The sequence below is a fragment of the Panthera leo genome, chromosome C2 (assembly GCF_018350215.1).
Source record: "Panthera leo isolate Ple1 chromosome C2, P.leo_Ple1_pat1.1, whole genome shotgun sequence".
Classification (NCBI taxonomy): domain Eukaryota; kingdom Metazoa; phylum Chordata; class Mammalia; order Carnivora; family Felidae; genus Panthera; species Panthera leo.
Genome location: NC_056687.1, coordinates 109,249,598 through 109,393,776, shown reverse-complemented (window position 1 = coordinate 109,393,776; position 144,179 = coordinate 109,249,598). Strand labels below are relative to the sequence as shown.

The window sequence follows — 144,179 nt, the reverse complement described above, 5'->3', positions numbered from 1 at the left end:
GAAAGAACATGGCTCTACTAGGTGGTATCTAGACCCTCTCTATTTGCATTTTCCCTAGGACTGTGCAACATAACAAAGAGCATCAGACCACAAAAATTCCACAAAATTCCATGAACCCTTCCTGCAGCCTCTCACTCCCTTTCCACACTTAGTGCAACAGAAAATGCTGTTGTTTTGATCTTTCATATCCATTCTGAATCCCTTACTTCAGTCTCTCTCTAATTGTCACTGGTCCACGTCCACACCATCACTCCCCTGCAGATCTGCCCTCACTATTGTTTCTCCCTCCAATCCATTTTCTATGGAGCAACCGAAGTCATCTTTTATATTTAGACAGTCATGTCTGAATAAATACAGTGCTGTATGTTAACTACACTAGAACTGAAAAGGAAAAAAAAAGTTCATGTCGTAAAAATAAAATAAAATAAAGCCAGTCATGTCTCAATGTTTAAAATATTCCAATGCACCTAGAATCTTCTGGGCCTTGCGTATGTCCATATCTCTCCTCTCCATCGTTCGCATGTTCCGACCACACTAACCTTTCTGCGGCTCCTGAAATAAGCCATATCTGTTCTCAGATCAGTAGTCTTGGAATGCTCTTCTCCTTGATCTCCCTCATCTCAATATTTTTTTCAGCAAAGATTTGTGAAGTATCTCCTATGTGCTGTAGGCTTTAAGATTACGATGATGAAAGCAGCTGACACGGCCTTTTCACGGGGTTTACATTCTAATCAGTGACACGGTAAGGATTTGTAGAGCCTTAAATGAACATAATTTGGCAGGCCCTCTCTAAGACAAAGCAACCTACAAATTATAGATATCAAATTAGATATAGTAGTGGCTACTTATTGGGAATAAGAGAAAAAAATCCAACCACTTTCGGGGCATTGGAGGTTCAGGCCCCTTTCTTCTGAGATACCTGTAAGCAAATTACTAGACATGCCTACATGCTAAGGCCTCTCAGTGGCAGACTGCCTTCCCCTCTTTACCCTGAATACTCCACAGCTTCCAGAAACTCCCAGCACTCACACGGGCCCCAGGTGAAACAGGGGCTCTGAAGTTTAGCTTCATTGACTTCATGGGAAATTGGCCTCCAATCTATGAACAACACAGATAACATACAATTATACCAAAAAAATATTTTCAGAGAGTGAGAAGTACGATAAAAATATAAAAGTGGGCAGGCAATGTGATACAAAATGCATGGGCAGGTACTATTAAATATGGTGGCAGCAAAGACCTTAAACTTGATTCCAGAGTACAGATAAAAAAGCCACACACCTAGAAAGGTCACAACTTCTTTGGTTTCTTGACTATTTCTATCGCAGCAAATTTTCAGAAGGGATTTCATGGAAGGGTAGCAGAAGGCTATGTTGCACTTATTATTACACAAAACCGTTTTATAGCTTTAAAAAGATCCATAAATTTAATTTTAAGAGAAAAGAAGGATTTTGTCATGAGATAAATAAAACTAATAAGAAAAAGTAAGACAAGCAACCATTACTTTTATCTTTGAAATGATGGTTCAAATCATCCTGCAGGGTATTTAAGGCCTATTAATCCACCCAAAGACGTTTTGGAAATTGTCTTCATACTCCAGAATCTCTATTTAAATAGAAGTGCACAGGGTGGTATCTTAGAGAAATGAATGAAAAGAAGGAAGAGGGAGTTCAATTTTAATAGAAAACAAAGAGCTAGAGATGAAAAGATAGGAAAGGAAAATGGAAAAACTTAAATCCTCAAGTACCACGTCTTAAATGCCAAAGACCCAAAGGCTGTGTATCAAGTTACTAAAAGGTACGGCCATTTAGAGTCAGAGAGGAAAGAAGATTGTCAGCAGCATCATACTGTCTCAATCAGAGAGATAAACATTCTAAATGTTTCTAAACTTTTATGAACCACTCCTTTTAATCTTTTTGAAATTGAACTTTGTCATCTTATAAGAACTCTACTTAGCTCTCAAAAATGTTTTCAACAAAGGAGTATTTCAATTTAGGAGTTTAGAGAAATTAGTCAAATGGAGTTGGCTGTCTTAATGACCATGCTGGCTTTCATCTTCTCTGAGATAATGTGCACAGACACTCAGGTACTGAGAGCTTTTCCCAACTGCTCTTTTAAATCCTCCTGTCAGGTAAGTTCAGAAGAAAAGATACAAACTAGCTGCTGAGAATCTCTGCAATGGAATTCCTTCCATCAGCCTGGTCATCTTTTGTGAGAATATGAGAGGTAGGCATCTGGCTAGTTTCTTTTTATTTTGAGATACAGAATTATGGTTAGGGAAAAAAAAAAAGGAAAACCCTGTAAACAAAAACATTCATGATATAAAAAGAAAATGTCTCTCTTCCCATTTCACGAAGAGTCCTTCTCTCCAAAGGTAACTAATGGGAAGAGTTTCTTACGGATCCTTCAGGGAGAAGGGGAAAGACACACACACACACACACACACACACACACACACGTGTTTAATGTTTTACACAAATTGCATCATATACCAAAGAGAATTTGAATCTTCTCATTTTTCAATTTGAATAACTGTTGCTGAATTATCTTTCAAAGAAGTTGTATATTTTGTTTTCCTACCAGTGATATATGAATGCATATGTTTCTTCATACCCTCCCTGACATTGAATATCAAACCACCTTACCTTTGTTAATGTAAAAGGTGAAAAAGATCACCATTTTTTGCTTTTGTCGACTTTAATTATGAGTGAAAGTGAGTATCTTTTCATGGTTTTGGCCATTTACATTTCTTTCTCCATTAAGCATTTATCACCTTTGCGTGTTTTTCTAGACTCATTGTCTTTTACGTGGGGATTCATATAAACCATCTGTAAATTTAGGAAAATCACCATTTGTAAGCTTTATCTGTTATAAATTTTTTTCCAAGTTCGTCTTTTTTTCTTTTTCTTCTTGCAAATACATTTCTTTTAACTTTTCTTTTATGGCTTTGGTGTTTGGTGTCCTGCCTAGAAAGCCTCCCAATAACAAGATTACATATAAGTTTACCCACTTTTCTCTTAGTAATTTTATAATTTTATTTTTAGATTTTTAATGTACCTAGAAACTATTTTGAGATTCATTTTAAGTAAGGGATAAATTTATTTTTTCTAAACTGTTAGCAAGTTTTTCCAATGCTATTAATTAATCTTTTTTTTCCCCACTGATTTCATATGGCACCTTCATAATATCCTAATTTCCCATAAATAGTTGCACCAACCACAGGATCATTTACTATGTTTCCTAGGTGTATTTCTTTGGTATACTAAACTCTTTTAGGTGTTTTAACTCGATTACACATTTTATTATCTAGTAGACTAGTTTGTTTGTTTTTTTTCATTGCTTTTCCAGAATTGTCCTTCCTATCCTCATATGTTTACTTCCACAAATTTACTCTGGTAACACTTTGTCTAATTTCCCCCCAACCTTTCAGTGTTTCAATGAGATTGAATGACTTAAATTAATAAATTAAGTTAGCATTAATTGATCATTTTTCTTACCTACCCATAAACGAAGTATCATTTCCTTTACCAATCTCAATAGTTTTAAAAATGTAGTCAAAAAAGTCTTATAAATTAAGTGCGTATCTTTTTAGAACCACTGTGAATGGCACCTTTTCTTTTTTTCATCTGACATGTTATAGTTTGTTGTTAGAGAAGGTTCTGACTTTTGTACATTAATTTTGAAACCAGCCATCTTACTAAAATTTCTTTTAGTTTTATTTGATTTCAATTAACTTAAATTTATTTTAAAATTTATTTTAATTGTAAGAGGGTTGTTTTGTGTGTGGTTCTTTTAAATTTTCAAAGTAGACAATCATCTCACCTGCAAATAAGTTTTTCTTTGTTTTCCCTTTTCTTTTTTCCTTCCAGTATTTATCCTTCTAATTTCTTTGTCTTGTTTAATTTGTATTCACTATTACTTCCTGAACAATATTAATAATATTATTAACACTGGGAATCCTTGCCTTTATCCTGATTTTAATTTGAATGTTTATACTGTTTCTCCACTAAGTGTTTTGATTATGATAGGTGTTTGTCAAATATCTTCATTTGAATAGGATAAGAATAATCAGTTTTCCTCTTTTAGGCCAATATTATGAGTAATTAAATTACTTCATTTTCCAAGGTGTAAATATCTTTTCATTCTTGGGATGAACCTCACCAAGCCAAGAAATAGTATTCCTTAATTGACTACTTAATGCTATTTACAAAATTTAAAAGATACTTGCATTAATATTATGAGTGAGACTAGGTTATAATTTTAGAGTGGGGTGGGGAGCACGTTTTGGTATCATTTTTCTCCTGAACTAGTCATGATTTAGGAGAACTAGTGGAACTAGTCACTAGTTTTCCTTTCACTATTCACTGAAAAAAAAAAAAAAAAATATATATATATATATATAGTAATTTGAGTAAGCTCTACACCCAGTGTGGGGCTTGAACTCACAACCCTGAGATCAAGAGTTGCATGCTCTACCAACTGACCCAGCCAGGTGCCCCTCCCTGAAATACTTTTAAATCAGGTTGTAATTATCTATGAAACTATTTAAACTGATGTTTTAGAGTATACCACTGCTATATTTTGCATACATTTAGTTTGATATTTTGTTTACCAAAAGGTCTCTTTAGGAAAAGTGTAAATTTTCAGGAAGTTATGGTTTGAGGTTTTTGAAAATTAATCATCATTTTAATATGTGTAGGCTCTTCTCTAATATATTTTTCATTCCTGATCATGACAATTTATCTTCTTTTTCTTTTTTCTTGATCACTTTACCTAAGAATGTGTTGGTCTGTGTTGATTTCGTTGGTTTTTTCAATGGGCCAACTTTTGACTTTGTTAATTTTCTTTATTGTTTGTTTTCTATTTTGTTGATTTCTAATCTTTATTATTTCCTTTATTCTACTGACTTTGGACCTGTTTCACTCTTTCTTTAGCTTCTTAATATGGAATGTTAGGCATTGATTTTAGATTTCTTCTTTTCTTTCTTTTTTTTTTTAATCTTATTTTAGGGAGAGAGAGCACACTAGTGGAGGAGAGGGGCAGAGGAAGGAGGAAAGAAGTAATCTTAAACAGACTCCATACTCAGAGTAGAGCCTGTGGGATCTCATTTCCACAACCTTGAGATCATGATATAAGCCCAAATCAAAATCAGACGCTTAACTGACTGAGCCACTCAGGTGCCCCAAGATTTCTTCTTTAAAGCATTTAGTGTTTTAAGTTTTACTCTTAGAACAGCTTTATCTCATAACTGTGGATATGTTGTCTTTTAAGTATAATTCAGTCCAAAGTATTGTCTTATTTTCCTTATTTTCCATGATATTCTTTGAGTTTATACTGTTTGGAGTTTGCTGATCTTGAATCTATAAATTTATGACTTTCAACAAATTTGAGAAGTTTCAGCCGCTTTTTTCTTCAGCCATTTTTTGTGCTTCTATGTCTCTTACACAGACTCTCTGGAACTCTGCTCATGTGCTAGACCTTTTGGTATTGTCACATTAGTCCCTAAGAGCTGAGGTGGTTTGTTATTGTTTTTTTTCTTCCCCAATCTTTTTTTCCTCTATTCTTCAGGTTGGGTAATTTCTATTGACTTATTTCACATTTACTGACTTGTTCCTCTGTCATCTCAATTCAACTTGTAGGTCTATCTACCAGTAAGTTTTTTTAATTTATTTATTACATTTATCATTTCAAAATTTCCTTTTTATAGACTCTACTTATCTTATGAGGCTTTCTCTCATTCCATCTTTTTAGGAGTGTTTCCTCCGCATCACATTGCATAGTTTTAATATATAATAGCTGCATTAAAGTCTCTTCTTGGTTCTGTGTATACAGAGTAGTTTTCTATTGTATCCTGGACATTGTGAAAGTTATGTTGTATAGATGATAGGGCTTGTTTTAATCCTCTGGAGAAACTAATATGACTTACACATTAGGATTGATGGGGCACCTGGGTGGCTCAGTTGGTTAAGCGAATGACTTCGACTCAGGTCATGATCTCAAGGTTCACTAGTTGGAGCCCTACGTCAGACACTGTGCTGACAGCTCAGAGCCTGGAGCCTGCTTCGGATTCTGTGTCTCCCTCTCTCTGCCCCTCCCCTGCTCGTGCTCTCTCTCTCTCTCTCTCAAAAATAAATAAACCTTAAAAACAAATTTTAAAGAAACAGTAGAATTGGTCTTATTTCTATGAGTGGGAATTCAAATATCAGTTCAGTTTTTTGAGGCTTTGCAAATCTCTGGCCCTTGCGTTCATGGATTAGTATGAGAATTTTTGGAGTAGTCCAGTTTTCGGGTCAGGTCTTTTTAGGCCTCTGTTTGGGTCTTTCCCGTATAGATATTGTTCCAGGATAACGTTATTCCTGGGTGAAGCTGAGACTTGTGCATATGGCTCAAAGCTCAGCTCCATGTTTGAAGGCCTTGCCATGTGCTCGTTGACCTATGCACCCAGAGATCAGGAGCTGGGCCTGATCTAGGATCTAGGTGTAGGATCCTGCCTCAAATCAGAAATCCCCTTCTTTCCCTCTCTCCTTTCCAGGACTTCCCTTAAGGCACACTCTTCAGCTGGAGACGACCCCTTCCCCTGATTTCTGTGGGGTCTACCCTTAGAGGAAGGCCACAGAGGAAAGATAAATTCATAAGTAAATGAGAAAGTCACCCTACGTGGAACATTTTCTCAGTTTTTGCTCTTCTACCACCTATCTGGTTTTGTTTCTTTTCAGAGTCCTTGAGCAATTCAGAACATTCTTGTTTATTTGTTGTTCAGAGTTTGTTTCATTGTGATCAGTGGGAGAGATGGGCTAGAGTGAGATATTTCTTGAGATGTTTGCATTTGTTTAAAGATAGCTTTGCCTTAGGGGCGGTTGGTAGAGCATATGACTCTTGATCTCAGGGTCCTGGTTCAAACCCCATGTTGGATGTAAAAGCTTACTTAAGGAAAAAAAAAGATAGCTTTGCCTTGGTGCTTACATAACAAGGCTTACATAAAAATTTTTATTAACTTTTCCCTCAGAGTTTAGTAGAGATTGCCTCACTGTAAAATCTGAGGAAGTCTGAAATTTCCTGAATATAGCCTTTCTATCACTATATTTTTGCAGATTTTTTTGTCCTTGGAGTTCAGTAAATTCTTCAGAACATCCCTTGCTAATGAACAGCCTGCATCAATTTTTCCTCGAACATCGTGGGCCTTTTAATCCGTAGTTTCAGTTTTTCCTTTTTCCTATAAAAATACTCATTATTCTGTATCAGAATACTTTTTTCTACTCTAGTGTTTAGTTTATCTTATTCACAGATACTGGAGATCTTTATGTGGCATTGACTTTTGCTCTCCACATTTATTACCTGCCCTCTAGTTGCTTTAATCTTTGTTGCTTTTATGTCAAATCACTGTGATTATCCCAAACCTTTCCTCCATTTCAGAAACTTTGTCTTTGACATGTCTATTCTAATCCTTACTAATTCTAATTTGTTCATTACTTCTGTATTAAGCACCCTCTTTGTTCCCTTGGCCCTGAAATCTCCCATTTCATCTTTCTGAAACTTCACTATTTTATTTTGTATCTCTTTTTTCTAACCCAAATCATGTTCTTCCTAATTCTTTTGCAGTCAGACTTCTCATGGTGTGTGCAATGGGTTGAACTGTGTCCTCCCAAAATTCATGTCCACCCAGAACCTCAGAATATGACCTTATTTGGGAATAGGGTGTTTGAAGATATAATTAAGCCAAGAATTGAGATGAGGTAATGCTGGATTAGAGGGTGCCCTGAATCCCATGACACTGCCTTTATTTGAAACAGAAAAAAAACAAAGAGACACAGGAGAAAAAGGCCACGTAAAGATGGATGAAGAGGTTCGAGTAGTAGTTCTATGAGCTAGGAATGCCAAGGGTTGCTGGCAACCAACCACGAGAAGCCAGGAGAGAGACATGGGAGAGTTTCTCCTTCAAACCAACCCTGCTGACACTTGATTTTGAACTCCTGGCCTTGTGAAGTGCGAAAGAATAAATCTGGTTTTTAAAGCTACCTGTTTATAGTAATTTGTTATGGCAGCCCCAGCAAAGTACCAAAAATGTCAATTTTGGTACTGGAAAGTGAGAGGCTGCAGTACCAAATACCTAAAACTGTGGAAGTGGCTTTGGAATTGGGAAATGAGTAGAGGCTGGAAGAATTTTCATAGAAAAAGTCTAGATGCCTTAAAGAGATGGTTGAGAGAAATATGAATGTTAAAGGCACGTCAGCTGAGGGCTCAGATGGAAGTGAGGAGCATGGTAGACGCAGCTTCCACCACCTTAGAAAACACATGTGTTGTCATGAACTGAATGTTGGTGAGAAATATGAACATCCAAGGTGCTCCTGGTGAGGTCTCAGGAGGAAACAAGGGATATGTTATCGTCAAATAGAGGAAAGATGATTCATGTTATGAAGTGCCAGAACCTTTGGCTGAGTTGCATTCTATAGTTTGGTGAAAAGCAGAATTTATAAATGATGAACTTGGATATTCAGCTAAGGATACTTCCAAGCGAAGTGTGATGGGTTCAACCTAGTTTCTTCTTGCTGAAGCTGATAGTAAACTGTGAAAGGAAAGAGATGGCACCAAATCTGATGATTTGGAAAATTATCAGCCTAATGTAGATAGCACGCTCTAAAGGCAGGATCAAGGATTCTGGGCAACTTTTGTTGAATAGATGAAGTACGGAAATCATGGATCGATCAACCTTCCCAACCAAAGCTGGGGAAGATCTGTGGAGGACTTTCTTGTAAGATGGCATAGACCACTGTGAATTACATGGGAGACTAACAAGTCTTCTGAGAATGTTATATGAGCAGACACACTACCAGCCTGGACTAAAAAGAGACAGAGATGGGACAAAATGAAGGAAAGCTGTCACACTTCTGAGATTCTACAAGGGGGGAAAAAAAAAGCTGATAAATTTCTTGGCTGCAAATATGGGCTTGGCCTTGGCCTTCAAGGACACAGAGTGGTTCCAAAGGCAGAGCTACAGATGCAAAGGGAGAGGCCAGAGGGTAAGGCCACTGCCACAGGCCCAGAGGACACAGCATCACACCTTAGATGATGATTCCCAGGCCTTCCATCTATCTAATGGAATTTTCCCTGCTGGGTTTTAGACTTGCTTGAGACTTGCTTTATTCCTTCTGATTTCTCCCTTGGGAATGGTAATGTTTATCCTGTGCCTGACCTACCATTATATTTTGAAAGCAGATAGCTTGTTTTCTAGTTTCACAGGTCCACAGAGAGAGAAGATGGCCAAGGATTGCCAGCAATCAACAGAAGCTATCCTCCAGAACTGTGAGAGAATAAATTTCTGTTGTTTCAAGTCACCTAGTTTGTGGTAATATGTTATGGCAGATGTAGGACACTAATGCAGTGTGCAATTTACTTTTATTTCTTTGGCCTTGTTTTCTTTTTTTTTTTTTTTTTTGCCATATCATGTATTTCACCTACTAGAATTTTTTTATACTAATTCTTTTTTTAATAATTTTTATTATAGTGATTTTATGTAGCTTTCATGCAATTTCTTTTTGCCTTCATTGTTATTCATTTGAGTTTTTTGCCAAAACCTTCTTTTGGTGGTAAATAATTTGGGTACATTCTTCTTACCTTCCTTCCATGTAACTGAGACCCTATTTTTTATTTCATGGAGTTTTGGTATGAATACTATCATTTCCCTAATTGTGCATGAATAGAAAGAATTAAGTCCAGCTATGACAAATCACAGACAGATGATCTTGCCTATGTGCTCTCTCATATCATTGTTAGAAATTCACTATACTTGAGAATGGGCTAAAGACTTCAATGAGTATCTTTTGGCCAATAAACAAACATATGGCTAAAATGACAATGAATGAATTGGCAAGGATCTAAAGTAAACAGAAATCTCATAAATTGCTAACATAAACTACTTCAACAATCTTGCAAAATTGTTTGGCAGTATCCATCTACTAAACCTGAGTCATATGTATACTCCATTACCCAGCAATTCAACTCTTAAATATATAATGAACATGAGTATTATATTCATGTGTTTGCCAAATGTATTCATACGTTCACTAAAAGACATATAAAATATGCTCATAGCATTTCCAAACAAGAAACTGTTCAAATATCTCAACTGTAAAATGGGGGGAAATGTGATATGCTCACACAATGAAATACCATATAGTAATAAGAATGAATACACAGAAATTACAAACAATGTTGAGCAAAAAAGGGAGAATCTGTTACAGATTAAATGTGTCCACTCAAAACATAAATTGAAGCCCTAACCCCCATTGTGACTGCATTCGGGCCTTAGGAGAAAATGAAGATTAAAGAGGTTATGAGTATGGGGCCACAATCTGATAGGATCAGTGCCCTTCTAAGAGGACACACCAGAGAACTTGCTTTCTCTCCGCTATGTGAAGGCACAGCAAAAAGACAACTGTCTGCAAGCCAGGAAGAGAGCTCCCTGCCATGAAACTGAATTCACTGAAACTTGATCTGGGACTCCCAGCCTCCAGAAATGAGAAAGTACATTTCTGTTGTTTAGCCACTAAGTCTTGCCGTTTTTTTTCCCTGACAGCCCAAAGTAATACAAAGTCTATTGCGTGAATTCTCCATTTATAAACAGTTAAAAAACTAACCTGTGGGATGAGAAGTTTGAATAATGGGTACTTCTGGGACAAATAGGGAATGACTAGTAATGGGTCAAGGGGGATCTCGGAGGCACTAGCAAGGTTTCACTTTTTGGTGCAATTGTGCGGGTGTCTTAACTTTGTGAAAATTCAGAGATGTATACTTGTGATTTATGCGTTTTTCTAAATGTATGTTATACAAAAAGTATAATAAAAAATTGGTTTGCCTTTTTTTAAAAGAGTTCAGGGCCTTAGTTTACTCGTTGTAGTCAGGCCACAGATTTGGGGGGTTTTGTTTTTTGTTGCTTTATTTCTTTTTTAAGAATTTTTTAAATGGAACTACTCTTAGGATATAGCTCATTTTTCTCCATTCAGCAACTTCAGATAGTAATCCCAGATCTTCAATTCCCTTACCATATTTTTTAGCTGAATTCAGTCTCCTCCCACTCAGGTATTTTTTGTTTTTAACTATAAGACATTGGTTTGTAGAAAAAAAAATTGATGGGCTTTCACCTGCAGTTCTCCAAGTGCCTCTCCCCTAGGATGATTTTATTTTATCATTTGGCATCCTTTTTACTAGATCCCTAAACTGTTTTAAAAGACCAATTAGGGGTGGCTCAGGCAGTTGAGCATCAGACTCTTGGTTTTGGCTCAGGTCACGATCTCGTGGTATGTGAGTTCAAGCCCTACATTAGGCTTTGTGCTGACAGCATGGAGCCCTCTTGGGATTCTTTCTCTCTCCCTCTGCCCCTCCCACATACACCCCCCAAAATAAATAAACTTAAAAAAAAATAAAAGGCCAATTAATTTGGCTGATTATTATACCTTTTCAGACTTCTCTACTCAGCTCACCTCTCGCTGGGTAAGCCCTAGTGGACTTGCCTGCCTCTGGTGTGCTGATAGATAGCTGTTTATATTTCATACTCTCAAAGGGTTTGAGAGTTCTTCCCAAGCTGACGTCTTTATTCATTCCTTTGTCTTTGAACTGTAATGACTGTGTGAGAGGGGAAGGGAACAGTGAAAGGGTAAGGATCAAAGATACTTTTTAGGATATAATTCATCTTTCCCCCAATGGCTTACAGCAGGGATGAGGGAAGGAATCTTCACAATGCCTGTTACATTCTACCTCTCTTTCCCTGGCTTGGTTATGTATTTATTTGTTTGACTCCTACTACTACACTAATATTTTCTTTCATGCATGTTTGCAATTGCTGTTTTAAACTTATTTTCATTTTTTTAATTTTTAGAGAAAGAGGGGTCTATGATATAACTTTTTTTTTTTTTTTTTTACCATCTTGCTCTGGAAAGCCCATGGCAAACATACTGAACAACAGAGGATACCAACTTACTTAGCTATCATATATTCTAAGATGTATCAATAGGAAGTTGATTTAAAAAAAACTTGCATAAATCCTTATAAGTAATAATAATAATAATAATAATACATGTGTACAGTTAAGCTAAAATTGTCAAAATTTTAAATAAAGACTCCTGATCATAATTGACCTCAAGGGTTAGGCAGTAGAATTCTATCAGTTCAAACCCAAGAAAGAGGAAAAGCATCCCCCTGTCCTCAGAGCACATTTAATCACTGCATTTATTCTTGTTGAAGGCAATGCCCATTTTGTTTACTGTTCACAGCCCTACACTCACTTCCAGCACCCTGGACAATGTCTAGTTCTAAATAAATATTTGTGAATGAATCAATTAACTAATTAGTGAGAATGTAATCATAACAAATAACATATAAATATAGTGTGCTTGTGTTAGAAAAAGAGAAAGAAGGGTGCCCAGGTGGCTCAGTCGGTTAAGTGTCTGACTTCGACTCAGGTTATGATCTCACGGTTCATGGGTTTGGGTCCCACGTTGGGCTCTGTACTCAAAGCTTGCTCAGAACCTGGATCCTGCTTCGGATTCTGTGTCTCCCTCACTCTCTGCCCCTCTCCCACTCACTCTCTGTCTCTCTCTCAAAAATAAATAAACATTAATGGCCAACTAATCTTTGACAAAGCAGGAAAGAGTACCCAATAGAAAAAAGAGAGTCTCTTTAGCAAATGGTGCTGGGAAACTGGACAGCAACATGCAGAAGAATGAAACTAAACCACTTTCTTACACCATGCACAATAATAAACTCAAAATGGATGAAATATGAAACCTAAATATGAGACAGGAAACCATCAAAACCCTAGAGGAGAAAACAGGCAACAACCTCTTTGACCTCAGCTGCAGCAATTTCTTACTTGATGAATCTCCAAAGGCAAGGGAATTAAAAGCAAAAATGAACTATTGGGAGCTCATCAAGATAAAAGTTTCTGCACTGCAAAGGAAACAATCAACAAAACTAAAAGGCAACCAAAGGAATGGGAGAAGATATTTGCCAGCAAATGGCTTATCAGATAAAGAGTTAGTATCCAAAATCTATAAAGAACTTACCAAATTCAATACCTGAAAAACAAATATTCCAGTGAAGAAATAGGCAGAAGACATGAATAGACATTTTTCCAAAGAAGACATCCAGAAGGCCAACAGACACATGAAAAGATGCTCAATGTCACTCATTACAAATCAAAACCACAATGAGATACCACCTCAGACCTGTCAGAGTGGCTAGTATTAACAACCCAGGAAACAACAAATGCTGGCAAGGATGTGGAGAAATGGGAACCTTCTTGCACTGTTGGTGGGAATGTGCACTGGTGCAGCCACTCTGGAAAACAGTTTTAGAGGTTCCTCAAAAAATTAAAAATAGAACTACCCGGGGCGCCTGGGTGGCTCGGTTGGTTGAGTGTCTGACTTCAGCTCAGGTCATGATCTCGCAGTTTGTGGGTTCAAGCCCTGCATCGGGCTCTGTGCTGATGACTCAGAACCTGGAGCCTGCTTCAGATTCTGTGTCCCCCTCTCTCTCTGCCCCTCCCCAGCTCACGTTCTGTCTCTCTCTTAAAATAAATAAACTTTAAAAAAATAATAATAAAAATAAAAATAAAAATAAAACTACCCTACAACCCCACAATAGCACTACTAGGAACTTATCTAAAGGATACAGGAGTGCTGATTCATAGGGGCACATGTACCCCGATGTTTTATAGCAGCACTTTCAACATTAGTCAAATTATGGAAAGAGCCCAAATGTCCATCAACTGATGAATGGATAAAGAAGATGTGGTTTATGTATACAATGGAATACTACTTGGCAATGTGAAAGAATGAAATCATTCCATTTTCAGCACCGTGGATGGAACTGGAAGGTATTACGCTGAGTGAAATAAGTCAGAGAAAGACAGATATCATATGTTTTCACTCATATGTGGATCTTGAGAAGATTAACAGAAGACCATGGGGGAAGGGAAGGGGAAAAAAAATAGCGACAGAGAGGGAGGGAGGCAAACCATAAGAGACTCTTAAATACAGAGGACAAACTGTGGGTTGATGGGGGAGTGGGGGAGAGGGGAAAATGGGTGATGGGCATTGAGGAGGGCACTTGTTGGGATGAGCACTGTTTTCATGTGTAAACAATGAATCTTAGGAATCTACCCCAAAAACCAAGAGCACACTTTACACACTGTATGTTAGCCAATTTGACAATAAATTATATTTATAAATAAATAAATAAATAAATAAATAAATAAATAAGATCAGGGGCACCTAGATGGCTTAGATGGTTGAGCGCCTGACTGACTCAGTCATGATCTCGCAGTTCACGAGTTTGAGCCCCGCATCAGGCTCTGTGCTGACAGCTCAGAGCCTGGAGCCTGTTAAGGATTCTGCATCTTCCTCTCTCTCTCCCTGCACCCCTCCCCGACTCCTCCTCTCTCTCTCTCTCTCTCTCTCAAAAATCAACATTAAAAAATAAAACATAAATAAATAAATAAACATTAAAAGAAAAGGAGAAGAAACATCTCTTAACTATTTCTTCGCACTTTTAAAGCAGTTTGCCAACATTGTACCAAAGAACAAACTAAAGCATTTAACATAAGTTAGAAAAACCCAAAAAACGAAAATAATATTAAAAGATGACATCAGAATTAAATGGAAAAAAGGAACAAATAAAGAATAAGTTGATAACCAAACCATAACCTGACTCTGAAAATGCCACAAATGAATACATATATTTTAAGTTTCATTAAGAAAAGATTAAAAACAAAACCCATATATTGATACATTTGAAAAATCTTAATATTTTCAAATAGCAAGTGTAATTTTCCAGTAAACTACCCATATCCAAAAAACTACGCCAAGAAGATAAAGAAAATGTGAATTTGTCAATATGCTATCCCCACCCCCTGCCAAAGGGCACAGGTTTTGGGTGATTTCATAACTGAGTTATTTCAAATCCCCAAGGAATAGATAATTATTCTGCCTTTTAAGTGTTTCCAGATCATAGAAAAAGAAGGATCACTTCCAAGTGTGTTTTATGAGGTTAGCATATTGATAGCAAAACCTGGCCAGAATGACGTTAAGACATGGCCAGAAAGACGTTAATGCTTATAAAGAGCTTTTTGTATAAAAAGGACTACTGTAAGTGTTCCAAGAATATAAATTCATTTAACTCTCACAAAATGCTTATGAAATAGATACTATTATCACCTTTTACAGATTAGAAAACTTATACACAGAGAGGTTAAGATCCCACAATTAATAAATGGTGGGCTTGAGATGGAACTCAAGTAACTTGGTTCTAGAAGACAAGCTATTAACTATTACCTTGCCTACCTCCCATAGAGAACAGAAGCTAAAGGCATATGTCTTTTATGAATGAAGATGCCACCATCTGTGATAAATTGCTAGCAAGTTTAAATCAATAGTATATTAAATGATTAAAAAAGAAAAATATAGAGGTGCCTGGGTGGCTCAGTCAGTTGAGTGTCTGACTCATGATCCCAGAATCTTGGGATTTATATATATATAGATATATATAGATATATATAGATATATATAGATACATATATATAAAACCAATGACCAATGTAGGTTTTATCCAAGAAAATCAAAGATAAATAAATGGTAAAAGCTATTTCTAGAATTCTGAAATTCTAGGTAAATGAACATTTATATGTAACAAATTCAATAAAAAAGAACAAAATTCAACAAAAAAGAAGCAAAAATTATCATTATTCACACCTAGTATAGTAAACACAAGAAAATAAAATGAAAAAAAATTTTAACAATATAAGAATTGAGTAAAAATGTTGTTGAATAGATTTGGGCCTATGAGACTAGACCCAGAGTGTCCAAGCAGGAGCTGATAATCTGTTTACGGCTCTCTTGAATTATAAGGATAAGCGTAGAAGAATGTGGTCACAAATACTTTGTGTGCCACCTAAAATTACATTGGGCCATTAGATCATAGGTTACTGACTTCAAGAATAGACCTTTATACCTGCCCTTTGAGAGGCTGGGGACAAAAATGATGTTCTGAGAAGTTGCAGCAAAATTATATAATTTCATATATGTGAGACAGTCTCTGTGATCTGCAGATGTCCCTTTGGGCCGGCTGCAAGCTAAAACCCCATTATTAAAGTCCTTTTCTTTTGCTAGAAGCTTTCTTAATGTGTTAGGTGAAATACTTATGGTTATGATGGTTTACTAAGTTTTACAACAGGTATTTATTCCTTAGTGCAGTAATTTAGGGCAAGTATGCTGGCCTCTCTGATCCTTAGTTTACTCATTTGTAAAATGAGGGGGTCTGAACAAATAATCTAAGATTTTTTTTCCAGCTGTAACGTTCCATGATTCTAGAGCCCTCAGGTCCCTCCCAGAGAGCCAGAACTAATGGCTGTACTGGAGGGGAAGTCCAAAGGTCCTGATGACAATAACTGGGTTGGGGGGGGGTGTGAATCTTTCACTCTGAATCTTTCACAACTTTGTCTGAGATATGCCTTATCAAAGGATAACTTTGCATGTAGCCTATGTGAAAAAAGATGTCCCAACGTGAAAACAGTATGTAAGTAAAAAGTATCTTAGAAGGGACAGATTGTTTTCAGTACATCCTCCTCTTTAAGGTATATCCTTTGGAGTCTAAATCCAAAGCACTGAGGGGTTCACTAGTTTCCTTCTTTGGCAGGCTCTAGCCTCCACTGTGTCTTTCTTGCTGCACAAACTTGTCAAAGCACTGCCGTCTCAGGCTCTCAGACCTCATCAAGAATTGATCCTTTTCCCTAGAGTTTTCCTCTAGGGCCCTGAAGTGAGGACTCACTTTCTAGGTTACCTCTTTCTCCAGATCTTGACCCCTGCTTTTTCACTATTTCATCATGTTATCTTCCTTTGTTTTTCTGTTGTTCACAGTGGGAATGTTGTTCTGAATTAGGCAGCCCGCTATTATTGATGACCACTTTTTAATTCAAATTCCTAAGGTCTCTTGGTCATTAAAAAAATTCTTTTTCTCAAAAAAAAATTCTCAACAATAATATAGCTGGATAAAAGTTGCTAGGTGATCACAGAAGTACCTTATAAATTTTATCTTAAAGGAGGTAAAAGGATTTTAAAATTACATTTCTACTTCTCCGAGGTATAAATCAGGCACAAACATTTATTTTTCAGACAGGATAACATGATCCTGTGTTCATTGTATGACTGATTTTGTTCTGCCAACGAAAATTGATTTCAGCAAATTTTACACCACATCATTGTCTTATATAATACAATACAGTACAATACAATACAATAGTTGTTGTCAGGCAAAGGCAACCAAAGCATAAAATAATCCTTAACTGAAAGTTATTTGGAATCACGTTTTATCATATGATGACCTTCCTGACAGTGCGCTGGTTAGAATGTAGTGTTAAAGGTAAAGTCCTCAGCAACAATAATATCTGTGTTTGAGTTTTAGCCCCATCACCTGCTGAGGCAAATTAACCTCTCCATTTTAGTTTCCCCATTTGTAAAGTGAGAATACTATGTAATTAATCAGAGATATTTCAAGGGTAAAGAAAAGTTGCCTAGGAATAATTTATTTCTTAGCATATGGTAGTAATATTCATTGTTAGCCATTATGCTTGATCACAATTTTCTAATCCTGGTTCTACTGACATTTTGGACTAGATAACTCTATTTCTGAGGGGATGTGCTGTATATTGTAAGATGTTCAGATCTGGGCCTCTGTCCACCAGCTGCCACCAGCACCCCCAATGTCCGACCCACAGTGGAACAAGAGAAATGTCTTCAGACATTGCCAAATATTGCCCGAAAAGCAAAATTTTCCCCATTGAGGACCTCTGTGCTAGAAAATCACATATATATAGAATAGTCATCATACTCAAGTCGGAAAAATATTAAATTTGAAGTTAGAATATATAAATTAATATCCTACAATTTCCCTTTATTAGTTCTATAACTTCAAAGAATTCCTTGATTTCTCTTCATCTCAGTTTCCCCACTGTATGTATGCATGCACACACATACACACACACACACACATGCAACACATGCACGTGCATATATTATATAATGTGGATGAATATATGTAGTTATCCAATATATGTGGCAATTCTTTTTATGCTGGAAAAGAAAAAAAAAAGATTTGTTAAACTGTCTCAGAATTTCACTGGCTTGGTAAAGAAAATAAAAATTGCCCACCTGATGATGAATTACACCCTACCCTTTAACTTTGAGATTTTTTTTTTAATTCCATACGTCACCTGGTGCTCTTCATGACAAGTGTACTCTTTAATCCCCATGGCCTACTTTACCCATCCTCCTACCACCTCTCCTCTAGTAACTATCAGTTTGTTCTCTATAGTTAAGAGTCTGTTTCTTGGTTTGTCTCTCCCTCTCTTTTCTTTCCCTTTGCTCACCTGTTTTGTTCACTAAATTCCACATATGAGTGAGGTCATTTGGTATTTGTTTTTCTCTGACTGACATTTCACTTAGCATCACACTCTCTAGCTCCATCCATGTTGTTGCAAATGGCAAGATTTCATTCTTTTTTTATGGCTGAATAATATTCCATTATTTATATATACCACATCTTCTTTATCCATCAGTCGACAGGCTGCTTCTATAATTTGGCTATTGTAAATAATGTTGCTATAAACAGCAGGGTGCATGTATTCCTTTGAATTAGTGTTTTTGTGTTTTGGGGGTAAATACCCAGTAATGTGATTACTGGATTCTAGGGTGCTTCTATTTTTTAATTTTTTGGGGAACCTCCATACTGCTTTTAACTGTGGCTGCACCAATTTGCATTACTACCAATAGTGCAAGAGGGTGTCTTTTTCTCCACATCCTCACCAACACTTGTTGTTTCTTTTATTTTTTTTATTTTAGCCATTTTGACAGATGTGAGGTGATATCTCAATGTCGTTTTGACTTGCATTTCCCCAATCATGAGTGACCAACTTTGAGGTCTTTCAGAAACAGAAAATTGGGCATCATATAACCTTTTACAGTAAAGCTGAATCTTACTAAGGAGCTCTAGAGCCTCAGATCAGTAGGCAGACAAAAATTATTTAGAACCAAAATTATCCGTGAAAACACATCAAGGAGGTGCCAAATTAGAAACCTATAAAAGACCTGCCAGGAATTAAAATATATCCAGTGTTTTGTCCATATTGGAATAGGTACCTGTTAGTTGGTTGAGAACCAAATATAGTGTTTAGCTCATGTTTAGGAACCATGTTATTTATTTTTTTAAAGTATATGGCACAACTGTGTTAATCCTCCAATTGGCAAAATACTCAATGATGAGAGGCCTAAGAGATAGGCTAAGGAAAAGAAAAAAAGAGGCTAAGGTTTGTGTCTCATTTCTTTCGTTCATTCTGAGGCACATACTCATTGTGTGAAATAATAAGAAACACCACACACTGTTTGTTTGTGTATTTATTATTCATTGAACTACACAGATCCCTTTGACTTTAAACAACTCACTTGTTTGATGGGATTCCTCTTGGCACTCTTCTACTTTTCTACACCTTTGAACATACTGTTACCTATACGTGGAAGATTTTCCACCTTAATCTATGTAATGATCTCCTAGATGTCAGTATTAGTTGCCTAGGGCTGCTTTAACAAAGTACCACCACTGGTCCTTAAAACAACAGAAATGTATTTTCTCCCAGCTCAAGGCTAGAAATCCAAAAGCAAGGTATCAGCAAGGCTATGTTTCTTCTCAAACTTACTGGGGACAATTCTTCCTTGCCTCATCTACCAATCAACCACGGACTAAAGTCAACAATAAAATGGGATCAAAAAAAGATGAAATTATATTTTTTGTAAGGATAACAGTTTAAATATTAATATAATAATCCAGAAAAAATAAGAGAAGAGAATTCATGCTGGCTAATGTTGGCTTTGGGAATGGAATGTAAAGAAAGGAGTCAAGAGATCCTGTAGAGATAAAAATGGCTAGGACTTGGGAACTTAACTATATGGACAGTATTAAAGAAGTCATGAAAGACCACTTGGACATATGAAGCCTAGATGAACTTGGGCAATGCTGGTTGTGTAAAATTTGCCTGGTCCCAGAAGCATGCGTATGTGCAGTGTCCTGCAAATGGAAAGAAACATGAGTCTGCCACTCAGGAAACACACGGGACTAATCGGTGAAGGTTTGTTAGTTGTGGGCCACAAGACCATGGGCCTCATGGAACCGTAAAGAAGGATGGATAAAAGCAAGGAAGAAATGGTAAAGAGATGAAAGGAGAAGCAAAGATGCTTTGTTCAGTAGACACAGAGGAAAAAGAGGATGGGAGAGGCCAGTGTTAGCACAGTGTTGTGGAACTGAGAAGTGAAAGTTCATGAAATATATGAAAGTCTTTAAAAGGTCACAGGGCTAGAAATAACAGAGAGAATTAAAGAAGGTTTTCAGTAACCAGGTGAGAGGATTAATGAGAGGGGGACAGCTCAACATTAAGAGAGGTTTTTCCGGGCCCAGGAAAAGGGTGAACCCACAAATGATTGATTTGGGGGGAAGAAGAGCATCCTTGTGATTGAAGAGTACTAACCTGACCCTTTTTCTTTGAGACTTTAGAGACATATTAATCACTCCCTGCTAGAATGTGAAATTGTGCCTTAGCAATTATTGGAGATATTAGAGGAGGAGAAAAATTGTACTTTATGGGGAAACCTTTTTTTTTTTTTTTAATTTTATTAGCACCTACTTCAAAGAGTTACTAGAGAAATTAATCTGACCCCGAATTCCTTAGCAGAAAGAAACTCATTGAGTTTCAAATGAGTAAAAAGCAATACTGTCAGTTTAACAGACTAGGGATAGGCTCCATTACCTTCAGCTATTTTAATACCCTGATACTGGCTTAATTTAGCAAGAATGTGACTAAACCTATCCCTTATCTTTGTGATGTCAGACGATCCCAGCAGAAATACCTTATTGGGATCTGCCTCCCTACCCAGCTCCAGAAGCAGCAGGAAATGGGCATAATCAGAGGGAACAGGAAGAGATTAGTTTCCCTTGGGAATATAACTGCAGCCTCTACCGATAGCCATTAGATATCACAGGTGGGCTAGGGGAACAAACAACTCATCTATAACAATACAATTAGTCTGATAGGAGCAAAAACAAGACAGACCACATTATTTAATATTTTTGGAGCTTTCAATTACACAAATTTTGCCCTTGTCAAATGGATCCTACTTTCATTTCTTTAATTTTTCTGGCCTACCTTAGAAAGTTATAGCGTATTAATGTGCATGGAGCAAACTATTGTGAAGTATTCCCAAGTCACTGTACTTGAAGGGATTTTTTTTTAACATTGAAAAGGGTCATAACAATTAGTTACAGCAGTGAGTTTTCCTTAGGATTTGGCTTTCAGAAATTGTAAACATTATAATAAAAATATACACTAAAAGCCTCTATGTGCATACATCTGCACGTACAGATCAGGGTGAATTTTAAAGACTTCATTTGGACTTAAAGAATGTAAGGAAATGCAATAATCTGAACTGGTAAGAATGTCTATCTGGTGGAAAGGATTAAGAATGATGGGGTTAAAGATAAACTTTATCTTTGCAAATGAATTGCTAAGGCATAAAGCAGAAAACACGAGTCTAAAATCAAGGTATTTCTATTTCATTTGGCGATTTTTCTGGGAAACTATGGATCCAAGAGAAGCTGGGAATTGATTACATTTACAATATGATTATATCAAGGTAAGATGAAAGTTTCCCACTCAGAGGTTGCTTAGAAGCCACACTTCTTTTCTTTATCTTGTTTGTCCTAGTTTTGACTGTTTGTAATCAGCAACCCCATTCAAGGTCAGAATCAGAAAGAACCAGAGATTTAAAGGTAAACTGTGCCAAGGCTGAACAGCTGTCCCCAATCTGGGTTCTTCCTGTCGCTGCTGTGATGTAGTACTCAACTCCCTGCTCTTGCCACAGATGTCCACAGGAAATGCATCAGAGAGGTCTAATGGCAGTGAATCAGATGCACATGTTCCTTAGTATGTGGTGATGGGCAGCCTCGACGTGCCTGCCACAGACAGCCCTCCCTCCAAGCTAGAATTAGTTCCAGGTTTGTGAATGCCCAGTGTCCACACAAGCTGTGCCATAGAATCTCCACTCTTCCCCTTTCTTTATACGTTGTCAATGCGGGAATTTCAGAGCTGCTTGGGAATGTGGCTGGGGGATGAGCATGGTTCTGTAATTGAGCTTAGTCACGTCCTCATGTGAGGGGAAAGTGCAGCGTGTCCCCGTAGGGACTTTCCTGCCCTGCAATATCAGAGCACATGGAACAGTTTAGCCAGAGAATAGGCTCAATTCCACGTTTTGAAATTTAATTTTCAGTCCGTCAGTTATGGTCAATCAAAAAACTGCTTGGGGAGTGAAACCTGAAGTTACAATGTTTCTGAGTCTCATTTGTCCCATCATAGCAGATAATTATTGCATGTGTCACATAACAGATATTTAGATGTTTTGCTGGACTGTTGGAAGCAACAAACACCCCACTGTTACATTCTATCACATGACAGAAATGCTACAATTTCAACGAGATGTCCAACATCCTATCCACAGCTCACCACTAAATGATCCCTCACTCTGTGAAGTGACAGACCCACCTGGCTGCCCAAATGCGGGAGTCCCTCTAGATTCCTGCTTCTTTGCTACCCTCAATATTAAAAAATCACTAAATCCTATGGATTCTTTAATCTTTAATTGCCTTAGATCATTCAGTTATTTTAAAAACACCTCTTATAAGAATCATTGTACTAGCTGGCGTGCCTGGGTGGCTCAGTCACTTGTGTCTGACTTTTGATTTCTTCTCAGATTGTGATCTCACGATTCATGAGATGGACCCTGAGTCAGGCTCAGCACTGACAGTGTGAAGCCTGTTTGAAATTCTCTCCCTCCCTCTCTCTCTGCCCCTCTCCTGTTGCTCTCTTTGTTTCTCAAAATAAAAAGTAAACTTAAAAAAATCATTGAACTAGCCTTTTTTTTAATGTTTATTTATTTTCCAGAGAGAGAGTGTGAGCGAGGAAGGGCAGAGAGAGAGGGAGACACCGACTCCGAAGCAGGCTCCAGTCTCTGAGCTGCCAGTGCAGAGCCTGACACAGGGCTTGAACCATGGACCATGAGGTCATGACCTGACCCAAAGCCGGATGCTTAACCAACTGAGCCACCCAGGCACCCTTCATTGTAGTAGCTTTCTAGCAGATGTCTGCCTACCTTTTTGCCCTGTTGTCCATGATTTCCATGACCATCAATGCAGGCTGGGCATTCTCATGTACAACGCTGACCTTATTGCTCCCTCGCATGAATTCCACCATGATTTTCTATTGCATGCAACAAATTGTAAACAGTTTGCATCAGGTACAAATTCCTTCATTATCTGGTCCCTACCTCTTCAGTCTTTTCGCAAGAAACTGCTCCCCATCTGTTCTTCCTCCCCATGCCTTTTAGCCTTCAGCAATGCTAAACCGTTTGAAGTCATTAAAATATTACAATGTATGTCATACAATATTCAAGACACAGAGAATGTTCTCTATGTTCTCTCTGTCTTGAATGTTTTTATCCTCTCCTCTACCTAACAAATTTCTCAAACCAAATAAAAGATGTGTTATGTGATGAAGTATTCTGATATGCCCAGTGGTAAAAAGTTGCCTATCACATAGCAAATGAACTTTATATATAACTCAGTTATGAAAATTACCATGTTCTAGTGTCCATGCTTGTTCGTGTTTCTCTTACCCACTAAACTATGGCTTCCTTGATTACATAAGCATCATATCTTTTGTTTTCTTTGAATCTATGCAATCCTGCACAGGATTTGCTTGCTTTTTCACTCAACATCATTTTTCTGAATCATCCATATTGATTTGTTTAGCTGCAGTTGCTTATTTTGCATTCTGTGTAGTGTTCTACTAGTATTCCATTTTATGGATGCATTACAATATTTTCCCATTCTGCCATCAATGGAATTTTGTGTTGTTTCTAGTTATTTTTCAGGATTCTTATAGATAATGCTGTGGTGAAGTCTTGCTCATATCTCCAGGTGCACATGTGCAGGCTTTCTTCTAGAATATGTATCTGAAGGGAGAATTGCTGGATTGTAAATTGTGTGCCTTTTCAACTTTCCAGATAATGCAAATGTTTTCCAAAATGGTTTGCTAAAGTGTAGTTTTTTTCCAACACTATATTGGCCTGTCAAACTTTTATTGGCCTAGGCCAACGAAATGTAATGTTTGGGGTTATCTTTTCAATGGAAATCATTAGTGTCTTTGCCGGAAAAGATTTATTTGCATTATTTTCAACAAGAATCATTTCCATTGCTGTCATTTTCCCATAAATTCCCACACAAGTACATTTGCATTGCTATCAGTTTCCAATAAAGGCTACTTTTTCACAGTTGCAAAATAGTATGGTCAATAGAAAGTCAACCTGAGGTATACACCCCAATAAAGTCAGATAATCCTGAGAGATCTGCTAGCCAGGGATCTGCAAACTATAGCTGACTGGACAAATCCAGTAGTGGTCAGTAGCCTGCTTTTATGGAGCTCACAAGCTAAGATACTTTTTAAGGGGTTGTAAAAAAGAAAAAAAGAAGATATGCAACAGAAATATATGTGAACAGTCTAAAACATTAACTATCTGGCCCCTTGCAGAGCAAGTTTTCCTACTCTTATGCTAGCCAATGCCCCAAACTCTATTGAAAAGACAGCCAATAATATCATTTGCCCTTTACAAGGACAACTATTTTTTTCCTCCTGGAAGATTATACAAATTAATACTCTTCCCAGCGATGTGTAAGAAGTCACATTGAGTAAAACTTGGGTTTACATTGGAGTTTTAATTGGCAGTTACCTATTAATAAGATTGTGTATCTTCTTATATGCTATGGTTATTTTTATTTAGCCTTTGTTTTAATGTCTGTCTTTTATCGATTTGGAGGGATTGTCTGGCTTTCATTTGCAGTTCTTTATATATTCTAATAATTTCCACTTTAATATGTTGTAGATCTTTTCTAGTGCTTTGCTTTTTATTTTCTTTACAAAGGTTTTTGGCCAACAAATAGAATTTAATTTGTAAATTAAATTTAGCAATCTCTTTATATTTTGAACTTTTTGGGCTTTGAAACAATTCCTTATTGCAAGGTCATAAAGACATTCTCTAATATATACTGATAAAAAAAGAAAAAATAGGCCCCAAATTGAGTCACTTGTGCTAAGCCCCACTTCAGCAAACCAAGACTTAGTACCTAATGTAACTGCAGTTTTAACCTCTCCCAGGAATGTAATCTTAAACCAGTCAATCTGGTTTAAGGGATGGTGAAGTAATCCACCTGATAGACCCCTTTCTGTCCCCAAAGGAAGATGAGATAATCAACTCCTCCATTGTTCCCACCCCTTTGCCTATAAAAGTCTCCCATTTTGTTTGTATAGCTCTTTGAAACTCCTTTCCATTTGCCAGATGGGATGCTGCCTGATTCATGAATCATTGAATAAAGCCAATTAGATCTTCATATTTACTCAGCTGAATTTTTAAAAGCAGTTTTGGTGGCGGCGGTGGCGAACATAAGAAGCAAACTTCTGATAGCTTCAGAGAGGAAAAGAAAAACAGGAGTGGTAACCTGAGAACCCTTTGAGTTCAGTCTTGCTCGCCATTTCCGCCATTCGGCCATTTCAGAGGGCTGTGGGTAAGTTTCTCTGGATTCTAGGCTCCACTCTCTTTGTGAAGCTCCTGATCTAATTGAATTTCTAGTCAGTTCCCTATTTGATTAGAAACCCCAGGCCTTAATTCTGCCCCCAGATTCTACTTTGGGAACTGCTGGTAGTTTAGTCTGCAGTTCCACATTTGTTTGGAATTCTTCCCGAGATTCCATGTTGGGAAGCGCTGGTGGCAGCTGTATTTCCCAATTTGTTTGCAATCAGTCTGCAATCCCCATTCTTTGGGGTCCACCAGTTCAGTCCTCTCCCCAGTCCCTAGGTTTCACATTGGGAAATGCTGATTGGTTTGGAATGGATTGGATTCAATTTAAAAACTGGACCAGGTCCAAGATGAGACAGGTCAGACTTAAGAACTGGACTGGATATGGGATCAGACTGGGTCGAGGTTACGCTGAACTGGGTCCACTAAGTAAAGGCTATATTGCTTCTGGGAATCTTGGAAGATAAAAGGCCACAAAACGTGGTGGGCATGGGTTGAGCACTTAAAAGCTATTAGAGTGTTTGCCACCTAACTCTAAGAAGACTCCTGGGTTAGGATAAGTTGGTCTCAGAACAGGTTAGATTGACTCTAGGTCACCTGCCAACCTCAAGAAAATCTCTATGCGATGACGTTCACTCTAAAACATCACACAATCTCCACTCCAGTGGCACATCTTCCTTAGGTATTAGTTTGGCTCCAAGAGATCCAAAGGCTTAGCTGAAAAAGAATGGGATACTTAAATCTGCTTATTTGACATGTAATTGCTATGGTCCTGGAACTTATAAATATTTACAAAAATGAAAAAATCTTACCCTCAAACCCCCTAGAATTAGACAAGATCATTGTTTTGTGTCCTGAGAACTTAGTAACTGTCAGGTTGGGGTTCTTAAAATATGGCTGGACAGAAATGTGGGTTGAACTCCATTTGTGGTTAAGGGTCCTACAAAACTGCTGCCAGCCCTCAGGGAGGGAAATTACAATGGCCATTCTGAGGAATGTTCCAATTAGCTGAGATCATTTAAGAAGTGCACTTAAAAATTGTGTTCCCAAATTAAACAAACAGAATGAGATACCTATTTTAATAGGTAAGCTGAAGGCTTCAAAAACGCTTCAAGATTCTAAAATAGCTTCATTGCAAAAAAAAATCACACACACACAACACAAGAGGCACCTGAAATGAAAGATGGACGCAATTCCTACTTCTCCTCTCCTTCCTCCTTTATAGCATTCATTCTATCATTTATCCTCTCTCTACATTGTCTTTCCACTCTAAAGAGATTACAAGACCATGAGCGAAAGTCCACCAAGTCAGTGGCCTTACAGATAACCCTGAATCTACCGTCAACGGAGAACCTCCTTACGGACCCCTCCCAGAGTTGATGACACTCAGGAATTTTCTGGTAAACTGCTATATTATTCCCTTAAACAGCTAAGGGAAACTAAAATTACAGTTAAAGAAAACCCTTGGCAAATTCTGGTAGATACCGGAGCTATACCCTCTGCTTTAACCCCCACGCATAGCCTGTGGATGGAAAACTGGCAGAAGCCAGCTAAGGGTGAGGATACTCACCAGAGTCAGCTCTTCCAGATCTCTGTAGTACCTGATAAACAGAGAAAAATAAAATAGCTTTCGCACTCAATTCGTGAATGCCTCTTAAGTCCAAGGGGGTGTTCAGTATTGCCAGAAATATTTACTGTTTTCCCAGCAGAAATTGAAAGATATTTAAAAGGATTTTTTTTTTTAATTGTTGGCCAAACTGGAAGCTGATACTCAGAACCTGATAGGATTTTTTTTTTTTTTTTTTTTTTTTTTTTTTAAGGTCTTCTCCCCTAAGCTAAAATAAAACTAACTCTTACCTTCTTATCTGGGCCATCTCCCTGAAATGCAAACTTCAGGGAGGTAATTCTCTACAGAAAAAAAGAAAGAAAGAAAGAAAGAAAGAAAGAAAGAAAGAAAGAAAGAAAGAAAGAAAGAAAGAAAGAAAAGAAAGAGAAAGAGGCTTTAAAATACAAACTGCTATAGAAGCTCCCTTGTCCAAAATCTAGCCCACAGCTTCCATAAGATTTCTTGTTAAGGACAAGTGTGTGTTCTCCAATCCTTGGATGAAATGTTCAATATACTTATGGAAGAATGTTAGTATTGTTATTCAGATCTTCTGGGTTGTTACTAATTTGTTCACATGCTTTATCAAATATCAAGAAAAGTGTATTCAAATAATCCTTATCATGGGGGTGCCTGGGTGGCAGTGGGTTGAGCTTCCAACTTAGTCTCAGGTTATGATTTTGTGGTTTGTGAGTTCGAGCTCCATGTCAGGCTCTGTGCTGATAGCTCAGAGCCTGGAACCTGCTTCAGATTCTGTCTCTTTCTCTTTCTACCCCTCTTTGTCTCTCTCTCTCTCTCAAAAATAAATAAACATTAAAAAATATTTTTAATAAAAAATAAAATCATCCTTATCACGGTGAATTATCAATTTCTTTTTATAGTTCTGTTATTTTTTGCAATATATATTTAAAATTTATGGTACTGGATGTAATCACATTTAGAATTGTATTATCCTGCTGAACTGATGACTTTATTTGTTTTTTTTTGGTAAATTGAAGTCTGTTTTATCTGATTACAGTATTTCTGTACCAGTTGTCTTTTGGTTAATATTTGACATATGTTTATCCATCATTTTGCTTTCAACCATCCTATGTTCTTATATTTTAGATTTGTTTCCTAAATAGAAGAGAGCTGAATTTTGTCTATTTATTGCATTACAATCTTTGTTCTGTAACTGGAGAATTAAGTCCAATTATATTTATTGTAATTGATATATTTAGATTTATTTCTACCATGTTAATTTTGTACCGTATGTCTTTTCTAATGTTTCCTTTTTCTCTTTCCTTATTTTCCTTTAGATTTCCTTTTATTAATTCTAGTTTTTTTACCTCTCTGCAACATTTGACCTCATGCACTCAATTTCTCCTCATTGAATACTTACACTAGTAATTTTTACATGTATAATTAATTTAATAAAGTCTAAAATCATTATCATTATCTTCCTTTCCGACAACATAAATAAGCACTGTTAGAGTGCTTTGGCTCTAATCAAACTATCAAGTTATACACCGTTATTGTCTAATATTTTAGTCGATCTTTTTTATCCCCAGACTTTTCTTTAAATTCAAATTCCAGTTAGTTAGCATACAGTGTAATATTAGTTTCAGGTGTACAATTTAGTGATTCAGCATGTCCATACAACATCTGGTGCTCATCACAAGTGTACTCCTTAATCCCCATCACCTATTTCATCCATCCCTCCACCCCCCCCTCCTCTCTGGTAACCATCAGTTTGTTATCTACAGTTAAGAGTCTGTTTCTTGGTTTGCTTCTCTCTTTGTTTTCCCTATGCTCCTTTGTTTTGTTGCTTAATTCCACATATGAGTGAAATCATATGGTATTTGTCTTTTTTGACTGACTTATTTCACTTAGCATACTCTCTAGATCCATCCATGTTGTTACAAATGGCAAGATGTCATTCCTTTTTATCACTGAGTTAATATTCCAGCCAATGGACATTTGGGCTTTTTCCATAGTTTGTCTATTGTAGATAATGCTGCTATAAACTTTGGGATGCATGGGGGTGCCTGGGTGGCTCAGTTGGTTGAGTGTCCAACTTTGGCTCAGGTCATGATCTCACAGTTTGTGAGTTCAAGCCCTGCATCAGGCTCTGTGCTGACAGCTCAGAGCCTGGAGCCTGCTTCGGATTCTGTGTCTCCCTCTCTCTTTGCCCCTCCCCCATTCACACTCTGTCTCTCTCTCCTTCACAAATAAATAAACATTAAAAAAAATTTTAAAAAAATCACTGGGATGCATGTATCCCTTTGAATTAGTATTTTTGTAGTTTTTGGGTAAATACCTAGTAGTGCAATTGCTGGATTATAGAGTAGTTCTACTTTTAGCTTTAAAAAAAAAAAAAAAAACTTATTTATCTATTTTGAGACAGGGAGGGGCAAAGAGAGAGAGAGAGAGAGAGAGAGAGAGAGAGAGAATCCTAAGCAGGCTCCACACTGTCAGGACAGAGCTCAATGTAGGGCTCGATCCCATGAACTGAGAGATCATGACCTGAGCGGAGATCAAGAGTAGGACGCTTAACCGACTGAGCCACCCAAGTGCCCCTATTTTTAACTTTTTGAGTAAACTCCATGCTACTTTCCAGAGTAGCTGCACCAGTTTGCACTCCCACCAACAGTGCATAAGTGTTCCCTTTTCTCCACATCCTTGCCAACACCTGTCATTTCTTGTGTTGCTGATTTTAGCCATTCTGATAGGTGTGAGATGATATCCCATTGTAGTTTTGATTTGCATTTTCCTGATGATGAGTGATGCCGAACACCTTTTCATGTGTCTATTGGCCATCTGTATACCCAAACATTTTTTTAAGTCAATGTTTACTTAGATTTTCTTACATTGTTACTATATTCTTTCCTTATCACTCCTTTAAATAACTTATCTATCTAGTATTGATGCAGGCAGGCTGAGTCCAAGAACCCAGTCAAGAGGGTCCTTGGCTTCACGCAGGACACAAATCAAATGCAAGCTGGAGAAAATGAAAACAGAGTTTATTGAATAGGGCGAGTGATAGAGAATAGTAGACAGAATAACTGGGCGACCCCCAAAGAAAAGGAGAATGAGTCTCATCATTGCTTGGGGCTTGGGGTTTATCTTGGACAAAGGTGTAGGGGATGTATATCTTCAGGAATCTATGGTTGGGTCCAATCAGAGGTGAGTGTCAGGTGAACAATAGGTGTTATTCCATGAATTACTGAAGGTAGGGGTATTGATGCCAATATCAGCTGAGGTTTGTTTGAAGCTAATGTTCTGGAACATATTTGGGATCTGGTTCTTCTTAGGTGTTATCAGGTGTTTGAGGCCTAGGACAAAATTCAGAGAACAATTAACTTTCTTTTTCCCCCTTGAAGTGGGAACATAGCTTCTTTGGCTTATTCAGAGGTAAATATGGAATATGAATAAATGGAGCCTAGCAAAAAAACAGTAAAGATGGAGCCTTTCTAAAATGGTAAGCAAGGAATCATGGGAATCTACTCCTGAAATCAAGAACATACTATATACACTGTATGTTAGCTAACTTGACAATAAAAATTGTATTTAAAAAAATAATAAAATAAAAATTTGAAAATAAATAAATAAATAAATAAATAAATAAATAAATAAAATGGAGTCCTTTCAGCTTTCCTACTTCAGTATCATTTTGTTTTATACATGTATTCTCAGTAAGTTCCTTTAGTGAGAGCTAAGTGATAATAATTCTTTCAATTTTTGTTTGGTATAGTCTAGCTGGAACCACTTTACTACAAACTTTTAACTTGGGAATTTTCAGGCCACAGAATTCGTTTACATCCTAGCTAGCCCTACTGTCCATCTGATTATGATTCACCAGTAGCTTTTTGGTGTAAATTTACCTGCCAGAGTCAAGGCTGAAAAAAGCAAACATATTTAGGTTTGGGGTAGGGAGGGAAGGGGGGGAATGTGAATGGGGTTTGAGTTTTGTTTTTTTCTTTTTCTAGTTCACCTTTGCACTGCAGATGTTTCTTTTCAGTGGCCTCAGTTTTAGGTAGAAATCTCTGACTTGACTTTTCCCCTTGCTGTCTAAGAAGTCCCTGGCACTTACAAGTCCTGTTACAAATGCAACCGTAGGTTTGGTGAGGCTGCAGACGGGTAGCCACCCCAGGACAGCACCATCTTTAACACTTAGAAGACTTTCTGAATTCATGACTTTAATCTTGGCGTTTCCTTCACTTTCTTGCTGGCTCAGTGGTGCATTTAAAGGGCCTTTAAAAAATACTGTATCAAGCGTTTGTAAGTGTTGTGTACAGGGACAGCTTTTAAGGATCTACTCTGTAACTTGTCGGAACCAATGCATCATTCCACTGTTAATAACTTATGCATGGTAGCCAGGAGGACTACTTTCTGGTCCATCTCTATAACCCACTAAATTGCATGACCTTGTACAACCTCTATAAGTCTCAGGTTTTCTGAGTTTCCTAACCTGGGGACTCTTTCTTTATTAGATCCTTTAAAGGAGAAATCTTCTTAAACTTGTTTAACCTCCTTCTAGGAAGAGATTTAGCATTCCTGATGAAACCCTTAAATTTTGGTAAACTTTAATGAGATTAAGACTTGTGGGAAACACACCTTCTTGACTATCAGCTGAAAGACAGTCTAAAAACAACTTTAACTATACCTTTTTTCTTTTTCTGTATATTCTCTTTTCATTTTTCTTCCCCTCTAAAATACCCCTACCACTAAGAGTGGATCTTTGAATTGGCTTCCTGCAATGTTTTCCTCTTGCAACAAGACAGAACTAAAACTATGATATATGCTTATCACTGAATAGTCCGAAAAGTTCTCATTAACAAATCTTTAATTTTTAAAAGAATTTAAATGAATTACCTTTATTTTTAACTTCCAGCTATAAGTTTAGAGGCACTATACACAAACCAGATTGTCTTATTTTCTACTGGTAATTAGATATTCCTGAACTGCGAGGGTATTCTATTACCTTCCAAAAAGAACCTTTTTCTGTTTAAAATTTTTGTGCAAATTGGAAAACAAAATGTAGCTTGAAAAGTTTAAATGGAAATGTTAAGATCAGGCATGAACTTAAGTTGCATTTTCTGTTGGTATGCAAATTTGGGGATTATTCTGGCCAGGCACCCCCCCCCATATTCATTATTATGTTAATCAGAAGAAACATATTACATTTTTAATACATGGGGCTCCCTGTGAAGAAACTGAGGCCTGGCTACATGGGGAAAAAAAAAAAAAAAAAAAAAGACTTTTCTAACTGCTTGTAGTTCATTGTTGATTATGTAAGGTTGAAATAACATTTTGGTAATTTAGCTGAAAAGTAATAAAAATTAAGCACTAGAGTGTTAGAAGAACAAGATTTCTCACACAATGAATTTTAGTAAATCATGTACCTATGCTTCAGTCCTTTCTGTAAAATGAGGAGAACTGTAACTCAGCATTTGAATCAAAAATGAACTAGACTCAGGGGCTCCTGGCTGGCTCAGTTGGTAGAACTGATCTTGGGGTTTGTAAGTTCAATCCCCAATCCCCACATTGGGTGCAGAGATTACTTAAAAATCAGATCCTAAAAAAAATGAACTGGGTTCATATTCCAGTTGAAACAGTTCCCAGTAGTTTTAACTTGGCCAAGCTCCTTATGCTCATTTATGGGGCAATTACATCCATATTTTAGGGTTGTCATGAGGATTAAGTGGTGTGTAACACGTGAACCAGACAAGAGTAAAGCATAGAGATATGGAGAGAATTCTTTTGAAGCCTATATATTAGATTGATGTATATTAATCTAGTTATTTAATAATTATTTTAACTTCTTAAAAAATGTCTCTACATTGTATCCCACTTACTATTTCACTAGCAAGTATTACTATTTCTCCTTGCCTTTCAGGTCTACCACGTAAAGAATGTAAAATCTGTCAGTTACTTGATGTCAAAAACAGGTAATTGCGAGTTCAGGAAAAGTCACCTGTATTTCAGTATGACTTCCTCAGGGTGTGTGTGTGTGTCTGTGTTTGCAATGAGACATGATTTGAAAAAGGAAAAGGACACTGTTGAAGCTATGGCATTGAATAATTGAACTAAAAATCATGTAAGCAAAACAAAACCCCAAAACCCCCAAACCACACCAATATGGGAGGTCTAGTTCTTCTAAGCTCCTTGACACTTAGAGCTGCTGTAGGTAGCTTTTATAAAGAAATCGCCTTTGTGCAAAAAGTATTTTTTTTAAACTTCCTTGAGGGGGGGAATCGCATGTCTTACATGAGAATGCTGTGCTGCTACCTGGCTCCATGAAAACGAGAAGGGTCCAGACACATTATAGCCAATTTTAGAAGGCAGAGCAGACACACCTTCGCTTATTTTTCTGTGACTCTCTCGCTCCCGGTCCCCAAGCCTTTGGATATACACATCACTAGATTCCCAAGAGTCAGGAGGTGGGAGTGGGGAGTTTCAATACAGAATATAGCTCTTGATATCATTTTGGTCTGACCAAGAAAAAGAAAGGAAGAGAAGAAAGAGGAGAGAGGAGGAGAAAGACGGGAAGAAGGAAAAGGGAGAGGGGTCAAGAAAGAAAGGAAACAAAAAAGGGAAGGGACAGAACAAAACAAATAGGAAAGGAAGGAAGCTGGGATGGAGGGAGGAGAAGGAGAGCGAAAGAAGAATGTGAGAAGAGAATCATTTTGGTCTCAGGTTGACCAGGGAGAGCAACAGAACCTTCATCAGCACTACACATTCTCGAAGAGGCGATGCATTGTTTTCTTGAAAGCCCCGACGCTAAGCAATTCCAAGAATGTTTGGCAAAGCCCTTTTGGGAAGGGTGAGGTGGGGGGGCTTTCTCGCACGCACGCACACCCGGCCCCCACACACGATGTGACAGGGTTCGGGAGACCTAGCGGAAACCTTCAGGTCACCCAGGGAACTGCTCCTCTCGCTCGTCCTGCGGCGGGGGGGACGGGGGGGGAGGGTGAGAGCGCCGAGACGCGCGGGGCGCGGAGATGTGCAAGTGGCGAAGCTTGACCGCGCGCAGGCGGGAGCAGCCGCCCAACTCCCGGCGCGGAATCCGCTGAGAGGCCACGGTGAGTCCCTCCGGGTGCGGGTCCGAGGGATGCCCGGTTCCCCCTCGCTCCTCCGGCCCGGGCCGCCGCGGGGCCGGAACCTCCCCCGAGTCCGGCCTCGCTCGGCGCAGCCGCCGCCCGCCGCCCGGAGCCCGCGCCGCTCGGGGCGCGCTGGGGCGGACGCACGGACCGACCGGCGCTCGGCGGGGCTCCCCACGCCCGGCCCCGCGCGCTCATTGGTCGGGATGTGTCTGCTCAGCAGCCTCCAACTTCTCCCGAATCCCACTGGTGAGTCCTGGGAGAGCGAGCCCGCACCTGGGAGCTGGGGAGAAGGGTCCGAAGGGCGCGAGAGCACGGGCGGTGGGAGCCGGTGGGACGGGCACGGGGCGGGCACAGCCGACCGAGGGCAGCGGCCGCCCGGGAGGCGCACGGAGCAGGGGCAGCGGCTCGGCTCCGGCGCAATCGAGCGCCCGGGACCCCGCGGCCGTGGGCGAGGGAGGCGTGCCCTGGGAAGGTGCCGCATCTGGGACTCGAAGAGTGAGGGAAGGGGCGAAGAGGGTGACCTGGAGGAGGGGTCTGCGAGTGATGTGGGGTCGAGTCTTCGGGTTCATTTCCACAGCTCCCTGCAGCCTCTGCCTTGGGGAGTTATGTTTGGTTGCCGGGATCAGCGCTACCAAATTGCAGGGGGTCTGATCTGGGGGCTGGGAATTTGCCATTCCGCTGTACAGACACGGATTTTTTTTTTTTTTTTTAAGCAAGGTTTGTTTTCATTTTGGTTTCTATCGGATTTTCTCATTTGTAACTCACTTTTCTGTTTTTACTTTTCCTAACCTGAAGATCCTTTCATTACCCTAGCTCTTCATCTTGCCTTAACCTTAGCTTGCTATTATATAATTTATGCTGATAGCGTGCTTAAATCACAGAGGGTTGGTTGGCGGGAGCAGGGGGGAGTTCCTGGGTAGGTGAAAGTTTTCTTACCTCATTGGCCTCAGTGTATTTGTATTATTCGAAAATAAGGGTGATTGCAACCAAACGTTCCTCTTTAGCCACTTGATTGAGTCTGTTCCTCCCCCATAGGTGATGCAAATGGTAATTTTATTAAATTGGAAAGTAGTACCTGACGTGCAGTGTCAGCATTGGGGAGCTGCCAATCGGCAGGCCGGCTTTGGAGGCTTGCAGAGTCTTCACTCTTGCATTATTTCTGGGCCCCAGCACTTACAAAAATTTGTCCGGTACTTTCTTGAACTCGCTGCTGTGACTTCTGTTGAATAGCTGCACAGCATATGGGAGTGATGTGGTTGTTACTTTGTGTCCAGACCCCGGGAACACCTATACAGTAATGTCCTGGGAAAAAAGGAGATGGTTTCTCTCTTGACCTGTCTCTTCAGCCTTCGCAGCTACAGCCTAAATATGCAACCTGTCTCTCCTGCTTCCTGTGCCTCAGTTTCCATAACACAAGATTGTTTTAATAGTGTACCCTCAGGGACTTGCAGAAATGCTAATGTGGGAAAGTGCTGTGAAGATGAAAATCGCTTTGGTTTATAGACTTCCCTTTAACAAAGCAGTTATCCTGTAGGTTGATTTGACTCTATTCTCAACTGGTGTAAGAATTGCTGCTTTATATTGCTTTGGAATGCTGTTTCTACTCAAGCAAAATAATCATTCTTTTGGTAATGTTATTTAGCTGAAGTTGGCAGATTTCTTGTTGGGTTAGATCTCCTAATTCTCTGTTCTCTCCTCTGGAAGTGTCTCCTTTTTGGTTGAAACTTTCTGACCGTATCTCCAATTGAGATGTACTATTTTAAACATGTAGGTATTTTGGGGTGGGGGGCATATCCTGCTTTATATGGAACTATAAGTATCAACTTTATAATTTTTTTTGTATCCTTTTGCCCTCTTCCCTCCCTTCTCTAAAATGGGGTTGGGTGTAGTTGACTTGAATATTCCGTATCTAGGGGGTTGGTGATTCATCTTGGTGTTCAAGATTCTGGCTCCTGTTTTCTTATAGGAACATAGTGAATCCACCAGAAGTGTCTGGAAATGAATGGCAAAGTTAACCAGGAAGTTAAACTTGTATCATTTCTCCTTTTGCTCAGTGCTGTTCAAAATTGCTACTTAGGAGCAAAAGACAAAAAAAAAAAAAAAAAAATCAGCGTGTTTACAAGAGGGGCAGATGGAGGGTTTGCAGGTGATTCAAAGATGATATTCTTTTGATGCAGGTAAAAGGGCTAACAGCTGTAGTCACTGCCTTTATTTCCCTGTAACAATTTCTGCAGTCTTAGGTGCAGAACCATTAAAAGCCCAGCTGCCTCTGTACCCCAGTCTCAAGGGTAAGGAGAAGAAGTGAGGGAAAAGTAACCTAGACCGGAGAAAGACATGCCTGCCTACCAGTTTTCTGAAGTTGGAAGCCTGGTGGAGCCAAAGAGCACCTTTAATTTAACCCTGTGGCTATCCTGGTTCCTGGCCCTAAGTTTTACTACAGAAACTGATTGTTGTTTCTCAGAGAGAACTAAAATGAGAAGTGGATCAGGGTGCCTGGGTGGCTCAGTTGGTTGGGCGACCGACTTCGGCTCAGGTCATGATCTCACAGTTTGTGGGTTCGAGCCCCATGTTGGGCTCTGTGCTGACAGCTCAGTGCCTGGAGCTTATTTCAGATTTTGTGTCTCCCCCTCTCTCTGCTCCTCCCCTGCTCATGCTCCCTGTCTCTCGGTCTCTCAATAATAAATAAATGTTAAAAAAAATTTTTTTTAATGAGAAGTGGATCGTATTATTTCAGGGCAACTTGGCTAGATTGTCTTCTGAAATATTAGAGCAGGAAGACAAATGCTCATGAAAGGCAAATGTGATTAATATTCAGATGCTGTTTACGCCACTCTTGAATTCTTCTGGGGAAATTGGGAAAATTATTCTTTTTATTGTTTACCTCTCTGAATGGTGTCCAAGTATTAAATTTGGTCCCATCTTTTCTTTCCCCAATCACCATCCGTATTAAAACTCCAAGGGCCACGATCAATGCAATTCCATATCATAACCCCAGAGTCTGTGAGACTAAGCCAACATGAGTTACATAACCATTAAGTAAGACATTTTAACATTCAGGTACATTACATCCCACTTTTATTGAGCAGACACAGTTTTCATGGTCTAATAAACTATTTTTATTTGATAGTCTGTCCTTGGTTATAGCCTCCTGTAATCAAGAGGACAGCGTGCTTAAGACTTTGTATCCAGAACTCTAAAGTCCAGCTGTGGTTCACTTATTAATAACTCACTGGGGAGATTAAATTCCTAGCTATCAGTGGGATCTCCCAGTCCACACTTCAAATGTAGAATCCATTTTCTACTTTATCCTGTGCCTCAGTTTCCACAAAACATACCATCAGGCAAATTGTGGGTGTTCCACAAAGATCTTTAAGAGTATTTCTGAGGAGTCACTTCATCTAGGAACTAAGTTATATGCTTAATTTGTATAAAGTTATAAACAGCTAATCTGTTAGTTTATGATGCCCTTTTCTACAGTCATGCAGAAAAATTGAAGTTGGAGCTTTGGTGGATGGTCAATAAAGAACCACGAGGGCTCTAAAAGAAACTTAATGAAATTTAATATTTAGGCTTTCATCCCCTTAACTTCCCTCCCCCTTCCAAAAACTTCTGCAATAAGATCTAAAATAGCTTTTATTGTGTGATGATATGATATATTTTTATTTCAAACAGTGACCAAATGTGTTCTCTGTAAAGAACATTTACTAGTTTTGTAGTGGGGAAAGTTCCCTGAGTTTTATGTGCCTCGGTTTCCTAAAGTATAGAATTGGAATATTAATACCCACCTTACAAAGATTAAAATAATCCGCACAGGTAAAGCACTAAGAACTAGTGACTGACACACAGGAAGCACTCAATAAATGTCAGCTATTATTAGAAGTATTAATATTAATTTAAATATAAGTTAAGTAAGTATCTTAACAATTGTTACCCTGACCTGCAAGGAGAGTTTTTTAATGCATATATTTTTTTCTTCTTCAGTCGCACGAAGAAACAGTGATTAACAGCTATCTCTGGGTGTAAACCACTGACTTTTGGTTCACTGAGTGACCATCAGAATGTTGTCTAACCAGTTAATAGATACCCACATCAGCAGTAGCTGTAATTTTGAGCTTGTAAAAATAAAAGTTGTTTTTAAGACTAAAAATAAGGGGTGCCTGGGTGGCTCAGTCGGTTAAGCGTCCGACTGCGGTTCAGGTCATGATCTTGCAGTTCGTGAGTTCGAGCCCCGCGTCAGGCTCTGAGCTGTGCTGACAGCCTGCTTCAGATTCCGTGTCTCCCTCTCTCTCTGCCCCTCCCCTGCTCATGCTCTGTCCCTGTCTGTCTCAAAAATAAATAAAACATTAAAAAAAAAGACTAAAAATAAGCTATCACAAGTGTTTGTTCCTTTTTGTTTTTATCTGTATTCATGTTTCAAATTACTGCTTAGTCAAAACCTCAAAGTATTAGTCATTGATTTCCATGCTTATGAAGGAAACCATTGGAGCAAGATATAAAATTCACCTTTGACGTTGTCCAAAGTTCAGAAGGGTGAGTTTAAAACTTTGCTTTATGATGGTACAGCAATTATTTGCTTATGAACTGCCATAGGAATCTTATGTGAGTATTTAGCTAAGTCTTCTTGTCTAATTTTGTTTGGATCTTTACTGTTATTTAAAAAAAAAATTGTGACTGATCATGTCAAATTCATTGGCTCTATACTCTGTTTTCAGAATCAAAATTCTGACTTTCAACAACAGCAGAACTTGATTTCTTACCTAAAATGAATTAGTCATTTACTTTTATCTAGCCACATTAGCATTTGGAAAGTTGTACATTCATTTTCTCTTCTTTTTATCTATATATTAGTTTGTTGTTGGTAGTATTTAAAGACTTAACAAAAATTTTTTTTCCAGATTTTAGGTGATGGGCAAATCAGAAAGTCAGATGGATATAACTGATATCAACACTCCAAGGCCAAAGAAACAACGATGGACCTCACTGGAGATCAGTCTCTCCGTCCTTGTCCTGCTCCTTACCATCATCGCTGTGACGATGATCGCACTCTATGCAACCTATGATGGTGAGTGACTCCCACACCTGTGCACACAAAAATGCACAAGAGAGTGAAATCTTCATCTTACGCCTTTTTTGTCTACCAAGCGAATGTGTTATGGAGAGAGATACTTAAGGATGGTGGTATAAAGATTTCGTCATAAAATGTAACATCAATACGTCGAAACAGTTAACTCTGACTAAAGTACAATGTCTTTTATGTTTGAGCTAAGTTATTAATTGCCAAGTATATTTAGTGCACTCATGCTTATTTTATAAGGATTCTAGTGTATAATTTTATTTGATTAAAGTATACACCATTTTGTGGCTAGCTTCAATTAGTGAAATTTGTTGTGTCATTGAAATTCTAAAGGGCTTCACAGGAATCTAAGAGGTCTAATTTGAGTTTTAGCAGTTTTCACAATAAGGATTAGAAAAGATTGGTTCCTTAATAGGGGGAAAAAAAAGATTACCGTACTAAAACAACTGATTATTTCAATTTAGTAGATCTAGGGCTTAGTGAGTAGCAATGATACAATAAATTGTTTTTTTTCATAATAAAGTGTTTAAATTTAGGATTTACCTATTTTATTTCTTTATGTTCTTTCTAACTATTGGCAATGACATACAATACTCAGGTTTTAGTTCTTGCTTTAAGGAATTTATTATTTAATTGGCAGTTTTTAAAAGAACAGAATACAGGGAGAAATTACAAACCCGCATTGCAGATATTTATGCATATTCCCTTCTTTTTCTAGATGGCATTTGCAAGTCGTCAGACTGCATAAAATCAGGTAAGAAGATGGTTTTCAAATGGAATAGTTTTGCAAGTAACGTATTAACATTTAAAAATCAAATGCTAATAGACAAATATCTCTATATTTCCTTCGTGTATACTTTTATTTATTATAGATCATTTATTTATAGTCAAGGAAAATCCAAAAGTACTTAAGTACTAGATTGATTAGCTAGTTTATTCTAAAAAAGAATTTGCTCTTTCCAGCTCTGGAGTGTGTGGTAAGGGCGATAGAGGACTGTATCTCTAGCTTCCTGGAGTTTGCCAGGTAGTTGGAGAAAGACAACACACTGAAATGGCGAGAGCATCATATCATCATGTTGACTTCTCGATGCAGGTGATCAGAGGGGCATGAACTAAGAAGGGAGTGTTGTGTGGTCCGTAAAGCCTGTTGGAGAAGAGAGATTTGGGAGGGGCCTTGATATGGGCTAAGGGTTAGAAGTACAGGTATAGAAGAGGGAATTCCAAGTAAGGACAGAGAATAGGAATCAATCATGTTGTTGAGAAACAGTGAATATATAGGCTTGATAGATAGGGCCACGTGATGGAGAGCTTTGGAAATGTATGTGTTAGCTTTGATGTTGTAATGAAGGAGAAACGGATATTTTCCAGGACAGATCATTCAGTAAGGCAAAGCCGAAAGATGATTCTGGGAGTGCGGGGTTGGGTAGGTTCAGTGAAAAGTGATGAGCCAGAGAGGGTGGGCAGGTAGGGACTGTTGCTGTAATGGAGGGGTGCCTTGAGGAGCAGCTTAGAGTGGTATGAGAGAGCCCTGTGACCACATGAATGGAGAATTGGATGACTCAGTGTAACAGTATTGCTAAATGAAGAATATGAATGATCTGAAAATAATGCCAAGTTTTGGGGCACCTGGGTGGCTCAGTCAGGTAAGCGTCCGACTCTTGGTTTTGGCTTGGGTCATCATGGTTTGTAAGTTTGAGCCCCGCATCACCTCTGCACTGATGGTATGGAGCCTACTTGGGATTCTCTCTCTCTCTGCCCCTCCCTTGCCCTGTAAATAAATAAATAAACTTTAAAAAAAGAAAAAAAGAAAAAAAGAAAATGATCTGATCCCAAGTTTTAAAATCTACGGGACTCAGGAAAATGGTAACCATGTGCACAGAAATCGAGAGGTTTGGAGGTAAATTTGTTTAAGGGAGTGATGTGATTAATATGGATTTGGACAGGTTGGGTCTAAGCCAGGGGTTATGCACAAGTGGGTATAGATGGCAAGAGGGTAGAGATGGAGTGTAGGAAGATCTCTCGTGTGGGTCATTTGGGATCTGTCCAGGAGCGATAGGTGAAGCCTTGTGGGGTATTTGGGTTCTTAAAAGGAGATGAGCTACAAGGGCTGAACTTAAGAGGACATCAAAAGTTAGAGTACAAGGAAAAAAAAGTCAGAGAAGGGAACCGAGGAAGTGTGTGGAGTTATAAGCTGTCACATCAATTAGAGAGTGGTGAAAAAGAGGAGAGCATTTGACAAGAAGAAGGTGGTAGCTGGGTGCAACAGCCTGGGATATGAACACTATTTACCTCCTATCTCCTTTGTCAGGAGATTCTAGACCTCTTTTCTAATGTTCACATGTCTTCTAAGAAATAACCTGCCCCAAATGATTTTGAACCATTTCCTATTAGATGGTTTTATCTGGGTTTTTGTTATGCATTGACCTTTGCAAAATAATGATGAGAAAATATCTTGGGATTTTAGGTGATAGTTTAATGTTCTGAATGTTTGCCCTTTGCTCTTCTGTATATTACTTTTTGATGTTTTTATTGCTGTAGTTGCTCTGGATCTCATGTGCACTGACAGGACACCTGAGATATGATGTGGGTGACTGGAGGGAGGCCTGATTGGGACATTAGCCACTGGTTGCTCAACATACTAACAGTCACTTGCCCACCCAAGGGCTTTCCAGAAACAAAAGAAGTTTCTTTATTCCCCAGAAAATGGCTGCACAGATCCCTTGGCTGGGAGATGTCCAGGGGCACTGTGCCAGAGTTGGTATGTGCCCAAGTTGTCAAAGTTATCATTTGCTCATCCCCCACTTTTCTTTTATTATATGCTCATTCTTATCTTGTTTTGAGAAACTCCCACTTATGTATTGACCTCTAATTGTCTCCAAGTTTCTCTGTCCTTAATACACTTGACATGTCTTCTAAGTCTCTTAATCTCTAGGTTCTCTTTCACACTTAGTCTCTCATTCTCTTTCTCTTTAATTTTAATTTAATACAAAGAAATGGAATTAAAAAAAATGTTTTAATGTTCGTTTTTGAGAGACAGATAGACTCGAGCGGGAGAGGGGCAGAGAGAGGGAGACACAGAATCCAAAGCAGGCTCCAGGCTCTGAGCTGTCAGCATAGAGCCTGACATGGGGCTCAAACCCATGAACCACAAGATCATGACCTGAGCTGAAGTCAGATGCTTAACTGACTGAGCTACCTGGGTACCGTGAAGAAATGGAATTTTTTAACGAGGCAGACATAGAGAGGCTGGGCAGGCTCATCTAGTGGTACCTACCCCAATTAGCAATGTGATATCTGGAATTTGGAATCTTAGATGTGATTTACTGCTTAGGGATTGGACTTTGGCTTTTTTTTTCTTAAAGTGGTGTTTGGGAAATCTCAATTCATTAAGACATATTTAACATGTATCCTTTCATTGTAGCTTAGAAATCATACCAAATGTAAAACACCTTATAGAATTGTACCTTGGCAGGGAAATATATACAATGGAAATAGGGTCAGTGGTAAACAAAGTTGCTGAATAACTGTGATCTTCTTTATTTGGCTGTGTTTGTTTACAAGCTGTTAAAATACTTTCATATTGCTAGTTACTGTTCTTCCTGGGGGGAAAAATGAAGATGAAACTCACCCTTATGGGTACAGTATTCACACTCGTGCCCACTTACACACCCACAGTTCCCTGCTTGTTAGTCAACCTTTTCTGCCATAAAAGATACAACTACTGTTTTTAGCAGCTCAAATTGGGGCGCCTGGGTGGCTCAGTTGGTTAAGCATCTGACTCTTGATTTCGGCTCACGGTTTCGTGAGCTGGAGCCCCATGTGGGTTCTGTGCTGACAGCACGGAGCCTGCTTGAGTTCTCTCTCTTTCTCTACCCCTCCCCCACTTGCACTCTTTGTCTGTCTCAAAATAAATAAACTTAAAGTTGCTGCAAATTAACAAAATTCTAGGGGAATTCTTAGGCAGAAAAAAGTATTAAAGAAAAATGAATGAGCAGTGAATGGAAAGGAAAAGAAACATGGGGAAAAAAAGATGTTGAGAAGAATATAAGGTCTCCTACCAACAATTTCTAGATTGCTTTAAAAAGACTAGGAGAGGGGTGCCTGTGTGACTCAGTTGGTTAAACGTCCAACTTCAGTTCAGGTCATGATCTCACGGTTCATGGGTTTGAGCCCCGTGTCAGGCTTTGTTCTGACAGCTCAGAGCGTGTAGCCTGCTTTAGATTCTGTGTGTGTCTCTCTCTCTGCTCCTCCCCCACTCACACTCTGTGTCTCTCTCTCTCTCTCAAAAATAAATAAACATTGAAAAAATTTTTAAAAAAATGACTGGGAGAGGGGCTCCTGGGTGGCTCAGTCGGTTAAATGTCTGACTCTTGATTTTGGCTTAGATCATGATCTCATGGTTCATGACCTTGAGTCCAGCGTCGGGATCTGTGTTGATAACATGGAGCCTTCTTGGGATTCTCTCTCTCTCCCTCTCTCTCTCTGCCCCTCCCCCTGCTTGAAATCTCTCTTTCTCTCAAAATAAATAAATAAGCATTAAAATAGATACATACAAAGACTGGGAGAATTCATCCCTGAGCACAGAGATTGATAAGAATTGGAAAAGTAGGTATTGAGAGCCAAGGTGCTTACTTTAAGTAAAAGTTGGTTCTAACTTATGTCTTTCTCTTGATAGATGAGGATGTCATAGCAAGTGTACTTCTCTGATCCTTTCAAGTCAAGGGATAGATATCAGGTCATACGAAGGCAAAAATGTAGATCATCTTGAAATCTGTTTGGTGTTAGGTACTTTAAATCTGAGAATCTATGAGTTTTAATATTTATAACATACATAAATTATGTTTATAATACATACTTAAAGATAATTTACATGTATATGAAATGCACCAGTATGAAAGATTTTACCAACCTAAAATAAAAGAAACACTACTTAACAAATAACAAGTTAAGGTAGTGTTCAAAACCCTACTATTAAAGCATGAGTAATGTTATTCATCTCTTATTTACTATATAAGATTGTCAAAACATGGAGTTATAGAGCTTGCTTGTGATTTCTCAAACTTCTCCATATACATCTAAGTCCTGAAACTGGTTTCCATTGTATTGTAACCTTACTAGCTCTGAAGATTTCAAGGAATCACATGCTTTAAATCAGGGTTTCTCAGCTTCATCACTGTTGCCATTTTGGCCTGGATAATTCTTTGTCGGGGTGAGGAGGCCGTCCTGTGCATTAGAAGATGTTTAGCAACATCCCTGACCTCTTACCCACTAGATGTCTAGTACCATTCCCTTCCCAACTTGTGACAAACAAAAAATGTCTCCAGATACTGCCATTGTCCCCTTGGGACATCAGAGCCACCTCCAAGTAGGTACCACTGGCTTGAATGATCTCAAGAGATCATCCAGTGCTTTTCCCATTGTGGTAGGTAGAATAACCCCTCCCTAAAGATATCCACTTCCTATCCCTGGATCCTGCGAATATATTACCTTATATGGTGGTGGGGGGGAAGGACTTTGCAAATTTAACTTAAGAATCTTGAAATGGGGAGATTATCCTGAATTATTTGGATGGATTTATGTAATCATAAGCATGCTTATAAGGGGAAGGGAGCAGAAGGGTAGAATCAGAGAAAGGGATATGACCAAAGCAGTGCAGAAAGCAGAGGTTGGAATGATACAGCCCCAAGCCAAGAAATGTGTGCTGCCTCGAGAAGCTGGGAGGGGAAAGGAACGGTTCTCTCTTACAGCATCCAGACGGAGTACAGTGCTGGCAACCCTTCTTGGGACTGTATGACAGGAAATTTGTGCTGCTTTAAGCCATTACGTTTGTGGTAATTTGTTATAGCAGTGAGAGGGAACTTCTAATACACCCTCCATCATTCCTTTATTTTCAGACTATTGGTAAGGAATTAAAATATGCACATACATACATGCACAAGCGTTTCCCACCAAGCTGCTGCTTTATTACTAAATGGAGGTGTGTGATATAGAGTATGGGGAAGGAATATTAAATAGATTTACAGGGGAGTATAATAATAGAATATAGGAGAATTAGAATAGAATAGAATAGAATAGAAAGAGACGATAATAAAATAAAGTAATAATAGTTAACACTGAAGAGTTATTTGTCTGACACTATTATAAGCAGTTTATATGTATCGATACGTTTGATTCTTACAATGACCCTGTGAGGTAGGTACCATTATATCTTATTTTTATAAATGAACAAACTTGGCCTGGGATGCCAGCCCAGGTAGCCTGATTCTGGAGCTCGTAATGGTGACCATTCCTCCGTGTTGCCTTGAAGGAGACTAGGAGTCTATCAAACTTTTAATACCCAATGTCTTTACATTGTATGAAAGCAGATTGCCTCCCCTCCTGCTAGAACCTAATGCTAAGAGGCATAAGATGACTCTCGGAGAGTTGAAATAATTAAATCCAGACTGAGAAGGAAGAGAACAAATATCTCTCCACTCCAGAAAACAGCTATTTTACTGAGAACAGTGAGCAGCTTCATCAGTGATTTTAGTACATCAAATACAACTGCAATTGAGTGGTCTTAAAGAAGCAAATATTAACAGTGTTGTCTTAGACTCTTTGGGGGATGGAGAAGCCAAGTTAAGATACATGAGCAATACAATGCACAAGAGAGAGAGAAAGACTGTCTGTACAATTGTGCAGGTTGTATACTGCATAATCATGGTAGCCCGAGAGACACCGAGAGACAGGTTCATGGAGCATCAAGCCTTGGATAAAATCTCTCAGAACTATTCATTTCCTTTCCTTTAAATCTCTACTCACCAAGCAAACTTTTTTTTTTCCTACCAAGCAAACTTTTGATAAGTACTTAATTATTAATAGAAGGAAAGGAGGCATTCTGTTCACTTGAAAGATATATTCAGCATGATGAGATAATGTATTCATATTCAGAGTATGAACCTTCAAATTTCTGCTCATTTTTGTAAGGGTCAGATTCTGGTAATGCCCTAGGTGAAGTATCTTGGCACCAACTGGCCTTTTCCTGGCAGCAACAGGAAAAGGTCTCTCACTGTTGGCCACGGTCTCTCCTTTCTTGCCTGTTAACATCCCATGAAGCCTCCATGAAGAAAAATGGCACAACTAGATAAGTACAAGAAAGACTGCAGACTGACTCTTCAGGGCTACCGGGTGTGTAGCAACCTTTCGGAGTAGGAGATGAGGCTATTTTATTATGTAATTAAGTTTGAGAAAAATCCTTCGGGCTAGCAGGTATCTTAGTAGAAAGCTGGCTGAGACACACCTTTGTTCATGTAAATGTGGCATGTGGCAGTTTGCTTTGGGCAGCTTTCCCGACACCATTCTCCCGACTATTGTGTAGCAATACTTCCTTGAAAATTTCCCCGGTCAGAATTAGCATCTGTCAATCAAATCCTTTCCAAGAAGGGAATCAATTATGTGATAAAAACAAACATATGTAACATATTTTTCTTACCTTCTGGGTAGAATTTAAGCAGTGGTACACCATTATTTTATTTTTTTTCCTTAATGCATGGCCAAGGTATGGAAAACATAGATAAGTTGAATGAAATGGTTAAAGGGAAGGAAATTTAGCAATGCCTGGTAAGCTTATTTGGAATCCTAAGGTTTGTTTCACAGCTGTGAACATCACCTATATATAAAGGAGAGTGGATATAAACTCTGCTTTGGCTAGGACGAGGCCTCTGGCTTTACACTCACTTAACATTGCAGAGTGATAGGTATGGCTGTAGTTCAAGGGTCTTGCTTTGTTCTGTTCCTCAGCAAACTGTGGGGTGGCAAGTGCTTTCCAATAAGCCTTTGATATAATATGAAGATCAAGTTGATAATATTAGTAGATTATTTAAGGGAAATTGAAAAATAGAGAATTAAAAATTCATAAGGGGACAGTTCCCAAACCCTTGAATCCTGAAAGATTTCATTCTCTCCGGTTGTTCAGAAAAGGAGATACAGTAGAGTGGGGGGGGGGAAGGAACTAGTTTTTATCCTATGACTGACTGACTGAAAACCAGGATATATTCTCTCTATTCAACATACCCTCACCTTATAACCATCAGAAAGGCTGTAATAAATAAATAAATAAATAAATAAATAAATAAATAAATAAGCAAGCCCAGGTGGTTCAGTTGATTAGGCATCCAACTCTTGGTACCAGCTCAGGTCATGATCTCACAGTTTGTGGGATTGAGCCCCGCATTGGGCTCAATGCTAACAGCATGGAACCTGTTTGGGATTCTCTTCCCTCACTCTCTGCCCCTTTCCCGCTCACTCATACTTGCTTGCGTGGGCTCTCTTTCTCTCTCTCTCTCAAAATAAATAAATAAACACTAAAAAAAAAAAAAGAGTATCAAGTGTTAGGATATAGAGACTGGAGACATCAAACATTGTTGGTGGGAATGGAAAAATACCTCAGTACTTCCCAGGTGAATATCTAAAAACCAATTGGGAAAGCATTTGGCGATTTTCATAAAAAGTTAAACATACTCTTTGCATATGACCAGCAATTTCATACCTAGGTATTTCCCTAAAAGACATGAAAGCACATGTCCTCACAAGAATTTCTCTGTGGTTGTTCATTATGGTATTATTCATAATAGCCAAAACATGGAAACAACCCAAATGTCTATCAACAGGTAAATGAACAAAATAAGGTATAGCTGTAAACGGGAATACAACACCGCGATAAAAAGGAACAAACTATGACACATGCAACGGTATGCATGAACCTCAGACATTGTTAAGCAAAATAAACCAGACACGAAAACGTGCATATTATACAATTCCACTTACGTGAAATTTTCAGAGAAGGCAAAATTAAAGAGGCAGAAGGCAGAACAGCTATTGCCTGGGGCTGGGAGTGAGGCAGGAATTGCAGCACATGGGCCCTAGGGAGGCTTTTGGGTAATGGACACATTCTAAAGTTGCATTACAGTGATGGTTTTGTGCAACTGGATAATTTATTAAAAAGTGTTGGTTGAATTTTATGGTATGCAAATTGTAACTTAATAAAGCCATCGACAGACAAAACAAAACCACCCTCATCCCTTTTTTTATCTCTCCAGTGTCCATCTATAAATCATTATATTTTTTAACATTGCTTTTAATTTATTTATTTTTGAGAGAGAGAGAGAGACAGAGCACGAGCAGGGGAGGGGCAGAGAGAGAGGGAGACACAGAATCTGAAGCAGGCTCCAGGCTCTGAGCTGTCAGCACAGAGCCCAACGCGGGGCTTGAAACCACGAACTGTGAGATCATGACCTGACCCAAAGTCAGACGCTTAACCTACCGAGCCACCCAGGTGCCTCTAAGTAATTATATTTTGATCTTCTGCTTGCTATTAAGTGTTAAATCCCATTTTTGCAATTAAAAATGATTACATTTCCTTTTAAGTGTCTACCAAATCTTCACTAAATAACTCAAGCTTCTCAGTTTGAGTATCGATTATTGGATTGTGTTAGGCTAATATTGATGAAAGTCTATGGAAACAGAAAATCAAGTAGGAAGTTAAAATTCAAAATTGGACATTGGAAACATTGTTTGTATGCACCGGGAGTTTAGCTTTCAGAGGGTGTCAGAGATGCATGTGATATCATAGAGCAAGGTAGGCCAGCCATTTCTGAAACAAAGTCAGAATATGGGGTCTACCGCAGAGCAGTTTGCTTTTGGAAATAATCCTGCTCTTGGAAAAAATGTGTTGGTTTCACATATGGGTTCTGTGAAATGTGTCCTGTTTCACCTTGACTGCTAGTAAGTCAAGAGTCAAATTTGTTTTCACCTTGTAATTATAAGACCTCTTTGTATACCATTTGATTCATTAGCATTATTCCTATCCTCTTTTTTCTTTCTCATCCAGTGTATGTGAGTTAATTTATGTATCCCTGTAAGGCCAATTTGAATTCATTTCAATAGGTTAATAATTGGATGAATAGAACATAGACAAATTCCAGCAGTAGATATGTGTAGAAGAAAGACTGTTAAATAGTAAGCTTTATTTCAAAGAGATACAAGTGTTATGAATAATTAAGGCACAATCTTTTGAAAGATTACTGCTCCTTTTTCCACTAAGCCAACTTAGCATGGGAGAGCAAAGATACAAGTTTTGGCCACATCCTGTGTTGTTAGCATGTGATCTTAATTAAGTTAGTTTAGCTTTCTGCATTTTATTTTCCTTATCTACAAAATTGGAATTACAGTGTCTCATTTTACAGAGAAACAGCAAAGACTAATAATGATAGCCCATTTCACATGACACATCCTTCATGGAGATGCACCGTAGGTATAATGCACGGATATATTCCATTTAATGTGTTTTTTTCATGCAAGTTGCAGATGCCCTGTTTAGCCTATTTATTGAGAACCAAAAAGCAGTCAACATATTTTTAAAGATGAAAGCGTGGTCAAAAGAGAGGGAAGGAGAGAGAGAGAGAGAGAGAGAATGTTCTATATAGTCTATATATTCTATATAGTTCAATATAGTCTATATAGTCTATAATTTGTCATCCCTTATTAATATTTTCCTTGACTTCTGTGCTCTTTCATAGCACAAGGTATGACAGGTCCGCCTGTGAATAAGTTAAAGTCTGCACAATCAGAAATGGGCACTTAGATCCACATTTCCTATAGAACAAAACTTACCGTCAGGCACACTGATTTGAATCCATAGTTACTCCATGCTTGCCCTTGCACACTCTCTCTGTTATCCCTTCCCTCACCACTCACTGACCCCAAAAGTAAATAAACCAGAGACCTGTGGCAATAAGAATAACTAGATCCTTGCTGTTCAAAGTGTGGCCCACAGACTGGCAGCATCAGCATCGGCATCAGCTGGGAAACTTGCAAAAGTGCGAATTCTCAGGCCCCACCTCAGACCTATTGAATCTGCAGCTGCATTTTTAGTGTAGTCCCCAGGAGAATAGTGTGCACAATAAAGTCTGAGAAGTGCTGAAGAATAGTGATTCTCAGCTATGGCTGCTTATTGGGATAATTTGGGAAGCTTTTAAAATATACCCATGCCAAACCATCTCTCCTCCCTGACACACAAAGTTCTTGTTCCTTCAATGGACTGGTCTCTGTTAGGGGTCAGAAGAAAAGCATTTTAAGTATATCAGTTGACATTAAGGTATATAGGAATTACCTGGATGTTTGCATTTTTAAACAGAAGTATAAATGTTAACCAAATAATTGCTTTAACAGCTGCAGTTTCAGGCTGTGCTACCCACTGAAAACTCAGTTAGAGTGGGTGAGGCACTGGCCTTTTTATCTGCTAGTAATGGAGAAGTTGAACCTGGAATGTCCTCCTGAATTTCCCTGGAAAAATGTGGACAGGGATGTCTTCACAGAGAACAAGACAACTTCTTTCCTCATCCATCCATTCATTTGTTTATCCATGCCTCTGTTCGTTTACTGATTTTTTTCCAAAAACATTAAGTGGGCACCATCTAAATGCTGAGCCTTGTCCTAGACACTCAGGACCATGAACTCAGATAACCCCTGTCGTCAGGAAAGTGGTAGTCCAGTCAGCATGACAGACCAATAAACTAAATAACCATATGGTGTGGGTAAGTGCTATGACAGAAGTAAGCAGACTGTGCTGTAGGCACTCTGAGAAAGGAACACCTGAACCAGATAAGTCATGGGAATGGGCAGCTCGAGTGACTGTGATGGAGCCAGGAACTCATTATCAAGAGGAAATGTCACCCACTAAGTTCTGAAGAATAGTCAGAGACTGCCAGACCAGTGGAGCAGAGAACAGCATGTGCATAGGCTAGATGCAGCATGCAAGCAAAGGCTGAGTTGAGTTTAGGACCTGCACATGATTCATGATGACTGGAAAAATGCACCAGGCTAGCAAGACATGATATTGGAAAAATTAATTGGGGTAGTTCATGTACTACATGGGTTGTAATTCCTCCTAACGTTTATGGAAAATAAATAAATATGTTATAGGGAGGATCTGAAGGATTTTAAGCAGAGGTTTGCCTGCTATGTAGCTCACACCTGGTGAGGTGGAGGAAGAGATTTACCCATACATACAAGGGAATAACATTTCTGCATCCCAAGTGTGAGGGATAGCTTGACAATATTGAGGAACTGAAGGAATAGCTATAGGGCTAAGACACTGGATCATGTGGACCATGGTAAAGTTACCTGGATGTTATCAGGATGTTACTTTTAACTAATAGCCCAGAGAAGTTATGGAAGGAAGAGTTTCAAATGAAGCATGACTTGATCAGAACTGTAACTAAAGAATGGCTGTGGGCAGGAAACTAGGCTACTGCCCACTTATCTGGGATGAGAGCTAATGGTTGCCTGGGTTTGACTGGTAACAGGTTGGAGAGAATGGATAGATTTTAACATGCAGTGAAAAGTCTCTTTCGAGACAGTGTAGATTGGAGATACTCTTAAGTCTTCCATGTGGCAAAGTCAGGGTTGGATATAAGGATTCAGGAACCGTCAGCATACAGAGGGTGTGGTTGAGATTTCCCAGGAAGGAAATGAAGACTTCCAAAAGGGATAGAAGGGGAGGAGTCAGGGAGGTAAATGGAAAACCAGGGAAGTGTAAAATCACCAAACCATAAGGAAGAGAGTATGTTAAAAAGTAAGATTGTTGGAGTTTACTGCAGCTGAGAGGTTGATAAGAAATGGGAGCACAGAGGAAGAAGTTGAAGTTTCAGGTGGAAAGTAGGAAAATTGCTAAGTCTAGTTCCTGGGGACATAAGAGAGGATATATCCAGGGAAAAGGTGGTAGGACTCCCGAGACAGAGGAGAGCCCCTTCTTCCTCTCTTACCAGGCGAGGAGGCAACGATGGCTTGAATACAAGTATGTTTGGAAGCTGGGAAGGATAGGAAGGTGTGTTGGTTATCATCCAGTTACTTCAGTTTCCCCTGTGAAGTAAGAAGCAAAGTCTGCTGCTGGGCCTGAGCTGGCAGAGAAAGTGAGAGTATCAGAGGCTGGAAAGGGGCAGTGTATAGAGGGGAAGGGAAGGCCAGCCAGGGCCATGTATGCAGAAAGACTGTGCACAGGATTGATAACCCTGTTGGAGCTTAAGACCATTATTTGAAATGGCATTAACCCAGGTAGTTTTGGGATTTTCCAGCACCACTGATAATATCTTCAACAGATATTGAGCACTACACTGGTTGCTGAGGATGTAGAAGTGTTTAACACAAAGTCCAGGCTCACAAGAAGCTCACAATAAAAAAGGAGACGGTCAATGAATCAATGTGTAAAATATATTACTTTTTGATGTTTATTTTTGAGGGAGAGCACAAATGGGGCAGGGGCAGAGAGAGGGGAGGGTACAGAGGATCTAAAGTAGGCTGTGCACTGACAGCAGAGGGCCCGATGTGGGGCTTGAACTCACGAACTGTGAGATCATGACCTGAGCCAAAGTCAGGCTCTTAACTGACTGAGCCACCCAGGTGGGCCTAAAATATACTACTAAATATCTTAGCCTATAGTTGGAGGGGAAAAGAAGGCAGCTGGATAGATTCAGGGTAGGCTTATTTGCAGGGAGCAAGGGAATGAAATACTGTGATGAGATGTTGGTTTAAATGATGGCACTAAGAATGTAGGCTGGATAGAAGATAAACACAAAGGGAAAATAGAGTAGGTGTGAGGTGAGTTCTCAGTGAAGTCCAAAAGCAGGTATAGAGGGAATAAACAAATGAAAAACCTTCTAAGGATCAGAAGGTCGGTACATAGGTTAGTCAAGTCTAAGATTTCAAAGGTAGAACTGTTCTGGGTAATGGCAACCTCAGGATGTTACCATCAAAATGCATGTACTGATGTGGAGTGGAGGTGAAGGTCATGACAGTTCAGAAAGTTCAGAAATTCTAGAGCTGGAGAGTAGCAGAGGTGGTCCCTAAAGTCCCTGATGTTACCTGGGAAGATGGCAGAACTTTCATGGAAGGGAAGACTGAGCAAGGCGTTAATATTTAATAAACGGTGAAGAATGTCCAGACAGTTAAAGAGGTAAGGTAGTTGATGCTGGAATGATCAACTGGCAGAAGCCTAAACAAGCAGTGTGAAGAGAAATGATTTGGATGCTACCTGTAGTGATAATAGAAGGCTAGTTTTGTCTCTCAGTGTCTCAGAGTGCCAGAAGGCCAGGGAGCTTCAGGGGAAGGCTTTCTGATTAAAGCAGAGAGCTGGTGGCTGCACTCTATAAGGCTTAGAGCTTAATACTGAAATACTTAATACTTAAATACTTAAAATGCTCTCCTGTTTCACATCCCACACCCTTATCATTCCTTCTCCAGAGAAAAGTTTGCGGGGGATACCCTTCCGAATGGAAGTAAATGCTGACAGCAGTGAGATTCTAGAGTCTTAGGATGTGCCACCAGAGCTAGAAATTAGTTCACGCCGGTTAGGGCTTTTGGCTCATGTGCTGTCATATGTAATTATATAATTCAAGTGGGTAAACAGCAACCAGCAAGAGGTAATGGTGGAGGACCACCCGTCTGGCATGTTGTTGTTGAACTCCATTTGACAGAATCACTAATGAATTCATTCTATTTATCTTTTCACTAGCCTAGGTAGAAGAGTCATAGTGAATCAGTGAGTTCTTACCTTAAAACAAAATGTTTGTTTAAATGTTTCTCAGAGACACGATCTTCCTTCAAAATTAAAAAAAAAAAAAAAAAAAAAAAAAACCAAAGTGGAATTGTCACATTTTATTTATTTATTTTTATTTTTTTAAGTTTATTTATTTTGAGAGACAGAGACAGAGAGAGAGAACAGGAGAGGGGCAGAGAGAGAGGAGAAAGATAATTCCAAGCAGGCTCCATGCTGTCAGCGCAGAGCCACATATAGGACTTGAACTCACGAACCATGAGCTCATGACCTGAGCCAAGATCGAGAGTCAGATGCTAACCTGACTGAGCCACCCAGACGCCTTGGAATTGTCACATTTTAGAAATAAAAATATCTTTTTGAATTTTAATTAATTTATTTATTTTTATTTATTTTCTTTAAAGATTTTGTTTTTAAGTGATTTCTACACTCAAACTTACAACCCTGAGGTCAAGAGTAACATGCTCTACCGACTGAGCCAGCCAGGCACCCCAAAATATCTTTTTTAGAAACTTCAGTCGGCAGGAGTCTAACAAGTAGTAGGACCTTAGCTGTGAACCTGAAAAAAGGGATTTGGTCCACAGCACAGACCAGATGATTGGGAACTCAAATTGAAATCAGTTAGCAGGCAACCAATAGCCCTCAGTGCGTTTGTTCCTCAGCGCTTGATGCTTAAAGCAGAAAGAAGCAAGCCAACTATAACATGGGGGATATGGCCCAGGCCATCTCTTTAAAAAGTTTCTTTTGTTAATCAAGGCTTTCCTGAACTTCAAAGAAATTCTTATTGAAAGGACTCCCAAATCATTAAAGACTTATAATAAGATGTGCTTGAGGATCCAGTAGTTACTTAAAAATACTCCCAGAAAAGAAAGCTTTTGTTAAATCCATGGGCTTAATTTTCTGGTATAATGAAATTAGCTGAGTGAAATTAGGATGTTTTGATACGTCTGCTAGTCTGAAGCCAGATGAATTCATTATCCCCAAACATATGTATATAACAATTAATGATTTCACTAACTTAGATATTGCCAAGAAGCAAAATATTAATAATTGTATTTGTTCAGAGAAATAACTTAATTATATTTGAGTGGATCGAGTGAAAGAAGCAATATATAAAAAGTCATTAACCGAACAGAAAATTTCTCAAAGCCCTGTATACACTATTCTGTAGCAAGAATACATGTTGAGAAGCATGTTGAGAAGAAATGGCACAAGTGAAGCCTTGAAAGTCCTCTTAAACCCCTATCCATGCAAATATGAATCTTTAAAATTTTTTTTAATGTTTATTTATTTTTGAGACAGAGAGAGATAGAGCATGAACGGGGGAGGGTTAGAGAAAGGGAGACACAGAATCCGAAGCAGGCTCCAGGCTCTGAGCGGTCAGCACAGAGCCTGACGCAGGGCTCGAACTCACGGACTGTGAGATCATGACCTGAGCCCAAGTAGGATGCTTAACCGACTGAGCCACCCAGGCGCCCCAATATGAATCTTTTAAAAGAGAATATAAGATAGTAGCAATTATTGCTATGAAACTTGACATGATGTATTTTAACTGCGATAATAAAATTAAAACTGAGAAAAGAGATGAGAAGATTTAAAAAGTTTACAAACTAGTTGGGTTCCACACAGGGTCCCTGTTGTACAGTCAGACCCATTTCAGGCCCAGGCACTCACTAAGGTCATGGTCAGTGGCCCTGGCTCCAAATCTGGTGAGTCTCACAGGTGAGCTGCCTCTGACCTCAGCTCCAGTTGTGTGGGGGTCCTACCTTGTCCCTTGGGACCTCACTTCTGGCTCATTCCCCGCTTCTGGAGTCTGACTCTTTCCACTTTTCCTTTCCTGTCTTCTGGGACTGAAACCTAGCTTAGCTCCTAACCTCATTACCTTTTGCCAGACCTTGCAGAACTTTCTTGGATCAGCACACTGCTGGTTACATCTCCTTCGTTGGAACTGCCTGTGGGTTCCAATCCCGACATTGCTCTTAGCTGGAAGCTTCCTCTGTTGCTGACACTTGTAGTCCATCTAAAATAGGATTCAGTCTCACTGGACTGGCTCGTACTGCTTTTACCTGAGCCCAGGTTATGTACATGACAAACATTTTACGTGGAACAAAAATGTTTCTTCCTTTACTGAGGGAGGGACAGGCCACTAATTTTGTACGTCAACACAGAAAGCCAAGGATCCTGCTTTTTCTCTCATACATCAGCTACCATACCTGTTAATTTTAAAAACTTAGGAGGGAGGAATCCATTTTTTGTCCTGTTTATTTAATACAAGAAAATCTAATTATGTGTGGAAAGTTAATTTTTTTTTTCGGATATTGCCTACCTGACTTTAAATGAACAATAAAAGTCTTTTTTTTTTTAATTTTTAATTTTATTTTAGAGACAGAAAAGGAGGGAGAGAGAGAACAGGGGAGCAGGGCAGAGGAAGAGAGCGAGAGAATCTTAAGCAGCTTCCATGTTCAGTTAAGGGCCCATAAAAGTCAGTTTTAAAAATTAATTAATTTTTTAATTAAGTGCAACAATGATTTCTGGAGTAGATTCCTTAATGCCCCTTAGCCATTTAGCCCATCCCCCCTCCCGCAACCCCTCCAGCAGCCCTCTGTTTGTTCTCTATATTTAAGAGTCTTTTATGTTTTGTCCCCCTCCTTGTTTTTATATTATTTTTGCTTCCCTTCCCTTATGTTCATCTGTTTTGTATCTTAAAGTCCTCATATGAGTGAAGTCACATGATATTTGTCTTTCTCTGACTAATTTTGCTTAACATAATACCCTCTAGTTCCATCCACATAGTTGCAAATGACAAGATTTCATTCTTTTTTGATTGCCGAGTAATACTGCATATACCACATCTTCTTTATCCATTCTCCATCTGTGGACGTTTGGGCTCTTTCCATACTTTGGCTCTTGTCGATAGCGCTGCTATAAACATGGGGGTACATGTGTCCCTTCAAAATAGCATACCTGTATCCCTTGGATAAATACCTAGTGGTGCAATTGCTGGGTCGTAGGGTAGTTCTATTTTTAATTTTTTAAAATTTTTTGAGGAACTTCCATGCTGTTTTCCAGAGTGACTGCAACAGTTTGCATCCCCAAAAAGTCATTTTTAATTCAAGCATAGTAACAGGAAAAAGAACCCAGTGTCAAAATATTTTAAGATGCTGATAGAGCACATGTGTGATTTTCAAAGCTTTTAAATAACAGATGGTGATAATTTACTATGAGAAGACATACTTAATTGAGAAGGAAGAATTCTTTTGGAATGACCATTATGGCCTTGGTTGTGCAGAGTAGATCCCTTGTTCTGGGTAAAGAGTGTACCTATAATTATTATTGCTTCTGTATTCTGTGGGTTACCTGGAAATATGCTTTGAGTTATTTCTCAGTAATTGCATGTCTCATACTGATATATCATCATTGATGATCCGAGGCCCCATCTCTCATCTAACCATATCATCATACAAATGATGCTACAATATATGAAACTTACAGAGGAGGTCAGCCCACAGCTTAACATCTGTAGTCCACAAGAACTCTGGATTCATGGAGAAGACTCATCTAAGCTAGGGCTCGTGAAAGCATAAGTCCGTTTGGCAGGGCATGTGTCCAAGAGATTCTTGAGAACTTTGTGACCAGCCATCAAGGTAGAAAATAAAGGGAAAGCTGTCTCCATGAGATGCTCATAATGAGAACTTACAGGACAAGGCTGGCTGTTTCTTGCAGCCTCAGCAGGAGTAAATCCTCTTTCCCATGATCATATCCCTCCCCTTCACTGGACAGAGTGATAAGGGCCAAGCCCCTGCTTATTAGTTCCCACAAGTCTGCTTCCACCAATCAAAGATAGGAAAAGCTTTGGGAATGTAGGTGCTGAAGCTTTGGGAACGTAGCTTTTCATCCTTTATCCATCCTGCATCCCTTCTTCAGAGGTTAGCCTACGTTTTCACACCCATAGACTCTTACACTCCAGTCCTCTTTTGTCAAGGCCATCACCCACCTTCTCCACCTGGAACACAGCTTGGTACCTGACTCAAATATTTGTGGAACAATGAATGAATGAATGAATGAATGAATGAATGAGATGGTCTTCTCTCCACCTTTGCCTAGCTAATTCTTCCTTCATTCCCTACATACCCATAACTTACATCTCACTTGTAGTTAGTTGTCCAATGTCTAGTTTTTCCCACTATAGTGAAAGTTTCAACTCTTTCTATCTTATTTATCCTTCTGTCTTCACCACCTAGCAAGGTGCATGGCACATAGTAAATTGTCCATACATATTGGTTGAGTAAATAAAGTTTTCACTTATGTTTTATGTTTATCCTCAACTTCCTTATCTTGATGTCACAAAACCACTGTTGTTCAGGCAAAGTGATTTGTCAGGGCACCTGATCCACAAATATGGCAGCAAAGAAGTGTTTTCATTCTGGCTTTGTCCTGCTTACGTAAGTCAGGTTTCTCAGTTCTATGTTTCTCTGTCAAGCAACCTAAGTTGAGCCCTTTTCTGTCTGATTCATCTCCTTTGCTAGCGGCAAAGCCAATGACTCTCTTCTCAATTGTTTAATTTACCTTGCTAATTCTACCCTCCTAAGCTAGAATTAGGTCAACAAGGAAACCGTTTCTGGAGGTATTTCAGGGAGAATTTTCAATGAATTTCCTACTCAGGTAAGCATAACCAGCTCTCTAGGACCCAAATCACCACTAGTCTGGCCCTTCTTGTTCGACTCCAGCTTCTCTCTTCTCCATAATCCATTTCCACTCTTGTTTAATGAAGCCCCTGTGCTTTCCTTCTCTTGGATGCCCCAAATTAGCTAAGTGTTGCTGGTTTTCAACCATCATCTCCTCAGGTTCCCTATCCCTGGTCATTTCATTCACAACGTGACCGTTCAGATTCCTGGTCAGCTCACACGTGCAAACACAGGCACATGGAAACACCGCATGTGCCTCCTTATCTCAGGTTGCATATAAAATAAGAGCTTTACTTATCAACTGAATACTGGCTAAATTTAGTGATTGAAAATGAGAACCATGCATGTCTAGATACAGTGACATTATAGGAGTTTATGTGCATTACGAAAGAAATAGTCTCGTTTCAGAGGAAAACCTGCAAGCTCTCCGAGGGCAGGGATGATACCTGTTTATTCAGCCTGGTGTGTTCAGTTCTGAGTACTGTCCGATATCATGGGGATACTCAAAAATACTTGTCAAAATGAGTTGAAAAGTTTTGGAGTCTTTTCATGCCCACAAGGAGAACATTTTTTTGGAAAAGGCAAATGACTTAGCATAATCCTCTGTGTGTTTGATACTATAAAAGAGCTATTCATCAAAAAATATAAACATTTGGAGCCAAACACGACCTCGTGTCCACTAATTGCTTAGTTTGTTATACATACTGGATTGAATAGTGCTCACTAGAAAAGAGCTGTCTTATGATTCCAACATCAGTTTTATAAAAGCACTGATGACCCAGCTCATCTTCCTGCTGTGATCTTTTTGCACCACCCCGTAACCAAAATTGATGCAAAGGCAGAATGTTTTGAGTTATTCTCAGTAATTGCATATTAGTGAAGGTGTCTGGTCATTCTTGCTCAGTACCGTGGTCCAAATTAACAAAATGTTTCAATGGGAGAAACAGGGGTATGTAAGTTCACTGCTTTCTCTTTAGAGACATCCACCAGTGTCCAGGGATCTTGGAATCTACCTGACAGAAGTTACTGAGAGAACAACCTAGCCTTTCAGTAACCTTCTCTATCTTTCCTCAAAAAGGAGCATTATTATTCATTAACATTATAATGAACCTGCAGCCCTGATAACTTATTTTAAGTGATATATTGTATTTAAATTGCAGTATAATCTCTAATAGCTTTTTGCTAGCAAAGAATCTTTTAGGATTCAAAATGCAAATTGGACCTGGAAAGAAAAATTATTTTTAGACATATGGCACTTTAACTTAACTGTAACACAGTGTCAAGGCTTTGGGTTATTAAAAGAATATGTTTTGGGTTTTGATTTTTGGAGGAATCCCTATTGGAAAATTATTGACTGTCCTCTCTTGGCTGTGAGCCATTCATTTAAATGGACTATAAGATAATGAATTTCACTAATAAGAATTTCACCAATTTGGGGAGAGCCAAAAAAGAATTATTATTGTGTGTCTATTAGACTTGAGATTTCTGTGATTATCTCAACAAATTCTAAAATTCAGGGCCAAATGAGATAAAAAAAAAAAATTCATGTAGCTATACTCACATTATAGAACAATCAAAACCTTAATTTGGCATCAAAACCGCCCTCCCCCCCAAAAACTGGTTGCTGTTTAATTTAATTTGGATTTTCTTCCCCTTTCTGTGTAGCTTCTAAAATTTCTTTAATGTTATTTGGTCATGGCAGAATGATACTGTATTAAAAACAACAGCCTAAAATTAAGCCAATGCTCTACCTAAAGTTATCTTGGTCATCTTGGACATGTGACGACTCTGTGCTTAGATTTCCTTAAAATAGAGGTAATATGTATTACTCTGTTGAGCAATTATAAGAAAAAAACATTTAAAGCAAAGAGGCAACTTAGCATCACAGAAGAGCTCAGACTCTGGCCACCACTGCTTGAGTCAAACCTTGGCTTTGTTGCTTACCAACCATCCTCAATTTCTCTAGCTCTAAAATGGGGACAAAAATGTAGTTACCATATACAGTTTAATGAAAACAAATTTTGAAGAACTTAAAACAGTACTTTTCACACAGTAAGGGCTTCGTGCCTGACACATGTCCACCATTGGCTGCTATTATTTATTATTATTATTATTATTATTATTATTATTACATAAGCATCTTTGGCTCAACCCAAGTGAAATCCTATAGTTTACATTCTATATGTGAATCTGGTAGTGAGTTTATCTGTAAATTTGATAGCAAATGGATACCAGGTTAACTGTAGCACGTGCATGCAGACATGTGTTTTTGTCTATACATTTAAGGTAAATTGATCACATGCATATCTAAAATATACTTATATACTAACTACATCTCAAGTTAAGACATGAAATAATAGGTCTCCCTTCCGGAGAGTTGCAGCTCTATAGAGTAAAGCCACTATGCTTTCCTCAGACCTACTTGTATAAATCCACAGTTTCTGAACAAATGTATAGTGATGGCTTTTCCTGATGCTGATCAATTAGACTAGTGTTAAGACTTGACCTTGGCTTAGCTGGAACTTCACCAGAGGTTGACAGGGAGTGGTTGATTAAATGATAAACTAGCAGTCTGGATTAAATTCAGCATCAGATATTTCCCCATCCCACTCCTGCAACCTTTCCTTCACCAAGGTATTACAAAAGCAATTTGGGGACAAGGATTTCATTTAAAAGTGGAAGAATCCAGAATGTTTGCAATGAAAACCATTTGGTTTTTATTAGCATTAGTCTGTGTGCTTGCTAATTTTCAGTCATTTTCCCTTCAGGAATGGTCCTCTAGAATCCAGTTTCTACATTACTGCCTTTTGAATGGAGTCCTTTGTGACCCGTTGCGATTACATTGCATTTTCCTTGTGTTCTTTCAAAACGTTCTGACTTTGCCTTAATTTTGGTTGGGGGATGGTGGGAGGAGGGTAGCAGCAGGGGAATAAGGTCAGCAATACTTTCAGAATGTTGTCAAAAGAGATTTTTAAATTGTCAAATTTTCCCAGTAAGTAATATCAGGTATTAATAAAGCACACATTTAGGAAAGAAGGTTGGGTCAGAAATGGGTGTCCTAAGGTCTTTACAAGAGCATTTATAGGTACCCCAACATTTCTCTGACCTCTTCTGCACACTTCCAGAACAGTCATAAGCTAGGCTGATTATAGTGATTTTAAAATAATGAAATGAAAATGTTGTGTGGTTGGGGTCAAAAAGCCAATGACTTAGGCTGATTTGGAGAGAACAGGCTGAAAACAGTTTTGCTTATATACCATTTCCTAAGACTTAGTTACGTGCAGAGTAAGAACGGTCAGGGAAGAAATTTTTTCACAGAATCAGATGTGTGGCACTTATGTTGTAAATAGATGCCTAACCTATTCAAAATCTTTGACACTAGAATATAAGTTTGGTAATTGAGGATGAAATTATTTGAATTCATTGCCACTAAATATTGTTGCCTGGTTTGTACATCTTCTGGATAGTTAAAAAGCCTCAAAGAAAAAACAGACGAAAGTATATAGTTGATCCAAATTCTTTGAGAGTTCCCCGTTTGCCAACTCACCTGGCTGGCCAAAATTTATTTGTAACCCCCAAAATCAATGCATGTGGTGCTTTTGAGGTCATTTGCAGACCTGAGCAGATTGGTGAAAGATCTGAGTCACCCGACACATGTGTGTCCGGCTGAGGTCTAACAAGGACTGTAAGCAAGGGTCCTTGGTCTATTTAGTGTCAAATTTGTCGTATTTTTTGTGGTTTTTTGTTGGTTATTTCCCTATTTAAAAAGGGTTCCAAACGTGCTGAAATGCTGTTAGTATTTCTAAGCACCAGAAAGCTGTATCGTGCCTTACAAAGAAAACACCTGTGTTAGATAAGCTTTGTTCCCTCATGAGTTGTAGCACTATTGGCTGTGAGTTCGGTATTAATGACTCAATGATATATATTAAATAAAATGTCTTTCAATCAAATAGAAACATATAAAACAAGATTATGTATTGATCGGTTGATGAAAATGCTCTGTGGTCAGAAGCTAATAAGAACCTAACTCTGTATTTCCCCAATTGTCAATGACTGTGTACTTGCTAATTCAGTGTTAGTTGTGACGTTAGAACTCCATCAAATAAAAAAAATGGACCATGCTCATAATTCCCATGAATTCATTCTGATGGGAAAGCATCAGTGAACTACTGAGTAGGGACCAGTATTAACTAATGTTAAGTCCACAAAAAAGTGCCACAGCACAAAGCTTTATGCTATCCAGTTTATTGATTTGCTGCTTGTGGCAATCCTATTTATTTCAGGTTTCCCTTATTTTCCTGAAAATTTCCCCAAGAGCACTTGACACATTCAGAAATCTTTTTAAAACACACACACACACACACACATACACACACGCACACACACACCCAGACTAGTCTCTAGGGAATGTATATGTATAAACATTGAAATATTTCTTGGGCATAGTGCCAAAAGTCCTATTTTCAGGTAGCAAACTATTGATATTGTTGGAAAGCAGGGGATCGTGTGGCATGGAAGCCATTGGTGACATGAAGTGGAATTCCAGTGTAGCTGGAGCTTCCTCATGTCCAATCCTATCTGAAAACTGGTGTAGTTATGCCCCCAGTCTATTGCCTGAGAGGCCCAAGAGGCTCCTGAGATTAGAGAGAGCTCCTCTTGGAGGAATAGAAAGTCAAGCTCAACAAAAATGTCCCTTAAACAAAGCCTTGCCCATCAGAGGAGAGAAATAATTCGGAACAGAGTGCAGGTTTTGCTATTATTGTCTCCCCCAAACCAGGCCTATCAGTCCTTGTGGTTCTTGGGAGAGGGAGGCATGGAGCTAAAATGTCAGACAGCTATTTACCTGGAGACACGAGGAGCCTCTTTGAGACTCCTCCAAGACGATGACAGATGAAAGAAAGGCATTTTCACACAGGTCCTGCACCAGACCGAACTGGGTCATGGATGGGGCAAAAGGTTATGGAGGCCAAAGGCAATATAGTAGAGAGGAGGCCTGGAAGGAGTGGGCCTGTACACAGGAGATATATGTGTGGCTTCCTGCAATATGGGGCCAGGGGTTTATAAGGGACTGAAGTGCACTTAGAAGTATAGGTTGTTGGGGCATCTGGATGGCTCAGTCAGTTAAGCATCTGACTTTGGCTCAGGTCATGATCTCACGGTTCGTGGGTTCAAGCCCCACATCGGGCTCTGTGCTAACAGCTCATAGCTTAGAGCCTGCTTTGGATTCTATGTCTCCCTCTCTCTCTGCCCCTCCCTAGCTTGTACTCTGCCTCTCTCTCTCAAAAATAAATAAACGTTTAAAAAGTTAAAAAAAAAAAAAAAAAAAGAAGATGCCCTTCTTGAATACAAATGGGCTCTATGCCACTTGCCTGTCCACTTACCCTGCCGTGAGGAATTCATCTGTTTTGTTTGTTTGTTGGGGGGGGGGGGGGTTTAACCTTTTTCCTTCTTCCTGGCCACCACAGACCTTCCAAGCCCTGATACTTTCTCCTACCTTTGACCTGAGACTTGTTGCTGGTGATAAAGTTGGGAAGCTGTGGTTACAGAGTGGCAGAGAGGGGAGAGGGCAAGGGCAAAATAGAGGGTAACTGAGAAGAAGTGGAAAAAAGAAGAAGAAAGGGAAAGAATGCAAGTCGCTGCTTCTCACATACCCCCACCTCGTCTATCCAAAATACCGAGGGAAGAGGGTGGTGAACCTGGGACCCTGGGAGCCTAAGTGCAAGGCCTGTGGCTCCATCATTTACTAGCTGCTTGATCTTGGGGACATTACTTAATCTTGTACAAGTAAAAAGTGGTGAAGCTCAGGGATTCAAAACCGGTCTGCCTGATTTAAGGACCCCAAACATTTTCCCAGCTTCTACAGCATCTTCTAATCCATTCCCACACAATAGACCCTTGGTAATGAATACAGTAATTAATAACTTCCCGGATGGTAGTTGAGCTTGTTTTAAATTTCCTATAGTCAAGCAAGTTAGGAGAATGTTACAAGAAGATTAGTTAGGAAAAAAAATGGTGTGTCATATATTATCAGCCTCGAACATTTGGAATTGTCATTCATAAGAAATAAGCTCATTATTAATAGAAGATTACTTTTCTTGTCTTTATGTGACTATTTTCTTAAATTAAAAATGCTTTTTTTCTTATTGCAAAAGCAGTGCATGTTCATCTAATACAAATTGGAAAATAAAGATAAGCAACTAATACAAAATTAAACACACTCATAATCCTCCAACCAGATGTAACTGCTATGTCTTTTAGACTTTCTGTGCTTTATGTAGATTTTTAAAAATAGCATAAATACTGTTTCTTTCACTTTAAGAACATGTGGTCAGCATCATTCTGTGTCAATACTTTTGCCTTTACTACATCATTCTTTATGTCTACTTATTAAGGTGAATAATTTTATTTGTTTTTAAACCACATTTGTTTACTCAGGAGTCAGAAACACACAGATAAGGAAACATCTGAAGAGCCCAGGTGTGGCTGTGTGGAGAGGTTGAGTAATTCAAAACAAAGCGCAAAATATAAAAACAATTACGACCAGTTTGACAGCTGAGCGTCTGTTTCCTACAGGCCTTCTACCCACAGGTCTACTGCTGACTTCAAAGAAAAGTCAGCACAGAGGTCCGGATGGTAAGGTGCAAAACGAGAATCAAACCCACGATAAGAGATTAAAGGAAGCTTGATCAAAGACCCGGCATAAAAGTGCTAGCCCATGACTTGCCTTGGCCCATGGCCCCAAAATATTCACCAGGACAGCAAGCTCTCTTTGAAGTGATTGGAAGCGCCCATGCTCAGATGAGCTCTGGTCAAAGGAAATTTGAAAAGTGGCACAGGAAAGAGTTTGCAAAGTTGTCTCTTCCTATCTCTTGCCTGCTAAGCCCTCACAAATTGTTTGAATCCTGCTTCTTTGGTTTGTTTTCCAGATGTAGGTAGTTGAACCGGGTGTCAGGTGATGAATTCCACCTAGATGGGAAGGATCCTCCTTTTTTGTTTGTGGGAGAAGTGAGACGTATAGAGGCATTCACATGGCAGTGGATTTGTGCTCATGAGCATAGAGCCGCTTCACTGCTCCTCCTTTTTGTTCAAGGTGTTTAAAAGGGTATGTGCTGTTTCCAAATAGGCAGTAAAACTTGTTCATTCTACTGACTCATTACTGGCTCGCTGCTCTTCCCCCTCGGAGTTTATTGCTTGCTCCTTGTGATGTTAGGGGCATAAACCTTCCATTTCCCCAGGGAGGGAAGAAGCTAGAAGTGCTCCCAAAATGCCAGTTGCCTTTACAATGCTCATTTTAAATACTTAAAAGTATTTTAAAAGACAAAAGGTACATAAAATTGCTAAAAATATGTGCTTAGACCATCTTTGGTTAGCTCTTCTTTCAGGCTCCCAGTTTTCTGGTTTTTCACTTTAAATGTGATAATTCTCCAAGTTTTAGGGTCTTTATTTTCACCTCCCCTGTCATCATATTTTCATTTCCCTCAGCATTTAAGGGAGTTAGTTTTTCTATCTTTTTAAAATCAATTTCCTAATCTTTACCTGAGGTTTTAAATTAAGAGTTTTTACTGACCAATTTTGATTCACTGCAACATTGGGCTCTGTAAGAGACCTGGAAAACACATTCCCTTCTTTACCAGAACTACACAGTCCAGGTGAGGAGGTAATGTTTTTTTCCAACAACAAAAAAATGAGTACGATGGCAGCTGATATAGATTTTGCGAGGACAGTCCTTCATGAAGAAGGATGATTTGAACTGAGGCCTTGAAAATGCCTGAAATCTCTAAATATGAAAATATTAAAAAGGATATTTTAGTAGGGCTTGATGCAACACAGTCAAAGTTACAAAAGCAGAAAACTGTAAGGTGTTCACAGCACAAACTGACGCAGCCATTTTACTGGGGCAGAAGGCATGTGTGAGGAAGTAGTGAGAGAGAAGCTTCACTAGACACATCAGAGTGAGAATATGCTGTGGAGTCTGTATTTATTTTAAAATTTCTCCCAGAGTCATTTATTCCATCTATGATTTTGTTTGTTTTCTTTTTACTCATGTAAAATTAATATAAAGTGTTAACATTAGTTTCAGGTGGGGATTTTATGATATGTTGCTATATATTTATATATTTTTTCTAGATTTTATTATAAATGCAGATGGAGTATTTTGAAAACCTCGGAATGGAAATGCCATGCTGAAATGTTATGGCAGCATTAATCCAGTTGACCCACAGGGTGGATTGCAGTGGGCACAGGCCTGGGGCCACAACTTGGGCAAAAGGGCATGGATAGATCCTAAAAGAAGGAGGGCCCAAAAGAGAGCAGAAACAGTGGGCATTGAAAGGAAGGGATGGCTGGAGGCCAGGAGATGAGAACTGGTCTGACGTGCAGGAGCAGGGGAGGGGGTGTGTCAGAGGAAGGAGTAAGAGGACTCACAGATAACTCAGTAATGTCATCACACACAGCCATTTGTGCCTGTCTTTTATGAGGTGCTAGGTGATGGGAATGCAAAGAGGCTAAGTTCATCAACAGAATGGTTAGGAAGATGGTGTAGGTGTCCACAATGAGCATTAAGGACTGAGTGAGGCAATGAGCTCTCAGAAGTTCAGGGAAAGAAATATTCCCTGAAAGTATGGAGTCATGGGAGCCTCAGGGAAGAGATGGGCCACATGCTGAACCTTGAATGGTGAGCAGCATTTGGGAAGAAAAGGAAGAGAAGTTAGAAGGGTAGGATGAGGAATTGAGAAGCACCAGCACCCAGCAGAGAAACACAGGAACGTTTGTGGCACATGTAGCGAGGCTGTCTGGTTGGGGCAGAGAGTTTGAGTAAAAACACAGAGAGGAAAAAAAGAGAAGGTAGAGACTTTTTTTGATTAGTAAAGATTTAGAGGCCAAATTAAAGAATTTTGTAATTTAACCTGGGCAGTGGCAAGCTACTGCCATATTCCAGTGAGAGAGTGGCCCGCAAAAGTGTATTTGGGGAAGTTTAATCTGTGAAAGATATGTGGAATATATACAAGTAGAGAGATGGTATTAGCAAGATGAATAGTTGGGTGACTTCTAGCCAAAAGGGAGTGAAAATGTAAACTCATCACGGCGAGTATAGGAAAGAGGCAAAGGAGTTACCAATAACCTAAGCGGGAGGGGGAAATACAGAGCGTTACCCAAAGTTCAAACCCGGGAGGCCATGATGATGGTTGTGCTGTGTACCAAGGTGCGTGAGTCCAGACTATGGTCTGGAGACGACCCGTAGTTCAGCATTAAAGACTTGGAGCCTGAAGTGGCAGCCAGGCAAACACATCCAGAGGGTGGTAAGAGGCGGAGGCTTGAGATTCAGCTGGAAAACAGACTTAACCATTCCAGGTTGGAAGAATCCACACAGCTCAGCAATTGTTTGAAGTTTTTAAATTAATTAATTAACTCAGAAAGTGAAGTCTTTTCAAAAGCTCATTTGAGAACTTATACTCTCTTGATACAGATGAATTCTCAATTGGTCTTTTGTTTTTACTGCAAAACAGTTCAACTTGGATGAGAAAGAACGTGGGGAGGACAGTGGGAGGGTTTTCTCACTCTTCCAGGTGTAGGAATTGTGGGTGTTGGGCCTCCTGTGCATAATATCCTTCTCCTCAATGGCAGTAATTCATATTTTATACATCCTTCTATCAACTGCAGCACCTAACACAGTCAGGGTTTTGCACGTTGTAAATACTCGGTGTTGGCTCATTTGTATTTTCATCGTAGTTTTTCAAAGATAAAAGAGTGGACATAAGAAAAGCTAATGAGCTTACAGCCGATTTTGTAATGACAGACTCTACATAAACAAGTGCAAATTGGATGTCAAATTTGAATTGCAAAAATATTGTGAGCGAGGTCCAAGAAGTAATAATAGTAGAATGATAAAATGCATTAACAGTCCCACAGGGGCACCTGGCTGGCTCCCCTCGGTGGAGCATGAGACGCTTGATCTCAGGGTCGTGAGTTTGAGCCTCACATTAGGTTTAGAGATTACTTTAAAAAAACAAAGAACAATCCCACTTCCCTTAGAATCTCAGAGACATTCAAAAGTCACAGAAATTTGAAAAGTAGAGTCAGCCGCTAAAATTAATAGAGTGAAGAGCCGCCTGTGTCAGCCCCAGGTTCAGGCCTGGTAAGGCAGACCTGTGTTCTTTGTTGTCATCTGAGATAGGAGCTAGCAAGAACCTCAGTTATTTGGAGGTGGGGGTGGGATGTAGGATGGGAAGACCGAGACCTGTCAGGAATAAACCTAACCAACTCTAACAAAGGAAGGGAGGACTATACGTAGATAAGAGTCATCATTCCTCCTCAGTTGACCATTAGAGAAGTAAGAAAAAGGAGCATCAGTGCAGTTGACTTGATCATAAAGGAGAAATAACATGCCTCTTTCCCCCCCTTCCAAACTACTTAAGAAATACACCCTTCATTTGATCTCGTTCATTCTCTGGTCTTTCAGCTGCTCGACTGATCCAGAACATGGATGCCACTGCTGAGCCTTGTACAGACTTTTTTAAATATGCCTGTGGAGGCTGGTTGAAACGCAACGTCATTCCTGAGACCAGCTCCCGTTACAGTAACTTTGACATTTTAAGAGATGAACTAGAAGTCATTTTGAAAGGTTAGTGGAGTTTGTTTCTATGCATCAAAGATTTCTCTCTTAATATATCCATTTTTTAAAGATACAACTCTTAGCCATTACAGAGAATGTCACAGAAGATTAAAGTCGATAATCCCTCCAAGTTTTGTGGCTCACCACCAAGTCTCTTTGAGGGTGGTAAGGCTGAAATGGATATGTTGGCATCTCAGCATTCCTGCTTTCATTTGTGGGTACACATACAACAAAATCTGTCCTCTCTACAGGATGGCATCTTTATGCCGTTTCACACAATAAGAAATTAATTGGGGTGCCTGGGTGGCTCAGTTAGTTAAGCTTCCGACTTTAGTTCAGGTCATGATCTCGTGGTCCAAGAGTTCAAGCCCCACATCAGCTCACTGCTGTCAGCACAGATCTGCTTGGGATCCTCTGTCCCCCTGGCTCTGACTCTCTGTCTCTCTCTCTCAAAAATAAACATTAAAAAAAATTTTAAATGAGTTAATTGATTGCCACCAAACACCACCTCCATTATATTTTCCCACCCTGGCCCTGGGTTGATGTCGATATTGAGCCATTACTGTGTTGAAGATGTTACTGACGTTTATATCCCTGGGTGGGTATTTATTCTAACCCAGCTAAGATACTCTCCCTGGGAAGTTGAGGAAGTCTTGTCTAGTCTTCTGCTATCCTCCATCTTCTGTTCCCCACTTCTAGAAGTTACTTTGTAGAAAAACAATTTTTGCTATTTTAGAACATCCAAACAAGTAGAATAATTCATTCAATTCATCTGGAGCATGAACAGTACAATCACACAAAGATAATTATTTCCAGCTATCAAGAAGACTATCATATTAAATTCCATATTCCTCTGCATTATTATTTCTTTTTAATCTTAATTTTAAAAAAACAGGAACTTACGTATGGCAGAGCAGTACACGTCGTTGTTCACAAAAAAAGAGAATCTAGTCAAAAAGACTTTCATCTAACTTGGCTAATAAAATCAACTCCCAGTTCTGCACTAGGAATAATGATCTGGTAGGGGGTTTAGTTTTTCCTGGAGGGTTTTAGCATGGGGAGGCAGTGAACATACATATACAAAAGCAAGCTTTTTTTCTGAACCTGCACTGCAAATGTTAATTACAGCTGCAAATGAGCAATTGTATTGATGGGTTGTACTCAATGCTCTATTTCAGATGTTCTTCAGGAACCCAAAACTGAAGATATAATAGCAGTGCAGAAAGCAAAAACACTGTACAGATCTTGTATAAATGAATGTAAGTGCTCTTCCTTGTATTTCATTAAGAGTGTGCCAAAATATGCAAAGACTTCATAAGGAATTTATTTTCATTGTTTCCAAAAGCCGCTATTGATAGCAGAGGCGGAAAACCTCTACTCAGTCTACTACCAGATATATATGATTGGCCCGTAGCAACAGAAAACTGGGAGCAGACCTATGGTAAGGTGATTTTCATTCTTTTTTAAAAATATAATTTCCATATAAAATCTATATTATTATAGTATCACATTAATGCACCGAAACTTCTAAAAGTATTCTTCACCTTTCTTTGCTTTAGGTCCTTCTTGGACAGCTGAGAAATCTATTGCACAGCTGAATTCTAAATTTGGGAAAAAAGTCATTCTTAATTTTTTTGTTGGCACTGATGATAAGAACTCTGTGAACCATATAATTCATGTAAGTTTGTGGGCTGACAGCCAAGTTAGCTTTAAATTGTTAATAAAATTTCTGCATACATTGTTGTTGTTGGTATTTAGAAATAATGCATATTCTCATTTGAATTGCATGAGCATGATAGTAATAAATTTGTGCTCTGTCCCTGAAACCTGGATTCCCAATTTTGAAAGTATTCTCTTAATGCTGTGGTCGTGTCTCCCTTCTGCTACCTTAGGCTTGATACTGCTTTCTTCATAAAATAAATTAAAGAAATGAAAGGGCCCCCTAATTTGAAACAGCACCTGATTTCTCCATATGTTCATGAAAGGAGCATAGTTTGGTTTACATTAGTAATGCAAATCTGGAAACCAGAAATTTCCAATTGCTTCCCAAAAGAACACAGAAAAGGGATTTGGGGGATTTTGGGGTGGGGGAGTGGGTTTTTTTTTGGTTTTTTGTTTGTTTTTTGAGAAAAGGATTTTGAATACAGTTTTGGCTGTTACTAAAGAATATCTGAACTTTTTTCTCAGTGAAGGTAAATAAAATACTGCTCTTTTAAAATCAGTGTTTTAGATTTTTTTCCCCTCATGTAAGCCATTCATTTAGGTTTACTTAAGGCGTCACCTAAGATGAAATTAATACTTAATGAGTATGTTTGGAATGGACTAAAATATTTACAGAGCTTTATTTTTGGTCTCCTTGTAAAAGAAAGTACCCCAAAAGTTGCAAGACACAGATTCATATTTATGTCACTATTGTATAAATCTTTATGGCCATTTTTATTAAAATCATGAAAGGAATTGAACCCAGCTGTCTTCTACAGTGGGCCCCCTTCTCCCTTCTGGAATTCACTCCTTTGGCTCTTCAGTACCAGCATCCTGCATGATCACCATGAAGAGATTTCCTAGGGAGAGTGGAGAGGTTGGAAAGGGGGCAGAGCCCTATCTGTGGTGACACCTTCTGGCTTTTTCCATACTAATCCTCTGGGTTCTGTTTCTTTTGTATTGTCCTGGCCTCTTTACAGCTGCTGGGTTTCTCACTTTAACCCATACATGCCCTAGTTTGCCCCATACCCATCAAATCATGCGGTGCATAGGAAGCAATCTCGCAAAGCTGCACTGTGTCCAGGTGGCTCTCCAGGTGGTCCAGTGGACCAGACACACTCGAGCAGAGACTAGTTTCCTCTTTCACACACTCTGCTGTCAGCTGGGTCTGCTCAAGTGTTGAGCAGAGCAGGAGAGAACCGAGGAGGAGTCTCCCCTACCCCCCACCCCCAGGGAAGGGAATCTCAAAAAAATCTCTGGCAAGATTTCCACTAGAGAAACAGTTGTAGAGTTACCACAGAGGTTTCCACTTTTTTGGTTTTTTCTCATCCCCATTAAGGGTGGGAGAAGAGAATGTCTTCCAGGAGAGCATATTAGAATCTCAGGAAGCCAAATGTCCTGTAAATGTGTAATTTAGAAACTTCCAAGTCCTAGATTCTAACATGTTTTTGTCCACCTGCACCTTTGGTTTTGCATTAAAAAATTCTTCCTGGTGTATTTCATTCAAGTTTCTTTGGTTTTCCTCAAATACCTGCAGCATACTCTTCCAGATTACCTAACTACCCATCACTGTAAAACTGCCAAGTAGTATGGAAACCAGTGCCTAATTTGTATTCACTCATTGTCTGACTGTTGTTACCCTTATAAACAGCAAGAACACTAGGCTCTTGCTCATACATAGACATGCTTGTATTTTTTCCAACTGTCCCACATCAACTGAATGGTTTATTTTCTTCTTGGTATATTTTTTACAGATTGATCAGCCTCGACTTGGCCTCCCTTCCAGAGACTACTATGAATGCACTGGAATATACGAAGAGGTAAACAAACAAACAACAACAGAAAGCTACAGAAACAATTGATGTAAACTTATAAATACCGAAAAAGATTAAGGCCAAATTTAAACTTAATATACATACTAGTGAGCTTCCTTGGACTGAATGCATACTCTCAGCAGAATGAATCAAAGTCCTTTTTTTTTATTTTTTAATTTTTTTTAATTTTTAAAAAAAAAATTTTTTTTTGACATTTATTTATTTTTGAGAGAGAGAGACAGAGACAGAGACAGAGCGTGAGAGGGGTAGGGGCAGAGAGAGAGGGAGACACAGAATCTGAAGCAGGCTTCAGGCTCCGAGCTGTCAGCACAGAGCCCGACATGGGGCTTGAACCCACAAGCCGTGAGATCATGACCTGAGCTGAAGTGGGACACTCAACCTACTGAGCCACCCAGGCGCCCAAAAGTCCTTTTTTTTTTAAATGTTTATTTATTTTTGAGAGAGAGACAAAAATGTGAGTGGGGGAGGGGCAGAGAGAGAGGAAGACACAGAATCCAAAGCAGGCTCCAGGCTCCAGGGTGTCAGCACAGAGCCCAACGCTGGGCTTGAACTCACAAACTGCAAGATCATGCCCTGAGCCAAAGCTGGATGCTTAACTGACTGATCCACCCAGACGTTCCATGAAAGTCTTTTAAGGAATAAGGAAACTTGAAATTCCTTATTTGTGTCTTGATTCTTACTATTTAAGTCATATGACCCATTTTGAAAAGTGAATTATAAGTGTTTCATTTCCTCTATAAATTGAGTCGTTTAAAAAGTAAATGGAACTGCCCGGGTGGCTCAGTTGGTTAAGCACCTGACTCTTGATCTCAGCTCAGGTCTTGATCTCAGTTCAGGGTGGTGATTTCAAGTCCCATCCTGGGCTACACGCCCAGCATGGAGACTACTTAAACAAACAAACAAACAAACAAACAAAAACAGATAATCATGGTCTAGGGCAGTGCCAGTGAGGTTCAGGGAATGGTCCAGTATGAGAATGAGACACATCATACTCTATAGTGCCCTTTCAGAACCAGTCACCGGATGTGACTTTCAGAGGACTACCTAGGAAGGAGCATCGGGTTCAGACAAAGCTTTGCAGCCACTTTCTGACTCTAACATTGGTCAGGGAGCCAGGGAGCATCATACACCACAGAACTGGGGGGTATTCTAGAATGCTTTGTATTATGCCCTCACACTGATGTTTGTGTGCCTATGCTTATTGATGTAAAACACAAGACAAACCCAGCAATGGGACGTATAATTAGATATTTGGGGAAGATGTTGTAAATGTTTTCCTCATAATTGTTTGGTAACTCAGAAGTAAGTTTATGTTTGATGATCCTGATGGGTTATAAGGTAGTGATATGGCTGAAATGACTTCATAGGGAAAATTATTAGCTAAATATGTTGGTGCCAAGCATTTATTTTGCCTAATTATTAAGTTCAGATAACATGGAATCAATCCACTGTAAAGTGCCTTTTTGAGCAGCTACACAACATTGAAATGAAGAAAAAGATACATTATAAAAGGCGACTACTAGTAGCACAGACGTCAAATGGAGGTGGGATATTTGGGTTCATTATCATCTAGTAACTGTGTGGGCTGTAGCTATTACAGGCTTTATGAGCTACTTCCTGCTGCAGAGTTGAGGGTGATTGAGGAATTTTGGCTCATTATGTTACACTGTCATCATCATGAACTGGAATGTTTCTCATATTCAGGATTGTGTCCTAAAAAACATTAAATTTTTCCAATCCTAAAAATATGTCAGGTTTTTTTTTGACCTCTAATGTCTCTGATATCAGGGACTACCTGGCAGTCAGTGTATTTGGGGGGAAATTTATTCCCCCCCCAAAAAAAAGCAGTTCTTAGGATGATGGTGTATTTGTGTGTTTTGGATTCAATGCTGTCTTGTAATCTAGAACAGGTCACACACTGGCCATCATAGACTTGAGTCTGACACAGAGGCATTTTTGTTTAACCCGCAGTTTTGTTTTGTTTTTTAAGTTTGGATTAGTTGCCAATATTGTTAACAATATTGTAAGATAACGATATTGTAAGATCTGCGAACCTAGATTTCTTGATAAATTAGTAGGGTTGGAAACCCTAGGCCTGCGTTCCCAGGTGGCAGCTTTTGAGCAGGGCCGTGGTGGCTGCTGCTTTCCATAGTGCACTTGTTCTTCAGCCTTGAGCAGTCATTTAGATGATTACTGGGTTATATGGACTTCCTGGTCCCTGTGCGCCCTTGAGTTTGTAAATTAGTTGGGTTCTGGCTAAGCTACGGTAACAGAGACCTAAAAATACTGAAGCTCCAACCAGAGAGAGGCTTATTTCTATCTCCTGTTGTAATACAGAAGGAGGCGGGCAGTCAGGGGAGGAAGGAAACACTGCTCCATGGGAGTGGCTGAGACCACAGCTTCTTTGACCACCTTATTGCTCTAACATTAAGTCTTCTCATGTTTTATATTAGTCTGTTTGGTCAGAGTTGGTTCGCCAATGCTCTGTTCACATTTCCTGCCACGAGGAAAGGAAAAAAAAAGATTTCTTTTTATGTAAATGATGCAGAAGTTGCATACATTCCATTGGTTAGAACATTGCCATGTGGCCACAGCTAAATTCTAAGTATTCTGGGAAATGTAGTCTTAAGCTGGGTGGCCATGTGTGTGCCTTTTAACATGTGGTTGACAGGGAGGAAAGCTCTATTACTAAACAGAAGAAGGGAATTTTGGATGCCAAAGACATAAGAGTAGGACTTTATACTAGGAAGGTTCTTTAAATGAGCAAATGATAGGGAAAATCCAGCAGCATTGGCATTTACAGCCAGGAAGTTACCGGTTCAAATTAGGTGCTCCTCAGTGATCTGGATTAGACAAGGAAACACACAGCGTGCTTGCTGCCTTGCCCCGCTTCCATAAATAAGGCTATTGGTAATTGTACCCTTTCCTGGTAACATCAGGCCCCAGAATACTTCTCAACTCAGTGCTCCAGCTCCAAGCAACCAGTCGAAGGGGGGTTGGCATATGGGATAAAATCTAATTTTCATCCTGGAAATGGATAATTACTAGAATATTTGTGGACCCTCCCCCTCTTTTCAAATCCATTAACTGCATGGGGCGGGGGGATGTCAGGGGGAGAACAAAGAATATGTGTGAACACAGAAGAAATTCCATTTTTTTCCTTATTGCCCTCATGATATATGCTACTCTCTCCCAGCCACACCTACCTGTAATCCCTCACTTAGTGTCTATTCTGTATTCCTAGCCAGCTCTCAAGTAAAAGTTAATTCTAGTTTTCCCACTACCTTGCTATCTCTGAAAAAAGTTGACCCCTGTGAATACTTTTTCCTTAGTGTTGTATTGTTTCATGAAAAACAAATGATGAAAAGGATAGAGTAATGAAATAACATCTAGTGGAAAAGTTATAAAACTAGAAGAAATCTTAATATCATTGTATCAGTGTAACACTGGTCTTCATTGATTTTCTCACTTATAGGCTTTTATATATCTGTTCCCTTGCCTGGAGTACTGTTCGCATACCTGCCACCTGCCCAGCCCTCTCTCTTCCTTTTCTCCTCACCCTTTCAATCTAAGTTTAAATTTTATTTCCTCATGAAGGCCTTCCCTGGAACTTGTAACTAGACAAAAATACCTTTATGTTCCCATAGCGCATGGATTTCTGGATACTTTTTTATTTAATGTCATTTTCCCCCCCTAGGAAAGTGTAGAATTAGTGGCAACAGTGGCATGTCTCACTTATTCTTTGCTTCATTTCTAGTGTCCAGCTTGGTTCCTGACCCTTATTAGTTATCAAATGAATACTAAGTGAATCAGGGGATGAACGGAATCAGTAGATGAACAGTTGAGGGGGAAGATGGCAGGGAAGAGAGGAAAGAAAAGGAAGGTAGAAACACCCAATCTCTTAGAGCTCCCTCCTAGTTCCTCACCTTGATTTTGGGGCAAGTGTGAACTGTAGAATATCAGTGGCTAATGGACTATATTTCCTAAGTATCTTACAAACATCCTATAAACGATGTATCCCTCTTCCTCTTTTTAATGTCTATTTCTTTCTCTGCTACACTTTCGGTTTGTCTGAGATATATTCACATAGTCAGTGGGCCCCATACTTTTGCATTCCACATTATTTTATCGGAAATAACCAAGAGAAATTTTGAGGATTGGCATGAGGTCACCAAATTTTACCAGGAAAGGGGCTCCATCTTTGACTAGAGAAGCCTGGCTTCCTTGCCAGTCACTCTAACCAGTGATTTTCAAACTATAGTGTGGAGTCTGATTCTGCAGTTATGCTTCAGGGGCAGGGTAATGAGGGAGGGTCACATCCCCTCTTTGATCATAAAGACCCTAAACATATATCTTGATCAGATCATTACCTAAGCCCATTTCCCCAGATCCTTCTTGGCTCCTCTTTGAGGATATCCAGCTCATTCAAGAAGTCTTCCTCATAATCCTAAGCTAAACTTATCACGAACAATGGAAACAGCACCTACTATGAAAGCTCATTCTGCTTCATAGAAATGTGTTTGTGGTGTGTGTGTGTGTGTGTGTGTGTGTGTGTGTGTGTGTGTGTATGTGTGTTTGCTTTTGATACCCTCCAAATGGAATTTTTGTGTTGTGATAATTGTATGGCATTCAAAACAGTAAAATGCTTTGTGTCATTACACTACTAAGTAATGAAAATAGGTGATGCATTTTTTTTCCCAAGAACTATCTCTCACCTCCTTCCTCAAAGACAAAACCTATTTTTCTCTTGTTAAAAGGCCTTCTTCCTTTTCAAACGTATTATGTGCTTTTATGCTGGCAGTTTTAAATGTTATATTTTGAGAAATGCATATGATATTCATCTGGTTATCTTTCTGAACTTAAATACCTCTGTTCCTTTTCATTTTCTGTACTTTCTGTCTCACTTAAAGAAGAGAACATGCCCTATGATAATAGAAACCAAAGATGTATATTCTAATATTTCGTACATGACACATTCATATGTTTTCTTAACAATTAAGGTTACTCATGCACAGACTTTAAGAACTAAATGGGACATTAGAGGATTTAGTCCAAATTCTTCTCTTACAAATGAGGAAACAGAGACCCAAAGAAGTAAAATGACTTGCTTAAACTCACAGATTAAAAGATCCATGTGTCAGTTAAGAACATTAATTGTAGGGGTGCCTGGGTGGCTCAGTCGGTTGAGCGTCCGACTTTGGCTCAGGTCATGATCTCACAGTTCATGGGTTCAAGCCCCGTGTCGGGCTCTGTGTGGACAGCTCGGAGCCTGGAGCCTGCTTTGGATTCTGTGTCTTCCTCTCTCTCTGCCTCTCCCCCTGCCTCTCCCCTGCTCACACTCTGTTGCTCTCTGTCTCTCAAAAATAAATAAATGTGAAAGAAAGAAAGAAAGAAAGAAAGAAAGAAAGAAAGAAAGAAAGGGAACATTAATTGTAAGTAATAAAACCTACTCTGGTTAATTTGAATGGCACACTACTACCTTACAGGACAGAAGTTGAGATTTGAAATAATTCTGTCCATTCTAAGGGTATAGTTTCTATGCAAGGAAAACAATAGGAAAGATACACATTACCCATAAAAGATAATCATCCTATCCATAATTTTTCATTGGAACCAGCCTTATGTGAGAAAGTTCTTGTATATTGATTGAGTCACTGAAAGGAATGATGGCATGAATTTTCTTAAGAAGCCACTCACCTTCAGAAGAGTCTCCCAACTCTGTATTTGAGGATAAATTGGAACAGTTTTCAAAGCTTCCCTTTAATTACCTCTAGATTATCAAGGCTAATTGTTACCTTGTCCTGTTTTGTAAAGAAATCTGTAGGTTAGCCACCCCAAATATTTGAACATAATTGGGTTATAGATATGTTTATTTATGTTCCGTGTTTGTCTGAGAAAGTAGAATAAGCCAGAGTAGCAGTTTCCAAACCTAAGACCTCTTTGTGTGTGTCAATAGCAGGGCTCTGTGTAGCTACACCTTCTTGCCTACATGCTTCAAGACAATCCATCATGATTCATTTTACTTGCTTACACATCAACAAAATATTTATTTGAACAGAGCATTTCAGGGCTAAAAGAAAAGTGAGCAAACCACTGGTCTAGCAGATGAGAACCAGAGGAGATGGGGCAGAAATTGGAAATTAGAAGCCACAGGATATAGTGCTATAGGGGCACAGGAGGGAAGAAGGAGTCCAGAATCATGAACAAATTCAATCCTCTTAGAAAAACTGAGGGCTCATGAAAATGGAGATGTTTGAGGGATGAGGATAGAGGACTTGGAACATGGCCAGGACGGTTGGAAGCCAAAAAGAGATGACCCAGGGTCTGTGTGTCTGAATAAGAGAAAATGCAGACCAGGAAAGAAGGAAGGAACAAAAGCTGAGGTTTGCAATCCTTTCAATGAGCAGGCGCAAGCTGGAATTGAGTTAAACCTACAGAGGATTTTGTTTGCTCACTTACCCAAAATACAAGCAGAGAGAAACTGTTCCAGACTTGGGCTGAGAATGGAAGTCTGATGACATAGGAAGTGAGGGAAACTTACTTAATGTACTTAAAATTTAGCTTCATTTTTTTAATTTATTTTTTAATTTTTTAAGTTTATTTATCTATTTTGAGAGAGCAAGAGAGAGAGTGCACACGAGCAGGGGAGGGGCAGAGAGAGAGGGAGAAAGAAAGAATCCCAAGCAGGCTCCACACCATCAGCGCAGAGCCTGATGTGGGGCTCAAACCCATGAACTGTGAGATCATGACCTGAGTGGATCATGATGCTTAAGTGACTGAGCCACCAGGTGCCCCAAAATTCATTTTTTAAAATCAGTAGATATTTATTGAGCTTCTACTATGTGACAGATATTTTTCTAGGTGGCAGATATACCAAGGAAACAAGGCAGAAAAGTTCCTGTTCACCTAGAACCCATGTTCTGATGTCAAGAGATAGAAAGCAAAGAAACAAGTAAATAATATAAGGAAATAAGATAAATGCAGACAGTAGTGTTATAAAGGAAACAAAACGGTGATACAAGGTGAGTGACTGGGGATAGGGGTCGGTGGAGAATTTAGATGTAATTTGGTTTGGTTTTTAAAAAGATCACTCTGGCCGCTGCTTGGCTGACTTGATAAAACAGATTCTTCAAGGGAAACTGCTGACCTCATTTTGTCCTTTCTGGGCACCAGGTGACTAACAGTCAGGAGATTGTACCCAGTCCAGGCATCTGTATTTAACAAAATGTAAAGGAGCTTTTAAACTTGAGACTTAGTGAATATGACAAGAATATGTGAATATGACAAGACTTGTTTTGGCATGTGTGGCACTGACAAGAGAATTTTTTGAGATGGATTGAATGTGGTTTATAAAAGGAACTACATACAGCTTCTCAAACATCTGCAATAAGCCTTAGAAGTTACACAATAAGTGCTCACATCAGTCTCTAGGTTCTCCTCATTCATGATCTGATGAAAGCCCCCAAAGAGTCCCTATGCTGGTCTACAGTGGATCCTCTCGAGTCTGGTGTTTCTCCTTCTCAGACTGGGTGCTCTTTCTCAATTCTGTCTGCGGTCCCTGCAGGGGAGCAGGTCTCTAGTGCAATAGGTGCGTGCTCCCTGACAATGATGTTTAAGCGGTCAAAAAAATAACAAGCCTTTTTGATGGGAAACCTGTCTTTCCCACTTGGTGTGTCCCCTGTGTGTTCCTTCAGGAAACTTTCTGTGGAGCATTATTAAAAATCTCTGGGCATCCAAATGTCCATTGATGGATGAATGGATAAAGAAGATGTGGTATATATATACAATAGAGTATTACTCGGTAATCAAAAAGAATGAAATCTTGCCATTTGCAACTACGTGGATGGAACTGGAGGGTATTATGCTAAGTGAAATCAGTCAGTCAGAGAAAGACAAATATCATATGACTTCACTCATATGAGGACTTTAAGAGACAAAACAGATGAACCTAAGGGAAGGGAAACAAAAATAATATAAAAACAGGGAGGGGGACAAAACAGAAGAGACTCATAAATATGGAGAACAAACTGAGGGTTACAGGAGGGTTTGTGGGAGGGGGGATGGGCTAAATGGGTAAGGGGCATTAAGGAATCTACTCCTGAAATCAATGTTTCACTATATGCTAACTAATTTGGATGTAAATTTTAAAAAATAAAAAATAAAATTAAAAAAAAAAAGTGAGGAAAACTTCAAAAAAAAAAATCCCTGGGCATCAGTAGATAAGAATAGCACAGTTCGATGACTTCTCAGTCATCTCCACATGACTCCTCTAGAAAAGGGAACGCAGAAAATTGGTAAGAGCTGGGTGTCCCAGGACAGAATCTTTGGAAGTGAAACCCTGATCCTTAGGTTGTTGTTGCCCTCAGGTACCCAAATATCAGCCAATCTAACTAGAAAGCTATCTGTTCCTCCCTGGGTCTTGCTGTTGTTCATAAACAAAGATGCTAAATTTTGAAGGACAATAGTAACATGTCATGCTCTTTTTCTCTTTGGCAACCAACAAATACCAGCTTTGTTCTAAGCAGGAGAAGCCCAATTTCTGAACAGAGCCAATTTATAAGTACCATTTTTTGGCCCTGCAAAATGAAGATAGTTCTAATTAGAGTGACAATTCATGGTCTTGGATGTTAGTAAATATCGTCCCATTGATAATATGTAATTTAAAAATTCACAAAGCTATTATTACGAATTTTACCATAAAACCATGTGAAACCAATGATCATCTCTGAACCTGCTATTATAGGAATTGGGATGTACAAAGTTTTATTTTTAAAAGGAGGGCTCTGTAGATATTTAGGTGGATTCTTTTTTTTAAAAAAAAAGTTTTTTGATGTTTATTTATTTTTGAGAGAGAGACACACACAGAGTGTGAGTGGGAGAGGATCAGAGACAGAGAGGGAGACACAGAATCCAAAGCAGGCTCCAGGCTCTGAGCTATCAGCACAGAGCCTGATGTGGGGCTCGAACTCACAAACAGTGAGATCAGACCTGAGCCGAGGTCAGATGCTCAACAGAATGAGCCACCCAGGCGCCCTGATTCTTTTTCACATAAAGGATTCACTGTGTGAAGGCTTAAACAAGGCCACCTTATGACCACTGGCTGTGACCCTTGTCCTAGTAACTAATTGCTCTTTCAGTAACAAAAAAGAAAAATTGAATTTCAATTTTAAAAATATCCTGGCCAATGTACTATTTAAATGTTAAAATATACGTTGATTACTTTCTCCCCAAATCATGACAATTACTATCATTTGGCATATTACATATCTATAAGTATCTCAGGGAAGAATATTAAAACCTTAGAGTAGAATCACATCTTGTAAAAAGGATTTAACAGCAGGAGTAAGCTTGGGTTCTGACAGCTACTAGATAAATTTGGAAGCCAGGAAAGATAATCAAGATACTAAGACACACATTTTAATCAGTCACATTGGAGTAGTTGCCAGGTAATGGAGCTCATTAAAGGAGGTAGTGTATTCCATGTAGCTGTATTAAATATTCAAGAATCCCAGAGATTGGTGATATCATATGCTTCCAGTTTTCTGGGAAACCTTACCAGCTCAGCAGACTGGAAGCACCATCCAGAGTTCTTGTGCTTGCCTTATGCCAAGTTCTAGAGTCTTTAAATGAACCTGTAAAGATAAAGATACTGGAGTAGAACCAGTTTGCAGCATCAGTGAAGGGCAGGAGAGCGTTCTTGTTACTGCTTTCTTACCTCATTACCAAAAAAAGCATCCTACAAAATCAAAAGGAATCTCAGCAGACTGATACTGGAAAATTCAAATTACCATTTCCTTCATAGTCAGTAGTAATTCCCTGCTGAATGCAGATGAATTTATATGATTAGAAATATGGTTAATTCAAAACGCTGCATGCTTATACTTTGGAATAGTTGGTCCCGTGAGATGTGAAATCAGACATATTTGTTTACTTCAAAGAGAAACAAGAATTCTGATTACCTTTTAATAGGAAAAGAATGACTTGGTGAGAATATACATAAAAACATCCTTTTATCCCTGTTGCCTTAGTGATTAGGTTTTTAATACAGGCTCACAGCTGAAAAAATAGTTTGTTCTATTGAGTAGCAGTTCCAAGAAAAGAGATGCTAGCTGGATACCCCAGCATCACGGGGTATCCATGAAAAGAGAAACCCTCTCCCTGGGGAACTGTTTACTTAGCATTTAGTGAAGGTCATAGAATGCCAGTATCTAAACCTTACTTTAAGTGGTCCTCTTGATTTTCAAATTGATAATACCTGTACATCTTGCTTGATAAAATATTTTTTTATTTGCCTGTAGGTTTTATGTTTGATCCTCTTAATGAGTCACTACAAATTCAGATGCGCCTTTTGTACTCACAGTGAATATAAGTGTGCTCCTTTCAATGATAATCAATAAGTAAGGATATTAAACCCTCTTGAAACTACAAAGTGTTTAGCACTGTATAACCTCCCTTCGTATTTACCCTTCGAATACTTCAAATGAGTATTAGAAGCACAGAAGTGCCCATTAACCGCAGACTTGTGTGGCATGACTTCCCTAATCATGGTTGTCTGTTTGTCATTAAGCTGGTGCTAGGAACTTGAATTTTGAGTAAATTTTACGGGGTGGGATCATAATTTATTTTAATTGCTGATGGATAATAATGGCTGAATAGCAATGGGTTGAAATCTACATAAGTGGTATTCAATTTCCTGGTGTTGATGCCACTCTGAATTTGAGTAAGGCATTATATATTCTGTAAAAGGTTGATAATATAACTAGTTTATGGCTTACCTTCTCAAAGTTAAAATGCATGTGAAGATAAAATGGAAAGAATTTAAGTCCTTAGAAAAGCGCAAATATCCAGATATAGAAATTTTACATTGTGAGCCAAATTATGAGCACACAGTCTCATTTGCTGCTTAGACAACAACAGCAGCAAAAACAACAAAAATAAACAAAAAACAAATGCTTGGCCAAAGAAAAGATGTAAAGATGTCCTGATAATGTTATATGAGTTTGTGGCCATCTCTTCAAGATCATTTGAAAAGGACATGCATAAGCATAGAAAATCTGAGAATGGAATTCAGTAAAAGAATTTATTATTATTCAGGAAAAAATGCTAGGTTATTGCTTATCAAGTGTTTTTGCAACTGCATTCTTAGTAAGGCAATTTAAAATAACTTGATAATGAATAGAAAATTATAGAATTCCCAAATCAAATAGTGATAAATTACTTGGTACCTTCAAATGATACTTTTTTTGTTCTGCTCTAATTCAAACACATGATGACTTTCTAAGAATTTGTGCAGGTCATTTCTTTTTCTTTTTCTTTTTTTTTTTTTAATTTTTTTTAATGTTTATTTATTTTTGAGAGACAGAGCGCAAGTGGGGAAGGGGCAGAGAGAAAGGGAAACACAGAATCTGAAGCAGGCTCCAGGCTCCAAGCTGTCAGCACAGAGCCTGATGTGGGGCTTAAACTCATGAACCTTGAGATCATGACCTGAGCCGAAGTCAGACACTTCACCAACAGAGCCACTCAGGCACCCCTGGGCAGGTCATTTCTTTTAGGATTTAGAAAATGATATCTGTTTTACTGCGCTTTATGTGTTACCAAAAATTAATAAATTTTAAGTTAAATCGTCATGCTAAATATTTAGAATGTTCTCCGACAGTTCATTGTTATTTATTTCTTGCAGGCTTGTATAGCATACGTGGATTTTATGATTTCTGTGGCCAGATTGATCCGTAAGGAGAAAGGACTGCCCATCGATGAAAACCAACTTTCTTTGGAAATGAAGAGAGTTATGGAATTGGAAAAAGAAATTGCCAATGTAAAACACATTTTCTTTAATACACTAAATTTTCACCACTCTTTTTTTCTTTTCTCCTCTCTATCATATTTTAAAGGTAAAATGTGCAACTTTGTAACCAACTGGTAAGAATGCATAGCTCAGTAATGAATCATTGACTTTATGAGGACCTTTGAAACTGTAGAATTTTGTAGTAAACTGGGTTCCTGATAGCCAGGAGGCATACTAAGTTTGGCAAATATTAAACTAGATACACTTAATTACTTATTATAAGTGGATTATACCAAAAGCCTATTTGCAGTCATTTGTTGAAATGTCCTTGAGATTCAGGGCACATGCAATTGCTATGTATAGTTTTCCTTTGCTTTATTTTAAAGTTTAAGGTGATCACGGAGATTGACTATCCTTTTGCTTAGAAATACTAGTCCCTGAATATGACCACATGACAGTGTGATGTTACTGAGTTCAGACCACCAGGTTGGCTCAAAGGGTCTGACAGGCAAGGTTTAGCAGCAAAGTCCACAGGGTGTTTTCCTGAGTTTCCTCTAGTTTCAGATGAACCCTTGGAGTCTGAATTGGCACTTTCTTTTTTTTTTAATTTTTTTTTTTTAATGTTTATTTATTTTTGAGACAGAGAGAGACAGAGCACGAACGGGGGAGGGTCAGAGAGAGAGGGAGACACAGAATCGGAAGCAGGCTCCAGGCTCTGGGCCGTCAGCCCAGAGCCCAACGCGGGGCTCGAACTCACGGACCGTGAGATCATGACCTGAGCTGAAGTCGGACGCTTAACGGACTGAGCCACCCAGGCGTGAATTGGCACTTTCTTGTCTGACTTTGCTCTGACAAGAGTCTGCAGTCTCAAGGAGTGAATTCTGTCTAAGCAGTATCAAGGTTATTGATTAAACACATGGTCAGGTTCAGTCTAGAATCTACAGACCTCTCTCTGACATTGCAAACAACAACCCGTGTTCCTAAATCCCCATGTGCTTGCCACTGCCCTCAGCATCTTGAAGACTAAAGATCTTTGAGGGCTATTTTAGCTTTCCTGGAGCTACATGCGACCAAAAATCTCCAATCAGAGCCAGACTTTGCTTGGAGCTGCAGCTGGATGAATGGCATTTGGATGGGTTACATGTGATTCTGTGCTGGACACAGAATGGTGAGAGGAGAATAGTTTATTGCACTGGGTTTTTACCACTTGGCCGTTCCCAGACCATGTCGTCCTTTGATCAGCCTTAGCTCTGTGATAGTTGTATCTTACCTCAAAATTATTTGTGTCTTTGTTTTTCCTTCTCTCTTAAATTCAGGTTGGGGTGAGGTCTTAGTCTTGTTTGAATCACCTGTGTATCTCTAACAGAATCCGGCTATGTATTGCATTCAGGAGATGTTCAATAAATAATTTTTTAAGTAGTGAATAAATAAGTACCTAAAGGGGAAATTGGAGCCATTGTCACCGAGAAATAATTCCCATATTAAACTTCTACCTTTCGTCTCTCCTCACTTAAAATTGACTTTGCTAATTTCAACCACTAGTTGAGGAGTTGCTACTACGATTTTCTTTTTTGGTTGAGTGAAAAATAAATAAACAAGTAAATAAAACTGGATGCTGTTGAGTATAGTGTGTTAAACTAATTAGGTGGGATAGGAGTCACAAAAATAGAAGGTGCTGGCACTCTCCTCATATGACTGTGGTGTGCACTAGGAATTTTCTCTCTTACTGGCTTTAAATTCTTGCAGAAGTCATTATGGTTTTTGGTTTGTTTTTGTTTTTGTTTTTCCTGTCTGGATTTTACCTGGGACGCTGGATAGTGGCAATGAGGAGGTGGGAGAGAGTATTTGAGAGCTGCATTGGAGAAGACTGTATTTGAGAAAGTTATCATATAAAACAACCACAGCAACAACTGAGCTGGCCATGACCCTTAAAAAGAAAGAGGCCTGTGGACACTGTCTGTGTGGTTCAGCAGTTGTGAAAGTATAAAAAGATTTTGAAGAATTTTATATTCGACATGGCAGCCAAATAGTGATGATTATTACTAAATATACTTAAAATCTCCTAAATTTCACTTCTCTTTTTGATATCAATTTATTTTAACCATTAAACAAGTATACAAAATAGAGCTTGAATTATGTTGTACCTATTCCATACTTCTTTTTCCTTCATATAGAGTTATATTTTTCTAAATCATTCTTAGTTCTAAAACAATGATCAAAAATTAAATCCATAGGCTACAACTAAATCTGAAGATCGGAATGATCCAATGCTTCTTTATAACAAAATGACATTAGCCCAGCTCCAAAATAACTTTTCACTAGAGATCAATGGGAAGGTAAGTACCAAGTTTTATGTGCTCTGTTATTGTGCCATTTCTAAAATTATAACATTGAAATATAGTTGGTTAAAATTCAGTGATTATTTACTTTTTGAAATAAATTGAATGTCAAAATGAATTTAGAGGACACCAACCATTTGACTTGATGACAAGACTGGGGGAAAAAAAAATGTGAAATCATTGTATTATATTTAGTTAGAGTGAATTTCAAATTAAAATTCCTTTCAAGGCAGCTATGCAATGATATTAGACTATTGTAACAAAAAGTTTGGAAAACATTAAACTGGAAAATCCTTCTGAAATACAACTGTATAGCCATTGGACTTGGCCAGTCAAATAATAAAGCCACTAGATTTCTTTTTTAACTCTTAAAAATGATAATTTATTTATGGAACTTGCCATATTCTCATCAAGGCCATGTATCGAGATGTTCCGAGCAATAGTGGAGAAATAGAACACAAGAAATAAGAAGAAAAATCTGTCTCATAGATTCCATTTATAAACAGTTGTAATTCATTAGCCAGTACATAATAATCTCTTTTGGGGACTATGCATGTATCCTTGTGTATAAGTTCATACACATGATTGTGAAAAGTAGCAAGATCCATGGGAAAATCTACAAACCATCACATTCACTGATAGAATTCTCTTTGGCACTAATTACAGGAAAAAAAGGGAGGGGGGATACTTTGTAAAGGCATGACCTATTGTTAGGAATTTCTCACATGAAGCTGCTTAAAATAATAAGTGTTAAGGGTTTTAATAAGTATGTTTTGAAACAATGGTCCGAACTACCAAACGAAATTAAGAAAAGTATATAGTACTACATACTTAGTGATCTTTATTTTTATGTACTTCCACATCTGTGTTTTTTTCTTATATCTACTGGTGGTTGAATAACCATTCAGAGAATAACAGATAAGATTTCATCTCTTAGCAGCTCCAAAGTGTAAAAATTGCATATGCCTATAGACCCAATATTGATAGTTTCAGATGTGTTGTTTGGCTTCATTGGACCATTTGTGTTCTATCTGTGACATTACTGTACCTCTCCTACAATAGTATGCTTTCATTTATAGCAGGATCTCCACTGAGATGTATCACTGTGTTTGAATGGATTGTTTAATATCCACCCTTAAAAGATAAACACTTTATACCCATTTAAATTTTTGCATAAATGTAGGAAGCTTTATTTTATAAAGCTAAATTTCTTTTTCATTTTTTTTTTAATGTGAGTTAGACCAAGAAGATGACATCGAGCTTAATTTCTAGCTGTATATTCTCTATGCTTAAGGGCTTTGCTTTTGCTCTTAAATGGTTGGTTGAATGCTGCTCTTTAAATAATCATGCTACAGAACTAATTTCTATTCAGGAACTGATTGAAACAATGGAGGAAAAATCCCACGCAAATAAACTGGACATTGTGGTAATTCTATAGTGATGCAAATGACACCCTAACCATGTCTGACTCCATAAATAAATAAAACTGAATGTTTTATGCTTGCTTTTTTCCAGCCATTCAGCTGGTCAAATTTCACAAATGAAATCATGTCAACTGTGAATATTAATATTCCAAATGAAGAAGAGGTGGTTGTTTATGCTCCAGAATATTTAACCAAACTTAAGCTCACTCTTACCAAATATTCTGCCAGGTAGGTATGTCAGAGTGCCTATGTCCTCAAAATTTACATTTAATATCACTCTTTAGAAGCTTTGCAGCCTCATCTTTTCTGTTGCTGGGTGGTGGGTTTTTTTATACAGAGATCTTCAAAATTTAATGTCCTGGCGATTCATAATGGATCTTGTAAGCAGCCTCAGCCGAACCTACAAGGAGTCCAGAAATGCTTTCCGCAAGGTGAAGAAAAAATCTCTCTTTTCTTAAGACTTAACACATAAAGAGATACATGGTTATGAAGGCTTGCCATGTGCTAGAATGTGGTGAACTTTGCCAAGAGTCAAAATGCCAAATGTTGGTTATTTTGCCCCTATTTTGGCTCTGTTGCCTAGGAAAGCCAGCTTTCAAGGGCTTTGCCATCCCATGATTGTCTACTCTGGCAGCATGATTGAATTGCCCTGGAAGGAGGTGCATTTGGTTATTTGAGCAGTTCGTGAGAGAATACTGGCTTGGTTTTTTGTTGTGTTAAACGTAACTGCAAGGGGATCTATCTGAATAAATTTCATTTTCAGGTGCCTGTAGCACACTAGACATACAGACAGGTGGACTACATTGATGTGGACAATCCACTGAGAGTACAGCTACCTGGAGACAACCTTAAGGCTTTTTACTAGGCTGTACCTGCATTATTTAAACAATCGTCCTATTAGTGCTGTGGTGAGGGGAGAGGGCAGGAGGGATTGAAGAGGAAAAACTCTGGCAAACGTATTGATTGGTGTTATGGAAAGGAAACAACTGTTTATTTGACATTTCTAGCATTTACCCTTTGAAAGAAAATGTAGACAAAGTTTTGAAATTAAAGCCTGCAAAAATGGTCTTTTGCTCGATTTCCATTACCTCAGTTAATTCCCTCGTTAGTACTTAAATTTATTCACATACAGTTCTTCTAAGTACTGGAAATTCAGCTAAATTATTAAAAAACTGAAATGTGTTTTCTTGTATACCAGATACCTCCCTTGTTACATAAATTGAACATTACTTCGTGTTTACGTTTATGCAGTTGTAACTGTTATATATATTTTTTTGGTTTTGGTGGAAGGGGGGCCATTTTGTTGTTGTTTTCTAAACTGTCTACAAGGGTATTCACCTGTAACGGCCCAAAGTTCCACTGGGATGTGCTGCCGAAAATATACCTTGTTTTCAGATTATTTGTAAGTAAATGCTCCAGTTGGATTACGTTTTTGTCTTGGGCAAGGACAACATGCCTTGTGAGGAGAAGCAGAATTTAGAGGACATAAAGAACAGAGTCCCTGTGAAATATGTGTTCTACCTTGCTCTGGCCATCTTCTCGTGGTCAGATGTCATTTCCTTTCTCTCGCCCTTAGGCCCTTTATGGCACAACATCAGAAACAGCAACGTGGAGACGTTGTGCAAACTATGTCAATGGGAATATGGAAAATGCTGTGGGAAGGCTGTACGTGGAAGCTGCATTCGCTGGAGAGAGTAAACATGTGGTAATGTTTTCAGCACAATACTCTTATCAGTTGATTGTTTCCATCAATGGGCAATTACAATAGTTCATAATTGGGCTAAAGTTTATTAATTGGCAGAGAATCTCTGTATCACAATTTGTGGTTATTTCTCAACCACTCTCCTCCTCCCTCTCCCAAAAGGTCTGCTTCTGTTTCTGATCTTAAAGTTGTCTAGTCCAAAACCAATCGTCCCCCTTCCCGAAACAATGTATTCAGAGTACCCACTCACTCACATGTTCTGTTGATACAGTTAATTGTAAATTCTCCTATTGGCAAGACTGACCAAGAATTAGAGTTTTCTGAAAAACTTTGAAAGTAAGGTTTTAGGGTTTATTTGAAATACCTAAAAAAGTACTCCATTTTTCATTGTTATTGAAATGAAGACCATGGAACTTAAAGGCTAAGTGAAAGAAACTATTAAAATGCTACTTTATGCTTAATTGAACTACTAACAGTGATGACAGCTACTATTTTATGTGTTTTTTTATGATAATGGAAACCATTATGTTCTTTTTTTTTTAAAGTTTATTTTTGAGAGAAAGAGAGACAGAGCATGGGTGGGGGAGGGCAGAAAGAGAGGGAGACACAGAATCTGAGCTATCAGCACAGAGCTCTACACAGGGCTCGAACTCACTAATGGTGAGATCATGACCTGAGCCAAAGTTAGATTGAGCCACCCAGGCGTCCTGAAGCCATTACATTCTAAAGATAATTTTTTCATTAATGCATATATAAGACCTATTTCACCATTAGGGTCAATAGTAGCAAGATTCCTTTGAAAACATAATTATCCACATGTATCCATTTGTTTAGGTCATGGTTTGTCTATAAATTTACATGCATTAACATATTATTGAGTCCTATAAAGGCAGCTCAAAGCCCTGTTTGTTAAAATTTGTGTTACAGAAAATTAATTCATGGCCTAAATTTGTCTTCTGTTCCTTTCATTTTAGGTTGAGGATTTGATTACACAGATCCGAGAGGTTTTTATCCAGACTTTAGATGACCTCACTTGGATGGATGCTGAGACGAAAAAGAAAGCTGAGGAAAAGGTAAAAAGAAACACAAAGCTAACTATTAGCTAACAATTGCTTTACAAGCAAAGATCAACTTGAAGTTCAGAAGAAAGAAGTTCAAGGATTGCATAAAATTAAGCAAGCTCCTTCAAGATGTCATGTTTCCAGGAACAGTTTTCGTGGATAAAGATTTGTTTCTATGATTTTTCACCTTTTATTATCTCTTTGCATCCAGCTCCTACTGTCCATGTTCAGTTCAAACCTTTGAAAGATCTCCAATTTTCCTTTTTTTTTTTTTTAAGGAGTCTTCAGAAAACAAGGAAAAATCTTAGATGAACGAGTAAAGAACCGAAAGATACTATCAATGGTTCATACTTCTCCTCTTTTCATAAAGCTTATGCAAAAGGACTCTACTAAAGCCTAAAAAATATCCCTTAATGTTTAATGCAGATTTCCAGCTCAAGTTTTAGAAAACATGCCTTATTTAGACTTTTATATGGCCTAGGGAGAAAAGTGTACACTTCTGTAAGTGTAAGGTGATGCATTATTTGAGTATTACATGGTGATCTACAGTTAAAGGGATGTTGAAGGAGCCTTGTTATAGCTATTCTTATCTACCCCATTGTGCACCTGTTACTGGGACTTCTCATATCTTGCATAAGAACAAAGGTGTCAGGGCTTCTGGGTGGCTTAGTCGGTTAAGTGTCCGACTTTGGCTCAGGTCACGATCTCATGGTTCATGGGTTTAAGCCTGGCGTCAGGCTCTGCACTGACAGCTCAGAGCCTGGAACCTGCTTCAGATTCTGTGTCTCCCTCTGTCCTCCCCAACTCATGCTCTGTCTCTCTCAAAAAAATGAATAAATGTTAAAAAAAATTTTTGTAAAGAATAAAGGTGTCAGATGCCTAAGGAAATCTTAGGTTTAAACTTACTACGATCATTTGTCTTGATAACTATATAAAACTAGAAGGAATATGTCCAGTGGAAATTCTATATACTTTGGCAGCAAAATTCACATGCAACCTGATAATTCCTCTGTAGTTAGGATGGCAAGAAGAACAGACCATTCTTCAAACTGATACAGAAAGAGTTTATGAACCTACTATAATAAAAAACCAAGATACAGTCTAGTTCTTTCCAGGATTAAATCATGTGGAAGGACTATCTTTTTCAGTCTTCTCAAAGCTGGAGATAGGTTAGGTCTAGAATTTAGGCACCAAAGTATATCTGTCTTTTCATCACTGACTCAGAAATTCCTCAGAAATTCAGGCCGGCTCTGCTCCTTTCATGTTCTAGCTATCTTGACCTGGGTCTATTTGATGTAGCACAGCTGGATTATGCTAGATCATCATTTCCCAAGGCAGTATCATAAGCCACTGAACCCACAAGTAGTTCCCTGAAGAAGACTCTCACGGTCAAAGAATTTAGGGAACATTTCCTGTAGGAAGACTTTCCTGATCCCACCCTAGACTAGGTTACATGCTTCTAGGAGATGATTTTAAGGTACCATACCTAACACTCATTACATTGCCTGTCACTGAACTTTATGGTAAGCTCTCTGGGGGAGAAAGTTTTTCCTAGCATTGTATTCTCAGCCCCTTACAAAGTACCTGACTCATCATAGATGCTTGAATATGTATTGAATGAGAAAATAGACAAATTAATTCCTTATGCTTACAATTGGACACTTACAATTACCGAATTTTAAGCTGCAGTAAAGAAGCCTGCTTAATGTTTTTGTCACAGTATTTACCCAAAGTATTTGACGATAAATCCTTTTTATGTAGACCTAATTCTGTAGAGTTTGTGTCCCTTAGGACACTCTTTGGGGAAGTGTCTTCTAGAAAATAAAAAACCTCTGAGAAGGGGCTGATGGTAATGGGCAGTGGTGTGGAAACCTACAAGAAAATGGGCTTGGCCTAAAACAGACTTACGCATATCCTGTCTGATCCACTGCGGAACTCCTGTGCTTATGAAACAGATTTGTAGCATAATTAAATTACTTTTTTAGGTTTTTATTTATTTATTTTGAAAGAGAGAGAAAGTGAGCAGGGGAGGGGCAGAAAGAGGGAGAGAGAGGATCCCAAGCAGGCTCCACACCATCAGCACAGAACCCGAAGCGGGGCTCAAACTCACAAACTGTGAGATCATGACCTGAGCCGAAACCAAGAGTCGGACGTTCAACTGACTGAGCCACCCAGGCGCCCTGCATAATTAAAATATTTAAGAGCAATGTAATATGATAGAATCAAAAGTCAAATATCTTTGAAAAAATGAGAGAAATAAAAAATGGAAAGATATTGCAATAGTAAACTAGTAATAAAATAATAAAAAAATAAGTAAACAATTTTAAAATAATAAAAATTAGCAAGGGTAGTAAGCAAGTGGTAAACATGAGCTAGTACAACAAGGCAAGTCCTGTCTTCTACTCATTTAAATAATGCCATTCATTTAACTGTGGGAAGATAGGTACACTGGCCTTGGAGACCAAAAGAGAACATATAAACTCCAGGACTCCATACTCAGAACATTAGCACTAAACTTATAAGCCCATATCTGTTTTCTCAGCCAAATCAGTGAAATGGAAAGACAATTATAAGCTGGTAGAATGGAAGCACTATTACTTACCCCTCCTAAGAAATGGAAGAAAAAAGCCTTTCAGAGAAAAATTTCATAGAAGTACAATACATGAGGAACAATGACTTGTCAGTTTTCATTTTGGTTTTCTTGGGAAAGCTGGAGCCTATAAGAATAGGGTATTAGAAGCTAAATTTCAGAACCGGTTTTTGTTTATTTTCAACCCCAGGGAGAAGCCATTGCAAAGATCTCTATTTAAGTGTTGTCAGATACTATTTTTGTAAACAGTATGGAGCAGGTTATTCAATTGGCAGTCATGGGCAAATTATAATGTTTGCATTTAAAAATATATATATAATGTTTGCATTTGAAAGCTATAGAATTATCCTTATATTCAATATTTTAATTTTCATAGGCCTTAGCAATTAAAGAAAGAATTGGCTATCCTGATGACATTATTTCAAATGACAACAAACTGAATAATGAATACCTCGAGGTAAGTCTCTATGCAGACTGTGCTAATGATACCTGGGGCTGGTGATGATGTCATTTGCAGCTGTGGGGTGCCCGAAATGATGTGAAGTAGCCTAAGGCCAAAGGTCTTGTTATATAAAAGCCTTTTCCACCGAAGCCAGAACTTGTGTTTTAGTTTTAGCCTTTTGTTTCATTGGCCTGGTTCATATTTGGTTTTTGTGATCTTGGTCTCCATATATTCCATTGAACAGTACTGGAAAAATCTGGTGTCCTTTAAAGAGCATCAAGGGGTAGACATCAAAGTGATGAACAACAGGCCGCACTCAGGCTCCTTATCTCCTCTGGTCCAGGCCTGGAAAGTCACGTCTTCAGTTCCCCTTCGCTTTCCTATTATTCCTCCACTGGATAAAAACCAGGTTATGCCTCTGTATTCAAAAAAAAATAAAACAAAACAAAAACCTACCATTTGAAAACCAGAATCGGTTTTATTCCCCTCTGGTAATGTAACAATGAAAAGAGAACAGAATTGATTCAAGTCACTACACTATTGATTTAAGACCCAGCTGAGGATCCTGTTGCTAATCTTGTGGTCCCCGCAACTCCTTGAGACCCTGGTGACAACAAGGTGATCCTTGTCCAGAAGTGGGGATGTCAGTGATTCCTAATCCATTGATTACCAGTCTAACATGGGAGTTTGCAAGCCACAGTGTCCTCTTCTCTCTTTACATTTGTAGAAAAGCTTGACTGTTTCTTGTAAATGAGCTGGCTGCAGCATCTGAGTCCTGGGGGCCTTTGTGGCAGGAGTCTGATGGCTAAGAACATAGACCCACAGGGAATTTCTTGGGTTCAAATCCCAGCTCCACCATTGACTAACTTGGGCAAGTGACTTAATTGCCTTGGTTTCCTCAGCTTTAAAATGGCAATAACAACCCATCTTCATAAGATTATTATAAGGATTAAAAACATGTAATATATAAAGTGCTGAGAACAGTGCCTGGTACATTGTAGGTGCTAAAATGGAATGTGCTCTTATCTGTCATGTAAGGGTTACTATCAATATAGGAAAGCTTGTCTGACACTCGGTTCATTCGATTAGTTACAGAAGAATAGACTAAAGTAGCGATTTAGTTAGAGCGACAGTGACCTATTATATAGAACTAGGCTAAATGGAATTAAATCCTTCTTTGGTAAGTTTTAATGCTCTCCGTTAACTTTATTAACTAATACAATTTAAGAAAATGTCCCCTATGTTTTTTTAGCAGAAATTTTGACTATTTTTCCCAAAACCTTTTATGTAATATAGTTGAACTACAAGGAAGATGAATACTTTGAGAACATAATTCAAAACTTGAAGTTTGGCCAAAATAAACAACTAAAGAAGCTCCGAGAAAAGGTGGACAAGGATGAGTATGTATATTCCAGTTTCCTATATGTTCATTCAGAAAAGGGGCTTTTCCCCTCTCATTGTTGGGTTAAGAAAAAGAACCTGACTCAATGTTAATGTTAAAAAAGTACAATATTCTCCTTCAATGGAGTGAATACCTCTACGAGCATCCAAGAATATCATACTAAAGGTGGGTCAAAGATTTAAGCAAAATTAAAATTTGTTTTATTATGGTGGCCTCAGGCTACCTCATTTCTTTGGTTTCCTCTCATATTATTACCTCTTTCCTCTACTTTGTGGACAAGTTTCTCAAGAACACCTTGACCTAGGTAACCCAGAGCTCCTGCCAGTTTTCTCTGAGGCCACACTTGTGGAACTCGGAATTATCTCCTGCCCACAGCCCCACCTGTTTTCTATGGGTCAGTCATCCCACAACTCCATCCCCTTCTAGACTGCTCCGTGTGACACGCCCCTGAAACTTGTGGCAGCCGAATAAGAGATAATGGGAGTTGCCTTCAAATGCTCTTAATCCCTGCTTATCAGTGGCATTGGTGCTTATGTTAACATCAGCTTAGTGTTTATTTTTCAACTAAATGGGTGTGTCTAACTCAGTATGTCTAACATATTAACATGCATCAACTTGTGTGTTTGTGCACATAGAGCCCTAGAGCTGCTTATGTTGACTTTTTCTTGCTGGGCTCTTAACTTCTAGAGAACAGGGGCTATTCGTTTTGACTGCTCAGCAGCATGCTGAACACATGGAAGGTTTTCAGTTAAAACTGAGTTAAAGAGTGAGTGAGCGAATAAAAAAGAAATGTACTAACTTGATCCGTGTGGTAGCCGACAAAATAACATGACAGTGAGGTGCTTGGTTTATTATTCATGTATTCATTTATTCTTTCATTTATTCATTTACTAAACTAATATTGTAGAACACTGACTAAGTCCAGGTGTCATTGGGAACTGGGAGAATCACAAGTGAACTTTGATTATATTATATTATATTATATTATATTATATTATATTACATTACAACAGCAGAAGGTAAGAAAGACATATATAATAAACTCTACCACTAGGAGGGAAATGTGCCAGGAAGTGTACAAAGTGATGTGAGACTGTTTGATGACAGGCTGTTCTGTTCTCAGTTAACTAAGTACAGGTTGGACAAAATTCCTAAGTGAAAATGCCAATACGTTCGATCTCTGTACACCATTTTGAACCTGTCAGGTGCCATGAAAGAGAGATTGATTTCCTTTGCTGACCTCTGGGTTTATACTGCAGTAAATGTATTGTCTGGTGCTAAAAACAGGGCTGCAAATGTCAGAGAACGTTTAGTGTCCTAGCTGGCAAAGAAGGAAGAAGAGTGGGTGCATATGGTTTGTGTTGTAATTGGTTGTGAAACCCTATTTCAAGAAACCCACAAAAAAGTCATCAAAAAGAATATTCAGTGGGTAAACTTATAAACTGAGAAGTTTCTTGTAAGTCTGAATTTTTTTCTTTAAGATGCATATACTTACATTTAATAATTGTTAGTACTGTGTGAAATATCTACAAATATCTACAAATATTGTCAAATAGTGTTTCTGAAAATAGCTAATATAACCTGCATCCATATGACACCAGAAGACTTTTTCATAATTTTAAAAATAGTTGTTGAGTTATGGCTTCATGTTTTCTTTTGAACTTAATGTAGTCCAAAGTTCTACAATTATTTTGTAATATAGTTTGCATTTTTCATTCCCTTTCATCATATATGTTGCTTTTCTCTTGAGTCCTTTTCCCTTACAATAATCACAAGTGAAAGCTGTGTACACTGTTTTAATGAATGTTTGCTCAGTAGCACGCATAGGTCAACAGAACATTTTGGGTCCTTCCCATGAGCTTCTGATAGTCATCATAAGTGCAATATGGCTTCTAAGGTCTTCTCTGCCATGTCAGACTAGTTTCTTTTCCTTTCTCTTCTTCTGCCTGTGTACTGAGTCCGAGGGTTCTAAATTCTGGCTGTACAGGAGAGTCACCTGGGGAGCCCTAGAAATAGTACTGAGGCCCCAATCTCACTACCCTTGCCTGTGATGTACTTGCCTGTGGGTGGGGACCCAGGTATTGGATTCTTTTTAAGTACTACCCCCCAACTTCAAGTGAGAACCTCTGAGTTAGTGTTAGTTCCTTTTGGTTAATGATACTCTTCGTATTTAGTTTTGTGTCATTTTCTTTTTACAGGGTGATGCTTTTAACTTGGCAGTTTAGGTTTAAAATTTATTTTTTGTTTTCCAAAATATTGGAAGGACCTTTGACAGTGATCATGTCAAACCATTAGGACTGTGGGATACAATGTCATGACAGTTCCTTATATTTTTTTGAGGTTTCTTGGAGTGAAAGTTTCAGACCTATTTTGTAATTGTGTAGTAGTAATAAAGTCACTATGTTCTCCTTCCTTTTTTATGTATACCAAATTCAAATCCTCACTGTGTGTGTTCAGGCAGACACATCTACTGCTTCTGCTTTGTTCACATAGTTTGTAGTTACCTCTCAGAGAACTACATTTTCAGATGCTCAAGTCCTCACTCCTAAGGTCTTGCAGGAGAAATGGGTGCCCATGCCCACAATTGATGGGACAGGGATGGGAAAAACTATGGATTATGTAGGGTTTATATTGTAGGGTATTGTAGATGCATTATATTTTCAAGACAACAATCAATTTTAATTAATTCAGTCAATTAACCAAGTAATAAGCTTCTGGACCTGTGTTTGTTTGTTTGTTTGTTTGTTTGTTTGTTTTTCCCCTCACTGGGCAAACTCCTATGCTTCTTGGCATCTTCTACCATCATTATGACCACTGAATATTTGTACCTGGCCCAGATTTGTTTTCAACCCACATGTCTAGCTACCCATGAAACATCTCTACATAGGTGTTCCACAGACCCTACAAACACAGAATTTTCCATTTGGGACAAAATTTGATCATCTTTCTCCCCATATCCTCATATTGCCCTATATTTTCCAGCAACTTTCATCTTATTGTTATCAATACAGAAATCAGGGACTCACCATTCTAGACTGATCTCTTTCTCTCATCTCTGACATCTATAGTAATATCTACTCCAGATCCCCATTCAAAACCAAAAGTTTACATCTACCAGCTGCTAATTAAAGATTATATAGGTATTTCTAGGGGATCTCCATCTTACTATCTCCATGGTCGCTGAGTAAATTCAGGCATGTCTCATTGTTCACCAAAGTTATTACTAATTTTTTCCTAATCTTATCACCAATCATCTTATCACCAATCATCTTTCCTTCAGCTCATTCTCCTTACTAATACCCTAGAGATTTTTTAAAGACACAGAATGAGTTGTGTTATTTCCTGATGAAAACCTTTCAATATATCCCTATTGCCTATCTCATGGTACAAGGCTCTGCATTCCTCCCATTAGCTCTCCAGAATTCCTTTAGATTCACCCTGCCCACCCTCCCAGCATTGCCCAAACCTCCAACTATAGGAATAACTCTAGGTCATTCTTCCATCTTTTCTTCCTCCTTATCCCTTACCGTGGATCACCCTTTCTGTCCTTGTTCATCTAACAGAAGCCTATATATTGTTGGACTCAACTAGAACATTACTTCCTTATTCATAGCACCCCACTGCATTTTTCTCTTCACCTTGTGCCTGCCCTAGTCCTTGTTGAAAGCAGAAACCAGATGTTTGTGTCACCAGAGCCTGAACACTGATGAACAGAATGTAGACCCTTCCTCAATGTTTCTGGGGTTAATAAATGATACAATAGTGGTTTGTGATCATGCTGATGAAGTGAACTCAACTGCCAAGGTAGAGAGTGTCACATCCAAGCGTTTCACCATCATGGTCAGTGAAGTTATATAACAGCTCTCCGCTGCTCTCTCTGTTTAACAGATTCAAAACATTGAGAAAGTCCTGGAAGTCTGTATGTGATCTACCTGATTTAATCATTTCACTAAAAGAGCCTTCTGCCCATTTGAGCAGGCAGCTACTGCAAAGGACAGGGATTTAAATTTGAAAAGCTTGGTTCATGGGGTTTCTGAGTGCCTAGTGTTTCCAAAATTATCCCAAACATTGTGTTCTCTGGGTCTTTGGTACCAGTTTGTAAAGAATTTCAAATATGTCATATTATCAGATAGTAAGAGTGATAAACTTAGAATGTAATATCCTTTGGCAAAATTACTTAGATATATATCTGTAATGATCTTATTTCCAGTAACATGATTATTCACTTAGAGTCAATAGAACATAAACCTCTAAAGAGAAAGAAAAATGTACAAGAATAACAACAGAAAACATTCCTTTTCTTGTGTTTTAGATTTGATGTTATTTTGTTAGTTTCTCAGGACACAACTTCCTGTGATATAACTGTGATGTGGCCCTGTTTGTAAATCATGACCACTGAGCCACGGCGTTACTTATCAAAAACTACAAAGATTCATTTCATTGCTTCATCTTTCCTGCTGTTGTGTTTCAAAATAAAAACACAGGTATATTGACAAGAGCCAGTTCAATAAGCATTTTATTGAGCAGCTGCAACGTGCAAATCATTGTGCTAAATAAACACTGTAAAGGATATAGATGAATAAAATGTGGCCCTGGACCCAGGAGCTCACAATCTAAAGAAAGAAGCAAGTAAGTAACAGTTAAATCTGATAAAAGGCAGAGTTTGCTTGGTTCTGTTACAAGTGCTAGAACAGCACTTTTTTAAAACCACCATTAAACCTTTACTTATTAGTAGAACATTCTCTAGAAGCAACATGTCAGCATTTAAATTAATATTGACATGAACAGAAGATTCACTAGAAACAAAACAGAACAAAATGGTTGGTTCATCTGTCTTCCCTGTCATTGCTTCAAGCCTGCTGTTTTTTCTAATCTGGGCTCATTGGATGGTGGCAATCCCTGGCAGCCAGCAGCTGTGGCTCTGTGTGTTTTTTCCTGAAAGGCCAACACCACCAAAAACAGCAGGGACGTTAGTACCCTGTGAAGTGACACCATGGATTTGCCACTGCAATGAGTCACTAACTCTCTTTCAGTGTCCCAGTTCTGTCACTTACTACCTGGCCCTTTAAAAGGCATGTAGTTTTCTTATTTATAAAATGAGCAGGTTGATTTAGACTGTATAACATCTTTAAGATTCCAGCATTCAAATTCTGTGGGCCTAACTGTGAAGTTTTGATAAGAGCCAAGAAGTTTTCCTCCTTGGCTTCTACACATCAGATGACTCAAGAGAAAAAGAACATGCTCTCCAGAGAGGTAGGGAAGTAGCTCACTTCTTTCTAAAATAACCCTTCTATTTTTCCCCTTCACTGATATTTCTAGAGCCAGTCTTCTTTCTAATGAAGTCCTATATCAGTGAGCTTGGTCATCAAAAGAAAAATAGTATGCAGGGCTATTATATTATATATCATATAATATATCCACTAATATATAATATAATATAATATAATATAATATAATATAATATAATATAATATAATATAATGTGGGTAAATGAGACGGTATAGAGGTGGTGTTGGTAGGAACTGTCCAGGGTGTGTGTGCGGAGTGCTGGAGACTTGAGACACAAATGAGTCTCCATGAGCATAGATGTATGGGGAGGATTTACAAAAAAGATTATTTGGCTCATCAAGCACTACTGAGCCAGGAACATGGAATAACAGATAGACTAAATTTGGACAAATCATTCTGGTTCCCACATACTGCCATGGAATTCTTGTGTTCTACATTTGTTGTAAGAGTTGAAAATTTGAGATTTCCATCTTTTAGGCTCCCATTAAACTGCCAGGCTTTGTGGTTTTCCGCTGTGTTTTGGAGGCTATAAGCAAAACATATTTGATCAGTAAAAACATTTCTGCTTTTTTAAAATTAAGTTTTTATTGCAATTCCTGGTATGATTAACATACAGCATTAGATTAGTGATTCAACAATTCTATACATTACTCAGTGCTCTTCATGATAAGGATAAAAACATTTCTGCTTTTTAATTAGCACCCAAGGAAGGCTTTGGGTTTTTTTTGTGTGTTTGTTTGGTTTTGGTTTTTGGCTTTTTTAGAGGGGATGGGAAGTAGAGAAGGGAATTAAATGGTTTAAAGGTTGAAGTTTTAAACTAAGAGAATTTTGCAAAAGAATTCTAGAACTTTTACACTAGTGTACCATCTTTTTATTTTTTTTTAAATTTTTTTAACGTTTATTTATTATTGAGAGAGTGTGAGCAGGAGAGGGGCAGAGGGAGACACAGAATCTGAAATAGGCTCCAGGCTCCAAGCTGTCAGCACAGAGCCTGACACGGGGCTCGAACTCACAAACCGCAAGAACATGACCTGAACCGAAGCCGGAGGCTTAACCAACTGAGCCACCCAGGTGCCCCTACTAGTGTACCATCTTGAGGGGATGATATTTCAGTTGGTGCATAGCTCTTGGTGGCCATGGCTCTCTATAGCCTGCATAGGAGTGCCTCACGTAGGCCTAGTGCCTTCCCCCTTCCCAGAGTCCAAGGAGGGGAGTCATCTCTCTTGGAGGTTGGAGGACTCATTCATATGCCAAGGCCCAAATACATATTGAGCACCTATCATGTTCCCTAAGTCTTAGAGATACAATTAAGAACAAAGCATAAAATAAACAAGTGAGACAGTATTAAACTAAAAAGCTTCTGCACAGCAAAGGAAATGACCAACAGAATAAAAAAGCAATGTATGAAGTGGGAGAAAACGTTGGTTAAATCATATTTCTGATAAGGTGATAATCTACAAGATATACAAGAGACCTCTAAAACTCAGTAACAAAAAAAGTAATAAGCCAATTTAAAAATGGGTTAAGGGCTTGAATAGACATTTCTCCAAAGAAGACTTACAAATGGCTGACAGACACGTGAAAAGATGCTCAGCGTTAGTAATCATCAGGGAAATGCAAGTCAAAAACCACAATGAGATAACACATCACTGCTGTCAGGATGACTGTTATAAAAAAAGAGAGAGAGAGAGAGAGAAGTATTGGTAAAGGATGTGGAGAAATTGGAGAGCTTGCACACCATTGGTGGGAATGCAAAATGGTGCAGCTGCTATGGAAAACAGTATGGCAGTTCCTCAAAAAATTAGAAATAGAACTACCATATGACCCAGGAAACCCATTTCTAAATATATTCCAAAGAGTTGAAATCGATATCTTCAGGGAATATTTGCACTCCCTTGTTCATTGCAGCACCATTCAGAACAGATAGATGTGGAAACAACCTGTTTCCACTGACCGATAAATGGATAAAGAAAATGTGGTACATATATACAATGGAATACATTCAGCTTTTAAAGAGTAGGAGATTCTGCAATATACAACATGGATGAACATGAAAACATTATGCTAAGTGAAATAAGCCAGATAGAGAAAGACAAATACTGCATGATTCCACTTATGTGAGTTTTTCTAAAATAGTCAAATTCATAAAACCAAAGAATGGAATTGTGATTACCAGGGGCTGGAGGAGAGGAGTAGATGGGGAGTTATTAGTCAAAAGACGTAAAGTTTAAATTAAGCAAGATCAATAACCTCTAGAGATCTTCTGTGCAGCTTTGTACACACAGTTTTCAATGCGTTACAGTGTATTAAGAGGATATAGCTTCTGGCAGATGTTCTTACTATAATTAAAAAAAAGAACTATCATTGATTCCATGGAGTTACTGTCTAATGAGATTGACAATAGACATAATGTAAGTTATGTTATTGCTAAGGGTTATATAGGATAGAAGAAGTTTCAGTTCTTGAGAGATCCCAAGATTATTCTAAATCAGGAAAAAAGTCATCAAAAGAAAATTCTGACAGAACTGATTCACCCACCCATATATTTTCCAATTTGGGAATTTCTCTGAATTTGGCACATCACACAAATGAAGGGGCACACATTTGTGCGTATACACATAGAAACTTATCAAAGACTAAAAAGAATGTGCCTTGTTGCCAAACTTAGAACGACATGCCACCAACTGATGACTCCTAGGAAGAAAATCACATCAGTGATTTCTGTTGCATTTTGTTGAAGAAGTGGATTCTCCCAATTTCAGGTCACAATGGGTGTCTTGGTTCTCACCTCTCAGGTAATCAGAGTACTTCAGTTATGTTAACAACTCTTCTGCAACATCAATGAATAGTTTATTTCTTTTTTTTTTTTCTTTTTCTTTTTTTCTTCAACGTTTTTTTTTTTTTTTTTTTTTTTTTAATTTATTTTTGGGACAGAGAGAGACAGAGCATGAACGGGGGAGGGGCAGAGAGAGAGGGAGACACAGAATCGGAAACAGGCTCCAGTCTCCGAGCCTGGACTCGGAGGGGCTCGAACTCACAGACCGCGAGATCGTGACCTGGCTGAAGTCGGACGCTTAACCGACTGCGCCACCCAGGCGCCCCTCAATGAATAGTTTAAAGAGGCTCTTTTATCCTGCTGTGCTTTTATCTTTGGGTAAAAAACATTGCACTTTATGGAACAGTGGAAAGAATTTGCAGTCAGGGAGGGACGGTGGGACAGTGGAAAGTGGGACTTAGAATGGGCAGCCCTGAGTTAAGGTTCTTGTTCTGCCACTTACTGTTTAACCTCGACAACCTCCATAATATGAGTATCAGTGATTCCTTTATAAACTGAGGAAAATAACATCTACTTTTGCCTTATGGGGTTGTTGTGTTATATATTGTATATGTGCCTGTCGTATAACTTAGGTGCTTATTGAATAGTAGCTGTTTTTGTTATAGTCTGGTCACGATCGGTCTTCTAAAATGACTTCGTTGTAGTGTAGAGGCCAGCATCCTAAAGTGTATTAGGGTAAGGGGGAGACCTAAGTATGAAACAATTTTAAAAGGAGCACTTTCTAAGGGGCAGTCCCAAATGGCAGCCTGGGAAGATCCTGAACTCACCTCATTCCATGGACTGAATCTATAGCTACATATGGAACAATTATTCCCTCTGATAAAACCTGAAAACTAGCTGAACAGCTTCTTCATGACAAACAGTAAAAGGGCTAAATTGAGATGGGTGGGAGAGGCAGTTTGGTGGTCTTGCCAAAAACACTATCCCTGGTGCAGTGACCCACAACTGGGAAGGGGGGATCTCACAAATCCAGAGCTTCTTTCTGAGGACTGAGGTGTTTGTTCCCCACATCACACCAACCTGTGGGACCTGCAATGGAGACATGTGAAAACCAGTGGGACTCAAATCCAAGAGACCCAAAAGGACAGAGAGAACTGAGATAATTATCTTAAAGGGCTTGCATGCAGCCTCCAGTCACTCCAGGGACCAGCACAAAAGCAGCAGTTTGAAAAAGGCCTAGATTATATGTGAAGGAGATTTATTTGCTAATCCTAACTCATCTGCCGAAAGGACATGGGCCTGTTGGGACTCCATGGGGAGAGAGGAATGGGTGGACACCAACTTTGCTCTCTCTCTCTCTCGCTCTCTCTCTCTCTACCTTGATAACATAGGTAGGAGTGCCTCAGCTCTGTGCTATTCTGCTGCCTTGCTGAAGTGAACGAGCATATGCAGGACACACAGGGGATGCTCCTTAATTACCTGGCTCTGGTGGCCACGGGGCTTGTGTTAAGAGGCCACCAGATCCCAAGGACTGTAACAATCTGAGAGATAGTTTTTGGCAGGCAACCACCCCCAGAGTACTACACAGACTGTAGACTAAAGCATACCTCCAGTATTTCTGTGTGAAAGCCCTATTTATTTGTCCAGGAGCTTCAGTCTGAGGGGCAGACTTCAGGTGTGCTACAGATCTAGAGGCTATGGAGGTGCTCTCAGGAAATGCAGGCTGGGGATACCATCTTTGCGTCTCACTACACCTCCCCAGTACCTCCCAAAAAGGAGCTTATACACTCTTCAGAAGCCCCAATTTTTATAACTATACACCAGGGACACCTGCAGATCAAGTGGTCTGGAGGCCAGCAGGGTTTACAGTTGCAGTCCCTCAAAACTATGTATTTGCGTACTTTAGAAACTGCTGTCTCAGGGGCTTCCAATCAACCTCAAACTGGGTGCTAAATGAGATTCCTCCCTTTGGAACACTGACAAGTCTTGCCACACCCTCAACAACTGGGATCTATGAAGAATGAATCAGGTTGCTTTGATACCTACAAAGGTTGAGAGACGGCAAAGACCTAGGGCAAGGTTGAGAGATAAGTTTCCTACACAAGGGCACTCCTTCAGTACTTCGAAAGGTAGTTGTTTTGCCTAGTACATAGAAACAAGTGAAAAGAGTCAAACAAAATGAGAAAGCAGACAAATATGTTCCCAATGAAAGAGCATTAACACCATATATTCCATATTACCAAATCAATCTATAGGTTTAATGCAATCTCTATCAAAATTCCAGTAGCATTTTTCACAGAAAAAGAACAAACAATCCTAAAATTTGTATTGAAACACAAGACATCCCAAATAGCCAAAGCAATATTGAGAGAGAAGATAAAAGCTGGAGACTTTATATATATATGTGTGTGTGTGTGTGTGTGTGTGTGTGTGTGTGTGTATCCTACAACTCATCAGCAAAAAAAAAAAAACCAAACAAAAAACCAGTCCAATTAAAAAATGAGCAGAGGATCTCAATAATCATTTTTCCAAAGAAGACACAAAAGATGACTAAGAGGCACATGATATGATGCTCAATGTTACTAACCAGAGAAATGCAAAGCAATCACAATGAGATATCACCTCACAATGTTAGAATGTTTATTACCAAAAAGAAAAAAATGGCAAGTTTAGCAGGGGACCTGTTGTACACTATTGGTGGGAATATAAATTGGTGCAGCCACGATGGAAAACAGTATGGAGTTTCCTAAAGATACAAATAGAAGTATACCATATGACCCAGCAATTCCACTTCCTGGTATTTATTTGAAGAAAATAATAACACTAATTTAGAAAGATATATGCACCCTTATATTTATTGCAGCATTATTTACAATAGCCAAGATGTGGGAACAACCTAAGTGTTCATTGATGAATGAATAGATAGAAGATGCAGTATGTATGTATGCATGTGTGTGTGTGTGTACGTGTGTGTATATTTATACATATACATCATATACACACATACACACAAGGGAATACTATTCAGCCATAAAAAGGGTGAAATATTGCCATTTGTGACAACATGGATGGAATTTGATGGTAAATGCTAAGAGAAACGAGGCAGAGAAAAACAAATACTGTATGATTTCCCTTATATGTGATACCTAGAAAACAAATGAAAAAACAAAACTCATAGATACATAGAACAGAATGGTGGTTGTCAGGGCAGAGGATGGTTTGGGGCTGGGTGATATATATAAAGGGGATCAAGAGATGCAGACTTCTAGGTATAAAATAATTAGTTGTGGGGATGTAATGTATATAACATGGTGATTACAGTCAATAATATGTAGTGCATACTTGAAAGCTGCCAAAAGAGAAAACAAAAACATGTTTTTCATAACTTTGTATTGTGACAGATGGTAATTAGATTCATTGTGATGATCATTTTGCAGTGTATACAAATATCAAAGCATTATATTGTACATCTGAAACTAATATGTTATATGTTAATTATACCTCAATAAAAAATTAAGTTTTCTGATTCATGAAAGTGGCATATCTCTTCTAGGTTTTTAAGTCCTCTTTAATTTCTTTCAGTAGTGTTTTGGAGTTTTCAACGTACACATCTTGCCCTTCTTTTGTTAAATTTGTGCCTGTTTTATTGTTCTTAGTAGTATTGTAGATGGCATTGTTTTCTTAATTCATTTTGGATTGACATTGCCAGTGTATGTAAATAAAACTGAGTTTTGTATATTGAAGATAAGTAAATAAAAATGAGCACTTTCATTTTTAAAGAGTTTAGCAAGGAAATGGCATTCATCCTTGTACTGAAATGTGTTATATAATACAGATCGACAGCTCAGAAGTAGAGGATTTGGATGGAAGATGAGAGGGTCCTCTCTCTCCGTAGTTTACATATCTGTGTCCCTGTTGTATTGCTTAGTTTTTAAGTACATTCGAAGGTCAGAAAAGCATGCTGTGCCTTAGTTTCTACACCTGAAAACTGGACGTGTCATCTATCTTGTATGATTGGTTTGGCTGAATGAAGGTCTATAGGTCTATAGGAAACTCTGAAGTCTTGATGAAAGAATATTAATAAATGTAAAAGGTTACAGTGGTTATTGGGATTACAAATGAGAATTCTCCTTTCCACAAGGACTTGAGGAAGATAGAGAAAACCATTGTTTCGTACTGCTGATCTTAAAGGAGTTGCTTTGGGACCACTAGATGCTGGGAAATGGAACACTTTCAGGGAAAGGGGCATTAACAGTTTTGTTGTTTTAAGTTTTAAAGTTACACATGAGAGGGTGAAAGAGGAGTTAAATTCCAGGTGCTTTTGCAATCCAGTGGGTTTATTACATCCAAAAGGCTGCGGGATCAGGCTGTCAACTTCTGCCTTTCGTCTCTGCTATAAAACTGATGTCTTTGTGCTTTAATTTCATCACTGCCTGGGTTCTTCAGGGTAATAAGAGATAGAAGAGAAACACCTGGTTCCCATCTCAAGGGTATTTCAGTCATATTTCCCATCTACACTGTTAGTTCAGCTTTGAGGTCTGTGCGGCTTAGAGTGGCCCGTCTTTGTTCTACTGTCAAATGCCCCCAAACCAAAATCCGTTCACCTGACAAAGTCATGGCTCCAAAATTAAAAATAAAGTTTTCCTCCTTCTTGCTTTCCCATTCTTGGTTAATACCACACACACCCAAACTCCTACCCACTCAGACCATTGGAGGCAGGAAGAAAAATCAAAGAATGGGTGTGATTTCATCACTCAGGTCTGATACCTGCTCCAGGCAGCTGCTAGTATCTGGTCTCCAGTCTGGACGTTAAAGATACCGTCAACCTGCACTATCCATTATTTTAGGGCAAGAATCACCACCATTTGTTTTTCTCTTCTGTTGTGCATTTTCTCTTTTCTGTGCTGCTATTCAGCATCAAATGTGTCTCTGTTCCATAAATGGAAGCTTTTCCTGAAACTTTGAGGCTGCATCCAAATCAAATGAACTTATGGTTTCCATTGCGTCACCTTTAACTTGAAAAATATTTTCTTTGCCCTAATTTAGCTTTTTACATCCAGCGTACTGAGATATTTCATGACTGACCACACATGTTAGACGCTGAACCTGTAGCTGTTATCATTTTATTTAAGGTGTAACGATTCAATCTCAGTATTTCAAGTTCCTGTTGTTCCCAGGGACAGTATGCCCTGTGCTTTTCAATCTTGAATCACCCAGGGGTAGTCTAAGGATGCATTGTGCAGGTTCTCAGGGAAGAAAAGGCAAACGCTACACACTACTGCTCTGTAGTGTGTAATTCCAATTTTATTTGGGAGTTTTGTGGTCATAAATAGCTCCATATTTTCCTGAAAGTATAATTCACCATGGACGTTTTAATATGTAAAGCACTCCCTCCTGGAAAGTTACAGACATGAATCAAAATGCAATCATAAACCCCTCAAAGTCATGTAACAGAACAGCAGGAAAGCACTAAAACAAAGGTATGACATTTATTTTTACCAAAGCAGTAAACATGAGAAGGGTCTATAAACTTCATTCATCTATGTCCTCCTTCTGAGACCTGTTGCTCTCTAAAACATTTGCATACATCCAGCTCCTTTCCTCTGTGCTTTACTTATTTTAAGAAAACATTTTGGATTGGTACCTTTGGTCTGTCATTTGTAGCATGTGCCTGAGTCCAGAACCAAAAAATTGGCATATGATTTGTGATTACCCATAAAAGTCCATGAGGAGTCACTAAATCGGTTCATAATTGAGAAACTGAACCTTAAAACAACTGAGACCTGGAAACATGTTACATCAATTTTATAACAATTAAAATGAATAATTTTAAGCTATTTGGGCATAAAGTCTACTGCCATAGGTGCTATCAAAATGTTGAGACCACATGAAAAATACCTTTCTGAAGAGTCACTATAAGGAATGGTGTTTCTCCTCAGGAGTAGCGAGAGCACGCTGTCCATTTTGCCCCTCCTGCCACACAACTCAGAGCCACACTTGAACCTAAGTCGTAATAACTATGTGAATAACTATGTGAATATATGTAAACATAATCCTGATAAATCATTTTTCCTGATCATGGTTTTTACTTACATAAGAATTGTCTTTTGTAATGCCTTTTTGGTCACACAAACAAAATCGACTTGCTCTGTATGGTTCCTGATCTCTTGATTTTAGTCTTAACATCCCTGGATTTAATGTTTTTGCTGTGAGTCATGTGAGAATCATGTGGGAATCAAGTGGAGTTTAATTAAAATAAATGTAATTATTTGCTTGTAATCCTCAACCTGCAAGAAATTTAAATACTGATGACTCACCTATGATGAAATTAGGAAAAACTGATCTATCAGTCACACCATCCTGTTTGAAAATGTTTTTATCTATTTAAAATGGCATCAAACTACAAAAATATTGTTCAACCATCCCCTCCCACACACACACTCCATCTTCAAATTTATTTTCTTTCTAAAGAAAAATTCAGAGAAGTGTTATCTGGATTTTTTTTTTAATTTCCCGATGTTTTCTATGAATGTCTGAGTCGTGTTATTGGAGATAAAACTCATACTTAATTAGAATTTATCAGACAGTTGTTATATATGGCTTTCGCTCAGTTCTTTTTAAGAGATCAAAATAGGAACTCACATCTGACATCCCACAATAGTTACTGAAATTGTAGCTAAAATGTTGATTTGGACAGCTGACTTTGTACTGCTTACCTTGCAAAGCAGGGTCTGGAAACAGTTCTGATTTAACCTCATTGTACTAATTACTGTAAACTCCTTCCATGAGTAGGATAATAATTGGCACGCTAATTATTGCCCTGAAAGTGGCATAACTACAGTGAAACCGTTAGCTAATAATATATGATTGTCTTAAGTGTATGCATGTGTGCTGACATTTAAGGGGTTATCTGAAATTAAGCATTATCTATTATTCAATGACTGTGTGTGTGTGTGTGTGTGTGTATACACACATATATATACTAGTATATATAATATATATAAATACAATGTATATATATAAAAGTCTTATTAAGATTGGAATATTACTCCTGTTGCAAAAAAGTGCTGAACAATAATTTTATTTTTTATTTTACTGAAGTATAGTTGACATACAATGTTACATGAGTTTCAAGGGTACAATATAGTGATTCAACAACTCTGTATTATGCTATGCTCACTACAAGTGTAGCTACTATCTGTCACCATACAATGCTATTATAATACCATTGATTATATTCCCTGTGCTGTACCTTTCCTCCTGGGACATTTATTCCATAACTAGGAGCCTGTACCTCCCACTCTCCTTCACCCATTTTGCCCATCCCCCCACACCCCTCCCCTCTGGAAATCATCAGTTCATTCTCTGTATTTATGGGGTCTGTTTTCGATTTTTGTTTGTTCATTTGTTTTGTTTTTTTAGATCCCACATATAAGTGAAATCATGTGGTATTTGTCTTTCTCTGCCTAACATCTTTCACTTAGCATAATACCCTCTAAGTTCATCCATGTTGCCACAAGTGGCATGATTTCATTCCTTTTTAAGCCTGAGTAGTATTCTAACAATGATTATTGGGGTTTTTTTTTTTTATGTTTATTTATTTATTTATTTATTTTGAGAGAGAGAGAGAGAGCATGTACACAAGCAGGGGAGGGGCAAGGAGACACACGCATGCGCGCGCACACACACACAGAGAGAGAGAGAGAGAGAGAGAGAGAGAGAGAGAGAACCCCAAGCAGGCTCAGTGCTGTCAGTGCAGAGCCCAGCGTGGAGCTCTATCTCACAAACTGTAAGATCATGACCTGAGCCAAAACCAAGAGTTGGACCCTTAACTGAGTGAGCCACCCAGACATCCCCAACAATGATTACTGGTATGCAATTTTCAGAACATCTGAGCAGAAAGACATGGGAACATTGTCACCTGTTCTTTAGCTTAATACTGCCCTCAAATTATATTCTGCGAGCTATTTTTTTTTTCCATTTTCTCATTTAGTCTTACGGTAATTTATGCTGCTTTTTCATCTCTTCAACTAAACTGAAGTCAGGAACTGTGTTTTATGAAATCTCTGAATGCTGCATGGAGACTAAGTCATGGTATACATAGACAGACAGACAAATCCACTTAAGATCCACCTGGATTTCACTTTACAGTCATTATACAAAATATGCCTTTGCTCAATTAGCTGGATTGCTTCATTTAAAAAAGGTAATTTTAAATGGCAGTAATCAGAGGCAGACTACCTGAAACTAACTACCTGAGAAGGGGATATCTTAGTTTCAAAATAAACTAGAACATTTAAAAGATGTAAATATATTTGAATATGAAGTTTTAACAACTTACACTTCAATATCCTGCCAATTGCTCCAGAATTGTTGGTATAGTTACCAAGTATCAGGAACCTAAAGGTAAGCATATTTCAATATAATGTTAATCCATTGGAATTTCCAAAAAGGTACATATGAATAGGTACATATGAATTCACACAGGTGAAATAACAGATTTGCAGACGGGGATATATTCTGATTTTTCAAAAAGTAGAAATATTTTCAAATGAGCTGTCTTACCTAGTGAACTAATTTTAACTTGTTGGTCATATTTCAAACAGAAAGTTAAGATTCCTCTTGGAATAGTAATAATGCTTTTAATTGCGTTGAGTAGATTGAATCAGATGATAATAGTATAATTTGTAATGAGTTCTTATGTTTTCCATAGGTGGATAAGTGGAGCAGCCGTAGTCAATGCATTTTATTCTTCAGGCAGAAATCAGATAGGTAAGGTCTATTCCTAAACAATTCTTTAATATTTCTCTGTTGTTACCAACTTGTAGTGAATTGCATGACCAATTTAAAGTACTCCCCATAAAAGCACAGCAGAGGCCGAGTTATTGATTTATTGAATATACTCCTTAAAAGTAAATGCATCCATGTACCTCTTTTCACTGTAATAGCAAATTTTAAGTTAGTACAAATTACATTAAGTGGTTTTCTTTCTTTTGCAATGTTCTCATCTGTGGCTAAATGGTTTATCTTATGTCTAAGTACTTTTATTTTATTTCTGAATGCTTTTTAAATGTCTCTCATGTCTCCATCAAGTTATATTGACTTTAGGACTTTCTAAGCATCAGCATAAGTTTAAGGTTCCATGAACCAGCTTTGCAGAAATCCCATCCTCCAGGCAATTATGTATGTTAGCTCTGGTGGGGATGGTCCTGATCTCTCACCCATTTTTCTGGAAGATTCCAAAGGTCTCAGAAAGTTGAAAAGTCAATTATATTAGGTTGAACCATATGAAATTATATTTGCTTAACTACTTTTAATCAAAAAAGAAAAAAAACTAATATGTTCATGAATAGTAATGTTATAGGAATATGTGTAGAAATGAATACATGAGTGAGAGATATAATGAATAACTAAATGACTTAATAGAACAAAGATATATAATTTTTTTCCCTGGGAAGACTTTGAGATCTTTAAACTTTTTCTTAGGTATTACATAAATGGACCCATTTTTTCCCCAAGGGTTTTAAATATGTAGAAAGGCACCCAACAGATTGACTACTATCAGAGGTATACTAAACAAACAGTACAGCCAGTGTCTCCAGGTGTACTTAGTCTAGCCCTTCATTTCAAAGTGTGGTCGAGAATCAAGAGGGGAAATATTTTCAGCATTATTCTCAAATAAAATCTCATGCCCTAAACCTCATTTTTCTTGAATTCTGTTACAAATTAGATATGGTGGAAAATCCTGCAATATTTTTCACCATTGGTTAAAAAACAAACTTTAAAAGAAACTATAACTCTGATTTTGTTCGATTATACCTTTCCCCCTTGCTTTTAAACCAAGGAAAAGTTAAATTAAGAAATTATCTACATTTTCTTCTGGTATGTTTATGGTCTTTATTTTTGAAGTAAATCATTAGCCATCTGGAATTTATTTTGGTATATGACATGAAAATTAATTATATAAAATAATCAGAAAAGTTGTGTGTGTTTTGGGGGGTTTTTTGGCATGTTTTTTTAAATTAATTTATTCATTTAGAGAGAGAGACTGTAGGAGCAAGTGGAGCCAGTGGGGGAGGGGCAGAGAGAGAGGGAGAGAGAGAATCCCAAGCAGGCTGTATGCTCAGTGTAGAGCCCAATGCAGGGCTCATTCTCACAACCATGAGATCATGACCTGAGGTAAAATTAAGTCGGATGCTTAACCAACAGCCACCCAGGTGCCCCAAGACTTGTTTTTTATAACATATCAATAATAAGTAAGTCATATGCAGTTGGTTAAAATCAATTAGTTCAAAGTCTAGTCTAGTACATTTCCTAGCTAGTGCAATGATTACCTAAACCCAGACCAGAGTCTGTTTAATGATCAACTAAGAATGCATGCAGTCTACCCTTTTCAATATATTCCTAGAAACCATTCAGTCCTTTCTTAAAAGTGCCTTTCTCTCTGGAGAGCCTTCACTTTGAAGATCTCTTTTTGATATTGACTAGTTCTGTCAGTATAATATCTAGTTCATTATAGACTTGGACTTGAACAGGATAATGAGCTCTTATGGAATTCCAAGGCAAAATGAGGCAGCCTGGACTTCAGTCTGTATTTGAGCAGACTAAAAGATACAGCTTTATTTTAATCCAGCTGAGGAAGGACCCTGGATCCTATCAGGCCTGGTGCTGATTCATTCCAACAAGAAGACCCATACAGACCTTTTGTAGAACCACTCTGGTATGATAATCCCTTCAGCCCCTCTCTAGAGCAGATCTACAGTTTAGGTCAAGGCAGGATCTTGTTAGGCTCTGAATTACCTCATATCCCTGGAGCTGGCTCAAAATTGGTTTACTTCAGAGATTCCCTGATCAGAGAAGACCAGAGAATGTTCTCAATTTGAATTTAATACCCTCTAACCAAAGAAGCACACAGCAAAAGGAAGAAGAAGGCAAAAGTGGCCTAACATTTCACAAAGTAGTCAGTTATCCTCTGAATAATCAAGAATTGGCTACAATAAGCATTCTTAATAAAAAAGACCTTTTAAAGATTCTGAAGATAAATTCATCAGATAGAAATTCAGTATCTGAAAACTTGTTAACATCTTTTCATATGCTTGTGTTACAATAACAGCAATTCAGAGGAAAGGAAAGTGTCATGCAAGAAGAAATCTTTGACATGTGTATGTTTTTTCTTTGACAATTCATTTAAATCTTCAACGTGGGGATTGTCTTAACTAAAAATAATTGAAGATCCAGATCTTCATCTTTCTTCTAGATAGAAGTGTGTGTGTGTGTGTGTGTGTGTGTGTGTGTGTGTGTGTGTGTGTGTCTGTCTATCTGTATACATACATAGATATACAACTTTTGATTTTGGAATTGTGCATTACAGAATTAGAATAGCTATAGAATAGCATGTGTCTCATAAATGACCCTCCTACCCTCACACAAATACCTTAAATTAGATCACATATAATTTCTCATGGGATTGGCCTTTTTATGTTATGGTAAAAAAGAACTTGTTTTATTATCATTTAGGGAGTTATCATATTAATAATTTCTTCTTTTTAATTCAATTCCAAACACTTTTTGTTCTAACTCACAGGAAGACTATATTCTGCCTTATGTACCCCTGCCAGTTTCCATCAATTTAAAAAGAAATCAGCTTCCCAGACAGGAAGGCATACTGAAAGTGTTTAATTCACTGGTTCTTATTCCCCACACATTTGCTCCATAGAGCTCCAGAAACCTCCCATGGATTATCTAGTGTATTCAACCTGGGTAATGTATGATGACGTTGAAATAATAAATTTTCTAAAGTTATATTACTTGTTCTTAGGAATCTCATTTTCAGGCTTGAAAATTAAGAGCAAATGTTTCCAAACATATTGATATTCCATTTAACATAAAAAATAATCTTTAGCTTTTTTCCACCCCAAATTTATTTCACCTGATGTCATCAAGCTTTATACAAGATTCTAAAATTGAATTGCTCGCAGCCTTAAAAAAATAAACCAGGGAAGCAAGGGCATGGGAGTTAGGGAGAAACACAGTTTTTTGTTTCATGGACCAGTGACTTATGTAATTGACTAATTGACAATCATGAATGTAAAAAATGTACAACTAAGCAATTAGTTATTATCAACAGTTGTGAAGTCTACTGGTAATAGTGATAGGCTAATGGGGAAAATCCTCATCATTGAGATTTAGCTGATAGTGTAAAACAAGAAATCATAATTTGCAAAGCTGAGCTTGAAGACTAGTATTTAATATGAGCCATAAAAATATTATCACTTGCCTGAAGAATGACATATCAGGGTACAATTAAAGCAGCAGGATCTTTACAGTTAATGTTTAGTCTTGATAGCACATTTCATAAGAGCATTTTATATAACGGGTGGATTTTAATCAAAGTACATAGTGTGGGAGATAGTATTCACTTTAAGTGAATAACGTACTGCACATAATTTTAATATTTTAAGCTAAAAATAATTTCTTGGCACTGTTGATAACTCAGGCAGCTACATGTGAGGTATAACTTTCATCAAAATTCTCCAAGGACAGAAGTATTTATTTTCTAATTATTTTGTCATTTTGGATGTTATGGCAACTTTCCAGATTTTTTTAAAGATCTGGAGAGCATTTAAATTGTCCAGCATATTTTTGAAGTCTCCTCTGTAAATATCCAATATTTATCCTTGAAATCCATTCAAGGCTATGCCATATTTGCCCCACCCAAAAGACAAAGAAACAACATTTGCTACTCTGTATAACTAGATCTTAGATTTCTTAAGGTCGGGACCTTCTCTTGACTTTTCTTAGAATCCCACATAGCAGTCGCCTAGGGTTTTGCATGCAATAGGTGTTGCTACCAAAGATTTTATTATTATTACTATTATTATTATTATTATTATTATTATTATTATTACAGGATGTAACTCAGTAGATACTAGAATTTTAAAACATGTAAGATGAAATTGCTAAGTTATGAGTACTATGAGGAAGGGGGTGGGCATGAGGAAGATGAAGTAGGAGAGGACCATGGAGGCAAAGGCTAGGAAAAAGATGCTATATTTAGTTAGAAAGTATCAAAGCCATCCAAGGATTTTTCACAGGGGAGTGATAATGACCAGAGTTGCGTGATTTTTTTTTTTAATATGATTTATTGTCAGATTGCTTTCCATACAATACCCAGGGCTCATCCCAGCAAGTGCCCTCCTCACTGTCCATCACCCACTTTCCCCTTTCCCCCACCCCCCATCAAAGAGGTGCATTTTAGTCTGGCTGCAGGGTGGAGTAGATCTAGGATAGATTATAGTTGGGTGAGACAGGAAGTGGAAAGATCACATAGGAAATTAAATAATTTTTTAAAAATTTTTTAATGGTTATTTATTTTTGAGAGACAGAGCACTATCAGGGGAGGGACAGAGAGAGAGACAGACAGACAGACAGACAGCATCCAAGCAGGCTACAGGCTCTAAGCTGTCAGCCCAGAGCCCGACCCAGGGCTCGGACTCACGAACCATGAGATCATGACCTGAGCCAAAGTTGGATGCTTAGCCAACTGAGCCACCCAGGTGCCCCATGTAAATTAAGTAATTCTTAAGACAAGGAATGATAATATGAAGTAGGATGGTGGCGATAAGACTGATAGGAGGAGATAAACAGAAGAAATGCTTCTGGAAGGAAGGTATATGACCTGGTCTTTTCCTAAGTAGACTATATAAGACTTTGTAAAAACAAACAAACAAATAAACCAATATTTAAACAATAAAATAAGCATGTAAGATAAATATAAAATGTTCATGTTGGATGATTGGGACCCTTCAGATGCCATTATCAGAAATAAAGTCAAGAGAGTGATGGTTTAGAAGGGAAAATGATGAGTTTGATGTTTGACACATGAAATTTAAAGTTTGTGAGACATCTAAGTGTAAAAAGCTAGCAAGTTAATGCAGATGTCAGGGTAGACATAAAAAATATTTATTTAATAAAGTCTTTAGTAAATTCATTTGTTCATTTATCATTGATCATTCACCTATTCAACCTATTTCTTAAGCACCCATTATGTTCCAGGCACCTTGCTAGTTTTAGATGCTAAAGATAATGAACTCAAAAAACAAATGGACTCAACAAATAAACAAATGTATCTCTGGGCCCACAAATCTATGCTCTCAAAGGACTGATAGTCGAGGGTCTAGAGCAGGTGAGGGCAATAAGAAAAGGAAGGACAACAACCAAAAATAAGGAAATAAACAGCCACAGGTACCTTGTTAAAAGTAAAATTGGGCAATGTGATTGGAGGATGCCTTTCATTGAGTAGTTCTGTTTATTTAACAAGCTATTGTAGATGAATAAAATGTTAGAGATGACATTAAAAGAAATACTTGTGTTATTAAATAACTGTTTATCCCAAATATTTGCAGCAGGGAAAAGACTTTCTGAATGAAGATGATAATTTTCCCTTGCTCTAAACTCTTTATAGCAAAAAACAATCTTAGCAGAGTTTGTAAAGTAAATTGTGATTATAAATCATAGATTACAGTACCGCTTTGGGATGAACTCTCTGTTGTCATCAATAATAAAAGACCTACATTTGTTTTATCACAGAAGATTTTTATATACAATTAAGTGAAACTGACATACTGGAAAATAGCTTACCAGGCAGAAAGCCAGCCCCAGGCCTGCCATCACAGAATAATGCCAATAATCTTTAACCATCTTCTTTCTTTGTAGTCTTCCCAGCTGGCATCCTGCAGCCCCCCTTCTTCAGTGCTCAGCAGTCTAACTCATTGAACTATGGGGGTATCGGCATGGTCATAGGACATGAAATCACCCATGGCTTCGATGACAATGGTAAAGTGCCGTGGACACTTTCCTTTGGCTGAGACAGATCCTAATAAACCTGATTAAGAGTTATTATACTTGATCAATACAAGAACATATTTATTCATCCGTGTACCACTGGCTAATAATCATACTTTTAGTATTCCTTTTAAATTGTTCTTAGGAAGATCAGAAATTTCTAGTAGTGAGGTAAGCAATGTGTGCTTTCCACTCTTGATGGAATAACACAAATATTTACATTGAGAAGACACTGATATTTGTCAATGATAAATGTTTGGTCTTATTTCATGAAAGTGTCTATTAATTCAACTATACAGTAATTTTCACAGGTAGGTACTAATACCATTTCAGTTTTTTTAATGGAAAAAAGTAAAGGCACATGAAAGAATTGCTAGGAATTAGTGGAATCAGGATGTGAGTTCAAGTAATTTGTCTTTGTAGCCCTTTTCTTATTCACTACATCATAAGTAACTATTTAAAAGGATGATAAAATGAAGTCTTAAAACATGACATGTAATAAATGCCACTGTAGCTCAAAAAAGGGAAAGATCAATGTGTTTAGATTTAGTGGGAAAGCCCCAGGAGGAAGGCACTTCTTTCTGTGTGCTTGAAGTTGAGGGAAACTGAGTCCACGGTGTGTCTCATGAAGGGTCTGAGATATGAAATGAATGCAGAATAAAAATAATGGTCTTTTTAAGTTTCAAAATATCAAATTAAACAGTCTTGGTCAACATGAAAACTCTCCAAGAGAAACAAGGCACGATTTCAGGACTGGCTTACCTGGTGGCCTCGGCTGAGATATCAGGAACCAAGTGGACGCAAGGCCTGGATTAATACTAAGGCACATCAGCAAAGCAGGCCCTGGCAGCCCAGGTTTCATCAACACAGGATGAGGAAGGGAGCAGTTCCTCTCATCACCTGTACAGTGTAGTGTTCTCTCACACAGTGGTATTTTGTTCCTTGCCTTTCAGATTAAACATACCTTATTGTAATTCTTGATGTAATGAGTTCCCATTTTACTTAAATCATTATATTACAGGCAGGAATTTTAATAAGGATGGAGACCTTGTTGACTGGTGGACTCAACAGTCTGCAAATAATTTTAAAGACCAATCCCAATGCATGGTGTACCAGTATGGAAACTTCTCCTGGGACCTAGCTGGTGGACAACATGTATGTCATCAGCACTCTCTTGAAAAGTTTTAGATATATTCAATCTTTTTTATTGTTGTTGTTGTTGACGACGATGATGTTTTATTTTTTTGAATATAGATGACATGTAATGTTACATTAGTTTCAGGTATATAACTTTGTGACTTTACAATTTTATACACTGTGCTTTAACCACGAGTGTAGCTACCATCTGTCTCTTGACATTGTTATTACAGTATCACTGACTGTATTCCTTATGCTCTGCCTTTTATTCCTGTGCCTTCCTCATTCTATAACTGGAAGCCTGAATATCCCTCTGGTCTTCACCCATTTGGTCCATCCCCCTGTCCCCTTCCCCTCTGGCAACTATCAGTTTGTTCTCTGTATTTATAGTTCTGGTTTTTTAATTCATCCTTTTTAGATTCCATTTATGGGTGGAGTCATATGATATTTGTCTTTCTCAGCCCGACAACATAATACCTTCTAGGTCCATCCATGTTGCCTCAAATGGCATGATCTCATACTTTTTTATGGCTGTGTAATATTCCTGTGTGTGTGGGCGTGTGTGTGTGTCTCTTCTTCCTTACCTGTTTGCCTATCCATAGACACTTAGGTTGTTTCTGTGCCCTGGCTGTGGTCATGCTACAGTAAATAAATATATCTTTTCAAGTTAGTGTTTTTGTTTTCCCTGGGTAAATACCCAATAGTGAAATTATTGAATCATATGGTATTTCTATTTTCAATTTTTTGAGGAATAGATATAGTCCATCTTAAATGCATTATTGATGCCTTCTTAACAATCCAAATACAGGTAAGAATCTTTAAGCATCTTTTGTTTTTTAACAGCTCAATGGAATTAATACACTGGGAGAAAATATTGCTGATAATGGAGGCATTGGCCAAGCATACAGAGTGAGTAATAATATTGTTTCCCATTTTAATGTTTGGCGTATATATTTATCATATTTAATCACTGATGTAAAGCCTTTAGCAAAAGGTGCATATAATGTAGGGAGTAAGCAATGAATAGAAAGTAGAAAATACATGGGGAAAAGGGGGATTGGGCAGTACAGTTATGATTGAGCTGAACACCAGTCTAAGCTCCTGAGAAGCTGAGGAGAAGAAACATGGAATGTTATATGAGCAGAAATGAGGAGACATGCACGTTCCATAGAGGAAGCAACATTTTTCTAAGAAATAATCTCTGAAATAATTTTTTAGAAAAGGTATCTCATAAAAAGGGTTATTTCAGTCATTGATCAGTGTACTAAATGGGACCCCCCGTTTCACAGCAGGTGAAGCAGTTAGGAACCATAATCAGCATCAACCACAGTCCAGTTACAATGATACAGTGAGGGACTGAAGTGATATGGCCTTGTGGCATGTGGCCTTGTAGTCATCCAAACTATTATATCCAGAGGGGTATATCCATGGAGCATCCCTGAGAATCTCGTTTAGCCTTCCATTCATTCTTGCATTCAACAAATACTTGTTGAGGACCTTACTATTCTCAGCGCTGGAGATGTAACTGCAAACCTTCCATGAAAGATGCCATTATTTGATGGGTTGAAGGATGATCTAGTCGATGCCATGCGCACAAGAAAAAGTAGGGATTTTCACAAAAGAGTAGAGGGATACTGGTCTTGGAATCAACAAGGAGAAAGAGAGAAGGTAGTTTTAAATGCCTCTTCTAACCCTGAGGTAGCTCACATGTGAGACAATGAGCAGTGTCTACTTGAGAAGGTACAAGGGTCAAGGTGCCTCAGGACAGAACCAGGCTTCTCTAAAACCAACACAGATGGAATGTCCTATGCAATGGATGAAGATGTAGGGTTATTTTCCCACTATAGAAATGTATGGGTTAAAGGGGAGTAGGAGGGCCTTAGTGGTTGGGCCAGGAAAGGGTAAGCAGTGAGGGAAAGATGACTGGTAGAACCTGTGACTTGGCAGTGACCATGGATGATCAAAGTGTGAGACTTGAGAGATTGAGCTGCCTGCAAAGTTTCCAAAAGAATGAATCCCAATAGAATCTGGGGTGGGTGGGGGGTGGTACGTTGCTGCTTCTTTGAATGCTTGGTAATATTTTGACTGGATGCCAGTCAATGTGCATTTTACCTCTTAGGATACTAGGTATTTTGTTTTCGCACAAATATTTTTGAGCTTTATACTTGGACACAGTTAAATTCCTTAGAAATGGTTTGATCCTTTTGGATCTTGCTTTTACAACTTGTTTGGTGGGACTAGGGTAGTGTTCAGTCCAGGGACAATTATTCTCCACTGCTGAGGCAAGACCCTACTGTGTGAAACTCAAGGTCTTCCATTTTTGTCCTGTGTGAATACTAGGCATTTTTATCTCTAATCCTTTTTCATGGTTCCTTCCTAGTTTCTGGTAGTTTGCTCATATGCATACTCACATACTCAGCTGAATACTTGATCTCTAGAGATCCTCTTCTGTGTGGCTTTCTCCTCTTCAGGACTCTGTCCTTGGTGTCCTTGAACTCTCCGCTCCTTCTCAACTCAAGCAGTCCCTTAAGCTCTGATTGAGTTTCTCTTCTCTACGTTGTAAACTGCAAATGCTTAAGGCAATACACTGGGGCAATTATAGGGCTTATCCTATATGTTTACCATCTCAGAGAGGTCACTCTCCTTTTTGCCTGATGTCCAGTGTAATGTGCACCATTGTTCCATATATTTTGTCCATCATTTGGTTGTTTCAGCAGGAAGGTAAATCCAGTTCTTGTCACTTCATTTTGCCTGAAAGTGGACGGAATTGGCACTCTTAATACTCCCAAACCCCGACAGTTATTCTAATATTCAGACAGATTAAAAATCATTCCTGTAAAACTCTAGTCAAAATATGGGTTGATGGTACTTCCATGAAGATCCTCACCTAAAACAACTACAGAATTATTATAATGAAGCAAATTACAAGTGTGCAAATATTTTATTATATGTGAAATCATAGCATCTAGTACCTTGTCCCCTTGCTATATTGTGAGCTTCCTAGGAGGGAGCAGGATCAAGTCTTCCCCATGCTCCTAGCATCTTTTCAAAGGAGATACTCAGTAAATCTATATCAATGGCAAGGAGGAAGAAATCAAATATATCTTCTGCTTATCTGAGTGATCACTTTCCTTTGTATTAAATTGGAAGTAACACATCTCAGAAAGTTTGTTGTAAATCTCTTAAGTATATTTAGTAGAGAAAAACTACATTTTTTAATAGTGTTCATAAAGCCTTACGGATTAAGAACACTTTCTGACATTCAAGTAACCTAAATTCCTTCTTCCTAATGTAACTGAGGTTCAGTCTATTTTCCCTTGTCTTCCAGGGGGCCATAATAACTGCTCATCTTTATGCTTAGAATCACAGGATACTAATTTTTAAGAGATCTTAAGGAATGCCTTGACTTTGGGCCTGAATCATTCAAACGAAGTCTGATGAAAGTCTTTTTGCTAAGAGTAATAACTGTGCTAAATATAACCATCACAAACTCCCTTGGCAATCCATTCTTCCAACAACTGGACTTATCCATCTCTCTATAGAACAATATTTAGATAAGTTTTTCATCATTTATTTAAGTCATCCATTCATTCAACTGACATTTATTGATCATTGATATTTTCAGACCATTTGTAAATAAATTCTGGTTTTCTTTCTAATCCATGAAATAGTTGTTAAGTTTCTATATGTAAATATATTATTATGGCGATCCTGATATAAAAGGTTAATTACTTGGTTACTTGGTTACATGGTCTTTTGCATAGATTTATACATAAATTTCAAAATTATAAACATCATGTTTCTATTTCATTAACTGCCTAGGCCTATCAAAATTATGTTAAAAAGAATGGTGAAGAAAAACTACTTCCTGGACTTGACCTAAATCACAAACAACTATTCTTCTTGAACTTTGCCCAGGTAGTGTATCTTTTTTGATTGATAGATATGAAAATCATTTTGAGTTATAATTTCATAGTAAGTTAGATATTGCATGCTGAGTTTTCTTGTTTTAATCAGTTATGGCAGAGCATTTGACTCGACTGACTTTCATTGTTTATAACAGACTATCATATCATATTAATGGTAATTATGTTTCTGGTTGCCTATCACTGAACAATTATTTGAAGAGTAAATGGTTGGGGAATGCAGAATTCCAATTTAATTTTTGCAATAGGAAGTTGGCCTGCTCAAACAAATAATCTTTGACTGAACCTAAGCACACTACTTTCCTTTTTCTATCCCTATCCCTAGGTGTGGTGTGGGAACTACAGGCCAGAGTATGCTGTCAACTCCATTAAAACAGATGTTCACAGCCCAGGGAATTTCAGGTACGTGGGTTTGAACAGCAGTCAGGTGCTCCAATATTGACTCCATTACTTCTAAATTTGGAAATTTTTTTTTTCTAACTGTGACTATAAAATTTTGAAATACAGTTGTTGTTGTTTTTTTCTTTTGAGGGTCATGGAACAAACGATCACCAGAACAAAACAGGATAAATGTCATGTTTACATGAGCATAGCCTTGACTGCTGTTATCCTCAGAATATACATGACCAATGCTCAGTGCTTGATGGATTCCAACAAAGATGCTGCCTGAGAATAGTAGCTCTATTTAAAGCTAGCATAGACATTTTTAAGAGGCTATGAAAAGTTTAAGCGTAACACCAATGAGTAGCCATTCCAAAGAAAGATTTGCATTCAACATAAAGAGAAATGTTCTTTAATTAGAGGTTGATTAGAATTAGAGGCTTAATTAGATGTAATCAGTGGCTGTCCAACATAAAGTTAGCCCCAGAGCTCCAGGAGAGGATACCTTGAAGCGGAAGTCAGAGAACAGCTCATTAAGGATGCTGGAGAAAAATGCGCTGTAGAGTGGAGGGTTGAGTTAGAAGAAATCTAAAGTCCTTCCGAGACCAGAAAATCTCAGAGAAATCACAACAGTGAAAGAGAATCACTCGAACCAGTGTTTCAGTGTTAAATCCTGGATCCCTGTGTATCTAGTTTAGCACTAAATTATTAATGCTCCCCCTTCCAACATACTATACCACTTCATCGCTGCTAAATGATAAACAACACTTCTCAAGCAGGAACTCTGAAAAACAAATTAAAATTTTGTAGAGTGGTTAGAAAAAGTTTGAGAAAAAGAGAGAATTAAGGGGCTGAGTTTTAAAAGCCCTTCCTAAAATAGCCATAAGTATACTGCCCGGATCATTCACTCCTGGGGAAAAACTACATTCAGTTATGAAACAATAAAATAGCACATTTACAAATTAAAGAATTTACTCAGCTTGTTCTAGTATCATCATTGTAATCACCATCATTTAGTATTTGCCTTAACAGTTCTTTCAAAATTCATTCATTCAGCAACTGTTTATTGTATGCCCAATATGTTTATAATCCAAGGTAAATTCAGTCTTGGTAGAATATTCAAATTAACTTCTTTTTTAGGTAATGAGCAGCAAAAGTCACTAGGTTAATTCCCATTATGGTTTACCCAAGTAACTGTTTCGTTTCTAGAATTTGCTTTTTCCTTACTGAAGTCTTCAGAAGTGAAGGTACAGGAATCTAATTCTGAAGACAATGAATGCAATTCATACGCTCACATTAACCATGATAACAATCTAATTGGTCAAAGTTCTTCCCTCCATATCCCGATGAACTAAAGCATATGTCCGTAGAAACCTAAGTGAATTTAAGTAGTATTATTGTAGTACGTGATACACCTGGCATCCTCAGAGAATGAGGCTTGCAAATTGAAAGCTTTTGATAGCTACAATTTGTCCCTTGAGTGTTAATGTTTTCATCTTAACCACTGGATGAAAATTTCTCTGTTTAAAATATTTTCTGCCCTGTTGCCTTATTAACACAGTATCCTCAACAAAACCTAGCCTTTGTTTTTAAATGACACAGACTATTGTTATGACTACTAGTTGGCATTTTAGTGCTTATTAGTCTCCTGAAATCCTCAAAAGCTAGTGTGGGGAGCAACTTATTCCTACAATACGGAGCCACTGATGGGGATACAGTAGTGCTTTTTTTTACTTTTAATTTTGGCTTTTTATTAGGGTTTTTCTGTTTGTTTCTTTCCTAGTTCTCTTTTCTGTTACTACATTGCCTGCCTTTTGCCATCTCATTCCTTTATTCTGATTAGGTCAGAAAGCATATCTTTATACTTGTATGGTAAAAAAAAAAAAAAATGCAAGCTTTGAAGTAAGAAACACTTGAGTTCCACCCATGATTCTGCCATTTGCAAGCTGTTACTTAATCAATTTCTTAATATATAAAATGAGGATTAAGTTCTCATAAGAGCCATTGAAGATTAATGTTAATATAGAAGTGTCTGTTACATATATGTGTGTGAAAATTAGTACTAGAATTATTTTTAGACACGAAAGGTATAAACAGAATAAGAATTTCCATGAGTAATTTGAAACAGTTTTTATTAACTAAAGTCAAGGGCTCTTTGTTGCTCATTTCTTATGTCTGTATAGTTCAGAATGTCAGTAACTGATCACCGGTTAAATGATATGTAGGTAAATATGTAACTGTTCTACCTTCAATTTTAAACTGAAAGGATTTTATTATAAATATGTAAAATTTTCTCTCTATAAAAGTACATACTATTTTATTATAAAATATGTAAAATTATTTGTAACTTTCATTTTCTCTATCCTGGTGCAAAAGATGCCTCCTTGACTATTTTTCATTTATAGCAAGAAAAGTATGTGTTGTTTTTTTTAAAAGGGTAAATGGAATGCCAACCCTTTGTCAAGGAAACTATTATTTTCTCTGGAGGTAAAGGGATTTCCTTGGCAAAAGGTTGAGGTTACATTTAGTTTTGGAAACAAGCTGCTTCCTGGCTCTACAAAGTAAAACATATTTTTTAAAGAGCCTTAAAAACTAATAGAAATTGAATTGCTAGTGAAAAATTGTGCATAGTGGGCTGTGTAGAAACATTTCTGAAATAGAGGGAGATTTTGTAAGCTTACGCTTAAATATTCACAGTATTAACAACAAGAGACAAAATATACTTGATATAAAGCTGAATCTATAAAACAATTTGTTAGGTCTGAGCTGTAATTGTCTTATTCTTCCTAACCAAAGTCTTATGTACTTTACATAAACTTCTAAAAACTTTAGTATTTAAAACAAAAACATTTCCCCATGAGGTTCTAGAAATTGAACTCAAAATTTAAATGACTTCTTTGGAAATTCAGTTTTTCTTAGCCATCTGCAGTCACTCAGAATGGTTGTTATGCTAATATTTACTATATAAAATACACATGTGTTTCTAAAGTTATTCAGATGTAATACTTCTAAACAATATAAAAGGGTCTGATACTTTTTTTAAAGGAAGTCCAAAGGGACAAAGTGATACCAATGTATATGCTACTTAAATAGCAAAAGTGCTAATTTAGATGCTTAAGTTGCTAGGGTCCCCTTTGTGGCTCAGTCAGTTAAGCATCCGACTTTGGCTCAGGTCATGATCTTGCAGTCTGTGAGTTTGAGCCCTGCATCGGGCTCTGTGCTGACAGCTCAGAGCCTTGAACCTGCTTCAGATTCTGTGTCTCCCTCTCCTCCTGCCACTCCCCTGCTCATGCTCTGTCTCTCTGTCTCTCTCTGAAAAACAAACACTTAAGAAAAAATTTTAAAATAGATGCTTAAATTGGTGGATAATTGTCTTCCAGTCAGAATATAAGGGCACTTTATAGAACTAACACTACTAATAAAGCAAGAAATTTTCCCCACAGATTAATTTCTAGCACTTTTTGTAAGAGAGTCTTTCTAGTGTTTTATGTAGACATTTCCAAGTAATATGGTGATTTTATTCCCTATTATTCTATGATATAGTATGCATATGCTAAATCGTCTTTGAAATACTAATGTTTCCTCCATTTACCTTAAATATTAGCATTGGTTTTGATATTTTGTAAGTGTTAGTTTGGATTTTGGTGAACCTTGTAGAATTCCTGTTAGCACTTGTTAATCTTCAGACTGGATCTGGGAATCTATTCTGGCATTTATTTCTTTGTCAATCCATAGTGGAGCATAAGCTGATCAAGGTGACCTTACTTTAACAAAATCATCAACAACAGTTAATGATAAAGATTGGATAGTTTACTTATGAATGAAGCTAGTTAACCTGGTAACCAAGTCATTCATTTAAAAGAAGGAACAAAGGGTTGTCAGAAGACCAATTAATTGCAAAAAGCTCATTCAGTAATTCAAAAATCCAGTTAAGTGCAGGCAGAGGTAGTCTTCTTGATCACCTGATGTTCAACTCTCTATATCTTAAATGTTTTTAAAAGAAGTGATTATTTGCCAAGGCAATAAACAACAATAGTACAATAGAATATTTTATATAATAAAATAAAACTTTCAAGTAAATCACTTTAAGAAATAATTAATAAAAGCCATTTATCTTTGTTATTATAAACACATATGCCACACAGTTTTCATGTAGCATGAAATTCAGGTAAGTATTTTATGTAATATTAATGAAATATGACCCCACTCTTAAGAGAAAGGATTCATTTGATTAATAATGTATCCACTTTTTGAAATAGATTATTTATGTCCTCCATCCAAAGATTTAATGTAAACAATAAGACATTAATTAGAGTGCTAGGAAGGTAAGTGAAGACCTGGTATGTTGTTGACCTAATTATTCAGAATCAAATTGTCTAAGCGAAGCCTTTGGATGGAAAGAGAAGAGCTGGAATTGAAATGAAGAGCTAAGTGTGCCTGAGGTTGAGTGTTGCCACATTGCTAACTCCCATTGGTGCTTTGTGAAGACTTCCCTTTTTTGAGGTGTGTGTGTGTGTGTGTGTGTGTGTGTGTGTGTGTGTGTGTTTAATTTCCTTAATATTTTTATGACAAATGTAGAATTAAGTCATGGGTTTGGACATTTTACTGAAGTACTTGTCCCCATATGATTATATCTAAGACACAATCCTTTTATTAAAAAAGTTTACTAAAATGAAAACAAAAAAGAGCACCTCTTCCATTCAGTGACTCTCAGATAATTTCCTTGCCCATCAGGGAGCTTCCTCCTCAGTTTGAGGAACAATCGGGCCACCATGATGACTGTCATTCAGCCAGCATATAGGGCTTCCTAAAGTGGAAACGGGATTGAATTAAATGAATCAAAGCATCTTTCTGTCTCAGAGTCCATGAGCCCAGAAACTTAAAAGACTAAAGACCAATACAAATTCCTGATGTGTAAAATCCTTTTATTCTTTGGAGCACCTGGCTGGCTCAGTCGGTAGAACATGTGACTCTTGATCATGGGGTCATGAGTTCGAGCCCCACATTGGGAATAGAGATTACTAAAAATAAAATAAAATCTTTTTATTCCTGCATATAATCACTTTTGACCAAGTATCAAGTGAATTTGTTCTTAAACTTTTAGATGTAAGAAGTGACACATTTATTACTATTATTATTATTATTATTATTATTATTACTATAATAGCAAATTAACTCAATCGCAAGCTCCCACCCTAAGCAAGGAAGTAAGAAGTTTAATTTCAGTAGTTTTCAGTGTACTCCTTTTTAAGATTGTTCAGGAACCCGAAGACCTAGAAATTAGGGAATTAGCCTCCATCTCCAGCCTGCTGTGGTCACTGCTGATATCCCTGCAGTTCAAGGGCTCCCTCTGAAGTCAGGTGGCTCCATTTCCTTCAGGTGGTCATGGGCAAGGGCCCATTACACCCCATCCTATCAGAGGTTCTCTCAGGACCCTGCTCATAGTGAGAGGCATGTCTGTGCCATTCACACAAAGGAGAGGGCACATTACTGGGCCCCTTCTCAGCACTGGGAAGCCAGTCTTTTCCATATCAAATGGACTAATAGATGTAAATGCCCCAGCTCTGGCCCCCACCCCATTTCAATCACCACCCGCCCTCCCCCAAATACCAGGAAGATTCCTATTAATCTTTAGGACTTTTCTAGGAGTACTAAAAATACACACATAACCAAAAAGATTTACATTCTCCCTGAAGGGATAGAGGAGTTGTGATGTTGGGGATGAGAGATAGTTGATGTGGTAATAGTTGACACATTAGGGAGTCAGATTTTCAGAAATTCAGTTATCTTTCCTGGAATGGGAATAAGGAAAGCAAATGCTTGCTTTCTCTCTAGTTGGTTGTAGCAAATAAACAACAAAAATGCCAAGCAGGACATTTTCTTTATAATGCCCTATTCCTCGTATACATGTAATCACCGTGACCAGCCAACAGACTCATTTATTCGGTATGTATGTCCTGAGTCCTACAATATACAAAGCACTGTGCTAGGCTTGGGGGGAGGGCAGCAGGGAGCAAGAGATACACAGTATTTTGCCCTCACATTACAGTGTAGGGTTATGTCAGGAAGTAAAGAAGAAGAACAAATCACTGTGAATCGAGAGGGCTACTGCAGGTGGAAGGAACTAATCTGGACATTATTTGAAGAAAGCCTCTGAGGAGGGGTGTTTAAGTGGAGGCATGAAGGCTGAGAAGGAGTGAGTCATGTAGTCACTGGGGAGTAAACTTTCCAGGGACTATGGTCAGTGGGAGCAGAAAGCTCTGAAGAGGGAAAGAAATTGGCTGGTTTGATGAATGGAAAGTAGGTCGGTGTAGTTTGAGAGAAATGGGATGAAGAACGAACGTACTATGAGGAAGCCGGGAAGGTCGGCTGGAGCCCTCAAAACACTGGAAGCCACAGAAAGGAAGTTGACTTTCATTCAAGCCCCTGGAAGATTTTAAATAAGGGAATTAGGGGATTTGATTTAGAGAATGGGTTAGAGGAGATAAGAGTGCAAAGATTTACACTTAGCACATCTGCCACGTAAGGAAATCTCAGTAATTAGAACATACTCTCCTGTCACTTGCTTGAGGTCTTCCCATCACCCTAGTCTGTTTGCCTCCCTGCCCTTCCTCCCAATCCAAGGTGGGTGTGGTGGGGTGGTCCCAGTGGGAAGAGAAGGGAAGGAGCTGGTTTGGGGTTGACGTGAAAACATCACCTCTGCATCACTGTACTGACCTATCTGTCTCCTCAAATGTTGCTTGGTGCCGAAAGTGGGTTGGACAGTGTTGTTTTTGCCCATTGGGGTCAGAGATAAGAAGAAATTGACTTTCTGCCAGCCTTTTCCAGTTACTCAGGCTGAATCCAGTTTCTGATATCTATGGAGTTCTTTTGGAAAGAAAGAAAATAATTCTCTTCCTTATTAAATCAACAAATATCTATTTAGTCTGTTATACTTGTTATTGTGTGAGCCCTTCCAAAAGATAATGAACACTCATGATTTTATTTTTGACCAAACTCTTATTATAATAACTGCTATTCCAAATATGTATTATTCATTTATTTTACAACATGTATATCTTACTTACTTTACTGACAACCTTAAGATGCATGTACTATTATTATATGCATTTATAGAAAACGAAAGTGAATCACAGAGAAGCGAAATAGATTCAACTTATAACCAGGATTCAAGCCATGCCATCTTCAAATCTGTGCTCTTAATTCCTGTGCTTTGTTACCTGCTCACTTAAAAATTCTATTAACAAATAACAAATTTATTTTACCTGTTTCTTTTTTATGATAATTATTATTCTCTTAAACTGTAAATTTCAAATTCCCTCAATAGGCCTACACCTATAGAAATTCTGTAGAGCTTCTCCTATAGGGTATGGACATAAGTATCAAATGCTGATGGTGACTTTGTTTTGTTTCACAGAATTATTGGGACTTTGCAGAACTCCCCTGAGTTTTCAGAGGCCTATCATTGCCGCAAGAACTCATACATGAATCCAGAAAAGAAATGCCGAGTTTGGTGATCTTCAGAAAAAGCGACGTAGCCTTTGGTTAGCCTTGCCAACACCATGAAAATGGGAAACTCTGTCCAAGAGAAAATGGGCCACCGAAGTCACTGTAATTACATGGGGGTAGTTAACAGAGATGAGAGAGCATCATTTAGAAATGAAGTTAGGTTATTCTGGAAAAGGTATGGAGAGGAGGGGTGGGGTCTGGTGTCTATCAAATCAATCACTTCTCACTGTGTAAATAACGCTTTATGTCTAAAGATATTACCATTCATTTCTGTTTCTCATACGATCTGCCAGTTTGATGTCACCTCTTGAAAACAGTGTTAACCACTTGATGTAGACTGGGATTTCTAATCAAAGGGAGAAAGAAGAGATTGGAGAATACAGTTGGCTCCAAAAGCACAGCAGTGGCATGAGAGTTAAAACACACATTGCCTAATTACTTATTTTTATTTTTATTTGTAACATTTATGCTCCTGCAAAAATCTTCCAAAGAATTCTTATACATGTTGGGGCCGTGGGACTTAATGTAATTTTAAACCAGTTTTGCCAATCATCAGTTATTCATCCTGAAATCATTGTATTTTAAGCTACTCTTAGGGAGAAAATGAATGTCTGAAGCTATTTTTCATTATACCTGCTTTCACTGATATTGAAATTCTCAAGGCTCCCTGCAATTTTCTAAGCAATTTCTTGTTCTCTCTCCCTCTCAAAACTTGATCTTTTTAAGAGATTTGTAGTAATGTATAAATAATAATTTTTATATTTAATTATTACATTTATGACTAAGTAATTATTATTATAGGTAATCACTGAATATCGAAGTTTCAGACAGATAGTTCCGAACCAAGGTCTGTAAAGTGATGTACAGATGAAGATTTGAGATTTTTACACTTATAAATCATATTGATAAAAAACTTTAAGCACAAACTAGGTGAAAAATGGCCATTGGACAGTTGTCTAAAGATACATAAGACCTTTGGTTTACAATCAGGATTTTCAGAATAAAATCTGTCCCTGAGGTGGCTCCGATAAAAGGGCATCTATATAGCTCTGCATCTCTTTATCTTTTCAGGTTTGTTGTCTGATGGAAATATTTTGATAATAAATTGAAATTGTGAGCCCATTACTCACTAAGCCTATTGTGCTAGCTGTCTAGCTTTGGAAAGTGCATTTCTGAATATAAATGAGAGGCTTCCCCACCTCAGACAGACCTGCTTCTAAAATCCTAACTCACATAAGAGTTCTGGGAGGGGACTGTTGCGTCCCTGATAGGAACTCATCTCTTGAGGCTTTCATGTTCTCTTTCCCTGTCCTTTTGGCTAGTTTGGTTCATTTCATTACTTGATTAATATTTTACAAAAGAGGCACACTTCCAACATCCTTATTTTTCCTAACAAAACAAAAATGAGGGAATTTCTGTTCAAAATATGAGTGTTGGTTTTCTTGCTTCTTGAAAGATGCCCATTGGCCTTTTTTTAAAGAAAAAAAAAGTTATTGAAATATAACACACAACAGTTTCATAAAACGTAAGTGTACCCAGCTCAGTGAACTTTCTCCTACCATAGACAGCCCTGTAACCAGCACCTTTAAGAAACAGAACATTACTAGTGCCTTAGAAGCCCCTTCTTCCAACCACCACTTTGCTCCTCCAAGGACAGCTACTGTCCTGACTTTTAATATCATACATTAGTTTTAATTAATTAGTATGTGTTGTTTTGCATCTGGCTTCTTTCACTCAGCATTACATTTGAGATTCATCCATATTGTTGCATTTGACTGTGGATCTTTCATTCTCATTGCTCAATAATATTCTATTGTGTGATTATACTACAGTTCACCCATTCCATTGTTGATAGGCACTTGAGAAGTTTCCAGTTTGGGGTTGTTACAAATGGTGCCATCTTTTTTAACTTGAGATTTTAATGGGCTCATTTCCACAAATATTTCCTAAAGTTATTATAAATATTGAAAATACAGTTTTATACTAGCCATGGATATCCTTATCTTTTCTTCTTGTATCACTACCACTGTTATCATGGACAATTAAAAGTATACTTATGGGTATCTTTCTTTAAACTAAACTGAAAACACTTTTAAGTAATATTGGTAATTGGAGCAATAGGAGGTTCCAGTTCTGAAGAGAACAACTATCTTTGAATCACTTAGTATCTATCTTAGCCAAAAAGCAACTAGTACAAATTATAAAAAGACACTAGATTCCCCACTCTTTAAAATGTCAGACTCCCATCCCTATGGAAGGACTTGAGTGAAATTTTATGGGCGGATGGGGCAGGGGGGAACAACTCTCTAGTGTCTGGATGTCCTGTGTCTAGAAATACCAGATTTCCTGGGACTAAGGGATACACCAAAGTGAGAAGGCCAAAACTTTCCCCTCCCTCACACATGAGGATGTTCTTAATCTTGCATGGCACTGTTGTTGAGTTGTATGGATCTCTGTCAACCAATCCCAATCACTTGGAGTTGTTCCATCAGGTAAGCTCAAACGTAAATCCAATTTCACCATGGATGAATCCTGGTCAAGGAAAGAGTTTAGAAGCTGAGACATTAAGGGTCGGGAGGCAATGTAACTCAGGGATGAGGACAAAGAATTACTCAGCAGCCACCCTTGGTAAGGAGTCTGCCTTCATGCTTCAGTGTCCATGTGGATTCTAGCTCTAAGGTGGAAAGGATGCTATCCTGGGAGAAGAGTCTTCTAGTCCTATTCTTCCATAAATGACAAGGTGACTTTGGACATTTGATCCATTCTCTTGGGTCTTTGCTTTTCCCCCCTGAAATAAAAGAAAATCAGATTCTACCAGTAGTTCTCAACAAGAGAAGGAGAATGTATCCAGTACTTCTTTGCTTGTAATTTATCCCCCCAGTTAAGAACCACTGGGTAAAATAATTTCAAAACTCTTGTGTAAATGCCTGAGTCCAAGTCAACAACATTATAGTTCAAAGGACACAGACCAAAGTTTTATCTAGTTAGGGTCTACACTGCTCTTAGTAGTTTTCTTGAAAGTCTTTATTATTCCTGTTGTCACAGGTGGAGTTCTCAAAGTAGAAGATAACTGTTAGTTTGGAAATGAGACTCCATCCTGGAAAATATGGAAAATCAGAAGGTTTTATGGGTTCCAGTGTCAAAAATACAAAATAAAAACAAACATTTTTCATAGTATTGCTTTTACTCTTAGTCCAGTCTTCCCTAATGCCCACGTAAGCCCCCACAGCGTTTATGTCTTGAAAAATGTTAAAGCCAATGTTAGAGCTTTTATCTCTGTAATCTTATACTTCCTGCCAGCTTCAAAATGGATCTTTTTTTTTTTTTTTTTTAAATGTTTTATTTATTTTTGACAGAGAGAGAGACAGAGCATGAGCAGGGGAGGGGCAGAGAGAGAGGGAGACACAGAATCCGAAGCAGGCTCCAGGCTCTGAGCTGTCAGCACAGAGCCCGACGCGGGGCTCGAACTCACAGACTGCGAGATCATGACCTGAGCCGAAGTCGGACGCTCAACTGACTGAGCCACCCAGGTGCCCCCAAAATGGATCTTTTAACAATGAATGATATAAACTATTTCACCAATATCTTCTTATTTATATCACCCCATTCTTCCAAAGATACTATCATTTTCTGATCTGATTTCTTTCCACATATTCAGTGCAAAGGTTTCCAGATGGCATAGGAATTGACTTAGGCAGAAACCAAAAGTGTCTTTGTGCACCATCCCTGGATTGAAGGATTTGACTTTTGGTTAATCAGGTGAAGAGAGGAGCCACATGGGACGAGTGTCAATACACATGGCACATGTGTATTGCATTCTATTCTTTTCTTTAACAGTGTTGTCTTAATTTTAACTCCTTTGTATTTGGAATTTCCTCTAAAACAGTGAGAAATACTACTGTTATTTTCAACTTTATAGCCAAACTACTGTGCTTCTGTTTTGTTGTTTGACAAAGCAGAACCTCTAGGTTGTGCAAGAGAAGCCTGACAGACAAATGAGCACTGACTTTTGCCAGAAATAATGATGGGCTCTCGGCTTAAACAGCGTAGGAAGACTGGAAGTCTAGCAATTGTGACTAAGTTTTATATTTCTGAATTTCCTTTCTACCCAGAAACTAACAACAATTTTTTCAGGTATCAGGCATGTTAACATCTGATTCTACTCCTATAAATGCACTTGGTGTCATCTCTGATCTGGTCATTTCCAATTATAATGCATCCTAAAAGTCCACTCTGTATGCAGGAAGACAAAAGTGAGGTCAAGTACAATATCTGGATTGTCAATTACCTTGGTGTAAGTCTTCCAACATGCATGCTGTCAATGTTCTATGTCTCCTGAAATATGGCATCAAAGATGCAATGCTAAGGTGTTCATGGCAGCTTTACCTTTAGAATCAAAGCAATAGGGAGAAAAAAAGAAATAGCAGAAAATGTTTAGATTTGTTCAAAGAAAATCAGAAGAGGATGGAATTAAGTATGCATCATGATTTCAATTATGTTAAAATATCGTTGCATAGAAAAGGAGTTGGAAGAATGTATGCCCCAAATTAAGAGGGAATATCTCTGAGTGGTAGTATTACAGGTGATTCTTACTTCCTTTTGCCCTCTGCATTTTAAATGTCTCTAAAAGGTGACAACATTACACTTTAAAGCCATCGAAAAAATGTTATTTGGAAGAGAGGGGGAAGTAAGTAAGGGAGAAAAGATGGAAGGAAGAGGAATGAGGAGAAAGTTGATCCCCCAAAAGAAACCTAATGACCCCTATGAATTTAAGCTGTGTTCATTTACTTAAGAAGCTATTCAGTTTAGTAGCTCATACCACTTAGACCCAAGGAATCCAGTGAAATGGATTTTGGTCAGGAGCCCCCTTCTCCCACCACGGGCCAGATCTGCTTCCCTAGGTGGTTTTGACACACACCGCTTCACACAGAGCAGGGGAATTTAAAGGACCTTCCACTGACTGTGTTCAAGGTGATTCAGTGAGAACAACGCATGTGTTTGAGAGGTTTTTTTGTTCTTTTTTTTCTCCCTAAAAATACTAAGGGTTGACTGATCTTGCCACTCTCTCCCACCTGGTCTCTGCTCATACAAAATCCTAACATTTGCCAAATCCTGGCCAAGGTTAAGGTTACAGCATTTGACTGAAACAGTAGTTTGTAAATTATACAGTGATCAGACCTAAATACTCCACCAGGTAGGCACCATGGTGTACCTGGGGGCTCAGATACTAGAATTTAGAGGTAGAACAGGGAGGAGGCAAAAGGATACAATGAATCCAGGTAACTCCCTGCTCATACGTGTTTACTTATGACTTTGGTTGTAAATGTGAAGATCACACTCATGCTAGTTTAGCCAAAACTAGAGACTTTATTGATCCACAGTACCAAATGTGGGACATGAATGACTAGGCCTTCTTTCCATGTGTCTACCTCATTGTTGCAGACTGCCTTTCTCCAGAAGAAAGCGTGATGGTCAACTCTGCCCAGGCTCAAAGATCCTCTGCTTCCTTCCCAGGGGAAGGACAACATCTAACTACAGTCCACACTTAACATCTTAGAGAAAACCCAATGAAAATCCTAGAGAAAAAGCCTATTTTGGAAACATGTCTATCCCAGTGGATAGGGCATGGGGAAATGGTGTGGTTGTAGAAATTATCATCATTGATCCCCTAACCCTACCCTCAGAGAAGGATAGCTTTCCAAAAGAAAAAAAGGACCATTCCTAAGAGAGAGAAAAATAAACGTGTCCAAAACACTAGTAATACAAGATGCTTCTTAAATGCTTTATAAAACATCTAGGTTTGGATTATATTATGCATATTAAAATTTGAATATGTTGACTTTAATTTTGTGTAATCAAAATGAAAACATGCATGCATTTTAGTTAGATTTAATATATAAGAAAAGTGAAAATAATAAAAGAGGGTGAGGAAGAGAAACAATACCTATTATTTATTGTGAGCCAGACATATAATATAGGTTGTTTGTATAGAGTTTCCACTTAATATAACTAACCTGTGAGGTAATGTTCTACTCCTGTTTTATAGATGGTGAATTTGAGTTTCACAAAGGTTAACTAATTTGCCCAAATTCACACATATAGTAAATGATAAGGCCACGGTATGCTGAAGTCCAAAATCTACATAAATTTACTATCAAAACTCTCTACATCACTGTAAAATTCATTTTAATCTATCAAGATAAACTCATTTGTAGCTAATAATTCCCAAAATACTCCTTTAAGGAAAATTAATGAAAATAATATCTTTTCCAATTACTTTTATGACTTTATATAAGCCATTGTGATTTTTAAGAGAACATTAAGTATTTTGAAGTCATGTCTGTAGACACTTATAGAACATCTGCTATGCTGAAGGTACTGTATTAGAAGCAACAATCAAAGGAGCTAGAAAAGAAAAATGAGACAAAGTAACAATCTTTGGCTGACACTACACTTGTCCACTACATCCATTCGCTTTTTCATTGATGAAACATCAGGCACCTTTTATGTGTGATGCACTGTATCACACATAAAAAGGCCTATTAGAAGACAGTCTTTTACTGGGCCCACTAGAAGATAAAAATAAATGAAGACAGCTGGCCTTTTAATATAGTAAAGACATCAAAAATGCACACAAATAAATGCAGCTGAATGTGTGATGTGCCAAGAGATACGAGAAAGCAAAATTTGAGAACTCAGAAAACTTTTCCCTCCCAGGATGCCAGGCATTCTGGAAGAACCAACACTGAAGTTGCACTTGATCGTATGGTTAGGATCTTGACAATTGCAGAAGGAGGCAAGGAAATATATTGGAGAAGGTTAAAATTAGTCAACAAAAGAGTAACAAGTCCACAGTTACTCTATGTAGCAATGGAAGACACAGCAAAGGGGAGTCTGCACTCTAAAACTGACACAGTCCTTCATTATTCACTGTTGGCTTTTTGACATGTTTCGTAAACATTTTTTGGAAGAAAACCTTCCCTTATTTGTCCAGATATCTGATGCTATCCTCGAAGTTTGTTCATCATCATTCCACATAGAAAAAGGTCCTGTTTATTTCTTGCATTTGCTAGAAGTTGTATGATGAGGATGTTACTCATCCTAGATCTCCTGGGAATTTTGAATTCTGCTCTTATTCCAGTCCTGTTGCTAAATCACTACTCTTAACAAATGACTATTTCTTTGCATTTCCATTGTCTGAGAATTAAAATCAGAGTTAAGATCAAAGCGTTTTCAAAACCAGAAGGCAGGCAGATGGAATATTTTGCAAATCAAACTCCTTGGAGATGACGAAAGATATCATCGTGCAGAGGAACTAGGGCACAGTGTTATGGAAAAAATCTGAATCGAGAGAGAGCCAGATAGACCCAGGGATACACAGGGTCAAAGCAAAGACCAGCCAAATGGCTACATGGGAAGCATTTGGCTCCTCTAAGCCTCAATTTCCTCCTCTTCAAAATGGTCATAATCACAAGCACCTCTCAGGGAAGGATACTGTACCAGTCGCCAGCAAATTGTATTTTCAACGGAGTTGATATTTAAATACTTTGATGCTCACCTCTGACTTTTCCTTGACACTAATTAAGCCTGTGGGTCTTTAAAAACATGAGGGCTTTTGGCTAAAAGACTAGAATTTTGTTTTTTCTTTTTACCGTGTTGTCTTTCATGTTGCTCTAGGTGAATCGTTTACTTGATCCCTTTTTAAATCACTTTCTGCACTATACATTCTTGAAACAGAAAAGGCACAAAACCTGCGATCCTTTAAGTAGCAGAGGATTACTTCAAAAGTAAAGAGCAAAAGCAAGAACACTCTAAACAAAATTGAAGATTTGAATGAGACCATAATTTGTGGGGAAACAATTTAGGCAAGTTATCTTCACTTTGCTTAGAAAATGGCATCAACCCAGACACCTTGGGGAAGCTATTTAACTCCTTTGAAACATAGTTTGCTCAGAAGTAAGTATAAAAATATAAATTTTTATGTATGTCCACATACTAATTCCCAGAACCTGTGAATATATTAGGGTTTTGGGCAAAGGGGAATTAAAAGTTGCAAGAGGAATTAAGGTTGCTGCTGACCTGACCTTCAGAAGGTGAAATTATCCTGGGTTATCCAGGCAGGCTCAACATAACCACAAGGGTTCTCAAAAATGAAAACGGGGACAGCAGAGAGTGAAACCGTATGAGAGTTCCATGTGAGAGTCAGCTGTGGCTGACTTTGAGGGCAGAGGAGGAGGGTAACAAACCAAGGGATGCAGCTGGCTTCTAGAAGCTGGGAAAACCAAAGGAGGACAGATTCTCCCCTAGAGCTTCCAGAAGGAACACAGCCCTGCTGATACCTTTTTTTTTTTTTTTTTTTTTTTTTTTTGGCCCAAGGCGACCTCTATCAGATTTCTGACCTACCAAATTGTAAAATAATAGATTCATGCTCTTTTAAACCACTAAGTTTGTGGTAATTTGCTAAGGCAGCTATAGAATATACATGATATTAATAGTCATTGCACAATACTTCAGAATTATTTAAACATTTTGAAAATTATGCTAAGCTCAGATATTATCTTCTGATGGCAAAATATATGCAACTGTTTTAATATCAAAGAATATTTACTCTTCTTCACTTACCTGTTATTAGGTAGTGAAGTATATGGTATGACATCAATTTGAGATAACTAGATATGAATTTTCATTCTCAACTAATACAAAGTTGTAACTGACTCACTCACACGAAGACTAAAACATTGGTCTTTATAAAATAAACATAATTCATCTTAGCCAAGGTTAGATATGTGACACTTAACAAGCCTTACTGATCACCCACCTTTCATCTCAGCATGCAAACTAATTAACCAGCAACAGGGCCTTCCCTGTCTAAGCACTAATATGTCAGGAAAATATTTATGGCTTTATCCACTAAAGTAGCTAAAATATAAATTGTTTAAGCAAAGCTTTGAGAAAATAGAAACCCAGGACCATGGAAATACTAATCATAAAGCAGCCTTGAGATTTTACTGCACTTGGCATATTGCATTTTACTGAAAAGTTATTTATAGGTATTATTTTTACCTTAGGGCAAGCTAATAAATTGCTGTGTTCTCAGGAACTTCTGCACTTCAGCCTCAAGAGTATGTCATAAAAAAGACATATTGCCCTGCAACATTAGAAATAAAGAGGAGATAGTCACACTGGCAAGTGCATGCTGTCCTTGGTGCAACACCAAGAATATTCCTGATTTTTCAATGTATAACACCTGTAAGCTCCATACGTACATCGCTCAGGACTTCTTCAACTCTTACTGAGCTCTATAGATGGAAAAATGAGTGAACAAAGCCCAGCCTGTGATATGCTGGAGCCAGCTATTGACAGCTGATGAAAGCTGATTTTTAAATTTTTATGAGTTTTGTGAGCTAGTTGATGTCATTTTGGAAGCTTGAGATCAACCAACACTACGCATCAGGGTTGGCTGGTTGGCTGATGGCTTGGTTGATTGCTTTTTCCCAGAGAGCCAACTGTTCAACATTTACCAGCACACCACTGGCATAACCAAGGGCAACTCGCAACCTAATAAGTGAAACCAGGGTGGCCATCAAAAGTGACACAATCTAGGGGGCTTCTTGTATGTCTTAGATATAACTGATTTGTGTATTTGTAACTTTTCCCGCAGATGGCTATAATTTTCTTATTCTACAAACTCACAATTTTCCAATAGATGAATGTAAAGTGTCTTGAGAAAGGGATGCCTTTCTCCAATTCACACAATGGCAACACGTGAGTTAATGCCAATTCAAGGGAGTTAAGTCAGAATAATTATGATATGGGATTTAGTTATGGAAATGATAAGGGAGTTCAAATGAGAGGACTACATCCAGTTGCAATCATTTGCAAAGACTTTAGTAAGATGCATTATTAAGCTAGGTTTTAAATATGGACTGACTAGGTTTAAAGATTTTTAAAGGAAAAATAACAAGACAGGAATTTCAAGACAAGAGAACGACCTGAGTCAAAGTTGGTAGCTGGGACAGTTCTTCACAGAGCCAGTGGAGTTGTCTAAAATTAACCAGAAGCAAGTTCACTTCTCAAAGTAGTTTGGGGCCAAAATTATGGGAATCTAGAATTCCAATTCAAAAAGTTTAAATGCTCTAAGTGCCTTTGAAATTTAAAGCCTGATTTTTTGCCGAGAGAGGGGATTGTACTAACATGAAACCAGACAGCTAGTAAACAGCACAAGAATTCATGCCTGTTTTCTTCACTACTGTACCTTTTGGGCTGGGTACAGCATCTGGTACTTTGTAGCACTCCAATTCTTTTTCTGTTTGGAGACCATGAGCCGAGTTTATGTCATTGTATTTAATTCTACCACCAAACACACCTGTCAAAATATTTTCAATATATTCCAACTAAGATAGTCTCCAACCATTTTTTTTGAGTCATTTAATAAAGTGACTTTTATATCCTTTCCTCTGGTAAGACATTTTGCTAGATTAAAATTGACAGGTTAAAGTTCAGAGGCAAGACTAATGATAAGCAGACATAATTAGAATAGAAAATTGTGGCAAAAGGCTAGAACAAGGGAGACTTTTTTAGAAGTGTGGTTCTGATTCTGTTGTCGAGCCTTGAATCAGAAGCTGCAAATGGTACTCAGAAGGAGGTCAAGGCAACACAAAAGAAACAGTTGAATAGAAGAGGGGAAAGGATATTTTACGTAATTTCAGCCTCAGGATCACCTGTTCCCTGAATAGAATATGCAGGGTACCGGGGTGGCTCAGTCAGTTGAGTGTCCAACTCTTGATTTCAGCTCAGGTGATGGTCCCAAGATCATGGGATGGAGCCCCACATCAGGCTCCACGCTAAGTGTAAAGCCTACTTTAGATTCTGTCTCTCCCCTTACCCCTCTCCCCTACTCACATGCTCTCTCTCTCTAAAGTAAAAATGAAAAGTGATGATCACCAAATTCTACCCCTGAAATCATTATTACACTATATGGTAACTAACTTGGAATTAAAATTTAATAATAAAAAAGTATTTTAACAATAAAAGTTAAAAAAAAGAAAGTGTGCTATGTTGGAGCTGCTCCTTCCTATGGAAATCAGGGCAAATCAATGACAAAGTCCAAGGGCAGTGAGGCAGGAAGGCCTGGAGCTAGCTCTATTAGATAAGGCCACAAGCAGTAGATACAATAGATCAAGAACATTAACTATTCATAAAGCAGGAGAGATGGCAGAGAAAGCGTCACAATAAACGTCACCAAACAGTTTCACTTTGTCTTAACTGCCATTCATTATGTAGGAACAAATTCCCGACCTTCTCAACTTCCTCCCAGATATTTCTGAGAGTCCTTTGGGGACCACATACATGTTCCATGTCACATCAAGTTCAGTACTCTTGACCACTCAAGAATTCCTTCCTCTTTGGCTCCAGTTTTCTGCAAAGATGTTCCTTATTAGTGCCAATTCCGAATGCGGTAGCTGTGCTCCAGCGCTCACAAAGGGCGCTACCGCTGCTAATCCCCACGAAAGGGAGAGCCACAGCCACCTATGCCCCGTGACACAGCTCTCAGAGTGCCAATGCCAGACACTGAGGACGCTGTCATCTGACCTGTGGGCTCTGTCTCTTATTACTGCCAAAGATTCCAGTGTAGAATCTTTCCATTGCATCAGCTACCATGTTATTGACACCTTGTGTTCCATATCCCACAAAGATTTTTATTTTTAAAGAGGGGATATATATATATATATATATATATATATATATATATAACATGCTATGATTATCTAATATATAATAATATTCTAATATAATATGTAATATATAATATATATATCGCATGCTATAATTATAGAATATATGGTGCTATATAATATAGAATACATATGTGTGTGTGTGTGTGTGTGTGTGTGTGTGTGTGTATTGCTTTTATGTGCCTTGTTATTGCATACCTCTTGACCTAAGTTCAAATTAGTACTAGTGGCTGGGGCTCTTGGGTGGCTCAGTCAGTTAAGTGTCTGACCTCAGCTCAGGTGATGATCTCACATGATCTCACAGTTCGTGAGTTCAAGCCCCACACTGGGCTCTGTGTTGACAGTGTGGAGCCTGGAACCTGCTTCAGATTCTGTGTCTCCCTCTCTCTCTGCACCTCCCCCACTCACTCTCTCTCTCTCTCTCTCAAAAATAAAAAAGTGTTAAGATTTAAAAAAAAAAAAAAAAAAAGACAAGTGGCCACATTCTCGGTGACAATGTACTGAGCTCAGAATCTCCTTTCTCCTAACCCAAACTTTTTAAAAAAAAATTCCAGTGTACTATACTATAACATACAGTGTTATATTAGTTTCAGGTGTACAATATAGTAATTCAACATTTCCATAATTATCACTTGTACTTTTCACAAATGTGATCCTCAATCCCCATCAACTATTTCACCCATCCCCGCCCCCCTCCCCTCTGATAACCAATTTGTTTTCTATAGTGAAGAGTCTGTTTCTTTTTTCTTTCTCTCTCTTTTTTCTTCCTTTGCTCGTTTGTTTTGTTTAGTTTTTGCTAAACCAAACTTAAATCTCAATTCTCACTTCCCTTAGGATAATTATCTTCCATTAGGTTCCTCAGTTCACTGTAAACAAATTCTTGTTGAGCATAACCCACCCCTAGACAGGGCTGATACTCAGCTGGTAGGCACCTATA

General features: G+C 38.2%; 1 protein-coding gene across 6 annotated transcripts; it reads left to right on the top strand.

Annotated features, from left to right (window-relative positions):
- The first annotated feature begins 25,542 nt into the window (after positions 1-25,542).
- MME (membrane metalloendopeptidase) lies at positions 25,543-134,813 on the top strand. Of its 6 annotated transcripts, none has more exons than XM_042955519.1 (23): positions 25,543-25,704; positions 39,299-39,465; positions 40,196-40,231; positions 69,212-69,373; positions 70,543-70,623; positions 70,710-70,805; positions 70,924-71,042; positions 72,820-72,885; positions 84,581-84,715; positions 86,920-87,021; positions 88,540-88,676; positions 88,786-88,879; positions 90,025-90,153; positions 91,125-91,223; positions 94,178-94,258; positions 95,540-95,643; positions 112,424-112,482; positions 118,426-118,545; positions 119,576-119,709; positions 120,535-120,600; positions 123,514-123,609; positions 123,943-124,019; positions 131,416-134,813. In XM_042955519.1, exons 2-23 carry the CDS (start codon positions 39,309-39,311, stop codon positions 131,513-131,515), a joined length of 2,250 nt encoding a protein of 749 aa, XP_042811453.1. In that variant the 5' UTR covers positions 25,543-25,704; positions 39,299-39,308; the 3' UTR covers positions 131,516-134,813. The 6 variants fall into 6 exon arrangements, with proteins under 6 accessions (XP_042811453.1, XP_042811454.1, XP_042811452.1 ...); XM_042955520.1 differs by lacking the exon at positions 25,543-25,704 and adding an exon at positions 33,197-33,248; XM_042955518.1 differs by lacking the exon at positions 25,543-25,704 and adding an exon at positions 34,199-34,382.
- Positions 134,814-144,179: the final 9,366 nt, after the last annotated feature.

Coding starts and splice junctions, on each gene's coding strand:
- MME (XM_042955519.1), top strand. CDS start 39,309: ATGGGCAAATCAGAAAGTCAGATGGATATAACTGATATCAACACTCCA. Junction 70,806..70,923: donor AAACTGGGAGCAGACCTATG/GTAAGGTGATTT, acceptor TCTTTGCTTTAG/GTCCTTCTTGGACAGCTGAG. Junction 112,483..118,425: donor TTCAGGCAGAAATCAGATAG/GTAAGGTCTATT, acceptor CTTTCTTTGTAG/TCTTCCCAGCTGGCATCCTG.